The sequence below is a fragment of the Gordionus sp. m RMFG-2023 genome, chromosome 2 (genome assembly GCF_954871325.1).
Source record: "Gordionus sp. m RMFG-2023 chromosome 2, tfGorSpeb1-WG-v2, whole genome shotgun sequence".
NCBI lineage: Eukaryota > Metazoa > Nematomorpha > Gordioida > Chordodea > Parachordodidae > Gordionus > Gordionus sp. m RMFG-2023.
In genome coordinates this window covers 16,620,671-16,756,842 of record NC_088776.1, presented here as the reverse complement: position 1 = coordinate 16,756,842, position 136,172 = coordinate 16,620,671, and the positions used below count along the sequence as shown (strand labels likewise).

Sequence of the window (136,172 nt, the reverse complement as noted above, 5' to 3'; positions counted from 1 at the left end):
GGTTAAAGAACGAGAGGATAGATGACAGACATTTGGACGTATACCGTGGACGTCAGGACATGCCGAGGCCGTTCAGCAGTGGGGGACAGAGAGGTCGGAATGGTAGATGTTATAAATGTGGGGAGATGGGTCATATTGCAGTGAATTGTAGAGATGTCAAATGTTTTGCGTGTGGGGAGATGGGACATATTTCGACATATTGTCCGGGCAGAGCAGAGAGAATACGTTGCGTGGGTTGTGGAAGATTTGGACATGTGTTAAAAGATTGCCGAGTGGGAAAGGTAGAAACGAGGGCAGGTTTTCCACAGAGAGGAGAGACTTCAGGGGCTGTGAATATGAGGAGTATGACGGAGATAGCTGGAAAAGGAGGAAAGGATATTGAAGAGGAGATGACGTGTTTCAAGTGCCTAGAAAGGGGACATTTGGCCAGAGATTATGATAAAGATTGACTATATGATGGGAAGGAGAGTAAAATGATGACCTTGGCGTTAGGAGGAGGCAAGAAAGTGTTGAGAGTTAAAATGTTGCAGCAGGAGGTTCAAAGGAAGTTAACGTATCTGCCAAGTCCGAGGGTATGGTTCGATATCAACGGGAAGATGGTATCTATGTTATTTGATATCGGAGCAGCTATTTCGGTGATAGGATATGAGGATTTTAGAAGACTTTGGCCTGGTAGTAAAATAATTAGAGACGTTATGCAAGTGAGGCAGTTTGATGGATCGGAGATGGAGATGATGGGAAGAGTGCATATTGGGGATGTAGGGAGAGAAGGATTAAAAGTGTTGGACTTATGGATAATTAACCGAGACGTTGAGCCGGTGATGGGATGGGATTGGATTACAAGTGTGGGGCCGGAGTATGGATTTTGGGGAGTATTTGCGCGATGGGGAGTATTTGTGGCGATCGAAGAAGATATTCGGGAAGACTTGATAAATATGGTCCGAGAGGTTAAGGAGGAGAGAATGTCCGGAGGAAATTTGGAATGGATGGAGGGCCGAGATAATATTGAAGTAGACGAGGGAAGATCAGTGTTTTGGGGGGAAAGCGAAGGAAATGGGAGGGAAGATATATTGGGGAGAGGTTCGATTTATGTAGATGGAGAAATAGGAAATATCCAAGACAGTAGATATGGAGTATTGAGGCCGCTGGTTAGTGAGAGGAGTGAGAATTTTGTAGAACAGGGAGTTGTGGAAAATTTGTGAGAGTGTGGAGAGGGAATAAAAGATGTTCAAAAGGAGATGGAGAGGTATGGAGAAATATTTGGGGAAGAGTTGGGTTGTCTAAAGGGTTATGAAGTGGAGATTCGGATGAAGGATGGATGTGTGCCGAAGTATTGTGCTAGAGGGTATCGTGAGTCCGGTTGAATACAGCGAATGGGCGACGCCTTTGGTACCCGTAAAGAAGGCCAATGGGAGTTTGAGGTTGTGTGCGGATTTCCGGGTAACGTTGAATCCATGTGTGGTGGAGGTGAAGTATCCGTTACCCAGGATAGAGGAGATATTGGCCAGTTTAAAAAGAAGCAGATATTTTTCGAAAGTGGATTTTTCGAATGCGTATTTGCTACCAACGCCAAAGGGGCTTATTTGCTTTTAGAAGGTTGCCGTTTGGGTTGAGCGTATCGGCACCTATGTTTCAACGGACGATGGCTGTAGTTTTTCAGGGATTGGAGGGAGTGTTTTATTATACCATGATTTAATAACAGGGGTTACTCTAGAGCAGAACAATCGAAAGTTGGAGGTAAATGAGTATTTGTAGCGTGTTACTGGAGCGGTGGAGTCTTTTCAGCGTGTATGCAAAAGTGGGAGTCCGAAATTTTTTTTTTAGTAATGAAATAAATTATAAGGATTTTAGGTTGTAGTTACTCTTAGAAGAAGACGATGGAGGAATAGTAATTATGGAAATATGTTCGAATAATCGATGGTCAAAGGTGTCCACTTACAACAATAACAGAAGAATTCCTAGGGGTGATCAAAGGGATTGGGGTCTCAAGGATTAGTTAAAGGGGGGAGGTGTCATAATTGGGAGACTTTGATTTGTAAAATTTGATTTTTGGTAAAGTAAGTATGTATTGCATTTGATGAGTCATTTTTATAATTTTATGTTTTAGTTAAATTGGTGAGTCATTGTCATTTTTATAATTTAATGTTTTAGTTTAATCGCGTTAACATTTTATTTTTAGATTTATAAAAGTTAATTATTGTAAAGTCATTATGATGATGGGGTTTAATTATTTATTTGTGATGATTATTGCTTCCCTTTAAAAGGGAAGCGAAAATTGTAAATTATCAATTCATTTCTTTTTTGAATTCATTTTTATTTTAATTAATTTTTTTTTAACAATTAATTTTTTCATTTCTTTTTTGAATTCATTTTTATTTTAATTAATTTTTTTTTAACAATTAATTTTTTTTTAAGATTATTATTAAATTATTATAAAATTATATAAATTTGGATTGAAATAAAATTATTATATTGCTTTCTACCCAGACTTGTACGGCACAACGTAATAGCAACTACATTTGCGGAAATCGTATACATCTAACATGTAGTTCAACATTCACAGAGCTATATCATCACAATGTGGGTCAAATCTTTTTCTCAACGACTCCATATAAGTGCAAACCTTACTTGTGGCAGAACAAAAATGAGCAAGGTTATAACAAGCAGGTTTGCCATGTCTCCCCCTATCAGCGGGAGACTCCCGCAATTTTTTAGTTTACAGGCAGACATCTCATTCCCGCAAAGCTACCGCAATTGGAAATCTCCAGCAAAAATCTACCGCAATTTTTTAATTTCTCCCGCATTTTTTAAAAATATTTTAACGTTTTTAATATATAAATAATAGTTTTGAGAGACATTAATTGATTATTTTTATATTTTTAAAATAAATTTTAAATATTTATACGAAAAAAATGTCTAGTTTGTAAATTTCTTTCTATCCTGTTTTATTTTTATCTAATAATAAATCAACATCATTTCATTCATATAAGTCAGTACAGCAGGGGAGTATATCAACATCGATTGCAATACAAAAATATTCTCAAAAATAATAATAAATAATACAGATGCAACTACGTTTGCGGAAATCGTATACATCTATCATGTAGTTCAACATTCATAGAGCTATATCATCACAATGTGGGTCGAATATTTTTCTCACGATGTTTACGACTCCAATATAAGTGTAAACCTTACTTGTGGCAGAACAAGAATGAGCAAGGCTATCACAAGTGTTTTAGTACTTGAATCCTAGAGATCAATTCTAGACGATTTGAAAGATGGCATCCATATGCAATTCTAACAGATGCACCTAATAAGGGAAAGATCCTTCGCTATTTCAACAAGATTAAGAACATTTCAATAAAACTGTTAAAAATTTTTCCTCGGATAGTGAAAAATAAAACGATGTAGCTAGCCACATAATGGTAAATATAGCTGATTCAGGGGTATCAATGCTTTGCATGTCAGCTTTTTGCGCTGATAATGCCTCTGTTAATTTTGCAAAAACCAAAGTTACAGAATTGAGGCAGTACAATAATGAATTAATACCAATTGGCTGTATATGCCATACATTTGGTAGCCATTATTATTTTATAAAAAATTTTTTAATTGATAATCTTTTTATGATTTTTTTACTATATTTATATAAAAATTTACTTAATTTTTTATGTAAACATAATAAATTTTTTTTAAAAACATCTATTTTAGTATATTTATCAAACAAAAATATTGAAACTAAACACCTTTTATTTTTTCTTTTAGATACCCTTTTACTTTATAGTTATCCTTTATGTCTGATAAGTGTATTTATGTTCACCTTCAAAGAAAAATGGAAGAACTTCATTGCCATCATGCTGGTTAATGAGAAAATTTGGTGGTGACAAACCTCGATATGGGTCGATTTTTCAAAACGAGCCTATTAAGATTTTAGCTAAAATAATATTTTGTAAATATCAAGATTTGGCAAATAGATGTTCAAGCATTAACTATGAGCACAATTTTTAAGCTTACATCATGTTATTTTGGTTATAATCTTAATCGGGCAGTTTAAAAATCCCGAATCGGGCTTTTTAACAGCACTAGATTAAAGAACAGATTTCCTTTATTAAATAATATATTCAACACATTCTATAATTGTCATCAAGTCAGATTTTAAATATATAACTATAACTTTATTAAATCACGTATCATAATTTATATATTATATTTTAATTAAAAACATCTTTTCTTTTTATATTTCTATAAATTGACAAGTTAAAAATGACTGATTTTAAGTTACGTGAAAATAAAATAAAATATAATGTTCAAACGAATTTAAATTAAGCAAAAATTAAATATAATATAAATCTCAATGATATTTTTGTCATTGCCATAAGAGTAAGTAGTGTTGTTAAAGGGCTCATTTTGAGCTGATTTTTAAAAACGGCTAACTCAATATTTTAGCCAGAAAAATATTACCTAAGCCTCGAGATTTCGATAATATATGTCTAGACCTTTGTTTCTTCTGTGAGCAAAATCTTCAGGTTTGCATAATAATTTTCTGTATGAAATATTGAGTTAGCCGTTTTTAAAAATCGGCTCAAAACGAGCTGTTTAACAACACTAAGAGTTAGACATAAAAAGTTTAAAACTAAAATAGATATCATTTAAAACTAAAACTCAAATAAATATATATATAATATAATCTTAAAAAAAATATATTAATTGAAAATATGTTTTCCTATTATGATTTTTTAATACAAAAACTCCAGTTAAATCGTACGCTCTATAATACATATAATTAATTTTATTACATATCAACGCTTTAAACTTGGTGCCTTAAATATAAAATTTAACTTATAGGTGCTGATAAGTTGGGTTTGGTCAATGACATATATAATATGTCATTGGGTTTGGTAGAAGATAATTGCTATATGTTGACTTGGCAGTTTTTATCAATTTTGGTTCACTAATACTTCTTATCAAACGTTCAAAAATGGAAAGTGAGTTGAGGGAACGAAAATCTTACTTGAAGGAAGATAAGCAGGGCCTAGATACTAAAGAGCAAAGCTTTATGGAGTTCAATAATAGTTCCATGCCTCAAATATCTTATGAAGATGATACTGATTTTTTACGAAATATTAAAGTAAAATAGCAAACATTTCTTAATTCAGATTATTTATTTTAGCTTCCAGAGTTTGACCCTACTCATATTGATCTTATCACATTTACTTCAAGGCAGTTGCAAGAAGTTGCAGAAGGTGCTGAACAGCTAGTTCATAAAATTCTTATGTCAACTAATAAATGGCATGGAACACACTTTTATAATCTTCCAAAATATTTACAAGATAATGATTTCTTATTACATGGTCATCGTCCTCAATTAGAATCTTTTATTCAATGCTTTAGGTCCATATTCAGGATACACACTGAAACAGTCAATATATGGACTCATTTATTAGGTTTATTTAATTATATAAAAATAATTATTACTATTTTTGTTTTAAAACAAGGCATAAATTGTTATTTTTAAATGTACCTAGTATATTTTATCCATTTTCTTGTATAAAACAATTATGCCTATTAAATATAATCAATATACCTCTAATTACTAAAATAAAAATTACTAAATTTGAAACATCTCTTACTTTAGTCAGTTTTTAAAAAAAACTGAAATAAAAGTATAAGACTGTCCTATCTGAAGGCCCATAGAAATTCAAATATTTTTTAACTGATAATTATTTTATCTATAAATAAGACCAAGGTCAAAAATCAAATAAAAATAAATGTATTTTAATTTGTAGATATAATTTACATATTACATTTTTACTTAATTTTAGGGTGTATTGCTTTTTTAGTAGTGGCAGCTTACTTTATTTCACGCCCATCAAATCAAGTTTTATGGAGGGAGAAGCTTATATTTGGGTCTTTTTTCTTCAGTGCAATACTCTGCCTAGGATTTTCATTTTTATTTCATACGATGTCATGTCATTCTGAAAAAATGGGGAAATTGTTTAGCAGGTTATTTTTATTCAATATATCTTATATTCTTAAAAATTTGAATTAATTTATACATATGGAGATCCGCAAAAAGTAGGCCTGGCCTGAACCCGTGGGCTTGGTAAATTTTTTTTAAAAAAAATTCCGGGTTCGGGCTGGCCAGGCTTGAAAAATTAGGCCCAATGCATATATCAGGGAATAGAACTACTACAATAAAATAAATTATATTTCGAAACTATAAATAATTATAAAAATATTTTGAGAACCAAAATGTTAATACCACTCAAACAAATTCAAAATGGTTTTTATAATTATCTATTTATTTTGTTATTTTTTATTAAAGAAATTCAACTTTTCTCTCTAATTTTTGTTTTATTCTTAAGTTTTAAAATGTTTTTTTTATCAGTATTTTGGGTAAATTAATAAAATATATTATGCACAATTTAAAAATATTTAAAACATAAAAACTGTAATGAACTGATATGGATGTCTAAACAATAAACCAAAATAATGCTTGAAATGACCAAAACGGAACTAGAAAATTTAAATTAAGAACTGGAATGTAACTGAACTGTTATAACTTATCACCTATATACACCATGAAATGAATTAATCTAGAAAAATTTAAATTATTTAATAAAATATGCTTTATATATAAATTCAATTTGGAAAGTTTGTAGCTATAGTGCTTTACTTTTAGCATTGCTTAATATATAAGACTAAATTATTGTTTTTTCCAATTCATGTTATTTATTTAAAAAAAGGTTTTTTTGGAATGTATACAGTAATTTTTATTTATTTCCAAACAAAATAATTTGTTGAATTGATCTTTTTTATATATTATAATATTTAAGAAAAACGTAGTTAATCCAATATCTTAGATGCTATTTAATCGTTTATAAAAATTAACGTCTATGATTGAATAATGATATTTTAATCATTTATTTTTTTGGCTAAATTATTTTTTAGATTAGACTATTGCGGAATCACTTTCCTAATAATGGGTTCTTGTGTGCCTTGGTTATATTATAGCTTTTATTGTCAACCCTACATCAAATTTGGTTATCTAACATTAATCATATTATTGGGAATAATCTGTTTAGTCATATCTTTTTGGGAACGATTTGGTGATCCTGATTATCGATGGCTAAGGGCAGGTAAATCTCTTTTAAATATAGTATAGAAACTCGGTTGGAATATAAATATTACAATACAAATAATTAAAGGGTAATCAAATGATAATAGTATTTTTTTTATCCCCTATGATATGATTGGAAGGAGGGGGGTGGTAGTAAATTTTACTCATCCTTGAAATTTTGACAAATCATTTTTTACTCTAAAAACCCTTGAAAATCCGAATTTTTTGCCTAAAAAATGAGTTAACCTTAAAAAACAACTAGCTCCTCCATTTGATTTTTTTGGCGTGCTTCTTAATTGAGCAGATTTTGCTATATTTGGTGTTAAGACTTCAACAGAGATGGGAAATTACGTTGTGCTTTGGGCCGTGATATTTTTGGCAGACAATTAAAATGTCTGTAAATTTATTGATTCCATATTTTTAAGTCGCTAAATATCATGAATGTAATTATATATTAATATGGATCGTAATATTTTAGGCTGTATTTATTTATAGATATCCTCATCTCTTGTTTTTCTAGGATTTGGTTTTAATAAAAAAAATTTATTCAGTTATCTAATACAATGTTATAAAAATTTTAGAAAATTTCGACTATAATATTGCAGAGGATATTCTAACTAACTGATTAACTGTAACCCCCCCCCCCTCACAAATTCAACCGTTTTTCAAATACACCTGAGTTTTCATAAGTGTGTTGACAGATTTCTATCATCACTTCCTATGATGGCTAATATTTCAAGATCACCCTTGACATGTTAAATTATTCGTGTAGATGTCGTATAACCATAATGATAGTTGATATATGTTATTTATTTGATAAAAGGGGTCATATTGCTTTTTTGTAATGTTGCTCTTTCGTTATGTCGTGATATTTTGCCAGTGATATCACTTGATGTCTATAAATTTGGCTCATATATCCATAAAGTTTGCTCATATACAGAGAGAGAAAACTAACGGTATCAGGTGAACCTAATACTGCTAAACAGCCTTATTTTAATGACGGTGACTATTGGAGTTTTTGTTATTGTACGGTTATCTCTGCCTTTTTGGGTAGTATGGATTTTTTAGCGATCTAGGTTCGTTTCTAATCAGTCTACCTTCAATTTCGGTAGAATATATTCCTCCTTTGGTTCTAATTGTAAGAATAAAATTATCAAATAATCGAAAGCATAATGCAGAAAACGACAAAGAATAACTTTTATTGGACATAATCTCATATAGATGGTTCTGGGACCATCTCTTCGATTACGAATAAATAGTTTATGTCAGTAAATTTTTGTTCTCCGATATATTCCCTTATATCTCATTTTAAGATCTCATCTTTTTCTTACTCAATTATTTATGTTACAACATTTTTATTTCCCCTTAAAAAATATATTTTTTAATCCATTATAATTACAAACTTATGTTTGAACGAACACTTTTTAAAATTTTATTTTTATTTTATGCACAAACCAAAAGGTTTATTTATCACATTCGGATGTTCGGGCGTCGTTCCAGCTCTACATTACACAATAGCTAATGGTATATACACGGCCATGACTCTAGGAGTCATGGGATGGGTCGGACTCATGGGCTTATTATACATCGTTGGCACGCTTATGTACGCTTTTAGAGTGCCAGAAAGATTTTTCCCAGGAAAATTCGATCTATGGGTAAATGAGTAGTATAAATAATATATAATATATAATGCATCATGCTTGTTAAAAGATCGAATCCCGATCTTTTCAAAAAAAATAAAATAATCTTGATACATATTCCTTTACATTACCGATAGATAAAATACCGCTTTTTTTATAATTAAGCATTTTTTTCGTTAATCGTTCTTAATTTGATTTTGTTTTAATATATGTAGATTGCAATGAAGCTAATAAAAAAAATCAATTTATATTCTTGAAATTTCGGTGGAACCTAAATTGTAGAAAATGAATATTTATTTAATAAGATTTCAATTCAGCTTGTGTTAATAAAATCATTTTATCGCTTTTCACTATTCACTAATTTTGATCATTTTTATTTAAATCATACAATTTTTATTTGTCCTTATATACTATATAGGTATATAATTAATTTAGGAGACTAATTTTATAATTTTTATTCAAAAATTAGGCAAACTATTAAAGAGAAAGAAATAGTTACTATTTAAAATTAAACAATTACAAATACAATAACCAAATTCAAAATATTACTGGTAGTTTTTATATGTTAATTATTGATATTATAAAATATCAAAAAATTAATTTGTCATATGCTTTTTATTGTACTAGGTAAATAAAGTAGTTGTTGATTTAATTATTATAATTTTTCTTTTTAGTAAGGATGTACCGATATTTTTTATCGGATCGGGCCAATATTTCATCTTTTTTAAAATATTGGTTATCGGCCGATATTATAAAATTTTCAATCCGATCCGATAAAATGGCGTCTTAATTTAAAAAAAATTTAGCTTAAATTTTAGAATATATTTGTTTATACTTATTTTGTAGATAGCTTAATGTTATTATATAATAAGTAATTTACCAATTAAGAATTTTTATATCTTTTAGATTCATGAATCATTATAATATATTTAAATGACATATGTTATGGTATAGTTAAAATTAAAATATAGATGTTAAATATTTAAAAGCATATTAGATAAGTAGACATATGCGTTAAAAATTAAAATACGTTTACATATTACAAAATCAGATATAATATCAGATACCTAATAGGCCAATATCTATTTAATATCGGGTCGGCATCCAAAAAGTGGTATCGTACACCACTACTTAAAATAAAATACATTTCCTCAATAATGAACACAAATTCCATTTTAGAATAATAAGATATTTTAAAAGTTATTACATATCCAATTATATCACATAGCTGAAAAACTAAACATAAAATGCTGAATTGGTATATTTTTTGTGGTAATCAAAAAAAAACGCCCATGGAAAAAAATTGGACTTGAAAAATTGAGAAAAAAGGCCTGACTGAAAAAATACTGCGGACTTAAAAATAGACTATCAACTTCGATTATTTTATTAAAAATTAAATTTTCTTTTTTTTCTTTTAGACAATAAATAGTGATGAAAATTTGTTATTACAGATATATTTAGAATAAGTGTTATTATTTGAACATTTATCTTATACGAAATAAAAGTATACAATTTAAATTAATCAAAAATTATTTACCTAAAATATATTTTATCCACTTTATTTAAAGTATAATGTAGGGCTGTGCCGGTATTAAATATCGGATGGATCTGCACTGATATCTCTAGTTTTCCAAAAATACCGGATCGGACCGATACCAAAACCCGATCTGATCATTTACTTTTCTTTTTTTGTTATTTTATGTATATTTATTTTTTATTAATAATATTTTCTAAATAATTTTTTTTAAACAATGCAAATGCACATCACCTCTTAAATTTTATTTATTTATTAATATAGATTTATAGTATTTTAAAAGTTTTTTTATAATAATAGAAAGGAACACCCAATTATTTATTTTAAATCTTTTTAAATAATGCCATTTTATTATTTATACTTAAAATAAAAGAATTTTTTTAAATATGTTATCTGAATTAAGGAAATATTTTACAAAAGACAAAGATAATTTTGCAAAATGCGTTATCTGCATATTTTAATTTCACGGGGAGGAATAATGAAAAATTCATTTAATACTACCAATATCCGTAAACTTTTTAAAATTATTTTCTTTGCATAAAAAATATTGATTTCACATTTGGTTCGAAGGGGGTGGATAAAAATTAATATAGATATCGGATCGGGTTTAAAACAATATCGGAAAATATCGGATCGGTGAAAAATATGTGGATCGGCACAGCCCTAGTATAATGAAATGTTTTACCTGTGTTAATATATAATATATAATACATTTATCATTTTAATAGTTTTTAATAAATATTTCCACTAGAGATCTGCAAAAGTAGACCCAGCCCGAACGGGCTTCAGGCCGGGCCTATTTTTTTTATTAAACAATCGGGTTCAGGCTGGGTCCGGCCTAATATTTTTTAAGAAAATTTGGGCCGGGTCGGGCCTAGAAATTTTTTAAAATATATCTAAATTTATCAATTTTATGTTGAATTTTTTATGTAAAATAAAAATATTTGATTTTATTTATAGAAACTATACACCATATAACATATATCGTTTATTTTGAGTAATTATAAAAATTAATTTCCATATTTAAATATATTCGTGCAGGGCCGGTAAATTTTTTCAAAAAAAATTTCGGGTTCAAGCTGGGCAGGCCGAATTTTTTTTAAAAAAATTTGGGTTCGGGCCGGGCAAAACTTTTTAAAAAAATTTTGGGCCGGGTCGGGCTTGAATAATTAGGCCCGATGTAGATCACTAATTTCCACACAATTTTATTTTTGAGTTTTTAATTTCGCAGATTTTTATCCCAAGATTTTTTTCCGCAGTTTTTTTTTCATAGGCTTTTTTTCTGGGATTCATTTTTTGAAGTGTGGGTCGAAAATTTTGTTTAAAACTTGGCTTGTAAAAAATTTTTTATAAACCTGAGCCAGGCCATTTTTTAAAAAATATAGCACGGGTTAGTCTAAGCTAAAATTATAATATAATTTATGACTATAATACTATATTTATGTGCAGAATTTGATTTAAAGCACGATTCACGTTGAAGACATATATTTTTGGATCTGGTTGAGCTAGCCAACAAAAATTTAAATTTTCTTAAATTTGGACATAAAATAAGAATCCAAGTTTTATTTATTTTTAAATAGGCCCTAAATACATGTTGATTTGATTTGTAAGATCAGCTCAATTTGAATTAATTAGGACAGTCCTGGATCATCGACTGGTTTACGAGGACTATATATAGTGGAAATAGATGTGTTAACTAACCCGAACTCCCTAAAATTCTTATTCTCACTACTTGTGAGAATCATAGTTTTTCTCAACATATAGAACAATTTTGATGAGGTTATTTTTGGTTGGGAAAGTTTGTTTTAGACCGAAATAAAGTTGTCATAAATGATATGGATATATTTATCCCATAGCCTCTTTCATTATTATTTTTTGAATTTTTGAAGAGGAAATGTTAAAAAAGAGAATGGTTAATTATTAATAAAATCTGCATAATTTTAAGTAGATCATTATATAAAATATTGTGAGTTTTGCAAACTTTTTTTAACCTAAAATTTAACAAGGGTCGGAGGTTTTTTAGTGGATAATTTTTTTTAGAACCCTATATCGATCTTATTTTTTTGAGTCATACCCGATCCGAGAAAAAAATTCCAAACTGATCTAAATCTGAGAATTTTTCTTATACAGATCTGAATACGATCCAAAATTTTGATCCAATTTCTTCAAATTTTTTTTGGCACAGAGAATTAGATATGACATTATCCATAGAATTATAACAATAATTTAAAAAAATATTTATTTTGGTTGTGAATGCTTAGTTCCAAAGCCATCAGATATTTCACGTTTTCGTTTTAATGGCCGCTTTCGTTCACTATTATGGTATTTCCAAGATGGCGGCCCATCGATTATCGTTAGGTGAATGCGTTTACAGATAAATCCCAAAGAAGGAAACAAATTAAAAGTCTTTATAAAACAACGTTTTTATAGCACGCTCTACTTTATGTAATATATCATAATATAAATGTGTATGTATTGTATATTTTAAAAATAATTGTGGAGTTCGTAAATATTTAGCATAATGAAAAATGATGCATTATTTGTGTAAAATCGATTCTTTAACTTATATTTTTTATTCATTTGCTATTATAATTTTATTTCAAATATTAAATTTAACATAATCCACAAAAATAAGATATAGCCTGATGGTTGAAAATTGTTCTAAACAACATCTAACAATGAATATTTTCCCCTGGCTTTTATTCGTTTAGTTATAATTTTTTTTTAAAAGTTCCTGATTTTATATAACATTGATAACAGTCCAAATTTAATCTTTATTTATTTATTTTAAACGAATAATTACAGGGAATATTATCGACACTCCGTTAAATCAGAAATCTTGATTTAAAAAATATCTTAACTTGCAATAAAAATGTTAATATTCATCAAATCATACCCGAATTATATAGGAAATAATTATTATGAATATGAACTAATCACGTCAAATTATTTTATTTATTAAATAACATGGAATTTGAAATAACAAATGATTAAATAATTCTATAAATTAAATTTAAGATTGATAAAGAATTTAAAATTTTAAATAAATGTAATTTATATTTATATTGTTTATGAATCTGTTGAATAAATTGTATAAACATGTTACCTTTTGTTTATGAGTAATTTAATTATTTGTATTGATAGTTGCTGGTTAAGCTTAAGGTTATGAAATAAAGCGAGATGTCTCGATAAAATGGCAAGGTTTTGGAGAAATAATACATATAATTATGTACCAATTAAAATGAATGTCAATATTTAATTTATTAAATTTTTTCTAGATTATTTTTATTAATTGTAGTGTAAATAAAATGAAACATTTTTTCTTTAAATCCCTATATTGTTCATTTATGGGGAATATATAAAAATTTCACTCAGTAAGGTAATTTTGTCATTTTTCGTAACAATTTTTAAAGGTAATTATAATATGAAATATGTTATTCCGTAATTTATTTTAATCTATTACACTTCAATTAAAAACAGTTTTTTTTACCTTTTTTGTTTTGACCTAAATACATAAAAATTAAATAAAGTTTTTTTAGGTCTCTCTTTTGTTTGAGTTAAGCACATTAAAAGTAAAACATGCATTTTGTGTTTTCTTTAATTCAGGGGTTTTTCCTACTTGGAGTTCTTAGTAAGGTGTTCAACAAATATAAGTTAGATATTTAGGTCCCAGAGATCGCCCTGCATCCAGAGGCATAATTTGAGTTTCGGAAAATATAGGCATGTAGGCTTTATTCCCAATTATGTAAGATAAAACTAACACAACTCCTTTTCGCAATTTTTTCACTTTGCGTCAATTTTATTTTAATTTATAATTGCGCGTTTCATTTTCCTTATAAAAGGGCTAATTTTTATGTTTTATAATTTTTAAAGTATAGATTCTTGTTTTGATATCGAAGAAATTTTTTATTTGCCTGACTTATAACATCTTATAATAGACCTAACCTTTTGTTAATTGTAAGATGGTAAGAGATTTTTTTAACATATTAAAATTTACTAAAACAAAAACTTGATAACCAGCCAGGATAATACCCTCTTCAGGCAGTCTCGATGGCAACCCCAATAGACTGTCTCAAAATATATCTTTCTCTTCACTTCTTCCAACCTGAGGAACATATGCCGAGATAATATTATATAGCTTTCTACCAAAAATCATCTTGATAACTATTATCTGGTTATATACCCTTCTCACTTTGTCTACTAATTTCTCCGCAACTAATACCCCAACTCCAGCCTTACCATCATTACCTCCTTGCCAAAAGAATTTATACTTTTCACTAGTCTTGCCAATCATTCTTGCGCCATTTCCTTTTCATCTGGTCTCCTGTATGCAGCACACACCTATATGCCTTCTATGCAATACACTTCCCCTCATACCAACATTCCATGTCGCGACCCTTACTCGATCCTCCGTAAACTAGTTTCTCCACTTATTATCAGGTCGTTTATGGCCGTCATAAGTTTCATTTTCATGAATCGTAGTTCCACCAGGTTTCCCATTCTTCTTTTTATCGTAGCTCGGGGTACTTTGGGCTGTACCCCACCCCTGCTTTGTTGTGACCATAGGGAAATTTTATAGCAAGTTTTTTACAATCGAATGCCCTTCCTGACATCAACCCCTTTAAGTGGTTATACACCCCGTCGAGGAGACGTTGAATCTATTCTAGACCCAGATCACAGGGAACCTTTTAGACCTCCGAGGCTTAAGGGTATATTTTGGGAGAGGTTGGCATGAATATTCTTACAAAATAAAAATACAATTAGTATTTAAAAATGACAATTACCTTTAAGTGTTTTGAGGTTACAGCTACTAGATTTATTTAAGGACATATTATTTTTAGTGTTGTTAAATGGCTCGTTTTGAGCCGATTTTTAGAAACGGCTTACTCAATATGCTATCCAGAAAAATATTACGTAAGCCTGAAGATTTTGTTCATAGAAGGAACAATAGACATATATTATAGAAATCTCGATTAACAATATTTTTCTGGCTAAAATAATGAGTTACCCGTTTTTAAAAATCTGCTCAAAACGAGCCATTTAACAACACTAATTGTTTTACAGTTTGAACAAATAAATTTGTAGCCACCTTTTGTTTTACATTAATTTAAAAATATTTTCTAATTTTGGAGATGGAAAATTTTAAATATTGTTGTCAAGAACAATTTCTTCCAGGGTACCTTCCATTTCATTAATAGCATAATTGTCTGACTCACTTACATCGATTTGGATATCTATTTGCGATGATATTTTAAATAATCAAGATGATTTAGGTTTATAATACAAATTAAGAATATACATTACCATAGGCATAGCCAGGGAGAAGGGGGGCAAGGGGAAATCCCCTCCTTCAGAAATTTATCACTTTTTGTAAATATCATTTTTAGCTAATAAAAAAATATCCCCCCTAGTCCTCCCCCCACTCCCTGACCCTCAAATATGTATGCATATATCTTAAATAATAATTTAAAAGAAAGAATGTAAAAGTTGATATTTTTTTATAAAACTAATCATCATAATTTATAGATTTTTAGGAAAATAAATTTTTAAATATGTAAAATGAACCAAAAATGTTTTTTAATAAATGGAATATAAGCCAAAAATAAGTCTTAAGACAGAAGTGAAATGTATTATAATTATTAATAATAGATCCATAAAATTACTAAATAATATAATATATCAAATATAATTTTTCATAAAGTGAGTAATTTTAATTTAAAAGTAAAATATAATTATAAAACTATTGATAAAATTAAGTCATAAATTAAAAAAAATATTAAAGCACAATACAAACAGTGGAATATTATATGTCGTAGATTTACAGTATATCTAATTATATGACAATCAAGTAATTTTTACCAATATAGTGAATTATATATTTTACAGAAAACTATAAAATATAGATAAGGACATCAGAAAATATCTTTTAAAAACATTGTGGGATGAATAATATGAAGATTAAATTTAAATATCATTTTTACTTATAATAAATAGATGGGGTTAAATAATTGAATGCAAATTGTTGCTATATTTAATATCAAGAGGATTGATTAGTAAAATTTGTTAAATTATTAACTGTAATATATTCTCTAACTGTCAAATATGTCTGTAAAAGTGGAATTTTATCTAGTATTTTATAACTAATTCTATATAATAGAGTAAAATCAACTATATATTGAAAATATAAATTTCAATTTAAAAATACTAAAACAATTATATAAAAATATATAAAATTACTAAATAAAAAAATATATATATATTAAACTTCAACTAGAAATTTTTAAACACAATTATACTTGTTTTTTAGGTACAATTTATTATTAAATTAATCTCTTTTTAGAGCCTCCGATACTTATAATATATATATTTATTTTTATTTAGTAATTTTATATATTTTTATATATTTGTTTTAATATTTTAGTGTTTTATCATTTTTTTTAATATTTATAAATTGATGTGAATAAAGATAATTGATATCAAAAAAAAAATATTAAATAATTAATTATGATATTATATTTAAATTTTTATATTTATAGTTACATTCATTTTATTTTTAAAAAGCTCTACTTAGCTACTTTTAAAAAAAGGAGCATGCTATAAAAATAAATATTGGGAAAAATGTATCGCGCTATTAGCTATAGCTATCAGAAAAGATAGCGCCTACAATATTCTCAGCAAAATATTTTTTGCCGATAGAAAAAAATTTAGCGTCTAAAGAATTACAAGTGATAAAAAAGGTTAATTAATTCATACATATGCCTCAATTGATAATGGTGTTTAAAAACCACATAAGGCAATATAATTCTAAGCAACTTTACATTGACAAAAGGTCATGAAACTAATATAACTCTCTGTTACCATTTTAGAATATGATGTTTTATAGAATGGACTAATAAGGAAAAATTTATACGAACCAAATAAACAATTCTTGAAGAAGAAAATATAAACGACCAATCCATATCATAAAACTATATGGTGGTTAGTCCTCTTAGATGACATGATGGAAGCTAGATAAGTAATCGAGAAAATTATTGTGAGATAGAGTTAGCCGTTTTTAAACATCGGCTCAAATCGAGCCGTTTAACAACACTAATCAGAATTTATTATGTTAGATAAATTGATAAAACAAAAACAAAAAAAATCATTAGAAGAAATTATACAAATATATTGAAGCTTGAGTTATTTACACGGCAAGGATCCCATATTGGAAATTAAACATTTTGTAACTATAAAATAAGAACCAGAGTGTTACGATGAAAGCAATTAAGATTTTATATATTATTGTCCCACCACCTCTAGTTAGTGTATTATATCTTAAAATAATAGTAGTTTGTAATAATATCAAAAATATACACGTATTAAAAAAACTGTTTTTCAAAGATGAAAAAAATAGCTTTCCTAAAAACACGTAAAAAAAGAGAAGAAAAGATATCTAATTTATTACACCCATTGTGGGATGAATAATATGATTAATTTTAATAATATAATTAAAAATTAATGGCGTTTAAAAATTATAAGCAAATTGTTACTTATATTTATTATATAAAGCATTTATTAGTAAAATTTATTAATATATTAACTGTAATATATTATTATATAACTGTCAAATACGTCTGTAAAAGTGGCATTTTACCTAATATTTTACAATCATAGTATATATAATAGAGGATTATAAAATATATGTCTACTTATTATTTATAAAGAAATCTCTTATACTTATTTGGACCTTGAAAATATTTTTAGGAAGAGGCATGGTAATTAAATTTAAAAATGAATAATATAGTTTATTCGTGATTTTGAACTCGGCTAATTACAATATTAAATTTGTTAATTTTTAATTAATGAAAGATCATATTAAATTAATTAAAGTTATATAATAATTTAAATAATAAAAGTCAATTAAGCCAACTGTTAATGCTAAATTAATATTTAGTAAGTGATATTGATATTCTATTTTTAACACAGAATTTGATTGCAAACTGACATAGTGAAAATATAATCTATATGTATTAATTTATTCTAATAATTAAATTAGCATCATTTAATTAAAATTTAGATAGTCTTATTAATTTATAAATAATAAAATTAAATTTATATATTACTTTATAGAATTATAAATGAAATGGTTCAGGGGACAATCAAAAAAATTTATTTTAGTTCAAGGGGATATTGAGGAGCCATTAAAAAAAATTTTGCTTCAGAAATCTATTCAAATTTTCAGGGGGTTCGAGCCCCAGCCACAGTATATATGTATGCTTCTATATTATCTTACTAATAAAATTTGTTTGTCTTTTATCCATAGTTAAATTTTACAAAATAAATTTAATATTCTATCTTTATAATTTATGGTTAAATAAAATTTTCGAATTGAATCGAATCGAATGTCATTTTATTATTCGATTCGTATTTTTGTAGGTATAGTTAAAACTATAGAAAACACGACTTCCATAGATAATTCTTTTGAAATAAAGGATATTAATATAATAGAAAATCCCCTAAATCGTTTTTTAAATATAAAAATACAATTGAGTATTTTTGATAATTTTTTTTATATTAAAAATATATCTAAAATTAAATACTGCCATGCGCTCAAATGCTACTGCTTAGATATTATTTAGTAAAGCGAAACTTATACTTTCTGATAGTCGCTCAGACTTGGGGATGATAGTATAGAAATGATTTTATTATTAAAATGCAAACAAATAAATAAAAAAATATTACCATAAATAGTTATTTTTTTACATAAATTAGTCTTTTTACATATATTTTTTTATAATCAAAAATAACTATTTTTAAGTATTAACACAAAAATAATCTTTGGATTCCTGAATATATTTTCCGAATTTTACACTCTTTAAAAACTTTATTTCGTACTCATAAAAACAAAAAAATATTTTCAATCAAAAAATATATATCGGAAAAAATAAATTCATAATAATTATATTTTTTCTTTTTAAATTTTACAAAATTTTTAAAAAATAAATGAATAATTCAAAAAAATATATCTTCAAAAAAATATATTATTATAAATAATTATTATTTTTTTTACATTAAATAATAATAATTATTTCTCTCCAATCAGATGTCTACAATCCATCTGATTGACATTTGAGGCTTATATATATATATATTTTATACATATTAGAACATGTCACCCCTTTATGGGTCAACGACATTCCTCACCATTAAATATAATATTTAATATATATTTTGAAAAATATTATATTATTAATTATTTTGTTATAATAAGAGAATTTTTTTCTTTAGAATGTATTCATAAGAAAAAATACGGATATCCAGTTGTCCCTTTTTACTCCATATTTATATACTCTTGAGCTTGATTACCAGTTGTACCGATACGATAATCATCATGCGATTGCAGGCTTGACTTGAATAACGATAGTCAGCATTTAATCGTTGGCTTGACTTGTATAACAATAGTCAGCATTTAATCGTTGGCTTGATCTGAATAACGCTGGCCCTCCATAACATCAATTGAAACGACCGAAAATTTTTCCAGAATTGTCTTCTCACTTTTGTGAATCCCATTGGTTCAATCACAAGGTCAAAGTTTATAGTCTTAGTTCAACCATAAGGTCAAAGTTTATAGTCCTTTTATTGTCTAACACAATTTGAATCTTTTTTTTTTATAACCATAGCAACATCAAAGTAAACCATCGGTGAAAACAAAAAAACATAACTTTCTTTTTATTTTTCCACTGACCATCCATCACAAAAATTTACATTTTTTATTAACTTTTTCTCTACTTTCCTTGAAAAAAAAAACAACTGCTCGGCATATAACATACTCACAAACGATTCCCTCGTAACACCATTTAATTACTTATATTATACTCCTATCACTCTACAATGAGGATACTCGAGTATATAAAATAATCAATAAATTAATAAAATACTTTCCTCCGATGGACTTTATTACCATTTAACCGAAAGCATAAATTACCAAAACACCCCCAGTTGTTCAGTATTCAACTAATTCATTAATTTATATAATTTTGTTTTGTACTCCACTAATTTTATCAATTACGTGATTAATTAAATAACCAAAGAATCTCTTCCTTCAAGGGAAAACAAAAAAATTGTCTTTGCCCTTCAATACCCCGAAACTCAATTATAATCCCGTATAATTATAGGATGTTGAGTTCACCCTCCGAAATATAAAAATCCCTTTATTTTCCAGGCTTTTCAAAGTTTCAATTAAGCATCCTTTAATGGATTCCATTAACACTTAATCACAAATAAGCCTACCCCTATCTTTATAATAGTATCTTACTCCCAATACTACGCAAGTATCGTTATCAGAGTATCCCAAAAGAATCAATATTTTCATTATTCATATTTAACATATTATGCTATATTACTACAATAAATTTTCATTATTCATCTTTAACATATTATGCTATATGATTCCAATAATCTAAGATTCTGGAAAAATAATCAGATAAAATTAATATTTAAGCATTTCCATATTATCTTTATCTTTTCTTACTTTCTCCTAACCTTACGTGATCATTATGTCTGATTACCGTAATTCCATTTATAAGCAAAATTTCATTTAATTTGAAACCAAGGTTTTCTGACCTTTTTCCCATTTCTTCTCTTTGTTATCAAACAAACGGGCCCATATAATTCTCCCCACATGATATTTTATTACAATCCTATCAACCGAAGTTACACCAGCTCCATCTTTGGATTTTAAGAAATCCAACGGCATTCTGGTCCTTCTTCCCAAAAATAACTCCACCGGAGTAATTCCCTCTCGGTTTCTGGAATTATTATAATATAAATGGGCCATCCAAACATCATTACTTTCTTGTTTGGCCTTTTTAATCCAATTTTTCACGATAGCTACCATTCTCTCCGCCTGTCCATTGGAACTGGGATGATATGGTGGAGCTAATACGTGTTTAATTTCCAATGCATTACAAAAATCTCTGAAACTTTCACTTACAAAGGCCGGACTTCCATCAGACACTATTGTCTTTGGAATCCCAAATCTAGCCCATAACCTTTGTAACAATTTGATAACAATAGTGGTTAATCCATGAACTTCTTCATATTCAATCCACTTAGAATGCATCAACAACTAAAAAATACGACTTCTTGTTTAAGTCAAAGAAATCCACGTGAATACGCTCCCACGGCTTTTCAGGTCTCGGCCAATAACTGCCTATTTCCTTCCGGGGCATAGCGGCACACGAATTACATGGAACACAACTCCTCGTAATCTTTTCAATATCATCGCTCATTCCAGGCCACCATACATACTCACGAGCCCAAGATTTTATTTTATCTCGACCCTGATGTCCTGCATGCAACAATCGTACAATTTTACTCCGTAATTTCAACGGAATCACGGCTCTATTACCCCGCATCAAACAATCATCCACTATGGACAATTCCTTTTCAATTTTTTATAAACTTTACTACTATTTTTCCACGGCTCCTGTCCCGTCAAAAATAATTTTACTCGACCCAATTCCTTATCCCTTAAGGTATTGCTTTTAAGATCCTCCCAATTCGTAGGACCACCCTTTAACATATGTGATAAAGAACAAATTAATGCCCTGTCTTCATTCACCATTATACTTTTGTTAACGTCAAGATCCCCTTCACTGGATCCTAACCTAGATAAAATATCAGGCAAACAATTTTCCTTGCCCCTGCGATATCTGATTTCCACATGAAAACTTCCCACCAGTAACAACCAACGTTGCAACCAGGGAGACAGCATTAACTCTTTATTATCTTTTTTAAATAAATGAATTAACGGCTTATGATCCGTGTAAATTATAAATCTTTTACCGATCAAATATTCACGACATTTGGTTAATCCAAAGATAACCGCTAGGGCTTCTTGTTCAATAACCAAATATCTAGTTTCCACTTCCCTGAAAACTCTCGAAAATAATATGATGGGTCTTTCCACACCATCCATTAAATGTAACAATGCACCTCCAACCCCCTTGTTGGATGCATCAACTGCCAATATGATCTCTAAATCATTGCACATCATCCATATAATAATAAACTCCTTCAAGGCCCTGGAAAACTGATGCCATAGTACGCTGAAATATCGGCGCTGACACACTTAATCCAAACGGTAGCCTACAAAAGGCAAATAATCCTTTCGGAGTCGTTATTGTAAATAATTTATGAATTTACTTGGCACCTTTTAAACTGGCCAAAATCTCCTCAATCCTAGGCAATGGATATTTTACCTCCACTACCCATCTATTTAAGGTTACACGGAAATCAGCACATAGCCTTAACTTTCCATTCGATTTTCTAACAGGTACCAATGGTGTGGCCCACTCACTATACTCCACAGGAATTATGATGCCATCTCTAACCCATTAATCTAATTCTTCATCGATTTCCCTTTTCCACTCAAAAGGAACTCTTCGGCAAGCCAAAAAGGGTGAAAAACCCTCTTTAAGCTTAACGTCTACTTGATAATCTTTAAACGTCCTAATTTTTCAAAAATTATACCATATTTTCTAACCAAAATAGGTATAGCCAGATCGATCTTTTTTAATCCATCTATTTCCATTTCCATAAATTGATCCCTATTAATTTTATTATTTATTTCGGTATGATCAGAACTGATCACTACCTTTTCGGGAGTTTCAATAAAACTATTATTAACGACAATCCCGTTTCCATCGTTCAATAATTTAGATATCCCTTCTTTCTGAAGTTCATTTCGGATATTATCCGCCATTAATTTTCTTTTAACATTATCACTAGCCAATTCGCTATCAATAATAAATAAATTCCAATAATTATTATAGGGTCCAATTGTGGTAATCCAATCCCACCCCATAATAGTTTCCACGGCTTTTCCTACTATCCATAAATCTAAACTTATGATAGTATCATTAAAAACCACATACCATTGAGTTTTACCCAATACCTCAATCTTAGAACCATCGAACTGTTTTAAACACATATTTTCCTTAATAATCACGCCATTAGGCCAATATTTATAAAAATTTATACAAGACATTATCGAAATGCTCGCACCAGTGTCAAATAGCATATCAATATACCTGCAGTCAATTCTCAAGTTAACCCTAGGACATTGACTCAGTCTATTTATTCCATCAGTCCTTAAAATTTCACAAGTTTTAAGGGGCTGATCGCTATCTATTCCCCCTGAAATATCAATTTCATTGGAATTTGAATTTCCTCCTAAATTCAACTCGGAATTTCGAGGTTTTTTACTAATATTACTATATTTTTTAATAATATCCCGAGGATATTTTTCCCATTTAAAATTATCAACATTTTTTCTATTTGTATATTTCACAATGCTCCCAGGAAATTTTTTTCATTTAAAAGCATTATTTTTCATTATATTCAAATTAAAACTATAATCAACCGTTTTAACTCTATCTTCATGATAACAAACATTTTCATTAAAACCATTAAAATTATGAGAATCCCATCTCCTTTTATTATTATAATATACTTTTTTTAAATTTTTTTCCCCTGTATTCTAACTGCTATATGATTACATTTGCTATCATATAGTCAGTGTAAATCACAATTTATAGCTATATGTCCCGTCTCTTTACATTTAAAACATATACGAGACCCATCCAAATTCAATTTCAACGAATCAACTTTATTTACATCTAGGCCTGAAATCTTCCTTACAATGGAATTTTCTCCACTAGATCTTTGCAATGGAAAACCCATTCTAAAATTCTGTTCCTTTACAATACAGGTTTTAGAATAATGACCCTTGTAACCGCAGTGATTACAAATTATGTCAGCAATAATCTTTGCAAAACTCTTTCCATTCTAAATAATTCTATCACCCAATTGCTTCTTATCTCCTTGATTATTCATACTAATCAACCTGGATACATCACTATAAATATCTTTAATAGATTCTTTTAAATCTTTTAATTCCTGGAGGATAACCACTGATCTCTCCACAAATTCCAAACGATCATCGTTATTATCTTTCATCGTTTCAACCATTCCTGGTTTGCCGTTCTTGATTTCATTTAAAATTCCATTTAAACTACTTTCCAAGTCCGAAATTCTCTTAAAACAATTAACCGACACCAGAGTGTTCTTTTTCCAATTACCATATACCTTGATCGCAACCAAAGTACATTTTCCACATAAAAATTTCAAAAGTATATATATTAAATATAGAATTATTATTAATCCTAATGTAACTAAGTGATGACCTATATCCAATTCATTAAGGTTCTGAAACAAGATTTTATAACCCATATCCTTAAAGATGGCAATTTTATTAATAAAAGTAGGCTCAGAATACTTATCGAAATACACAACCATCGCATATTACAAATTTCTATTTTAAAATTACGTTATTACAAAAAGTTATATTATATTATAAAGCATGGGTGTTAATCGAACTAATCTAAAAAAAACATTTTTCAAACTATTTTGTTAATTAAAATTCAAAAAAAAAATTTAAACAACAAAACGTTATTATTGCGTTGTGTCCTCAGGTAACATATAATATGTAAAATAAAAATGAGTTTTTTTTTACCTTATAATAACGAATAACCCTTGAATCTCCAGGTTCGAATCCTGGTCACGGCACCACTTTTTAAGTATTAACACAAAAATAATCTTTGGATTCCTGAATATATTTTCCGAATTTTACACTCTTTAAAAACTTTATTTCGTACTCATAAAAACAAAAAAAATATTTTCAATCAAAAAATATATATTGGAAAAAATAAATTCATAATAATTATATTTTTTCTTTTTAAATTTTACAAAATTTTTAAAAAATAAATGAATAATTCAAAAAAATATATTTTCAAAAAAATATATTATTATAATAATTATTATTTTTTTTACATTAAATAATAATAATTTTTTCTCTCCAATCAGATGTCTACAATCCCTCTGATTGACATTTGAGGCTTATATATATTTTATACATATTAGAACAAACTATATTTAAATATTTATAAATAATGATTTTATGTATTATATACTATGCAATTACATTATAAGCAGAAAATAAACAAATATATTTCTAAATTTTTTTATAAAAAGTAGCCTAAAAAGTAGCCACTTTTAAAAAATAGTAGCTAATAGCGCGCTATTGGTAGCGATGGCGGTAGCTAGCTACTTCATTTTAACAAATAGCGATAGCGGTACTTTTAAAAGTAGCGTTTAACAACTCTGCTTTTATTTATTTATAAAAAAGTGCCTATTTATGCTTAATATATCGATGCCAAAAACAAATGGAAAAAGTTACATGGATAAACAGGTGGGCTCTAATAGATTAGATTTTATATTTATAAAAAATAATAAGTGGATAACTAAGTAAGTCAATGGCCTGCAAAAAAATTTTTTTTAGCAATTTCTCCCACAATTTTTATATTTCTCCCACAAAATACCTAATTTCTCCCACAATTTGAAAATTTTGACCTGGCAACCCTGATTGTGAACCGGTATAACAAAAATGAAACTGCTTAGCAGTTCGTTCAAGGATTCGATGATAAATTTGGTCCATTTTTGGTGAAGAGGAAGTTTTGTATATTCATTACTATACTCATTTTATTTGTAATAAACAAATTAAGGTTGAATTGGTCGAACCTATAAAAGATTTAAATAACCTTTTTATTTTTCTAAAAATAAAATCTATAGACCATTTTAAATCTGACCACTTTGTAACATTTTTAATTTAACTTTCAAATTCCTCTAGAGGTTCTTCTAACCAAAGATAAAATTATTTAATGTAACATTTAATAAATTATTTTTCATTGCTCTTAGGGATTATTTGACCATTTTTATTTTAAATATTGCATTTACTTAAGGAAAAAAATTTCCATTTTTTATTTTTAATAAAGAGGACAAATTAAAATAAAAATAGACACCAGACATATTATTGGCATCTCAAAAGAGGACATATCCTCTTAAAGAAGGGCACCTGGTAAACAGGGTTGCCAGATCTCCCGCTTTTGGCTTAATTTCCCGTTTTTTTTTACTTTTGTTTACGCCAAAATACGCCGTTTATTGATTTATGATTTCTCCCGATTTTCCTAAAAAAAATTATCCCGATTTTTTAAATAAATTTTTTAAATATAATAATTAAAAATAGCTTAACCAGAAACTTAAGCTATTATTTTTTATTTTAATTCAATCATACATTTAAAAAGGCATCTTGTTTTTGTTTATTTTTTTATCCATTTGAGAAAGGAAAAAACAAGGAATTCTAAAAAAAAATTATATTAAAATATATTAAAATTTAATTCAATTTTAAACAAATTGTTAATTGTTATGATAAATCATATAATTACTTTCTCATATTCTGATGAAGAATATATAAATGTGAAGTAAGTAGGAGAGGGCTAGTAGGCACAAGGGGCTTGTCGGTTCACCTGATTATATTTAAAAACCAGACATGTTTAAATTTCAAATTTAATTATGTAATAGCAATGTAAAATATATATATTTTACGTAAAAAATATTCTATACCTGAAGAATTAACATAAATAACATTTTTATTCTTTATATTATTACAATATTCATAATAAAATAAATCACATATTCATTATCCATATTAAAATAAATTACATTTTTTTCTTTTTTTATTATTATTATGAATTAAATTTTATTTATCCTCCTGTCACGAGTTCGAGACTCGTCTTGGCCACCATGAAGAATTAACATAAATAACATTTTTATTCTTTATATTATTACAATATTCATATTAAAATAAATCACTATTATACATATTAAAATAAAATACATTTTCTTTTTTTATTATTATTTCTTTTCAGCGTGTATGCAAAAGTGGGAGTCCGAAATTTTTTTTTAGTAATGAAATAAATTAAAAGGATTTTAGGTTGTAGTTACTCTTAAAAGAAGACGATGGAGGAATAGTAATTATGGAAATATGTTCGAATAATCGATGGTCAAAGGTGTCCACTTACAACAATAACAGAAGAATTCCTAGGGGTGATCAAAGGTATTGGGGTCTCAAGGATTGGTTAAAGGGGGGAGGTGTCATAATTGGGAGACTTTGATTTGTAAAATTTGATTTTTGGTAAAGTCAGTATGTATTGCGTTTGATGAGTCATTTTTATTTTTATAATTTTATGTTTTAGTTAAATTGGTGAGTCATTGTTATTTTTATAATTTTATGTTTTAGTTTAATCGCGTTAACATTTTATTTTTAGATTTATAAGAGTTAATTATTGTAAAGTCATTATGATGATGGGGTTTAATTATTTATTTGTGATGATTATTGCTTCCCTATAAAAGGGAAGCGAAAATTGTAAATAATCAATTCATTTTTTTAAAATTAATTAATTTTTTTTAACAATTAATTTTTTTTCGATTATTATTATTGAATTATTATAAAATTATATAAATAAAAATGACTCATCAAACGCAATACATACTGACTTTACCAAAAATCAAATTTTACAAATCAAAGTCTCCCAATTATGACAATTATGATTGCATTTTATTTATCCTCTTTTAACCAAAAAAAATGTTCCTTTATATCTTTTTTAAAAAATAAAATCATGAAATAATCAATTATATAAAATGAAAATGTTCGTTTAAAATTGAATTTAACTTGATATCAAAAAATATATCAATTGTCAAAATAAATTGATTTTAAAATAATGTTAATACGATAAAATAAAACGTTAATATAAACTAAAAATTATTTCGCTGAAAGGTGTAAATAAAATAAAATTTAAAATCAACTTTATCGACTTATTCAACAATACCCCTCAGGTATTTAATTTCTTTTATTAAAAAGTATGTTTTTTAGGTAAAAATCAAATTTTTACACTACAATATTAAGTGACATTAAAATATGAAGAGTTTAAAAATAAAAAAATATGAAATTTAAAACCCTCTTTTTACATTTCAAGAAGTTTTATTTTCATATATTATGTTTAAATATACTTTTAAAAGGTATTAATTATGTTAGTAACTAGGGGCTAGTAGAATCAGGACTAGACGGATCAATTAAATTATGCATACAAAATGTGATATAATATATTTATATAATAATATTAAAAAAAGCATTTTTTGGCCACCATTAAATACTTATCAATTCTATATGACAATACAATAGAATTAAATAAAAAAATATCCTATTAAAAATTTTGCCCAATTTTTGTAATTCTAATGTCATATTTTGTCATTTTTATGAAAATGGTATATTTATATCAATAAAACATGGTCCATAAAATTGATGGAATTAACCTATGGGACACTTAATAAAATAATTGAATCTACAAGCACCTGGTTTGGGGCTTGTTGGCGTAAACATTAGATTTAATCTTGAGAAAAAAGAATAAAATAATTTAAAAATTTATCAATGTATACGGTTAGGTAGATATTTGGGCTATCTTATGGTATTTCGTAAATTCAAATACAACAATTATTTTTGGACCCAGAATGATTTTGGCAAAAACTGCGCTGACTACTCCTGTTTTCCCTATTTTTCATAATTTTTAGAATCATATAAAATGATATTTTAGAAGTAAGAAATTCATTATTTAAAATTTTAACAGTTTATATAGCCGAATAATAATTTTTTATTATTTAAATAAAGTTTTCTCGTGATACCTTTCTTTTACAATTTTATTCCATTAATTTAAATTACATATAAATTATAGTTACAAGTTTAGCATAAAATAGACGTAAATTGTAATATTAAAATAACTGGAATAACATTTATTCATGGGTCAGAGAAGATGAAGAATGTAAGTAGCATAAATGTAATTAGCAGAGTTGTTAAAAGATACTTTTTAAATGGATCTAGATACAGATACAACGTCTAAAATAATATCTAGATACAGATTATTTAATCAAAAATCTATCTAGATACAGATACAGATACCACATTTTTATATCTAGATACAGGATCTAGGTATCTAGATCCTTTAACAACTCTGGTAATTAGTATAAATGCAACATAAAATTTAATATCAGCCATGGAGGAATCCATGATGTAAAAAAACATCCAACAAGGCAAAAACATATGATTTAAAAAGGAATCATCAAATAATGTCCAACTCTACATCAAAACAAAAATTTCAGTGATGATAATACTGCAATAGCACAAACATATATCACACGATGAAACATTCGCTTATTATTTATTTACAGATTGCGCTATAAACTAATTGCCTATACTCTTTCCTGATTCAAAAATAGGCATAAGCATAAAATGTAGATAGTGTTAAATATCCTAGGTCCTGAAACAAAAAACACATTTTAGAGGATTAGAAGGAAAATCAATTTTCTATTTAACTGATACTTCAAATAATGGAAATACTAAAATAATACGGCGCTATTTTAATAAAGAAAGAGGTGTTTGAAGTATAGTTCTAAAAGATATTTTATCGGACTCGGAGAAAAAATCAAAGGATATTGAGTCTATGCTTGTGCAGAGCCTTGAAAATTGTAACCTTTTACTATCATATATAACTGCATTTTGTACCTATAAGGCAAGTTTCGGGAGGCAAAATGTAATGACGGAATTATTGGTTTTGAATGAAAATATTATCCCCCAAAATCAATTTTCTATTTGATACTTCAAATAATGAAAATACTAAAATAATACGGCGCTATTTTAATAAAGAAAAAGGTGTTTCAAGTAAAGTTCTAAAAGAAATTTTATCGGACTCGGAGAAAAAATAGAAGGATATTGCGACTATGCTCGTGCAGAGCCTTAAAAATTAAAACCTTTTACTATCAAATATAAGTACATTTTTTACCTCTAAGACAAGTGTCGGGAGGCAATATGTAATGACGGAATTATTACTTTTGAATGGAAATATTATCCCCCTTGGTTGCCTGTGCTATACAATTAACAGTGCAGGAAGAAAAGGGGAGGCTTGATTATCAAGAGACATAGAAATAGTTGCTATGTATGTTATGCTGAATTCAGCAGATCCACAAGCACGGCATCTGCTTTAAAAAAATTATGAATAAAGATATTGAATTTTCCGAACTTCTACAAATTGTTCAACATGATGGTTATTGTTAAAACCGGTTCTCGAAAGACTTAATAAAAATTTTTGGTTGTTAAATCATATTTTTTTGTCCCAAAAATATCCCAAATCAATATTAGAATTATTTTTTTAAAAATGTATTGGCCAAGGCTTATTTAGGCCTAGTTATTAATATAGGGGCAACCTTAAACAACGTCGTTAAAAAATTGCAATTCTAAAAATTTCAGTGGAGATGTTTTCATTAATGAATAAATTACAACTTTAAGAGCCCAAATTATCAATAACTTCTATTGCTCGGTTGTAAGATAAAATCTTATAAAATGAAACGATAATGATAAAATCGTATCATTAATGTATCGAATTTGGCTCATGAAAACAAATGGGTACTATTTTTTTTATGAATATCGCGTCAAACTACTTTAAAAAAATATGCAATATTATATTCTCATTACCATATCCAAACGCTGAATCACATATTTAGTTTAATAAAATTTTCTGACAGATAGATCGTAATTGGTTATCTTTATCAGCTTTAGAAGCGGGAATATTGACCAAACATAATTTTAACTATACTTATTAAGATTTTAAGGAATATATAACAAAAAATAAAAATTTCATTAATAACAAAATCTTCTGTAAAATATGTAAAAATATATATTCATTTTTTAATAATATCAATTAATTTTATATTAAACTAAATAATAATACTATTTGTCTTAAAATTTTTATTTTGAATTATGGTTAAATTCTCTCTCTCTTTGTTTGAGGGAATATGACAACCCTGCTGTTAAGCCTATTTTCACTATCACTTTTATTTATAATATTTTATTCATTAATCTAATTAACCAAAGATATTATTACTGTTCTTTTATTTAACATTAACTTTAGCATAAACATTATAACCCTTAACTAGTGTTAATGAATAAATGAATTCTAAATTTATCTTGGCATTAGTCATTCTTGAATTATATTTACCCAAAAATAAATCACATTTTGAAATATTTATTGATTATCATAGAAATTTAAAATAGCCCTTACCCTGCCCCATACTAATTAAATATGTGAGATATTCTAGGGTAGAGGCTTTCTTTTGTCCCAACAACTGTTTTTATCTCCGCCTATAGACGTTTATATGACAGTTCTTCGAACTGTTTTGCGTACAAACACATGCCACCCCCCCCCCAACAAAGTAGCTCTTTATTTTTTGTTTTTTACCCAACTTAAATTAGTCCATTGTCGTAGCTCTGCTGAATCTTCAACATGAGAGGACGCCTAATCAAGCATTACGTAAAATAATAATTATGGAAAAATAATTTGAATCTTTATCTTTTAAATATAAGTGTATCAATACTAATGATGATGCACTTAAATAATCAATTTAATGTCTTTTTATTGGAATTATAAAAAAAATCAAATGAAAACATTCATAAAAATAGATAGCATAAAAAAATATATACTTTACATTGCATCTCTTAAAATATCTGTTATCAGAAAAACACAAATTTAACATGAATAAATAAACCGTAATTATGTTGAAAATACAACAGGTTTGGAAGTAAATCTTTCGAAAAATTTCGTACTACCCTCCCATCAGGCGCGTAACCAATGGGGGGGGATCCCCCCATCGCAAATATGACTGTTTTCATAAAAATCATTTTAAGCTAATAAAAATTTTACCCCCCCCCCCCCCCTTCCCCCAATCAAAATTTTACAAATATTTGAATATCAATTTTCCAACATAAAACTTTATTTTTATAAATAAATTTTATAAAAATTTTCCATCTTTGTGAGTACATTAACATCTATATTATAATTTTCCGATGTCCTCACTACGTCATCGTGACGTCATGTCATCGCTACGTCATGTCATCGGTACGTATTTATTTTTATTTTTTTTATTTGTTGATTTTATTTTATTCATACAGATGAATGGAATTGATGGTGTACACATACCTAACAAGGATTGAGAGATTTGAAAAATCGTCTTTAAATTGATAAAAACAATATTCCCTCAAATTTGTAAATATGAATGAAACTTTTTATATTACTTCCTTTCTTTATTTTTTAGATAACCTTATCAATTTTCATCTCATATTATCAATTACCATTAATGAAATCTTTTTATACTCATTCATAACCAATAATTAAGAAGATAACCAAATATATTCAAATATTTAAATATTCCTATCCTACCCTATTTATAATCTCCAATCCTTATAAATAACTCTTTCTTTATTTTTTTCCCCTCCCTTAATGAATTTATTTATCACTAAATTTTATTATCTCATTCTTTTCTTTCTATCTCTATTATCTATTAACCACTATTTCTCAAAACCTTATCAATTCCTTTAATTTAATTTTTATAATATAATAATTTTTACCTTCTTTTTTCCCCCCTTTTTTAATCTTATTTTTTAATTACCTTACAATTAATTAATCTTTATCTTAATAACATTATATTCATCATGTTATTTTTTAACTTTTAGAATATTATAATAGGCTTGATAAGTCCCCCAAAAAATTTTTTTGATGATAGCTCTCCAACTACTAGAAATATGCATCTAATATTGACCCATCTACCGGTTTTACATTATTTTAATGTTTGTTTAATTTCAACAATAGTTTATTTATATTTTTGCCTGATTTCTTTATTTGTCTAGGCTAATCCTAATCCCTCACATTGCTAGAAAACTTGATGAATCTATTATTAAAGATAAGCAATAAAATAATGACGATTAAACAAACGCCTTACCCGTTCTAGAGTTACTGGTAGACAAAATAATAAAAAACTACGCTTGAAATGAACTCATCTGGAAGTTTATTTTGTTTTTTTTTATCTTATGTTTTATATCTATGTTTATTTTATTTTCACCCAGTTCTCCAAATGATATTTCTATCACCACTACCACAATCCCTATGCCACCTTCACCTATTTTTTAACAAATATAAACATTTTTATTTATCACTAAATTTGATTATCTCATTCTTTTCTTTCTATCTCTATTATCTATTAACCACTATTTCTCAAAACCTTATCAATTCCTTTAATTTAATTTTTATTATTTTTATAATATAATAATTTATACCTTCTTGTTCCCCCCTTTTTTAATCTTATTTTTTAATTACCTTACAATTAATTAACCTTAATCTTAATAACATTACATTCATCATGTTATTTTTTAACTTTTAGAATATCATAATAGGCTTGATAAGTTCCCCCAAATTTTTTTTTGATGATAGCTTACCAATATTATAATTATCTTAAATTAATTACATTTTATTGATTGCGTATTATAATTATCGTAAATTAATTACATTTTATTGATTTTATTTAAAAAAAAATTATAATATTGAAATTATTATTATTATTGTTTTTTTTTAAAAAAGAAAAAGTTGTTGAAAAAAGAAAATTTTTGTTTTAAGTTCATTATATTTTTTTTGATTAAATTTTTTGAAAAATAAAATTAATAAAGGATTAAAAAAAAAGGAGTTGTAAAAAAAAAGAGAAAAAGAGTTGTAGAAAATCAAAAAAAAAAAGGAGTTGTAAAAAAAAGAGATAAAGAGTTGTAGAAAATCAAAGAAAAAAAAGAGGAGTTGAAGTAAGTTTTTTTTTTTAAATAAGAAAATTATTATCAAAATTTAAGTGTGGAAATTAATTAAATTTTAAGGAGTTGAAACAAAATATTTTGAAATAAGAAAATTGCGTTGAAAGAGTTGATCGTTTTTTTTTATTAAAAAGTGTTAAATAAGGGAGTTGTAGAAAATCAAAGAAAAAAAAGAGGAGTTGAAGTAAGTTTGTTTTTTTTAAATAAGAAAATTATTATCAAAATTTAAGTGTGGAAATTAATTAAATTTTAAGGAGTTGAAACAAAATATTTGAAATAAGAAAATTGCGTTGAAAGAGTTGATCGTTTTTTTTATTAAAAAGTGTTAATAAGGGAGAGAAATACCACATTGGTGCCGTGACCAAAACCCAAGTGTTGTGAATTGTTGAATAAATTTTAAAGAGTTGTATTTGAACAAAATATACAAGTGTTGTAAATTATTGAATAAATTTTAAAGAGTTGAAGTTAAACAGAATATACAAGTGGGTTGAAAAATTATATTGTAATTGTATTAACGGATTTGATTTAATAGAAATTGTTGTTAAATTGGTATTAAATAAAATTACAGGAGAAATTCGAAACGAATTTAACGAAGAAAAAGTTTGAGTTGAATATATGTATAAGTGTATATTTTGAGTATTTACGTTATTAATACTGTCTTATTTATTAACACTACAAATTATTAAAATATTTATTCTAAAGGTGATTGTCAATTTTTTGTGAGATGAAAAGTTTTAAATTTATAAAATACTGGGAAGTTCAATATAATATTATTGGAGCGTTGCTGGTGTTGGGTATATGGATGTGTAGTTTAATCCTAGGAAGGAGGACTAGGCGCAATCGAAGTGTTAGAATCAAAGGGCAGACTTTAACGATAGAAGGAAATAATGGAGAGGAGGATGTGATGGGAAAGGTAACATGGTTGCCAGTGCAGGAATTAATAAAGGGTTGGACTGATAGTGAGGTATTAGGTTTGTCAGAAAATAATTTAATAAATAGACGTGCTGAAGGTGATGTATTTGGAAAATATGGGTATAAAAGTCAAGTGTTGAGACCATATGGAGACAGAGAAAATCTGGTGAAAAATAGAACGGAGATGAGACCGAGATTTAATTCTCGAGGGAGAGGAGACATAACTTGTTATAATTGTGGTGGACAAGGACATATGGTTAGGGATTGTCAAGAAACAAAGTGTTTTGGATGCGGCAAACGTGGTCATATAGCCCCCTTTTGTCCGCAGAAACAAGAAAAATTGAGATGCGCCGGGTGCGGGAGATTTGGTCATAATAAAGAGGATTGTAATGTAGATAAATATAATACAAGGGGTGGTTTCCCACAAAGGGGAATGGATCAACAAAATACTCCCATGGTACGAACTATAGAAAATAAGAGGAGCGAAGGAATAATTGTGTCGAAACATACTGAGGAAGGAAAGGCGTTGAATGCGATGTGTTTTAAATGTCGGAAGGAAGGGCATGTGGCTAGAGATTGTTTAAATTGTTGAGTATATGATAGTGTGGATAATATAATTAAAAGAGGGCAGGAAAAAGAGTTGAAAAATATAAAATCCAAGGATGTAATTGGAAAAAGGAAAGAAAAAGGGTTGAAAAATATGTATTACAATAGTAAAATAGAAGAAAAAAAAGATATAAATATGTTACAAGAAGGGAGGGCGTATGATATTTGTCCCAGAGTGTTGTTAAATTTTAATGGAAATTTTGTGACAATGTTATTTGATACAGGGGCGGCGATTACAGTGATGGGATATGATACATATCAAAGTGTGTGGCCAGATGGTAGAATTAAAAGAGAGGAAATAAAGGTTCGACAATTCGATGGATCAGAGATGGCAATAATGGGAAGAGTCGAGATTGAGTTGATGATAGAGAGCAGAATAGTAGTGTTGGATTTATGGATCATTGATAAAAGAGTTGAAACGGTTTTGGGATGGGAATGGATTGTACGCATTGGTCCATGGTATAGTTTTTGGGGTGTATTTGCATGGTGTGGTATATTTTTGCCCATTGTAGGTGATGATGAAAATGAAAGTATGATATATTCGGGTAATCAAAGGTTGCCAGGGGTTGAGACTACATTTAATAAAAAGGAGATAGGAGAAGGGGAGGGAAGGTTTGAAATAAGGGAAAATTTTAAGGGGGAAATAGGTGAGAATTTTAGGGGGGAAATAAGAGAAAATTTTAAGGGGGAAATAAGGGAGACTTTTAGGGGGGAAATAGGTGATAATTTTAGGGGGGAAATAAGGGAAAATTTTAGGGAGGAAATAGGGGAGACTTTTAAGGGGGAAATAGGGGAGAATTTTAAAAGGGGGACTTGGGGAGAGGATCGCGAAATGTCATGCAATGGGTTGCAAAAAAGAGAAATTGAGTTGCGAGGAGAAGAGCTGGAGACGGAAAAATTGAGAAGTGAAAAAGATATGGAGTTAGGAATGGCGCGAGTGCGGGAAGGAGTTGAGAAATTAATTAACAAATATAAGGAGATTTTTGACAAAGGGTTGGGATGCTTAAGGGATTACGAAGTAGATATTAAATTAAAGGAAAATTGTGTACCAAAATTTTGTGCGTTGCGAAGAATACCGTTTGAATGGCGAAAGGAGGTGGAAATAGAGTTGAATCAATGGGTGAGAAGGGGCATCGTATGTCCAGTGGAATATAGTGAGTGGGCAACGCCCTTAGTGCCTGCTGAAGAAAGCAAATGGGAAGCTTCGGTTGTGCGCAGATTTCCGGGTAACTTTAAACCCGTGGGTTGTAGAAGTAAAATATCCGTTGCCACGGATTGAGGAGATATTGGCCAATTTAAAGGGGAGTTTATATTTTTCCAAAGTGGATTTTTCCAATGCGTATTTACAACTGCGAGTGAGGCCAGAGGTGAGAAATTTGTTAACAATTACTACTCCGCAAGGGTTGTATGCATTTTGTAGATTGCCGTTTGGACTTAGCGTATCGGCTCCAATTTTTCAGCGGACCATGGCGGCTATTTTTCAGGGGTTGGAGGGGGTTTACTATTATATGGATGATGTGCTGGTGACGGGAGTAACGCCTGAACAACATGAACAGAGGTTGGAAGAGGTGTTTAGGAGAATTCAGGAAAAGGGTTTGCGAGCAAGTGCTGAAAAAAGTGTGTTGGGGGTCACAGAAGTTGTGTATTTGGGACACAGAATTACAGGAAAGGAGGTGAGACACATAGATAAAAATATGGTTGAAATAACAAATATGTGTAGGACAAGTAATAAAGTGGAGATACAATTATTTTTAGGGATGGTACTATTATCATCGATTTGTGGAGGATTTTGCGCAAATAGCGGCACCATTATATGAATTGTTGAAAAAAGGAGCACGTTTTGAGTGGAAGAACGAGCAGGAGGAGGCGTTTAAAGCGTTGAAATGTAAGATTGGAAAGGGACCAGTGCTTGTGTGTTATAACAATGATTTGGAGGTTGTGTTGGCAGTGGATGCATCCAATAAAGGGGTTGGTGGAGCCTTATTACATTATATAGATGGGTTGGAAAGACCGGTGATATTTTTCTCCCGGATCTTTAAGTCAGCGGAGACGAGGTACTCGGCTATTGAAAAAGAGGCGTTGGCGGTAATATTTGGGTTGACCAAGTGTAGGGAATATTTAATTGGGCGGAAGTTTGTTATATATACAGATCACAAACCTTTAGTGCATCTTTTTAAGAAGGATAATAAAGAGTTGATGTTATCGCCAAGATTACAGAGATGGTTATTATTGGTGGGTAGTTTTGATGTTCAAGTCAAATATCGGCGTGGGAGAGAGAATTATTTACCGGATATTTTATCCAGATGTGGAGCAGGAGAAATTTGTGATGAAAAAAAAGGGGATGAGGAAGAGAATGAGCAAGGGTTGATTCGAACGGTAGCGGCAATATCTAAAGGAGGACCCGTAACATGGAAAGGGCTGAAAAGTGCTACATTGAAGGATCGAGAGTTGACACGAATTAAGGCGTGTATAGCGGGTAGAAAACCATGGAGAATTGAGGACAAGAGGTTCAAAAATGTAGAAAAAGAGTTGACAATAATGGATGAATGTGTGGTGCGAGGAAATCGTGGAGTAGTTCCGAGGAAATTAAGGGAAGCCGTGTTGAACATGATTCATGCTGGGCATCAAGGGGTTGAACGAATGAAACAATGGGGAAGAGAATATGTGTGGTGGCCCGGAATGAATGAGGAGATTATAAATATAAGCAGGTTGCGTGATGTGTAACTCTTGGGCCAGTATGCCTCGTAGAGATAAAGAAAGTGTTTGGCCGAAAGCTACTCAGGCGTGGGACAGGGTTCACATCGACTTTTTTGATTTTGAGAACAAGATCTATATACTTGTGGTGGATGCTTATTCAAAGTGGGTAGAATATGTGGAGGTGAGAGGTTTAACGACGCAAGTGGTGATAAGAACATTAAAAAATCTGTGGGCCAGGTTTGGGGTTGCAAAAATAATTGTTTCGGATGGAGGGCCAGCGTTTGTAAGTAGGAATTTTGAAACCTTTTGTGCTGAAACGGGTGCGAAGCATATATTAGCTCCACCTTACCATCCGAGTTCCAATGGTAAGGCGGAACGAATGGTGGCGGTAGTAAAGAGTTGGTTAAGAAAATCTAAATATGGAGGGGGCGAGATTTGGATAGCGATAGCGTATTACAATAATAGCAAAAAAGGGGAGGAAAGGTCTCCAGCGGAGAAATTTTTGGGGCGTCGGACTCGTATGCTATTGGATTTATTGAAGCCCACGCCAGATGAGTTGCAAATGACAACGGTCAATGATGAGCAAGTGGTGAATAAGACCTGCGGATTTGTGATAGGTCAAAATGTGTGGATCAGAAATTATGGAGGTTCAAGGAAATGGGAGTTGGGAATAATAATGGAGAAATTGAGGAGCAGATTATATAAAGTCAGGTTTGGGGATGGAAGAGATGGTATAAGACATTCCGATCAAATACGGAGGGGAGTTGAACCGGGGCGGTTGAGATCGGGAGGTGAAGTGTTGAGAGAGAAGTGAAATATCAGGAATAAAGAGTTGTAATATATAAAAAGAGGGGGTGAAACAAGAGTTCTATCTTTGTGAATTTGTAATATCTAAGGACAAAGAGTTGCAAGCCTGACTAAAAGGTGGATAATATATTTTAATTAAAAAAGAGGGGACGGATAAGAAACAAGAGTTATCTCTTGGGAAATTGTTAATGTCCAAGGACAAAGAGTTAGATAATCTTATTCGATATAGATATATATATCTTAATGCGTAGGGTTTTCTTCTTAAGGGATGTGTAATTAAGGGAGTTGATCAAAATATATTGTGTGGGTTGACAACAGTATTTATATATTATTACGGGGTGTCTAATTACCGGAGTTGATTTAAATATATCATTTGGATTAAATATAGAAGGGGTTAATTAAGATATATCACTGTGGTCAGTAACAGTATCTATATCTTATTAAGGGATGTTTTCTTATTACGAGTTGTCTAATTTATTTAATTATGGGATGTTTTCTTATTACGAGTTGTCTAATTTATTTAATTATGGGATGTTTTCTTATTACGGGTTGTTTAATTTATTTAAAATTTTTTTTTAGGAAATTAATTTTTATAATTAATTAATCAATTTGTGGAGTAAAAAGAGTTGTGAACAAGGTCGTTGTAAAAAAAAGGGGGTTTGTTTGTAATTGAACACAAGGGAAAAAATGTAAAATTTGGGATGTTTGTGGAGAAAAAATTACAAGAGATGTTAAAATTTACGAGCGTGGCAAGTGTTGGCAAAATAATTATGGGGTGTCACGATGTTTTGAATAAAAGAAATTGGCGTTTATATCATAATTTTTTTTATATAATTAAAGTATTTTTGAAAATTAATTTTCTTTATAATTAAAATATTTTTTTTTGAAAATTAACATTTTTTTTTAAAGAAGAATTTTTAAAATTTAAAAATGCTAGTACATAAGTTTATATATTTACCCGGGATGATCATAAGAATAAGCGTATTTACGCAAAATACTGAGGAGCGATTATCCGAATTCCCTACGCCGGCGGTTCAATCCAGCCCAATACGAAGAAGACGAAATCCTCCACGGACTTGTTATCTCTGCCAATTCCGAGACCACCTACAAGATCGGTGTCCGCGGAGACCGAGGCGACAACTAGAAAGACAGCCAACCCGGGATATCCAGACGGGACCAGTAATACAGGAGGTACCTGTGTCAAGGGTGGCGCCTACGGTAGCGGAAGCAGTTGATACTACAAGCAATGGACCGGTGGAAGCACCAGATATAGTAGATTTAGAAATGACGGATTTAGAATTGGACGCTTTCCTGAGGGGGGAATGAAGGAATGGTCTTCTGTTGGCGGCGGCGTATATTAATTATCTTAAATTAATTACATTTTATTGATTGCGTATTATAATTATCGTAAATTAATTACATTTTATTGATTTTATTTTAAAAAAAATTATAATATTGAAATTATTATTATTATTATTGTTTTTTTTTTAAAAAGAAAAAGTTGTTGAAAAAAGAAAATTTTTGTTTTAAGTTCATTATATTTTTTTTGATTAAATTTTTTGAAAAATAAAATTAATAAAGGATTAAAAAAAAAGGAGTTGTAAAAAAAAGAGATAAAGAGTTGTAGAAAATCAAAAAAAAAAAGAAGGAGTTGTAAAAAAAAAGAGATAAAGAGTTGTAGAAAATCAAAGAAAAAAAAGAGGAGTTGAAGTAAGTTTTTTTTTTTAAATAAGAAAATTATTATCAAAATTTAAGTGTGGAAATTAATTAAATTTTAAGGAGTTGAAACAAAATATTTTGAAATAAGAAAATTGCGTTGAAAGAGTTGATCGTTTTTTTTTATTAAAAAGTGTTAAATAAGGGAGAAATACCACAACCAACTACTAGAAATATGCATCTAATATTGACCCATCTACCGGTTTTATTATTTTAATGTTTGTTTAATTTCAACAATAGTTTATTTATATTTTTGCCTGATTTCTTTATTTGTCTAAGCTAACCCTAATCCCTCACATTGCTACAAAACATGATGAATCTATTATTAAAGATAAGCAAAGAAATGACGATTAAACAAACGCCTTACCCGTTCTAGAGTTACTGGTAGACAAAATAATAAAGAACTACGCTTGAAATGAACTCATCTGGAGGTTTATTTTTATTTTTTTTTATGTTATGTTTTATATCTATGTTTATTTTATTTTCACCTATTTCTCCAAATGATATTTCTATCACCACTACCACAATCCCTATGCCACCTCCTCCTATTTTTTAACAAATATAAAATTTAATTCTGTACTATCATTCACTTCACTAGGATTTAATATAAATAATACTTTATCCGATTCTCTGAGAAACTTTCATGAATATTTAGAGGAATGATCAAACTTGAATGTACAGTACGGCCAATTTCATCAACTTTATTAATGGAAAAATATGCAGTATTTCTGTCGTGGCCTTTATAACAATACTTACGACCGTTTTATGGTTGAGTTAACATTGTCGTTCATGATTCTATTTTAGAAGGGGATACCAATTCTGACATTGACAGAAATATCGTTTTGCGTGTTCAACTTGAATGTACAGTACAGCCAATTTCATCAACTTTATTAATGGAAAAATATGCGGTAGTTCTGTCGTGGCCTTTATAACAATACTTACGACCGTTTTATGGTTTAGTTAACATTGTCGTTTATGATTCTATTTTGGAAGATATACCAATGCTGACATTGAGAGAAATATCGTTTTACGTTCATAGGCATATCATCTTTATCAAGACGTATTGTGTTTTGTACACTGCTTTGGTAATCCGTCATTACTTTCATCTACAACCCTAAATGATATAAAATTATACATTAATTATTTCCTTTCCAGACGAACGCCCAGATTTATTTAGTCACTTTTTCCAACAAAAATTAAAATGTCATAAAGGATTTGCTCTTAATTTTATCAAATACATAATAAATATTCCTCATTATTTTTTAAAAAAATTATCCTAAATTTATATGTCAATAAAAAAAAATATCTTAAAAAATATATAAATAATTTGCATATAAGTTTCATTAGTGTTTAATGGCATTTTTGTAATTTAAATAGACAGCATTTTTTTTTTTACTTAACATAAAAAAATGAAAAAATTTTCAAAATTATAATGGGTAGGCTTGGAACCTCAAAATTAATATAAGCTTACACCTGACTTGGGAATATCTTTTACAAATTATTAAGGGTTGAGCTGGGCTTAATAAACTTTTTTAAAATTATAAGATCTTGGATGCTTCCTAATATTGTGAGCTTGAACCTGGCATGACATCTATCGTAAAAAATGAATAAAAATCTCATTCCCCATCATTTTTGACGGGCCTACGTTTCTCTATAAATATAATGGCTTATTAACTAAACCGACCATTTTTGTCGAATAAACTTGCTGGGTACTGAGATTAAATATTTTAAAAAAATGAAATTATTAACACGATATCTTCTTCCGTGATTTTTATAAAAAGTTTTATCATTTGAATTTAAAAAATGAAGCGAATAAATAATAAGTAACAATTTGGTTCAAAATATCTTGAAAAGAATAAGGAGGACACTAACGATATGGCGCGAGGTTCGAGTCAGTAAAAATATATTTTATTAACTAATTTCTTTTTCTTTTCTTAAGGTATATATATATTTTCTATAAATATAAATTAGAATACAAACGAAAAACAAAAAGTAAATATATTATAAAATATAAAAAGTAAGGCTACGCCGAAAGTTAAAAAGTTATAAAATTAAATTACAAAAAATAATAAAAATTAGATTACAAAAAATTCAAATGCAAAAAACAAAAAGAATTAGATTATAACGCAACATTCTCCCTCTTCTGATAATTTCATCGGAGAAGTCATAGAGAGTTTGTTGTCCAAGTGGTTTATCGTTTTGGTAATCAAGTTGTATCACAAATCATCATAACGTTGGCTTGTCCCAATCGTTGGTTTGTTTAAATCGATGTTTGTTCGTTTTTGTTTAAATCGTGAGCTTGATATCCATATCGAATGTTTTACAAATCATGACGTTGATATTATTATCATTTTTCAAAATCATTATTATCATCAGTAAGTTGCGAATAATAAGAAATAATAGTTCATCAAAATATAAAATTAAGTGAAGAAATGATAAATCAATAAGATTTGTTATATTTTTAGCGTTTTAATTTTTCGCGTTTTAATGACTTTTATTTTTTCGCGTTTTAGTGTTTAATTAATTTTTGCGTTTTAGTATTTAATTTATTTTTATTTATTTTCAATCTCCGAGGTTAAAATATGCAAATAAAATATTATTCACATTTCCCTCTCTTTAAATAAAAAATTTAAATTTCACACCCTAGTTTTAATTCAAAAAATTCTTCATAAGATAATTTTTAGAAAATGATCTCATCACATCATTTAAATATTTATCTAATCTTCAAAAGCTTTATTTCAAAAACATTTTTATCATCATTATGATTTTAAATTTTAGTGATTTTAAAAATTTATAATATGCCTTTATCCTGGCATAAAATCTTAATTTTTAATAACTTTTCTTCTTACGTGGATTAGAATAATAAGTAATCATCATTGGTCTCACAAAATAGAATTCATAACCTATCGTTCAACTTCCATATCAGTTCTTTCTAGGTTGTCACATTAGGTTAGGTGCTGGTTATCATATTCCAGTCCAACATCCAGAGCCAGGACACCATGAAGAAAGAAACTTTTTGCATGAAAGAACGTGCTAAGGTTTGATTCTTGGTCATCTCCATAGATTAGGCATTGGTCATATCAATAGATTAGGCAGTCACAATAAATAAGGTAGTCATAATAGGTAGTCATCTCCATAGGTTAAGCAGTCTCCATAGGTTAGATAGTCATCTCAGTAGATTAGGCATTGGTCATATCAATAGATTAGGCAGTCACAATAGATAAGGTAGTCATAATAGGTAGTCATCTCCATAGGTTAAGCAGTCTCCATAGGTTAGATAGTCATCTCAGAAGATTAGGTAGTCACAATAGATAAGGTAGTCATAATAGGTAGTCATCTCCATAGGTTAAGCAGTCTCCATAGGTTAGATAGTCATCTCAGAAGATTAGGTAGTCACAATAGATAAGGTAGTCATAATAGGTAGTCATCTCCATAGGTTAAGCAGTCTCCATAGGTTAGATAGTCATCTCAGAAGATTAGGTAGTCACAATAGATAAGGTAGTCATAATAGGTAGTCATCTCCATAGGTTAAGCAGTCTCCATAGGTTAGATAGTCATCTCAGAAGATTAGGTAGTCATCTTTTTCTAGTCCACCACCCAGAGCCAGGGCACCATGCAAAGAATAAGGATCTTAACGATATGGCGCGAGGTTCGAGTCAGTAAAAATATATTTTATTAACTAATTTCTTTTTCTTTTCTTAAGGTATATATACATTTTCTATAAATATAAATTAGAATACAAACGAAAAACAAAAAGTAAATATATTATAAAATATAAAAAGTAAGGTTACGCCGAAAGTTAAAAAGTTATAAAATTAAATTACAAAAAATAATAATAATTAGATTACAAAAAATTCAAATGCAAAAAACAAAAAGAATTAGATTATAACGCAACATATCTAATTAAATAATTTAAGATATTTATATAAATCGAGTTTTATAAAGTAGTATATTCCCATATTTTCAAAAATATCTAATTGCGCTTTTTAACTAGGTTGGCTTGTTGTATATAAAAAATAGGTAGGTGCCGAAATTAAATATCCCTCAAAATTCTGAAATTTCGTTTTAATACCAATTGTAATTTTGATAATGTTAGCTAAAAATTTAATATGAAAATTTTGGATTTGTTAGCTTAAAAAAAGGCAGTTTTTGATAATGTTAGCTTAAAAAAAAAAGAAGGTAATTGGATCATGTTGGATTTTAAAACAATTTAATTTTGAAATCAATTTTAAAAAATGATGAGCCCCCTGAGAATGCATAAATATTCCACATATTTTAATTGATTGAGATTATTAATTTTTTGGGGAAAAAAACAACAATGATAAAACCCCAAATATTGCCCAACCAGCTAGATACTTTTTTGCAAGGGCGAACCCAGTAAAAAAAATTAATCGGGTTAGGTTCAGTTCAAGGTAAAAAAAATTGAATGGGTTCAGTTTGGTTCAAGGGAATATTTTTGAACTCTTGCTTGGTTTCGGGGTATAAGAATATTTAATCGTATATAAAAAAAAATTATATATTTAATAAAATTTATATTTTATTATTTATAGGCAAAATATATTTAAAAATACAAAGCATAGTCATGCATAGATTTTTTTATTTAAACGCATTAACATGATATCTTCTAATAAGGGATAGGTTCTAAATCGCTAAAACAAAAATCGCTAAAACAAAAATCGCTAAAAATTGGGAACATGGCTTATATCTCCTAGAAATTTTTTAAAGTGAATTTGAAATTAATATTAATAGATACTAGGGGACTAAACACTTGTATTTAAATTGAAAATTTAAAAAAAATCGCTAAAATGGAAGAAATATCATCCAAAATCCCAGTTTTGGGAATCAAATTGGGAATTTGGATGATATTTCTTCCATTTTATAGATTTTTTTAAAATTTTCAATTTAAATACAAGTATTTAATCCCCTAGTTATTAAAAAATATTAATAAAATGGAAAAATTTTTAGTCAAAGAGATTGAAATCAAACGGTAATTTATTTTATTAAATTCAAAAATATTAGTAAGTTAGAATTAATAAGTATTTTTAATAATATTTTAATTATTAATAAATATCTATAATTTTTTAAATATTTTTCATTTTTACTTCCATTTTGTAGAACAGAAGAAATATACAAAAGTTAAATAAGGCTGAGCATGAAAAAAAGTAATGTGTCGTCAGAAGCGATATCATTATTGAATTTAATTGATCAATCAGAGTTTATCATTGCTGCTAGTAGCATCAATAAATTATTTTCCTGTAGCTCACTACTTTGTATAAATTTAGAAAAACCAAATTTAGATTTGGTTCAGGTTATTGATTTGGCGGAAAATATATATGAACAGGTAGATACAATAAATATGAATGTAGATTAATATTTTCATAATATTTATCTAGACGTTGAATCGAAGGCTAAATTTTATGATATAACACTAATTAAACCTCGTCTAGCACCTAGGCAATTATTGAGATGTAAAATAAATATTGGCTCAACTGAAGAATATTATAAAATATCCATTATCATCCTATTCTTAGATACTCTTTATCGCAAATAAATGTATGGCTTTTAGATGAAAAACAAGTCTTTAGCAATCTTCATCAAGTTTTATTACCCAAAGATCCTTCTTCATTTTCTAATGCCACTATTGGTAAAATTAAATATTTTGCAGAATTTTATTCCTATGATATTGATACTGAAATAAATTTATTCAGTGAATTTGAATAGTGGTATAAATATTTACGTTTAGCTATTTTACCTGAGCATGCTATTGATGTGCTCAATAGGTGTAAAGAAACCTTGGCTCAATTTATTAATATTTTGAAGTTGTTTTATATTCTTGCATGTTTGCCTATTACCACATGTACGAATGAAAGGACTTTTTCCAACTTGAGAAGGTTGAAAACATATTTACGAAGTACAACTTCCGAATCTTGGCTAAATGGGTTAATGCTGTTAAATATCCACAGAGATTTGGTTTCAACGACAAACGAAATTCTTGATGAATTGGCAATCCCACGAAAATTAAAAATCACATTATAATTATAGTATTTAATAAATTTTTTTGTATAATATTGTATTTGATAAGAAGTTAAAAAAAACTTGTTTTTTAAATTATTTTCTAGTCAATATTTTATACACACTACTATTAGTATTTTCAATAAAAAATTTATATTCTACTTATATTGTAAGAGAATTTAAGCTGAGGCTAGTTTTTAAAGCAAATTTTATAAAAATGACATTAAACTATATTTCATTTAAAAAAACTTTAATAAATATAATATACTTAACTTAAAATAAAAAATAGGTTTGTAATATCCATAAGCACGAATTAGTAAATAATAGTAAAAAATAAAAATATAATTATTATTAAATTATGAATAATTTTATAGAATAGCTATAACATAAGGCCTGGCCGAAGGCCAGATAAAGGGGTTTAGGGGCGAAGCCCCCAAAAAGAATTTCTTCCCCCCCCCCCACCCCCCCCACCCCCATAAGAAAATGAAAATTCTGGATATGCCACTGCCTCCCATGTATAAATCTTAGGTTTGGCGGCTTTTTTTATTTTCACTATATATAAATATTTGATTCTTACAGTTCTCTATTACATGAATTATATCCATCATATAATATTGATATTGTATCTAATCAAATATCACTATTTAAACCTGTCACAATTGGCTAATCAATCTTATAATATTATCAAAACTATTATATTCATGCAGGAATTGTGAAGAATGAAATCTTCCGAAGAAGTGTATGCCTTGATAACCCATGTTCGACATAAAAAAGTTGACGGATCTTTATACATTATGTCAGAGCGTATGGCATGGTCAATGGAAAAATCTCAAAATTTTTCTGTTAGCTATAAATATTCAGATATTAAAAGTTATTATTATTAATATATTTGAAATACAAATATGTTATGTTATTTTAAATATATTGTGGTAAATTTAAGGTAACAAAATGTTAAACTAATTAAATAGATATTTAAAAAATATCAAAGTTAAGTAAGACTCATCACACTGGTGGAAAAAATTACATGAAAGTCTAAGTTGGATTAGGCTTACCAGATGTCCTCTTTTTGGATGCTAAAAATACATGTCTGGTATCTATTTTCTATTAAATATGTCCTATAAAAAATTTTCCACTATCAGGTCATTCACTGAAATTTTGTTCATAAAAATTATTTTCTTTAGATTATGCTTTAAACAATATATCAAAAACAAATTATATTTCCATTTTGACAGATTTTGGTAATCATGGAAATCTATAAATATTTTCCATTTTGATTCAGTATTTTAACAAAGAAACGCATCAATTTTAGATATATCAATATACAATTGGACAAAAATATTTTAACATCTAAATTGATTGTCTTTTCTGGAGACAATTGTAATGCAAATTTTGGTATAAGACAGTGAGCTATAAATAATGTTTTCTACAAACTAAAAAATTCTGGATTAAATAGTAAATTGGAGTGAGTTGTTCTGCCCATATATTACACAATGACATTCTGTTTGGATTTGATGACCTATCAATAGATTTGGAGAGTTTTGTTATGAAAGTCGACAATTACTTTTCAATTTATATTGTCAGAACTGACGAGCTTAAAGAGTTTTGTGAATTTGTAGAGCTTGGTTATAAACAACTTCTTTATCACTCAATAACATGATAGCTCTTTTTCTATTTATGATTTCTTGAAATGTATGAAACATTAATGTACTTTCTATTAACAATCCACCATATATTATCATAAAATTTTTAAAAATGATAAAATGAAGCATATTTGGAGTTTGCCCATTCCTTGATGTATATGTGTTTGATAAAAAAATAAAATTAGTTAAGGAAGAAAATAATACAGTTATAAAAATGTTAAACCATTAAAAATCATTAAAACATTTGTTAGCTGAAAGAAAATTTTTTCTATTAAAAGTAAAATCAATATTTGAGTTAAATATTATAATGGGACAAAAAATCCAACTAGATGCAATGAAAGAGAATTTATTAATATTATAGATGTTGCATTGAATATTTAGATCTTTGGTCATAACCTTTAGAAGGAATGTTTCCAATGTATGGAAATTAAAAATGGTCAGTTAGAGAACTCTATCAATTTCTTGAAAAATAAGTAATTTGACAATTCTGCAACCTTAAATTATATATTATTAATAAAATGAATTGTGAAGAATATACAAAACTTTCTCTATATCAGAAATGGGTTTAATATTTCTTAGATATTTTAATTCTTAAGCAACACCATGAACTGCTAATTTTAGCAAGCTTTATTTTTGTTATATTAGCTCATAATGCTAATGTTGAAAGAATATTTTCTTTAATATATAGTCAATGGACAAATGAGAGGAATATATTATCAGTCGAATCTATAAAAGCAATTATATGTATACAATATAATTTTATATCAATTTTATGCCAAGTTTTTTTATAAATAATTAAGAAAAATATTGGCAAGTGAAAAATATAATATTATACAAAATATATAATTTTTTTATTTAATATTATTGATATATCTAATAAAAATAAAATCAATTAAATTTTTTTGCCTGATTTTAATATAATACATAAAATAAATATGTTCTCTTTTCCACTCTGCAAGATCTGGTAACCCTAGGTAAGATTCACTTAGACCCCAATTTAGATATGGTATATCTCAAAATAAAATTAATTTATAGCTTTTATATTATAAATATATATTAAATAAACACAATTTTATTACTAACTAATTTCAAAATTTATGACAGCCAAAGAGATTAAAAAAGTGGAAAATTATTTTAAAATGCCACAGTATGATATAAAAAAATATATCAATAAAATTGATGATGCTATATAATAATTAAGATTCAAATATAATAGAATTTTTATTCTTTTTATTTTATAGTTAATATATCAAAACTAAAACATGAAAAAAGTTAATGCATGACTCAAAAGGTTTTTATGGACCCAAGCTCCAAAAAACTTATAACTCACAAACTTCTTAACTTAATCATGATTAATTTTTCACATACTATATACTTTACTGAAAAATATTAGGGCTATACTGATATTAAATATTGGTATGGAATTGGTGCAGTTATTAGACTTTTTGAAAAAATATTGGATCAACTGATACGTTTTTATAAACTTACATAATTTTATTTTTACACACATTTTTATTTATTTTTGAATTAATTTTCATTTCTTGTAAATCCTTATTGATTAATTAACGAACATATCAATATTTTATCTCCAATTGTTCCTCTTGATTTTTGGAAGGTTATTGCTCAAAGGTTTCCAACTTTGATAAACCTTGAACTTAGGTATTTTAGCTGATGATATAGATAGTCTTCTTAGTAGAAACTTATCATATAAATTTGAGACTCCTATCTTTATAAAGAAAATATTCAGTATTATAATTATTAATTATTTTATATTTCCTCATTATATTGTATTAATTGATATTGATATTTCACCTTTCAATAATCTTATGAAAAAAATGTCATAAATGCCCCAGATTTCAAATGAATAATTTTTATAAGATAGAACTAACCTTAAACTATAAAATATTGGTTTATTTTGATTTACTATGCTTAGATAAAAAATATTGAGATAATTATAACTTATGCCAAAATTTTATAAAAAATGGTAAAATTTTAAATATTAAGTACAAAAAGAATTATTGGATATTAAAATTTATATATTTCTTATAATTATTATTAGGGGTGTAATGATACCACTTTTTGGATGTCGATCCGATATTAAATTGATATCGGCCGATTACCAATCCAATATTATATCTAATTATCTATGTAAACATACTAATCGTTTTAATTTCTAATACATGCATCTACTCATCCCATCTTTTTAATAGTATAAAATCTTATTAAATAGAGTATAATGTTATGTTATAGTTTATATTCATGAATCTAAAAGTATTTAAAATATTTTTATTGATAAATCACTTATAATAAAATTAATCTATTTACATAATAAGTAATAAACAAATATAATATGAAATTTGAAATATATATTTAAATAATATTAAAATAGATTTTTATCTTATTTAAAAAATGAATGGTTTTTAGATACTAAAAATTTTTATATCATCTCATTTTAATAGACATATTTTATAAAATTAAAACGCTATTTTATCTGATCGGAAAATTTTATAATATCAGTCGATAGCCGATATTTTAAAAGGATGAAATATCGGCCCGATCCGATCTGATAAAAAAATACATCCTTAATTATTTATATATTTAGTAGATAGCTTTTAAAATACAAAGAAATAAGCTAGTATTAGTCAAAATATTGTTTGAAATTCAAAAAAATATAACATTTAAATTTAAATTCCCGGGCTATCATAATAAAATTTTATGAAAGAACAGATTTGCGAGGCCCTGCCTGATTTTTTATGTATAAATTGTCCCGGCCTGAATTTTTTTAATAAAAATTGTCCAACCCTTCATAATTTATTTTTTAAAATTTGCCCGGCTCTCGGGTCTAGATTTTGGACAGAAGCTGGGCTTTGCAGATCTCTTGATTACCACTATATCGCTCCTCGCTCCTTTTCATAAATGTACAATTATAGAAGTTGGAGGAATCAGATATAGATGTAAACTGGCCTATCCAGTCAATCCTTGACATAACCTATAAAACACCCGCTTATAATGAATAATGTTCATGCATTAAACATTATGGTATTAAAAATGTGCAATTTTTATTTTCCATTGAATATTAATAATTTAATATTATATGATAAATGATTTTTATTTTATCCTTTGCTTATAACAAGCTCAAAAGATTTCGCCTGAAGGTAAGGTGAAAATTCAACTACAAATAGTTTTGCATAGTGGGGAAACCTCCAATTTTCATTTCAATTCTCCGGAGGGCACGGAAAGACAATTACAGGATCGACTGAGAGTCAAAGATCTCTTGCAACAGTTACTGCCTCGATTCAGGAAACAGGTCGATGCTCAATTGGAAAAAAAAAACTTGTTGTTACAAAAAAATCCTCAATTATTTACGCTATACAAGGAGCTTGTCGTTACCCAGGTAAAACAAATATTCCCCTATTTCTCTCATTTTATAAAAAATGAATAATTTTTTGTCTATTAGTAAACGCGTTAAAGTGTCTCATTCAATATAAATTTTTTTTATCCCTATTTTTTGAGAGGAGTTAGAAGTTCAATTGTAATTTACTAAATATAATTTTATGATTGATACATTTTATTATATCATTTCTCTTTTTCAATCATGATTTATTTTTGCTTAATTATCTTTTAAGTATTATTTGTGCATACATATTATTTTTTTTACAGATTATTACCCCCGAAGAATTTTGGGGAAATTACGTATCTAAATATCAAAAATCTTTGGATAACGAACAACTGAATAAGACAGAAAATGTGGACTCAAATATAATCCGAAGTCATAAGCAATTAATAGGGGTTAGTGCCTCCTTCCTTTCCGACTTGACACCTCAATCTGACGGCGCCAACGGAATAAAATATAATTTGACATCAGATATCATAGATTCGATATTCAGGATATATCCTTCAGGTTAGAATTTTGAAAATCTATCTCAATTGAGAGGGGCGTAAAATTTTTATAGGGGCATTGTATTACAAATCATCCCCAAAACGAGATTTTCCGACAACCTGTTAAAACGAATGAAACATAAATTTTATTATTGACAAACATTCTTGTTCTCGATGAAGTACGATTGCTTAAATGTATCAGAGAGATCTGCACGTATTTTAATTTTTTAAATATACCTAGGCCGCCAGGCCTAAAGAATTTTTTTCAGGGGCGAGAACCCTCCTTCTTAAAAATAAATTCGGGTTTGGGTTCAGTGAAAAATCTCTCCCGGTTCGGGTTCAGGTGGGTTCAGGGTTCGGAGACCAGAAAAATAATGACCTATTAAAATAGTTAAAATAATAGAAACATCATATTTTTTAAAAATTTAATTAGTATCGCCATAAAAATAATTTATCATCATAATTATAATATATAATATATTTACAACACATATATTTCTATTTTAAAAATTTTTACGAAAAATGGCCGACTATTTAATATAACAAAAATAATTCCACGAAAAAATGATCAAAAAATGTTTGTTTTAAATAAGAACTCTTTTATAAATAAAAATCGTAAATTACATGTTTTTATATTATATTATTTTTAACATATAATTTAAAATAAATAAAATAAAAGTTTAGAATAAAAAAAATAAATTTTAAAATTAAAAAAAAGAAGTATGAACCCTAAATTTAAGAAAAGGGTATGGGATTTGGGTTCATCTAAATATTGAAGGTTTGGGTTCGGGTTCTCGTCCCTGATTTTTTTTTATAAACGGGCTGGGCCTAAAAATATAAAACCCAAACCGAGCCGAAAATTTTTTTAAAAAAAATTCGGGCCGTGCCGGACAATGGTAGGTTTCTATTGTATCTCTAGCACGTGAAAACATTCTTTCACACATCACTGATGCTGTTTGATGTTATAAAAAAAAACCTTTTGCCATCATTGCTAATTTAAGAAAGCGGTTGGAATTAGAATTACACCAATCCAAACGTTAATTGTTGATTTTGCAACATTTTCTCCAATATAATCGTCCATTTCCTCGCCCGACGAATCCTTTGAACCATTATGTTTGCAGTTTCCAACCGCTTTGCTAAATTATCAATGACGAAAAAAGGATTTCTTATCACATCAAACAACATCAGTTGTAAGTGAAAGGATGTTTTCACGTAGAATACATTAACAAAAAAGCGAAACCGTACTCCTTCTATAAATTAAAAGAGTGCTTGTCACTAAATTCATAAGAATTTAATATCTAACCTTAAATGATAATTCATGGATATGAATTTTATTTATTCCTTCTTAGTATACATCGGCAACCTTTAGGCCCAGGTACACGGGCCAGGCCGTATTTTAATTCTTTTAAATATACCCGGGGCCTGATTTTTTCTTGAAAAAGATACCCGGGCCGGGCCGCATATTTTAAAACCAAATATTTTAGCTATAAAAACTAAAATAAATATATATTTTTAAAAAATCCGGACCAGGCCAAAAAAAATCCTGACCGGACTGTGCAAATGGTATTTCTGCAGGTCTCTGATACACTTATCATTATTAATAAAAATAAATTTTATAATAAAATGTTCTTAGCAATAGTTATTATTTAAAGTGCATGATACAAATATTGAGCTTGTGGTTTACCTTTACTTGCACTAACCTTATATAAAAATTATCTTTTCAATGCAGCTTAACTATGTTGGTACTCTTACATATGGTCACTCAATATAATTCAATTTGCTTAGCTTCATTACTTTAGGACAATATTTCATATATTCTTTATTTATTATCACTAAAAATGTAAAAGATTTAACGAAAAAATAAAAATTTTAATCAATAAAGATTTAATAAAATCAACATACCGTACTTTTGGACTTAGGCCAATATCTCTGTATATTTTTAGGCTCACTTTAAAATTTAGATTAAATTTTGTACTAAACTTTTAGCGATTTTACATGGAACCACCCTTTTACATTGAACCTTTTATTATTTTTTTAAATAAAAAAATCATCTTTATATTTAAAAAAAAGTAAGCTAACTCACTCACTATTTAGATTTTCTTTATAAGGTTCTATACTTTTTGAAGGTCGATTCGATATTAAATTGATATCGACCGATTACCGATCCGATATCATATCTGATTTTGTATTCTGTAAACATACTAATCTTTTTAATTTTTAATGCATACATCTAGTGTTGCAAAATTGTCCATTTGAGTCAATTATTTAAAACGGCGAGCTCACAATTTTATCCAGAAAAATATTACGCAAGCCTGAAGACTTTGATCATAGATGACACGAAGGGGACATCTATTAACGAAATCTCGAGATTTAGGCAATATTTTTTTGGCTAAATTATTGAGTAATTGTTTTTTAAAAATCGGCTCAAATGGAGTTATTTTACATCACTATATATATCTACTCATCATATACTTTTTAATTGAATAACATCTATAATTTAACTATACCATAACATAAGTCATTTAAATATATTATAATGATCAGTTATAGTTTATATTCATGAATCTAAAAGTATATAAAATATTTTTATAGATAAATCACTTATTTATATTGTAGGGATTTTAAGGATCGAATTAAGAACAAAAATATTTATTTAAATAATAAAATAATAATCTTTATCACAATTTATAAGTGTATATATCTTTCGATAAAAGTTAATTGGATATACAAAACATTTGAATATTATTTCAACAAGAAAATAAACTTTTACAATTATCGATACTTTAAATATAAAGACCATTAAAATATGAAGTAAAATATATATAGTATTACTACATGCATCGAATAAAATTTAAAAAAAGAGAGAGAAAAAAAGTATGTTATATAGGTAAAAGGATGAAATAATAATAATATGCCAACAATTCATAAAAAAAGGGTGGGGGGGGGATCAATATAACTCTCCATACTAGTCTCGTAATTATAATTTTAACTTAAAAAACTATAATTTTCACTATACGGGGCTTATTGACCGTATAATTGTAATTAGAGGTCTACATTGGGCGGGTTTTTGGACCATAAGCCCAATGAAGAAAAAATATACCCTCCTCCCGCTCATTAGCCTAAAATTCCTTACCCGCCCGGCCGCCTATTAGTTTAAAATTTTTTACCCGCCCACCCATTATTTACAAAAATTTTTTAACCCAAGCTTGCTATTATTAAATTTAATTATGGCCATTCTTTCAATTTTTTAAGCATCTAATAAAAAAAATTCAGCATTACATCTCTACAAAAAGTTTTATAATTTAGGAAATTACTATATTAAGCATAAAAAAATATTCAATTTAAATTATGGATAATTTATTTGATCAAATAAAATATTTATGAAAAAATATATAAAATTGATATTATATGTAATTATAATGCAATAATAATGAATTGACATTTCCTGGATTCAAACACGTTCTTCTTTGTTCTAAAAACCTTCCAGCAATGCTAAATCCTCGTTCAGAAGAAGCACTAGTTGCAGGAATTGCCAATATTTTTCTTGCTAATTTTGATAGCTTTGGCAAATCTCTTTCTTGTCGTTTCCACCAAAGTAGTTTTAATATACAAAAAAGTTTATTTATTTTAAGAAAAAAGTTTTTATGATACAAAAAAATATTTTTTAATATCCAAAAAGTTCATAGGAACAATTTTTTATGAATATTTACTTAAATTATTTTAAATTTTTTTAACCCGCTTGCCCATTGTTTAAATTTTTTAGCCGCCCACCCACCCGCTCATAGTTTAAAATTTTTTATCCCGCCCGCCTGCTCATTTTTTGCCCACCCACCCGCCTGCCCATTTTTTGCCCACCCACCCGCCTGCCCACTTAGATGGGCGGGCCGACCGAGACGCCCAATGCAGACTTCTAATTGTAATCATAATTCTAATAATGGATTAACTTTAAATATTACATTATTAACAGGCTTTATTAAACTAAATAAATGTAATTAATCATATAATATCCTAAAATGGATTAACATTATATATTACATTACACTTACCAGTTAATAATATTATTATACTAAAAATTGTTATTAAAATAAATTATGTCTATTATTAATTTAAATGCTTGTCAAAAAAATTAAAATGATTTATAATTAATCTAAATACTTGACAAAAAATTAAAAGCACGAATTTTTGAATGTAAAATAATGTGTAATTACAATGTTTTTAAACGCAGCTCTTCGTCCTAAATACCATTCAATTGAGCGCAGGAATATACGGCAATTGTTTTCATATCTTGTCCATCATTAATTTTTCTTTTAATAAACGACTCTTCATCTTTGGTAACATACCATGCGTCGTTTTCCATACCATGCGAGCGAAAGTAATTATATGTAGCTCCTTCCCCACCAGCGCACTAAGCTGGTTCCCCTATCATCCACCATATAGGGATTTTAAGGATCGAGTTAGACAAGAATTAAAGAGATTTATTTAAGTAATAAAATAATAATCTTTATCACAATTCATAAGTATATATATATCTTTTGGTAAAAGTTAATTGGATATAAAAAACATTAGAATATTATTTCAACAAGAAAATAAATAACTATTGTAATTATCGATACCTTAAATATTTGATTTATAGCCGCATAACAATATACAGACAGATAATATATTATAAATAAAAGACCATTAAGATATAAAGTAGAATATATATAATATTACTACATATATAAACATTTATTTACATAATACATATATATTATCAAATTTGTAATAAATTTCCTACGCCATGGAAAATTTTATAATATTGACTGATAACCGATATTAAAAAAGATGAAATATCAGCCCGATCCGATAAAAAATATCTGTACATCCCTACTTAGGATTCCCTTCATTCGTTTTTATTATAGCCACCAAATATTAGATTAACATTAAGCTAGAGACCTATAGGGGTCAACATTTTAAACCCGGCTCGGATCTGAAAAAATTTTTACGTTATTGTCCTGCCCGGAATTTTATGGCCCAACCCGGATTTTTATTTTTGATCGTTTTACAGACATGTCCAGAATTTTTAAAATTCCACTATATTGATTTCCCAACTGATTAATTATAATTTAAATTTTTTTTAAAAAAATTGATCCTGCAATTTATAATTTTTTAAACCTTTCGGATTTAAAATATTTTACGAATCATACCACTTTTTAGTCCGCGCTTGTAGGTTTCTGATTTAAACCTTTGTTCTGTAAATTGATCAGGAGTTAGAAAGAATCCTATAATATTCATTTAAAACAAAGTTTATAACCTGGACAAAAAAGGTTTTGTTTCTGAATATTTTTTAAAAAAATGGTTCCGGTTTTTAAAATTTTTGGAAATTCCGGTAATTTGACGTGTTTCTGAAAATTTCAGCTTCCGGCTCCTAGATTTGCCCGTTCTGAGAGCTTCGATTCCTAATTAAGATTTAAAGTTTACATTCATTCATAATTTTATTCTAACACTTTATTTATTACATTTTTAATTTTTTTTACAGTTAAACAAAAGCACGAGGAACATGTGCCTCACGTTATATCGGATATAGAATTTTGGACAAAATTTTTTCAGTCTCACTATTTTTACCGGGACAGAAATCTAACGAAACAATCGGCTAATAGCAAAGACTACTTTTTTTCCGAATGCCTCAGGATTGACGAAAAAAGTGCGTGTATTGTTTTATAGCGTATTGAAGCCATGCATCGAATCTAAATGCCCGACCTATCCGGGCCCATTTTTTCAAAAATCCGACCGAACTTGGTTGGCAACGGGTCCATAAAGAGCTTTAATATATACATCATAGTTTATTTTAAATGTGAGTAATTATCAATTTAAGTATATTCTTTTTTTATAAATCTTTTAGGTTTCCTTGTTTGTTATAAAAATGGTTACTTTGATCAGATATCACAATAGCATAGATTTTGCATTGCGCAAAAGGGATTAAGAATTGTAATATAAACACCGAATACCTTAAATATCTTTTCTTATATCCTTATCTAGTTTTAAACGTAAAAAAATTGGAATTTGAATCCAAAAAATTTTAGAATTTGGGAGTGAAGTGGAAGACAGGTATAAATTAGTTACTATTTTTTAATATAAGCTACAAAAATATTCATCTTAATATTTACTTTATAATTTCTCGGATTAACATATTTATTTATGGTTCACTATAATTTTAGAATAATTTCATAACATAATATACATATATCATTAAAACCAGGCGTCCAAGAAGAAATCGAGAAAGGTGAACCCAATCCTCTTTTAGATTTAGAAAACTTTGATGACGAAACCGTGTATTCTGAAGTAATATATATCATAAAAATATAAATTGAAATAATGAAATTTTTGAAGTATTATACTACTTTTGCAACAAGATTTATTGTATAATTTAAATTTCGTAAGTCTATCATTACTATAAAATCCCTCCTTCCGTCCCTCAAACATTTATCTAATTATCGCGATATTTGTTGCGATTAGAATTTTATTTAATATGAGCCAAATAATATAGCTTCACTTTATGATGCGCAAAAGCGATAATTAGTCTACCTTTATGTAAAAAAAAATTGATTTGTTTTTACATAATGTAATTATATAATTAATATGTCGCTAAATTTTTATTTTAATATAAAATTTAGCCCATTTTCGATCTCTACTCCGACATAAACAATCAAACACTTACTCTAATCCAACGATTCAATCAACATTCCATTCTTCTTTCTCAGGCTACTTTACCAAAAAGAAAACACATATCCGAAACCGGAATTAATGTTAATACCTCTTCAAAGAGGCTTGTATCCGATAATGCTATGTTATCGACGCAGGACATAACAATTGTTAATCAGGATATTATCGAAATGCCCACTGGAAAAGGATCTAACCATAAAAACAATATTAAGGTCAATTTTTTTGAAATCGATTTAAAACACTTAAAATTATTATTATTCTACTTCAAAGAGGTATCAGTACCAGCTATTAAAAATTTGTACATCTCTTGAATTATCTAATTACTTTAACATAATACTAATTCATATTTACTAATTCATATTTGATCATCTTTTTTTTATCGATAACAGAACATATTAAAAGAAAAGCTAAGCTTAGAATACCAAGATCTCATAAAAGGCGCTAACCAAATTACAGATACAAAAGATCAACAAAATAATTTAGACAACCACGGTGAAAAACAAATTTTTTTTAAGCTTAATAGTCCAGAAGAATTCTCTAGGGGTCCTATTATGGATGAACCTATAGTAATGTCCGATAATCAATATCTATCAGATGCCAAATACCTAGCAGATTGCAGAGATGCGGTTAAGCATGCTTTGGACAAGTTATCCATTCAATCTACGCTCGATGTAAAGTATTAAATTATTATACATTGTTCAGTGAAAGCGTTTTCATTTTCATTACTTTACTAATGTCAAATGAGGAAGTCACCAAGTTCTTCCTTTTCCATTTAAAACTAAAACGAATGGAAGGAAAGGGACTTTCATGTGACAGAATTTTGCTTATAGGCTAAATGCTATTTTAAAAAAATATTCAATGTAATATTTAAAAAACAATCAAACATATTGAAAATTAATCTCTAACAACAAATTTATTTATCAAATTTTATATTAAATAATAAATTTGTCAGTAAAATATTTTAATATTTCGAGGGGGATATGATAAAGAACAGTGGCATAGCCAGGATATTCTCATGGAACCTCCCATTTTATATGAACAATCAATTGCTTTATATCTTAGGCATGAAATTATTTTAAATATTTGCATATAACAAATTAGAGTATTTCATTATAGATTTTATTTTTTATATAAAAATACTTTAGCATAAGTAACATTCCTTTATTTAATCATGTATTTATTTTTATTATTTAAAATAAATTTCAAAATGTAGATATTTTATATAGATTATAATATTAAAAATTTTATTTTATAAAAACTTTATTTTAAAAAAATGTAATAAATAAGTAATTCTTATGCAAATAATGTTATTTAAAAAAATATAACGATATTATCAAAATATAATTAATACACAGTACTTTGATTGAAAATAGTATTAATTGCATAAATTTTAAGAGTTAATACAAAAATTATATAAATGTTATAACTTAGAATTCATTTTACCAAAAAATTATTATATATTATATATTAAAACTAATATAATCATATTGCAATTTTTGATTTGAATTTATAAAGAGAGGTCTACTTTTCTCTGAGATTTTTCTAATTCATCTAGAATCAAATTTTTATCTAAAATAATCTCCTTATAAATATTTAATAGGGCTAATCCTTTTAACGTTTTTCACCGGTGGTATTTATTAAATAGGTTTTTAACCTTTTTATAGTTGAAAAAAACCTTTCATTTGTGCAGGTACTAATTGGTAAGGTAGCTAAAATAATTAATGTTTTGATATTAGGCAGGGAATCTAAAGTGCAATTACAGATGGAAAGGGCATGTATTTCAAGTATAACCAACAGTTTAGAATCTTTCCTTTAATTTAAATAAAAATGTATTAATAAGGTGAATAAAAATGTTCATATTTTGCAGGCCAACCTCAATGCCAAAAGGCACTGAAGGACCCCGTGGTCACCCCGGGCCTGTTTTTTAAACTTTATTGTTTATTAATTATTCAATACAATCATATATAATTGGTTTATAATCGTGGCTGACAGAGTAAGTATGCGCGAAAGTTATTTTAACAAGATTTAAGCGATAAGTATTGGGTTCGGAAATTTTTGGTGAGTCTGGCAAAGGTCATTACACAATGTTTTTAAAATAATTAATTTGATAAAAAGGGAGGATTTTAACCCCTAACTTGAAAGTTTTCCAACCCGGTTAACAAAAGGTACGAATTAGGTGGATTCGATGGTTTACGGGTGGTGCGGGGGGTATAGCTATTTTAATGCTCGCTGGTAGAACGTTGATAGCTCTGATTGGGCTGCTCTCTTCGATCAATGGCGTCTTATCTGACGACTTTTTCTGTTATCATTAATTATTTCAAAAACATTGATCACCGTACCCAGGCTTACCGAAAAGATGAACCACACAATAACACATCATTCTCCTTAAATATTAATTTACTAAACGTCAGTGTCCAGCATCGACACAAGATCTATGTCCTAGAAGGGGGCACAAAACAAATCGGAAATCGAGGCCCTAAAGTTAACCATGGGCCATGCGGCCAACCAACAAGAGACCAACGAGATCAGAACTCCAAAATGGACCCCACATTAACGACACTAACGAAATAATGCACAAGCTGTCGTCGGATAGAGATTGATTTCTCTCTATAGTGTACTATCCTACCACCGTCTGCGCTAACGGTGGTCAGCGCGTCGTTTGGAAAATTCCATAAACTGCTTAGACTCATGGGCCTCGATACCACGGATAGTTTGGAGGTCGATCTACAAGCCAGATTAAATCTATCTGCAATTTTCAAGCCCACCCCTCCCAATCACCATTTACAAAGAAAATCGCGTTGCTGGGATTCTGTCCAAAGTTCGATAATCAGGCTATCAATGACCACGTAGGATACTTCAAGAATCGATTCATTCGATTGGCCTCGAAATACACCCCGATTATCAGCCAGTTGGTAGAAGCGGGAGTGATCAAACAGAACGACACCACTGTCTGCTCACCATTGTTCTTGATACCCAAGCAAAACGGCACACCGAGGGTCATATCAGAGTTTTCAAATGTACTTAGAAATTTTATCAAGTATTCTTTTCGTCTTAAAACGATCCCAATGATAGCCCCCATGTTAGCGTTAGCCAACAAGGCTACTAAGATCCATTTAAAATCGGCATTCTATTCAATCCCTCTTGCGCAAAGCAGACGACGCTTCTTAGGATTCGCCACGTCAAGCGCTAAATATCGATACAAACCTTACCGATGAAAGCAGGATTCTTGCTGTATGCCTTGCAAAATGTTGTACTAGATCTCTGTGCGAAGTCTTAAAAATGCAAACTATTCGGTATTTCTGGATGATATCATCATCTTCCATTCCATAATCACGTAGTACTCCAAGATACGATATCATTTTTGGACATGACAACATGCGGGTTAGTGGTGAACTATACAAAATCGGTTCTGGTTCCTACAGGCGAGATTACCTATCTTGTCATCGATATCAACTTTATCACAAAGACAGCTTTGTGGACAGGGAGAACAAAGCTAGCGATTTTGTCAATTGATATTATACAAGTATTCTTTACAATCGATGAGTATCGAGTGTAATATCGTTCTGGAAGTGTTAGGAATACTTAATCTTTACACATACTCTATAACCGGGCTATAAAGGGTTTTCGCACCGTACTATGCTACCATGCTCAACAATGAAGAAGCCCCACCGATTGAAGGTAGTGGTCGCGATAGCGACCCTGATAAAACCATTCCCCTTCCTCTTCCCAATCAATGTGGTGATCCATGTCGACGCGTCACCTACACACATTGGAGTTGCGGAGGCGTTAGAGGACAAATATTCATTTACCTTCAATGAAGCAAAACACGCGCTTGGGATACCAGACTTAGCAACACCGCACATCAACCAGATGGAGGTATTAGCCATCTGGGTGGGTTCTAAATATGGTCTCAACAATTACAAAACGATATCCTCTCTCGTCACGGATAGTCAAGTGGCCTACACGATAGTGAAATAGGGAGGGTCGAGGTCCCCAGCCTGTGAGCACTTGATAACGAGAATCATGCTCTCTATCGGGTTTTTGGATTTCGTTCATTTGGCAAGAGGAAACGAACAGGCTCATAGCATTTTCCATGGCATAGACACTGAAGGATTGCCCAAGATCGAGGACGCGTTTCTTTGGATCAGAGCCTCAACTCCCATCCATCTGATAGATGAAGTCGATGCTCTAAACGATGATGCAATAGCAAGAGAGGGGCTTCGACCCAGCCATATTCGATGAAACGTTGAATGTGACGCTATATGACACTCCGGAGGACAATACCGTTACAACACCCCTCCTACATTAATTGATAGATTACTCTTGTATATACATAAGCGTTATAATTTTATTGTATAATAAATTAAATAAAAACTATAGTTCAGTGGCGTATCCAGATTTTTCTTATAGGGGAAAAATTCTTATCTGGCCTTCGGCCCGGTCATATCTTGGAACTATTCTTTTAAATTATTCATAATTCAATAATAATTATATTAATTTTTTAAATTTTATTTTCCAGATTGCTAAAGACTTTCTCTTTTTTTATCTAAAAAGCGTACTTTAAATTGCCATAAAAAAGTAAATATCTAAGAATGGAATGAAAATGGATATTTTATAATATTCTTCAGTTGAGCCAACATTTATATTACAGCAATTACCAAGGTGCTTGACGAGGTTTAATTAGTGTTGTATCATAAGATTTAGCTTTCTATTCAACGTCTAAATAAATATTATAGAAATATTCATCTACATTCATTCTTATTTACCTGTTTATACTATGCCGCCAAATCAATAACCTGAACCAAATCTAAATTTGGTTTTTGTAAATTTCAACAAAGTAATTAGCTATAGGAAAATATTTATTAATACAACTAGCAACAAAAATAAACCTGATTGACATTGCAAAATTTTGACGTAGCTTAAAATTGTATTTATGAAGTCAAATTTGCGATGGGAAGGGGGGAGGTAAAATTTCCTCCCCCCTCCCATTGGTTACGCGCCTGATAATCGCTAATGTACATTTTGATAACCAGGTTCGGAAACTTTCAAGTAAGGGGGCAAGCATAAATAAAGTCCTTTGCCACAATGTTAAAATCCTCACTTTTTATCAAATTAACTTTTTTAAAAATATTGTGTAATGACCTTACCCAGACTTACCAAAAATTTCCGAACCCAATACTTATCGCTTAAACTTTGTTAATAACTTTCGCACATTCTTACTCTGTCAGCTGCGATCATAAACCAATTATGTATGATTTTATTGAATAATTAATATACATTAAAGTTTAAAAGACATGCCCGGCGTTGCCACGGGTCCTCCAGTGCCTTTTGGCATTGGCGGGTCCCGCACCAGATTATCCACTATAAATATTGGCATATTTATACACTTTAGGAAATTTAATTTTTCAAGATCGCTCTTCTTGGCCTATTTGTTTAAATATTTTATTTCTATAATAAATGCTAATATTTATCAATGCTATAAAATAATGAAAAATCTAAATGATTTATAAAAAATTTTTTAGGGAAATATAATTTTAATCATTTAATTAAATTTTTTGAGAGAGCACGCAATAGAGGGTTAAGAATAACCATAACCTTTTATCTCTTGGTATACATAAAATATTATTTGTATGGATAATATACTTTTTTTCAGGTGTAAGAATTTTTATTTACACACAAATTTAATTTTGCTTATTAGTTGGACCACCCTCTAAAGTAGGTAAGTTATCTCATTTAAAATGCTATTTTAATTATAAATAGGAAGCTACACTCACAAAGTATTCCACTCTAGTAATGAACGATTTATCCCCCGGAGGTAAATTGGTCGAAAACTCATCGCTTCAAGAAATCGATATCGCAAGTTTGTTTTTCTTATATATTAAAAATTACTTTTTTTATTAATTTTTTTAAAAAGAATTATGGTATTTAGTATTTACAAGTATTTAATTAATAGGCAAATATCCATTATCCTTTTTAAATCAACCACAATTAAATTTATTCTCAAACACAATTAGTGTTAGCTTGTTAAACATGTTATTTAATTATTCTCTAACCACTGAATAAATTATAGGAATTTAATACGAATTTATTATTTACATATTATATATATAATTACAATCAGGTATATCACCAAGTTTTTTACTTCTAAATGCAGCTGATTCTTAATAATCATGAATGAATAGTTGATATTTGTATTCTCGCTCGTAATATTGTCATTAGTGATCTGCATCGGGCCTAATTTTTCAAGCCCGGCCCGAAATTTTTTTTAAACAAGTTTTGCCCGGCCCGAAACCAAAATTTTTTTTAAAAAGTTTTGTCGGCCCGGCCCGAACCCGAAATTTATTTAAAAAAATTTACCGGCCCGGCCAGGCCCGAATTTACTTAAATATAGAAATTAATTTTTATAATTACTTAAAATAAAAGACATATGTTATATAGCGTTTAGTTTCAATAAATTAAATCAAAAAATTTTATTTTACATAAAAAATTCAATATAAAATTGATAAATTTAGATATATTTAATAAAATTTCCAAGGTCCGACTCGACCCGGCCCGAATTTTTTTAAAAATATTAGGCCCGACCCGAACCCGATTATTTTAAATAAAATTAAGCCCGGCCCGAAGCCCACTCGGGCCGGGTACGGGCCGGCCTAATTTTGCAGATCTCTAATTGTCATAAATACGACTGGTTTAAAATTATTTAGGCATTAATCCATTTTCTCTTTAATCAAAATATTAAATTATTTTGCCCCTAGATCAAATAGTATCGTATCTAAAAAGTACTCATTTTAACCCTGGACAAACTATTAAGACTATTTTTTTATTCATATTTTTTAATACATGTGTACTTTTATATAATTTACGATATTCGTTTTCCTTAAACTTTAACCCTTTACAATACAAATCCAGTACTATTTCCGCCTCAAATAATTTTGGACCTCAAACGAGCCTACCTAGCTCTGAATGAACTTCTGAGACATTTTTATGCCTGTTTTCCCGTCACCACTTCTGCCCTCGATAAAAAATTGGAGAGGATGAAGGATTGCTTGACTAATTTTTATGCTATTAGGATTAAAGGCATCGAAGAAACCGTCAAAAATTCGCCTCATCCTCATATCAAAGTTTTTTATATAAATTAAAGAAATGTAACTATCTGCATAATCAAGTCAAATTTAGTAATTGCCAAATGACGACCGATCACCTTCTAATTATTTCTTTTTTAAATACCGCAGTTGTATTCCTTTCTCTCAGTGCTCAGTGACACACCACCTAGTCATCTGATCATTCTCAACTGCTATTTCTTTAACTTAACAAATTTTAAAGCCAACGTTCTACCTGTATATTCGGACAAATACTTACGATTTCATAATAAATTTTTCCCTTAGGTTAGAACTGGTGTTTCTGAAACCTTTCACACTCGCACCCCACCCTCAAAACTCGAGATGCATCATTATCTCCCACCACATCAATCATATTCCCAAATAAGAAAAATTTTCTAGAAAAAAATAAGGCAACTCCATCCCCCATATTCAATTATAGAATAGAAAACACCCTCATCCATTGACTAAACACTTACAAATAATTACATACTTTTTACTCTCTCCCCCCCCCCCCCCTTTGTATTACCACATCTCTTGTGAACTAATTTTTTTACAGCACATCGAATTGAATTTATTACTATACCACTTGGCCCATAATCTTACTGGTCTGTCTTGTCAACTAATGTTTTTTATTTCAAGCCATCATCTTTTATTTTATTTACCTTAAAGGATTTTGCTTTTTTATTATGCTGGCCTATCATGCTAGTATTTTCTTCAATCTCACTTCACCTTTTACTATCAAAATAAGATTAGCAACATGCAAAAGCTCTCTCTGATTCATATATTTTTTTAATTAATTTTTTGCTTTGCTAATGTTTCTGGTCTCTTTATATGCTAAAAAAAATTATTTTAAAACATTTTAAATATTATAATAACACATATATAATACAAGATTGTTGAGGTTTATTGGGATGATTATAAAACCAAACTAATATTCATAAGATGTAATATATCCTTTTATTTTATGTTAATTATTAATTAAATATTTGAAGGCCACTGAACACATGTCCTTAATGATAAGATCGGCGCTGGAAAAATATTCTGGATGGATGAAGAGGAAAGCATTGTTGATTCAGAAATCTTGAATCATTTTTATATAATTTTATAATATATATTACTTGAATATATTAAATTTATACTACTAATTAAAATTTTTAAAAAAATAATCTAACTTTGAAAGAGTTTTCACGGACATGGATCGCTTTTTAAGTCTCCCCTACTTTTATCTAATTTCACAATAAAATAAAGTAATATAAAAAATTGAGTGACAATTTTATAATAATTTAACCAAAATATAATTATTAAAAAATGAATGGCAATAAAATATACCCCTCAACTGATCCAAAATAATCTTGGGTTGATAGAAAATTTAATTTTTACTGGTTCTTATAAACTTAAAAACAAGGAATTCAATAGAAATTAGGGACTGGAAGTTTTTTTTGGATCAATTGACGCTGCTGGACTAAAATAATGCTTTAGGATAATTGAATTTTTTTTATATTTAAATCGTAGGATTTATTTTATATATTCCACCTCACTATTTAAAAGTGAATTTTTAAAAAAATAAACTTTGTAACCTTTTTAAGTTGAGATCTTTTAGCTATCATCTCTAGCATCACATCATCCCAGCATGGACCATTATTTATATCATTCGCTTTTACTTTTTGGTTCTGTTGTGGTTTAAACGAGGGCGGTATAGATGTAGTATGCATTGGTCCCGTTATTTGAATTTTATCAATGTATTCTAGCGGTTTTACTGTATATTTTCTATCCACGTTTTGAATGCCATCTTCAATTCTGTGTAAAGCTTTTTTTTACATAAAAAATTAATCTGGGAAAATTCTGTATTTTGCGAAAAAGATGCATAAAGAAGCGTCATTTTTTTAAGCCGAATTACATTACTTATGCAAATTTACAATTGAGAAGTTGCGTTACACTTCAAAAAAGTAACGGCCAATAAATTTTGCGTTACATTTATAAAATAGTAACTACGTTACTTATTCAAAAAATATCGCCATACTTTTTTTTAAGGTATTGAAACCGGTTTATATATAAAAGGTTGAAATTGTTTTCCTTTTATTTCATCAATAGATACATATTTATTACACAAATCCCAAAATTTAAATAAATAAATAATTGGGTATCATTTTAAAAAATATAATTTTTAAAGTTTTAGATCATTTATCTCTTAGTGTATACTGATACTGAACACCTGTTCAATAAGGGGTGAGGATAGCAGGGGGGGGGTGTATTAAATGTGATCATTGGAAATTGTTAAAGTTTTCTTTTCTAAAGATTTATCTTTTCTCGAGAAGAATTTTGATATTTGATCGTTCATAATCCGAATTATTTGACATATTTTTATAATAAAGGCGTTTTTTTAGAATCTTAAGAATAAGCCTTGATACTAATCTCTCTAGATGTCTTATTTTAACAATACCCCTCCCCAAAAAAGAAACTGAATAGTGCTTCTTTTATGCTCAGTTGTTTTTTTAAACTCCATTTTATATTTGTTTTTTTATATTTAAATTAATATTAGGTAATATAACACAAATGATTGAAGTGTAAAGTAAAGTTTGAGTTACCCGTTACTATTTTTGAATAATAACGCTATTCATAACACTGTCACTTCTGAAAAGCTTCACCTTACATTTATTGGGTTTATCTTCAAATTTTGTTTGCTTTTTAATTGGCTAAAAATAATTATCCTTATCCGGAGCCTCAAATTTTCTTTCAATATTGATTTGAAACTTCAAAATCATTTCCTCATTTATAATAAAAGTAACTAAGTAATTAGAGCGACTTCAGTTACTATCCGGGAATTTCGGGTATATTCCTGGGAACAAATTCAAAATTTTCTTTAAAATTTCCAACTATTAATCCCTAATATTTGAATATTCATTTAAGAAAATTCAAAATACATTAAATACTTACAAAAAGATTTATATTCCATATCACAATATTATGATTTTTATATCAGCTGATTTTTGATTACCTTATAAAGACTAACTGAATATTTTAAACTGAGCTTTATACCCAGATTTGATTAGAAAGTAATAAATCGAATGTATCTTAAGTCCCGGATTTATTTTCCATTATTTCAACATTAAAAAAACAATGATGAATTTTATTGACAAAAGTGATCATAAATATATATTAGCGAGTGAGATAACGCAAAGAGTTTTGTTGTCAGAATATTCATTTCGCGGCAAATATTTGATATTCATTTCAATATTTTTGTACTAACTAATGTTGAGATACATCTGGCAAAGCTGCCGTCAATGCTCTACTTGCAGAATAGAATCTTGATATCGGAGTTTTAGCCAATCTCTCAGAATTTCGATCAAAGAGTAGTTTAAAACATGGAAATATGGGAAAGTGCAAAGCATGTTCTTTGATATGTTGTAAAGAATGATCGCTATAAGACTTATCATGCTGCTGTTTTGGAGAGAATTTGGTTTTATTTTGGAACGTGTTGAGAAGTTAATCTCAATAAAATGCAATTTATATTTACAACATAAAATTATTGATATTACATATAATCATCCAGTTTTTCAACTCCTGAAATTTTAGAAAATGAAAATATATCATAAGCAAAGAGTGATATCATTATAGAAGAAGAGTATGCGTTGACCTCATTCTCCATTTAATTAACTTCATAATATTTCGATCATTATAATTTATGTATCAAATAAAAGTTTATGCATCAAAAATTAATATATTGCGACGCATGACTCATTTTAGGCTAAAAAAATTGTCAAAATTTTTGATAGCCAATTTGGGACATTTCAACCAACTTCCTCAAAATATCTGTTTTGGGGCGAAAATTTTAGATGGGTATTCCAATTAGTGATCTGCATCGGGCCTAATTTTTCAAGCCCGGCCCGAAATTTTTTTCAAAAATATTTGCCGGCCCTACCCGAATCCGAAATTTTTTTTAATAAAATTTCCCAACCAAGCCCGGCCCGAATTTATTTAAATATAGAAATTAATTTTTATAATTACTCAAAATAAAAGACATATGTTATATGTCGTTTAGTTTCAATAAATAAAATCATAAATAAAATCAAATATTTTTATTTTACATAAAAAATTCAATATAAAATTGATAAATTTAGATATATTTTAAAAAATTCCCAAGGTCCGACCCGACCGGCCCAAATTTTTTTTAAATATTAGGCCCGGCCCGGCCCGACCCGATTATTTAAAATGGCCCGGCCCGAAGCCCGTTCGAGCCGGGTACGGGCCTGGCCTAACTTTGCAGATCTCTAATTCCAATCATCAAGAGACCATATATTTGTGTCTACTAATCCATTGGCGTATTTTAATGAAGCGAGAAAATCAAAAATCATTGTGGTAGTATATTAGTTTTTATTACAAATAATTAGACCTGTGCGCCGGCCGACCTTTTTTGGTTACGTCGAAAATGCCGCTGTTTAAGAAAATCACGTCGTTTTATACCTTTTTATTCTAATAATTGGTCAACATCATTCTTGTAATTTTTTAATGTCAATCAGGATTTTGATGAATTTTTATTTTCTACTATTTTAAAATCATAATTATATTGACTCATTATAGAATTGATTCAATCTAAAATTCCAAAAGTTACAATAATTTTACATATTTTTAAAATGGATGTATCTACATTTAATAATTCTATAAATAATTTTAGTATCCTAACTCTGGATAATAAAAAATTCATGGTCTGGAAATTTTTAGCAAAAGAATTAGAGAAATTATTACTGCTCAACTGCAGAAGTTGAATTTGAATTCGAGGAATATCAAAGAAAATGTCTAAGTACATTAGATTTAACATTAGACATGTTAGATCTTGACAGCATTGATCCATACCCGAGTACCCGTTTTCAAATTGGCAATTCCAATGATAATAATAACAATAATTCCACGTATATGAAAAACTTAAAATTAAATGTCCCAAGCCCAACACGTTGGCATAGTATATTAATTATGCTGAAAGCATATCTGGATTAAATAAGGATTTAATTAATAATGTTTTGAAAAGAATTGGGAAGCACTTTCTCAAATTATGAATCTGATCTGGTAGAAGAACTATTAGCATTTCTTTCAAAATTTAAAGAAACTGTCGAATTTCTTTCAGTACAAAAAGGGCCTATTTTAAACTTGGCGTTACTTTTTAGAAGTGAAATTGAAACACATTTAATAGTAAATGATAGTGATAGTTCTGAAATTATTTCACTTAAGGAAAATATACTAAAAAAACTTTCGTTACGATTTCCTGTTTGTAATCTGCAAATAATATTATATAAGTATATTCTTTTATTTTTTATTTAAAATTATCTAGGTATTGGCTTCTGTTTTAGATCCAAGATTTTAAAAATTGACAATTGTGTCAAAGTATATAATAGAACAAAATTGCTCAGCTTCAGAATTTATAATAAAACATCTTAAACTTATAGTGAATGATGATAATCAGGTAGTAAATATCGCTAATGAGGATGAATTATTAAATTCAAGTTATTTGACAAAATTGTCAAATAAACATTCAACAAAATTGTCAAATAAACATTCAACAAATATAAATTATGATTCCAAGTTAGGTGACTTAGAACAAGAATGCCACAGTTTTCTTGGAAAACGACATTCACAAGATATGGATGTTCTAAATTTTTGGAGAGAAAAGAAGAGTGAACTTCCCAATCTTTCCAGTCTCGACAAAAAAATTCTATGCATTCCGGCGACTAGCACACTCAGTGAAAGAGTTTTCTTAACCGCGGGATTGACGTTAAATTCAAGGAGATCATCATTATGTCCCGAAAATTTAAATAAAATAATTTTTATACAAGATATTATAAAATTACGAAATCGATTTTGCATATAATAAGTTTTCTATTAAATGAATATTAAAAAATATGCCGAGATATCTGTTGAATAGTGTACATTTATTTGTTTTTTTAAAAAAAATTAATAAGCAATTAAAAAAAATTATGTTATAAAAATTTATAACTGCGCCGATTTACGCCGATTTTATTGACGGCGGCTAAAAATCGGTGCGCCGCCAGCCACCGATTAGATTTTTGAAAATTGCGCCGGCCACCGATAGTTTCGTCGGCGCACAGGTCTACACATAATTAAAGTTATCCTGTTTATTAAATTCATACAAAAATATCCATACACTTTTTTCCAGGAAGTGGCTATATATATTTTTTTGGTTAAACGCTATCAAATAAGCCTCGTTTGTTTATTGCTGTAAAACACTTAATGTACAGTGAAAATGGTATATAAATTAAACTATCATAACTGAAAACCTTATTTATTTTTGTTTCATCATATATCAAACGAATCTGCCTCTTTTATAAAACTAGTTATTTGATACCGTTTTTAATAAAAACTATTGAAACTCGAATAACTCAAAAGATACATCGAAATCATTAGAGCAGGATTCAAAAGCAATAAAATTATACATTTTTTTGTAGGGGGCATAGCCCAACCAGGCCATATGGGCGCCCATGTATTCATTAAATTTGATAAATAAAAAAAATTTTAAAGAATGCGAAATATAAAAAAAAATATGATAAATTAAATTTTTAGATATTTATATATATATAGTCGTTTGAACTGCATTTTTTAATATATAAGAACCTTTTTCATAGAATTGATCTGATCTCAATATTTTAGATACGGCGTCGGTCTTTGGGAGCTATATTTCTCATGATACTGATTATTAAAAAGGTATAGAAAAAGGGAGTCTCTTAATGGAGTTCAAAATTATGAGAAAAAAACTATTGCTGAAGTTTACTATTTCAAAGTATAGTAAAAAAACTGGAGAATACCAAAAGATATAAAACTTTATGGCGAAATATTTTTTATTAAATATAATTGGATGTGGAACGTTCTCAAAACTTAATATATTTAATTTAAAAAAATAATTAGTTAAAATGAGGTATTGAGTTATCTAGTGAATTATATGAATGAGAGATTTTTCAACATTTCCAAATAGTTTACAATTCCGTTCATACTTGTTTGGGATTATTTGATGAAGTAAACAAATTGTTGACTATCTAATAAAAACCTAATTCTTGGGTGTTAAGGTTGGAAAAAAACGTGAGATGATACGAGAGATTTATAAAACTGTCATATCTAACCATTATATATTTGTGAGCTTTAGTCACGTTAATCGGTAATATATTAAATTTTTATAAAAATAATTTTTGGATTACATTTTTTTCTAAAAATTTTGATTTATAATCGTTATTTTTAAAAATAATTAACCTTTAGCAATTTTTATTTCCGTTTCATGTTTATAGTGATATATTGTATTTCTTTATGGATGAGAGAGATGTCGAGAGATAAAGTTTTTATTAGGTTAAAATGATATTTATGAGAACAGGCAAATTTCCGAAGAGTGGATTTTCCCTTGCTCCTCCCCTGACTACCCTTATGGCCTTATTTCTCCTGGTGGAACATCAGTTTCAGAAGTAGTTATCAATTTTAAATTATTATATAACGAAAACTTAATATTTAAAAATTTATTAATTTTAAAAGTATGACAAACTTCTTGCCAATTAAAAAAAAATGAATTAGTTTTTTTAGTAACACTTTTAGAGATTCCCGTTCATATAATTTTAAAAGGGGTTATTGTTGCGGATTCTCGATTTGTTCCGATGCCTAACATTTATAAAAAAATCTAACTAATGTATAAATATTAAAATCATGCTATTTATTGTATAATGGCAATTGGTAAATAACATTAAAAAAAATTTTTATTACTTCTTTCGATGACATTCAATTTTTTCATTTGAGTATTTAATAGCTTTTCCAAATGTTTTTGGCTGGTTTCGATCTCGAGTAATCTTTTGAGGAGCACATTTTCTTCCAAATAATTAGGAGTTTCGAGTTCTAACTTTTTATTCAGGTCCTGTATAAAGAATTGCTTGGCCAAAGCTCTCACTATACGGCCTTTGGATTTTTCCGCCCAATATTGGTAGTCCCAACTGTTAGGCTCCATTTAAAAATATTGACTTGAAATGCTATTTTATTTTTAGTATTAAACCATTGTCTGAGCAAATGGAGAGAAAAACATTAATGAAAGAAAAACATAAGAATAAATAAAAAAAGATAGAAAGAATGCTTAAAAATAAGAAAATGACTTCAATAATTTAACGGAACGAGTATACGACATAGTTCTTACGTTATTTACAATAATTTTATTATCTTTTAATTAGATCTCAGAATACATAATATAAGATTAAATTATTGACAAGGGCGCTCAATATTCTGGGAGGGGAGGGGGCGCACGTTTTTTTCTAGTGCTATCAAAAAGTTTCATTGTTAGAAAAAACTTAGTGTTGTGATTTGCCTCTTCTATAAAATTAATATCGTTATAATAAAATCGCCTAATAATTTTTTTTTAATTATCAATACTACCTTCTTTCACATTTTTTTTCGGGGAACCGTTTTTAGTGATAAATCCTCCATATCTGGATGAATTTCAAATAACGGAAAATGTATCAATATAATCCATTAAACAAGATCTCAGCAATAAATAGTCATTATTTTCCATTTTTTCCAGGAAGAATATGCCCGTTTGGTTCGTCAGTGCGGACTCCTACGTATGGTGCAATTTAGTGATGCAAAATCCATGCCCGTTTGGTTCGTCAGTGCGGACTCCTACGTATGGTGCAATTTAGTGATGCAAAATCCTTATATTTGATCCGCTTTTTAAAAATGGCAAACTCATTATTTTACCCAGAAAAATATTGGCTAAGCCTTGAGATTTCTCAAATAAATGGACAAACTTTGGTGCCATCTATGAGCAAAATCTTCAGGCTCACGCGATATTTTTCTGGCTAAAATTTTGAGTTAGCCGTTTTGAAAAATCGATTTAAATGGAGCGATTTTGCATCACTAACTTTAAGATAATGTTAATTGTGTTGACTTAACTCTGGCAAAAGATATTTGACCCAATCTTATGTAAATACTACTAGATTAGCGATTCAATAATTATAAGTGTAATGTAATTATATTCATGTCGTTTAATTGACATGAAAACAAACAAAATGGCTCTACGGTTGACTCCCGTGTATGGGCACTTTAAAATGCATTTAATGAGTTTTAACCCAACTCCCTTATATTTTTTTAAAGATTTTACTACGCTAATGAGTTTCAACCCAACCCCCTTATATTTTTTTAGAATTTTTACTAAGCGGCTAAAATATGGGGTTTAAATGTCGAAAAAGTATAAGATTTTCGGCAAAATGCTCTTCCTTTAATTTTAAATATCTCTTAATATAATTGAGCTAGAAGCGACATTTAAATTACTTTATATAGCCTAATGGTAGACCTTTATAGTTATATAATATTAAATATTGTTTAAAAATTGTAAATGCCAAAAGTCGGAAATGATCATAAAATCAAATCTACATTTTTTTATGAATAGCTATAGAAATAATTAATAAATATTCAAAATTTTAAGTTGGGCCGAGTTTAGGTTTAGGATATGGCATTTTAATCATTAGTTAATTGTAAAAATTTCTAATAAATATTTGATAAATCATTAATTTTAAAATATATAAGGTAAAATTATTATATATTTAAATAAAAGAATTGTTAAATTATATAATATATTTACTTCGTTCTTATAATTCGCACAATTTGAATAAACATGCTGTGAAAGTCTAAGAAATGTACTTCCTGAAGGAGTGTTTTACAAGACGATATAATAGATATTATTGAAAAACCACAATTCCGATGAAAACAGTCGTAAAATGCCTGTTAAAAACCATTATTTTCAATAAAGGTTAAAGTGGAGAAGTGCCAATTGCAGAAAAGACTCGTAAAATCTTCAGCCAGCATCCACCCAGAACCATTAGACACGCCAATGCATCCTACAGGGCCATCTCTTAAATAATGATCATAAAATTTTTTCCTGGGATATATAAACATAGGTGGAATAGAATTTTCTAGAGCATTGACAGCAATTGCCAAGGTCATAAGTGTACCACATTCTGATGTAGTAATTGCCACAACCTGTTTTTCGCCTTTCCTTGCAATAACTTTATTAGGCCGTTGAACTGTTGTTAATCCTATGAAAATATTAAAGATTTGCTATCATATATATTTTAATTAACCAGTTTCATCCATATTATATATATCACATGGTAGAAAGTTATTTTCCCTTGTGACAGTCAAATAATTATTAAAAAATAAATCAACCATTTTCATATTAAAATTGGTAGCCCTGGCTATACTTGTAGCCTCTGGTGTTTTCAAAGAAATAGTTGGATTTCTTTTAATAAATGCTCCAACCTAGTCTTCACCAGCTGATTGAGTTATTTCCCAAGATTTTGGTATTGTAAACTATACCTCTTGGCCATTTGATAAGCTAAAACTCTAACCTAAATTTAAACATAAGTCATTAAATTATTTATATATTAAGGCAATCTAATTAAAATCCTAATTCTTAAATTTTATTCTGAATTTATTTAATAATTAATATAATAAAATATATCATACATAATTAAACCTCTAATGTATAGGTAAGAACCAAAATATGTTTTAATACATGATATAATTTAATGCTAAACCAATGAATAAATCATTTTAAAATTAATATACATGGCAGCATCATTTTATTTTAAATATATATCATACACACATAATTAAATCTTTAATATATAGGTAAGATATGATTTAATGCATGGTATAATATATATAATGCTACATTGAATAAATCATTTTAAAATTAATATTAATACATGGCAGCATCATTTTAAAATTAATATATATAGATGGCAGCATCATTTTATACATAAATGGCAGCAACATTTTATTTACATATATATTATTTAGGAATTATATTCTAAATTTAAAGAAATATATGGTGATATAAGAGTGAATTTTATAATTTAAGACCAAAATATTGTGTCCTAGTTGGACCAAGAACCCGTGCCATGTGAATATGCACTATTCATAAAAATTAATTAATGTTGAACGGGAAAATTTGCCCAATTAACGTATAATGATATATTTCCCATTAAAGATTTTCAAGATTGTATTGCACAATATCTCTTCCTGCAATTCCCTGATATCTTAAATGACTATTTTTTTAAATATTAAACTTAAAATATTTGATAGCTTTTAATCTATATTAGAATTATTGATTAGTATCAAATATTTATTAAGAATATTGACAATAGACTAATTATAAAAATACCATTCCTAAACCTTTGCTAGGCCCTTTTTGAAATTTTGCATATTTATTAATTATTTCCAACTATTCATAAAAAAATGTGATAAAAAAATACATATTTGATTTTATGCTCATTTCCTGTTTTTGACATTTAAAATTTGTTAACATTTATATAATTTTAAAGGTCTACTATTAGGCTATATAAAAAAATTTAAATGACGCTTCTAGTTCATTATATCCAAAGGTATTTTTAATTAAAGGGAAAGTAATTTGCACAAAATGCTCCATTTTTGAGCATTTAAAGTAGTGAAGGTCACGATCCTAATATAAAAAGATCGATCCAACCCGTTGTCCTAAATAAAAAAACTGATATTTTTATTTTTTTGGTATTTTAAAAATATTTTTGTTTTTACCTAATTTAATTCTTGTTTATTGGGACTATAAGTAAAATGATTCTTTGAAAAACATATATAATTTTCATATTGCAAAATAAAAGTGAATTAAAAATTCACAAAAAAAAAAAACTACTCTAGAAACAACCTATAGGACGGACCATTGACCTTCATTAATTTAGAACCCCATACCTCAGCCGTAGATTGAAGTTGGAGGTTAAAATTTAATTTTTTTTAAATAACAAACTCTTGTAAAAATTTTAGAAAAATCTGAAAGGGGTAGGGTTGAAAATCGTGATTTTTTTTATTCGTCAAGGAATTCACCATATACATTATAAATTTTACCCAAATATAGAACATGTTAGGCATGTGGATCAATTAGATTGTTTGTAAATGATTCTTTATCAATATTTTTTTATATTGATGGCAAGACATATACACATTTTTAAGACTACAATTTTTTTCTTTAAAATTTTATAGATAAAATAAATTATAATTCTTCCTTAAGAAATGAGTTCAAAAATTTCCTCGGTTTTATTGCAGGATTAATAAATGGTATCAGTTGAACATTGGCCGATTTGCATGTTACATACCTGTTATAAACAAATTTTTTATTTTATTTCAAACTCATAATAAGTATTTATCATTTTTACCAAGCGGCCTCAACTAAGAAATCTAAATTTGATTTATCATCAAAGAATATCTTCCCAATATCATATGCTTGAATCAATTCATCGGTTGACATTAGACAAAATCTTATATGGCTAAAGACTTGGTTGCTATATATTTTTCTTGTATCCACAGAAAATTCCAACCACCTGACAACAGATTCGAAGATATCAATTTCTTTCCTTGTTTTTATATCATCTTCGTCGATAAGCTTTTCAAGTGTAGTCAATGAACATTCGAGAAATTCCTTTGTTGATGTAATCCTCTGAAAATTATTACATAAATACCCTAAAGCGGCGTTGTTAACATTATCCGAGATGTCTCTCCCTAAGTATTCTAAGGCGTTTTGGTCATCAATAAAATTTATAATGTTAGATATAGTCAATTTTTCAAGTGAATTAAGTTCAAATATTTTACAACATTGATATAATTTACAAGCGTTTGATTCGGTTATAATGATGGTCCCTGTATAAAGGTAATTTATTATTAAATCTACTATTTCCTTTTCACAAGAAACATCGACCGAGATAACAGCGTCTCTAAATACCATATCAGAAGATATAGACAATATTTCTTTCCACGTTTTTTCCAAAAATTGATGAATATAATTACATTTGTAGGCTAAAATTAGTCTATGAGCTTTGATTTCATTATCTTTCATATCAAGTGTGGTATCCAATAACTTTTTTTTGAAGAGCATACTACGGGAATAGTTTAATATACACTTAGAGTGGATGTAAGGACAATTCATAAAACGGAAGGCTGTACTCATTCCTGGATTTTTATTTTAAGTTTATCACTTAAACCTATTATATAAGTTTTAAAAAATTTGAAGTCATATCAGGATTAAAAATATTGAATGATTCTCTAACATCCATTAAGCATATATAGTATATTATATTAAACTGAACAAATTATTAATTAAATATGTATTTGTATCAAAAAACATGTAAAATTATTTAGTAGGAAAAATGAGATTAGTATTGCCATTTTTAATGAAAATAATTAAATAAGCACCTAAAAATTTGCATTAAATTACTACATGGCATGAAATATTTAATGAAGTTATATGCTATAATCTGAAGTTCGAAATACTAAATTATATTTATAATCGCCAATCAATGCATGAGATTCTATTTAAAATTATTTAAATTTCGTCCATATCTAAATGTAAATTTAAGAAAACTTTACAGGGCGCATATAGACTTCAGTGAATAAAAGCTTCATAATTTTATTATGTATTATGATTAGGTTTTTAAAATTTTTTTTTAGTTTTTAAGCCGATTATATAACTCTTATTTTTAATGTGAATAATTAAAATAATTAGGTATACTTACTAGTTTATATTTACCTTAAAAAGAATATAATATATGCATGTTATAAGTGTAGTTTATTTATAAATATTGTTATTTAAAAAAAAATAAAATAAGGTTATAGAACACACTTTAAAAAAAAATTTATTAATAAATAAAAAATTTTATATCTAAATTTTTTTTTAATTTTGAACTCATACATACGATATCATAAAGTTTTAACCATAGAACGAACCAAATGCATTTTGAGTTCCTATTCCAGTCAAAAAAATATGTTCCGTTCCAAGTTAGAACGTGTTCCTGAAAAATATCTAATTATACCTATTTTATAAAAAATTTTATTAATTAAAAATGTTTCATATACTCATCAAAGTTCCATTTCCGGAACCCGTTTCAGGTTCCTAATTTTAATTCAATACCTCAGTTTTGCTTTTATATGTTAGAACGCTAAATATACGATTTATATATATTTATCAACTAATTATTGTATAGATTAAAAATATCGATATTTTTAAAACTTTTATCATTGTCATCGTGTTAAAATTTAATTATAAACATATTCACTTGACAAATATTTGTTACAGAGCAAATTTATCAGACATATATATATAAACATTTAAAAATAGAGATTAAATATTAAAATCGAATACAATTTTTTTATTCTTATAAATTTTGGCGCGAAATGTCGATTTAGCATCTGATCGCGGTTTTCAAGTTGAAACACGAAATATGATTTGATTATGATAGTGGGCTAATATAAAATCATCAAAGAACGGAAAACGGTATGGCTCTGAATCTTTGGTGAAATTTTTATTTCAAATGGAGTTAAGAAAAGTAATAACTCATACTTTAAGGAGAAGCTGCACAACTAAGAGACTTTTTTCGAGAGCCGTTTTTTAGAAGGAAAAAAAAGGAAAATAAAAGTATATAATGATTAAATAAAAGATATGTCAAAATTTTTTTTAAAAAAATTAATAGGAAAATCAATATTTTGGTCTATTTCACGTCTTCGATCACGAAGATAAAATAACCATTTTGTTAACATTAGGTTTTCCCCGGTAATCCCATATTAACGCCATTAATCCTAAACTATTCCTAAAATATTTTTATCATTTGCCATTGTATGTCGAGTGCTGATATTGGTATGGTTGATGGTAATGTCCACTCCCCTTATTACCAGCGTCCAAAGTTTTGGTCAAGCTATTGTGTAAGTTATTGAAGTAAGGTTGAGGTTTAGAATTATCTTTGATTTCTTTGAAAAAGATAGGCATACTGCTTTTCTGTTGAAGTTCAAGAAGCTCATCTTATTTTAAAACAAATAATATAAATTATTATTTAGTCTATCAAGTGTAAAAGAAAAATTGGGAAATAAAACTTATAATAAAAATCGATATGCTATCAAATTCAAAAATATGATTAAAAAAGCAAAATATGTTCTGTTTTAAGATCATAAATATTTTGTATTGGATATGGAATCTCTCAATTTCAAATCATTTGCTAAGAGCCATTTTTAAATTTCCAAAATCTGATTTGACAGGAAATGTATTTTAGCATTAAAAAAAATACTTTTTCGTTCTTCTTCCTCTTGAAGTTTGTTAATTTTAAGTGTTAGCTTTTTCATTTGTTCCTTTTCCTTTCTTTCGGCCTTTGATTTTATAAATAAAAAATTATATGATTTATATTTTTAAATTCAATTTGTTTATTTATCAATGACAAATTATCATGTATTTTTTGTTGGGTAAATTTTTCCAAAAAAGGAGTTTAAAATCGTATAAAACAAGATATAAGATTTTATCTTAGTTTCCGATATTTTGAAAGAAAAAAGTATGCACGTCATCGTTAGGAAATAGTTCTTAGTGCATCTAAAATAGTTTCTAATAGGATAAGGCCAGACCAGAGGCGCCACTAGACTTTTCAAATAGCCGGGGCTCAAAATCTTAAATTTTCTAAAAATAAATAAATTTTTTCGTTCAAAATTTGTATTTTTGACATTTTAACAAGGCTTGAGCCTCCAATAGCATCCCCTAGTGACGCAAAACGCTAGGAGGACGTATATTATCTCTTAAATAGCATTAAATCCAATTATTAGGGGCTGCATTAATATTTATATTGGTAAGGGATAGGCGCCGATATTAACCTTATTAATAAAAAAGTCAGAGGCTAATTTCTCTCTAAAATGGATAAGACCGGTTTTTAATAGGTTTTCTAAAACATTTATTTATATTGCGTAAGTTTATTGTTTTTTTTTCGATATTCGCACTAATGTTTTGTATTATTAAATATCAATTTTGAAAATCGTTATAAAAAACATTTTAGAATGGGCTAAACACTCTTTATAACCCAAAATTCTATAGATAATTATTATAGTTTTATTATCAAAATAACTTTAGAATATAAATAAAATGTCCATTATGGTAATAAACAGATTTAGTTTGTGAAATGTAGTATTTGCGATTTACTTATTGACATGATTTAAAATGTAGTAAGATATCACAAGAAATCATTTGATGAGTTACAAGATAAAAAAAAATGTGTGTAATTTTTTTAAACATTTTAATGGCACATTATTCAAATTTTTTTATCAAAGATAAGTCAGACAAAAAAAATAGATCGGTGTGGCCCTAAATAAACTCATAAATTTATGTGGAATAAATTTTTAAGATGTTATACTAAGATAAGAACCCAAGAAGAGAAAAAATAATACAAAGTTAAGAAATTAATATATAAGAAATTAGTTTTAGAAGGAGGAACCAATGGAATATAAAAGAAAAAAAATTATGGAGACGAAAAAATAAATATAGACAAATACCTCTTCGAAACTCTTAATCCTACGCGCCAGTTTGACATCAAAAGGAATTTGAATATCTTTGAAGTGTGGCTTGTTACCTTTCTTATAAATCAACACGAAATCCATTATTTTTTCCTCCCCTTTCTCTGGTAACTGTCCATTTTGATCTGCTATTTCATCCTTATTTTCGTCATTCAAATTTTCAATAGAATTAATATTATCGAGAGCTTCTTCTGCTAATTTTGAAGATAATTTAGAAGTTTTTGATTTTATGCTAGCAGGTAAGGAAATTTCTAAGCTCTGGACTTTGACCGTATCTTGAGATCTTTGCTATAAATATGAGTTAGGTTTACAATTTATTTAAAAAAACATAAGTAATAAAGGTCACGATCCGGGGTTATAATTTATATAAACCAGGGACCCACGTGGAGCGGGCTGGGCTGTGACCTTCATTAGTCTAAGGATTAATCATATGAGAAATAAAATGTACATATAAAAAATTTCTAAAGAGGGGGGGGGGATGTTAAAAGATAAATTTAGCAGTTAATTTTATTAACAAATTGTTAAAACATTATGGGTGAAAAAAATATAAAAATATACCTGTATTGATTCCGATATCATAGAATCAAATGATTTAAGAAAATCCTCATCCTCTTGGCATTTCATAAGCTTAGGACTAATGCTATCGTAAAAGATGGGAGATGAAACTAAAGTATGATTATTCATCTCATCAATTTGGGGAGGTTCGAACTATTTTTAATAAAAATTATAAAATATTTAAGATGTAATTAAAATAAAACAAGTTATTTTAAATGATAGATAAACATTATAGTTTGAAAAATACAACCTTCCCTAAACTTTTTTTCTTCTCCCTTAAAAAAATCATATTCACAACCTTATCAATATCATTTTCGTTATCGAGCATGATTGGTAAGTTTTCACTCTCTTCCTGAATGGTCGATAATTGATTAAACTCAGTTTCGCCATTAATATCCTTTGATAAATCATTGATATCCGACTCAGGGAAAAGATGTGAAAGATAAGGGAGTAGAGTGGATTCCTCGGTAATTTGACTCTTGATTTGATTCAAGTACTCCTTTTCGATGTCTTTAATTGCTCCATCGGCTTCTTGATAACTTAAATTTTTTTATATTAAAATATCTTCTTTTAAATCGCATAAAATAGGAGATGTCTGTCCAGTTTTTTTTAAATATATTTTTATAAATCCTTAATTTTTTTTAGTAATATTATAAATTATTTTATAAATCAGATAAAATAACTTACTTGTCAATAAGAGTCGTTTTAGGAAAATTATGATCATTATTTTAATTTTAATAAAATAGAAGAAAAGATTATTTTATTTTATTATTAATAATTTTTCAAACTCTAGTTCGGCCATATTCTTTTTAAGAAATAAAATCCCGGCCCGATTTTAAAAAAATTGACCGGGAATCTGACCGACTTCCATGACTCAGAATATAATGATTTTAGCAGGACAAGAAATTGGAATTATTGGAACCGAATTTCTATATATAAAAGTGGTAATAAAAGAACAAAAGATGGGTTTCGAAAACCAACTCCCAGAGCTATAAAATCTCGTCATAGTTGTAGCTACTACTCAAATCAAATGTCATGTTATTATACCTCCTAACATTCATATTATTTCATTAATCTTTAATAATTATATTTGGGTGGAGGGTGTTTATTTCGCTTAAAATTAATACTCTCATCTCATAATTAAAGAAAAAGAAGAAAATTATCGTGAATCGAAAAGATATTAACCTGTCATATATTTTTAATTTCGGCCGTAACATATCCAAAACGTCTCGATAGTGATTAATTAAATTGACTGGAAATTTAGATTCACCATTGTCATCTATCCAGCAAGGCCATTCCCGTTTTTCCAAATATAATCTCTAAAAAAATATATGTTATTCGTGAAAAGATATTTTGAGGTAATGATCATAGATTTGTATCGATAAAAATATAAAATAAATGAGTTCTTAACTACTTAGTTAAAAATGTAGAAACAGGTGACTTATTTACTTGTTAAATTTTTCTATTAGCATGAGCAAATCGGCGCAAGTCCTTTTACTATTATTGTTTATTTGTTCAAATTAAAAATATCGCATATCGTTAACGTAAATTCCCCAACAAAATTTAGTAAGCTATTATTAAAATTGATCAACCTAGGGATAGGGTTGGCAATATACTAATATTTTCATGGTTTTTACTATATCAATTTTTTAGATTTATTTCGTGTATAATGCCAAAAATATTTCCTTACATTTTTGATCTGCCATGATATATTTTTGTTTAAAATTACAGCGAAGTATATTTGTGCAATAATCATTTACTTTAAAAAAATTAAATAAATCGTTTTAACTATATTTATTATATAAGTTCGGCATTTTGTATTTATGGAAGTAAAATTCATGAATATTTATTTAAGATATTACAATTGAAATCAAAGATATAGAGAATTAAGCCTTAAATTAAAGATCTGCAAAAGTAGGCCCGGCCCGAAGGGTAAAAAAATGGCCGGGTCGTTGGGCCTTGAAATTTTTTTTAAATATATCTAAATTTATCAACTTTATATAAAATTTTTTATGTAAAATAAAAATATTTGATTTTATTTATAGAAACTAGACGTCATATAACATGTATCTATTATTTTGTGTAAAAATAAATTTCTATATTTAAATAGGGCCGGTAAAACTTTTAAAAAAAATTTCGGGTTCGGGCAGTACTTGAAAAAATAGGCCCGATGCAGATCACTATTGAACAAGGACAATCATCTAACTTGTAAATGAAAAAATTATGCAAATATATGGATCTTCAATATTTCCTTTAATAACAAAATAGCATCTCCCGTTTACAGACGTCTCCAGAGTTTTCGTAGAGGGAATGCATTTGGTGGGTTTTTATTGCCATTAATTTTATAGGAATGTTTTAGGCCTGATATTCAAAGACCTATGGCCGGAAAACATTTATTAAAATAATTTTGGTGTCTCACCTTTATATAAAAAAAATCAATTATAGGTTATTTTTAAAAATTATTCATTTATACTTAAAAAATAAAATTTGATATATTATATTCATTTTTTGGGGAGTGGGGTGTACGTAGGAGATTTTTATTAGCTAAAAAAAGATATTTAAGAAACTTGGTAAATTTTTTAAGGAGAGAAAACTAACCAAATGAAGATTTTAGTCCAAAATAAATTAAACAAGATGGAGATTTTGTCCATTGATGGCTGAAGATATCTATTGACAAAATTTTGAGGCTTAGATAATATTTTGGTTAAAATCTTAATATCTAGGTTTTTAACAAATTATTTGTATGTGAATTATTTTTAATAAATAATAATTATTAATATTTGTATTTTTCTAAAATGGATTTAGTATTTTTATAACTTTTTAATACCATATTTATCTTCTAATAAATGATAGATATTTTTTAAATGGGTCTACATTGTTAAGAAGTACCAAAAAAATTTGCATTTACTGCATATAACCTTCTCTTTATTATTATTAATATAGGTATAGAAATCCATATCCTTACATATTCTTTTCTTCTATTTTTCAAGTTGGATAATTGTCCTTGTTCATATTCTAATTATTTTCAACATAGTCCATCTTCTACAATAATATCAAATTCGATATTTAAAAATTAACTAAAAGGAAGGGTGTCGAACAGATAGATATAACGGTTCAGTTCCATAATTAGAAATTATTAATAACAATTCAATTCTCCTTTTTAAATTTTTTTATAATTGTTAGGAAAATTATAATGGTTTATTTCGGTTTCGTGATTCAATTAGACATCTAAAAAAGCGTAATAATATATAATACAGTTTTGAAAAAAAAATTAATTAAGATATTCAAAATAAATAAAAATTCATATGCATATGAGCTTCCATAGTCATCATAATATACTAAACTTATATAAATACAGTTAAAAAGAGATCAAGACTATTTAAATCCCTATCTAAAGTAATAATTATTACATCAAATATTGAAGAAATATTTTGTAGGATATCGACGAATAAAATCTAAAATATAAGATATTTTGTAATTAATTAATTTTTGAATAATACTTGCTTTATTTTTAAAACAGTTTATTAGTATTGATTTATTTATCAGTTATTGGTTTTACTTCTGAAAACCAATATCTTATACTTATATCGATTTGTATTTTAAATGAATAAAATATTTGTTATCATTGCCTGCCCTACCTAGAGGTAATTAATATAGTGTTATACCAAAAACCAAACCTGGAGATAGATCAAAAAGCAATCCAGTCTTTTTCTCATACTACCTCGGTCAAAATAAGGACCGCATGTCTCAAGTAAAACAAGCGCAGCTCTCAGAGAAAAAAGGTTGTCTTGGTCAGTTTCGAGCCATAGAGGGCCTGAGCCGCTAATAATTAAGGAGTACAAGAGCTTGAAAATTAAGCAGGTATCAGCCAGTCTTACGTTGTAAAGTTCTCCTAGTAATTTAATGGCGGCTACAAGAATCTGAGGGCAATCGTCGGATACAGAATTCGAGTAAGGTTGGAAGGGGTGTCTTTGTAACCATTTAACGTACAATAAATATTTAAAATAATCATAAATTTAAACAAAGATATATATTATTTCACCCTGAAACAAAGTAATATAATATATACAATTAAAAAAAGAAAGAAAAAAAAATACACACAAAATGGAGAGAAGGAATGTGTTTTTAAATTATATATATACTTACATGATTTCCAAGAGGTCATCTACCAAGGCAACGCCTATGGTGTCTCCACGATAAGCTCCTAAACGTGACACGAGATCGGCCAGGAAGGGAAGATCTTCGAAGGAAAATTTATCCAGTGCTAGGATTGTTTTTACGAAATATTCTTCCAGAGATGTCAAGGAATTTATATCGGGGTTATCGTCTTCAGTTTGTGGGTCCCTAAAGTCTTCCCAATCTAGTTTTCGGAGCGCTTTGACGATAGAATCGAGTGAACGCGGCTGACGTAGTTGTTCGAGTTTTGGGTCTTTGGATGTTGTGATGGCAGAATCTTTGACATCTTTGTAGTCCTTATAATCCTTGACTTCTTTAAGGTGGTGGTAGAGAAGCCTTCTCAGATACCTGCGCTGAGGAGGCAGGGAGGCCTCCATTATTTTTTCACTCAAATGACCCCTGGAATCAGCTGTCGAAGACTGAGGTGGTAGACAATGATAGTAGGCGTTCTCGATTAGAGCGCAATATCTTTCATCCAAAGCTGGTAGGGCTTTCATTTTTCTTGTAAGGAGCTCGAGCAAAAATTTAGCCCTCCTACGGGTAGCGGGCTGTTTGAGCAAGAAACGGCCGCAATTTTCCAACAAGGCGCAAACCATTTCCAAGCTATGGTGCTTGAAATCGTTGATTAGCAGGTAAGCACAATAGCAGGCGTCCAGGGGTGGAAACAGGGAGAATTTGGTTAGTTCGCTGAGAAAGCGAACTATTTTGAGTTTTACCTGCCATTTATTTTATTGTTGTTAAAAAGATATTTATATTATATATTTTTTAAAAAAAGAGCCGATTTTTCCTATTATTCAAGTTTACATGTTTTCGAAATTAAAGATATTATTTAAATTACGCATTAATGTTATATGACTTCCCATGGACTCCAATATCTTTCCAAATTACCATGATTTATCTCATGTATATTTAAATATAGATTAAAATTAATGATGTGTCATTTTTTTAAGATCACTTCGGAATATATCGTTAAATTGGATGATCATATAAATCAAAAAAGTGGGTAAAATTTTATTTATGATAAAATGATAGTATTGAATCAAAATTTTTTAAATTGGTTTCCTTCATATGAATAGTTATTTTACTGTTTTATATTTTTGGTTTATTCTATTCCTAATATATATTTTCACTATAATTTTATCAAAATCGGATCTGCTGATATTGGTGATCGGCCGATATCGACTACCGGCTAAATAGGATAGGCCTCTAAAAAGTTATTTTGTTGATCTCTAATTATAATCTATGAAAAGACGCATGAATAACTGGCATTTTATAATAAAACTGAGCTAAGTCTAGAACAAAATATTCGCTTCAAAAATTGAAATATTGATTAAAATAATCAAATAATAAATGTTTCTATATTCGCATATTATAAAATTTTAATTATTCCTAAATATTCAAAATCGTAAGTATTTAATGTTATTACATAAGGAACTTTTTTTTCCCCACATCTAAATACCTTTTTTTCTACAGAATCTAATAATCCATTTTTCTATTTTTAAAAACTATTTTTTTTACAAAATCCAAAAATATATCTTTTTCTTTTCACTTTTAAAAACCTTTTTATTTAATTTTCGAATCGAACAAACTATTTTGTCATTTTTACGAATACGAATAATGCAATTAATGGATTTGCATTTTTGTAGGACTAAACCGGGCTAAGATTAAGAAAACGCATGTCATGTTAATTGATAATAATAATAAAATAAATGCTTGTAAATGAGTAATTTGTTAAGTATTTATTCGCAATCATATAAGAGAGGGTGTGCAAAAATTTAAGGAAGGTTCGGAAATATTTCCTCCGTATTAACAGCCCTGGCTGGATTATTTGTAATATATTAAATTCTAAGGTTTAATTAAAAAAAAATAATTAGTATTATTTAATTCAGGTTGCATACAAAAAAATATGGTAAAATATTATAATTATGAAAGAACATATCTATTTTTTATAATACGTACAATAAATAAAAAAAACCTCGAGGTTGATTTGGTCCTTCTTCCGGAGTTGGTAGCGAAAGCTAGCGTATAGCTTTTTAGATAATTCGGTCCCGAGTTCAGGCACGCAAGGCGCCAGAGAGGCCGCTAATCGCGCGTAGAAAGGGAGCAGATCGGAACGATTGCGAGGCACGGAAAGTAAATGAGCCACGAGTCTCTTACGGTTTATCTTATTGTTTAGATGGGTGGCAAACTTGACCGCTGCCTCATCGATTAGGTCCCGGTTTATTTTAGAGCTTAAGCTTTCGAGAAATTCGTCGGCCCTCAATTTGGCAAGCGACGAGCTATTTGATAGAGTAGGTGGAAGAATGTGAGGATTAGACTTGTCATCCTCTTCAGTTCCAGAAGGTGGGGCCGAGTAGTCTTCCACTCCCCCGACAAGCGAGGCAGAGCAAGATGATATAGTTTCTTGGTCTTCTTCGTCATAGTCTTCGGCGTCTTCGTATTCGGTCGAGTCAATAGAATCAACGGAGGGCAGGTTTGAAGGGGTAAGGGCAACTTGATTTTCAATATCGAGGGATATGGTGCGATCCAGGAAACGTTCAAAAGCCGAACGCTCGGCAGATTTTCGACGCCTTTTCTTTTTGATCCCCTTGCGTCCATTAATAACCACTTCCTCCTTACTATTCATTTCTTTATCAAGGTCATTGATTTTTACTTTATTTTCCTTCTTACCATCTCTCAGGTCCTTTATGTTTTCCTTATCTTTGATTGTTAATTGAGGCAACTTATTTCCGGCTTCGCTCGTTTCTTTTTCTTTCTTGTTCTTATTCTCATCGACGAGACTAGATGCCTCTTTAAATAAGGCTCCTGGAACGAGACCTCTGAGATCTGGCAGATCTTTGTAAAAGTTTGGTGCGTCTTCTTCCTCGTCCCACCATTCCTTGTCTTCCCCTCCTTTTTTATTTGAACCACCATCGCTATCCATATCCTTCCACCCTTCGTTATTATCTCGTGCCCCTTCATCTTCACTGTCAACATCGACTTTTAAAACATAGTCCGGTAAAGTGAGAGCTGCACCTTTCAGAGCCTGGGTCAGATTACGAGCTCCAGACAGCAATTTCCGAAAGCGGGCTTCGGCATCAGAGAAACGAGCAATTCTATCTGGGTGCAATTCACCCTTATTTCGAAACTGAGCTCGGTTAGAGCGGTTCTGAGATCGAAGCTCTGAGAACTCCTGATCTAGGCGGGGTTTTATCGATCTTTCCAAGTAGGTTCGTACCATGAGTGAAACTAAAGAGGCTGTTTGATAAGGTTTAAATGTATTAAAGCTTGGTATTTGCGCAGATGAAAAAGATGGAAAATCGGAAGGAATAGGGTTATAAATCCCTAAATATTCCTCAGGAAAGTGTTTGACGAAGCCAGTGAGGATGGATAAATGACGATAGTCTTCCCTTTTGTCGGATTCGACTAATGAGTGTAAGGCAGCAAATATTAGATCAAATCCTAAGGAGTTTGGATCTTCCCGAATGAACATATGGGAGGCAATGAGCTCAGCTGCCAGGCGCAAATCTACTCTAAATTTGGCCATGTTTGGAATGGAGCTAGATGTAGTAAGTTGGGAGTGACTGTCTTCACCTTAAGGGATACCAAGTTAACAAAATAAATGTTATAATTATCTAATCTAGTAATAATTTGAATACATTTTTTTATGCCCATATGTAGTGTTGTTAAACGGCTCGATTTGAGCCGATTTTTAAAAACGGCTAACTCAATTTTTTATCCAGAATAATATTACGCAAGCCTGACAATTTTGCTCATAGATGGCACAGAGATCTAGACATCAATTAGCAAAATCTCGAGGTTTAAAGTAACATTTTTCTGACTAAAATATTGAGTTAGCCGTCTTAAAAAATCGGCTCAAAACGAGCCGTTCAACAATACCACCCATATGATAATGGTTCTACATTGTTAAAATGAGTATTTACGAGTATAACTTATTTGGGAGATTAAAAAATTGGTTTAATTCAATAGTGCATCAAATAGTTATGTGTTGCATTGTAAATGAAAGAGATTTAGTATTAAAAAATACTCTAGATTAATTCCCTTTTTTGAATAGTCCAAATACATACAAGATTTTCTGCCTCGTTTAAATCAGTCCATTTCCACAATGAGGTTTATTTGTATTCACCCAAAAAGAGTATTAAAATGACAACTAAAATAAAAAAAACATATTTGGTGCAGTCTGATTCAACTTTATATAAGCTACCTCAATGAAGGACTTTAATAACTACCAATCATACTGGGAATTTTTTAATAGAAATAAATAAGATAAAGGATATCGCTAAATTTTTCTTAAATTTATATTCAAAATATAATATAAATAAGGAAATAAAAAAAATAGAAGGGAATTGATTGATGATTTAAAATAAAGGAAGTGATATTCAGTAACATTGTGTTGTTAAATTAAGTGGTATTATTAAAATGATAAAAAAAACATACCAATTGATTGAGCTTGAAAACTGGTAGATGAAATGAATGAAGTCAAAACTTTTTGGATTTGTGTGAAAAGGTAGGAGGAAAAGTCAGAATATCTTCTATGAGACTCAAAGCAAATATGAACAGCCAGAGGAACATCTGACATTTTAAGTCGACATTCAAATATGGCAGAAGCCATTTCTTCCAGATATTTGGTCAAGTTTAGAGTATTGAAATCCTTGGTAAGCACTTCCCTCTGCTGTTCTGTCATGTTTTTAAGCCTCTTGATGAAGTTAGTGGTCTTTTTAACACTAGAATCGAGCTTAGAAACAATACTATTATCTCCTTCATCAGGGTATTTGCATAAAGCTTCTTTGTTAAGCTTTTGATTATTGGTATGATTTGCTATTTTTAAAGTAAGCTCCTCAATGTAGTTATTAAAGTTAACAGTGTTATCTAGATTTTCAAATTTTCTAGCATCATTTGAATCAGCTGAGCTTGGTTTATTTGAATCATTAGGTTCTGAGGTTGGCATTTTTGCTGTGTAGACCTTTTGTTTATTTTCATAAAGTAGAATAAAATATATGCAAAATAACTTAAGCATGAATATAAAGGAACTAATAATTAAATAGGATAAGCCATCCTCTGATACTATTTACTTTTTTTTAAAAAAGGAAAAAGGTTAGCTATTTTTATTTTGAAATGTAAAATAAATTTATTTTGAGGTATTACTAAAAAAATCAACAATATAAGTTAAACAGAGTTGGGCAGTACCACAAATATATCAAAGATACAAGATCCTTTTGTATCTTGTACTCAGTATCTTATAGAAATTTTTAATAAGATACTAGTATCTGTATCTAAGATCCTTTATTTTGAAAAGAATCTTGTATCTTTTTCATTTTCTTTAAAAAGATACAAATTCTTTTTAATATTCATATTTAAAACATTTACATATCACACACAATTAACTTTATTTTCTTCGTGAGATCTTGTATTATTTATTTTATTTTTTCCCGCTATATTTTAAATATATTGATATCCAAAATTAGTTGAAAATTTTACAGGTCACAAAGATAGATAGATTAAAAATAACAACACCAAAACTAAATAAGTAAAGGATATATTATATATGTAATATTTTTTAATTTGTAGAATGTTTAACATTCATGGTAGTGAAGATGAAATTATGGAGATAGGTTCTACTGAATTAAATCTGAATCTTAAAATTTTAGATAGAAAATTTTATAAAGTAATTCATGTGAAAAAGGACAAGGTACAAACTGAATGTCAAAATTGCACTAGTAAAAAAGTTATTAAAGGTTCAACACAAACTTTGTTAAACATATTAAAGTATATTATACATTTTTATTTTATAATTATTAACATAATAATACCTATACTTAAGTCCCTCTTAGATAATTGTTATTAAAATTTTTTATAGAAGATGGTTGATTATCAAATTAAAATCATTCTTATATTTTTTAGCGGTGTACCGATACCACATTTTAGAGGTCAATCCGATCCTATATTCCCAATACTAAATTGATATCGGCCAATTACTGATCCAATATCATATCTAATTTTGTATTCTACCAATGGTTTCAATTTTTAATATTTATTAGTATAACATCTATAATTTAACTATACCATAATTTGTGCCATTTAAATATATTATACAGTTATAGTTTATATTCAATTCAATTGCACTTCTAAAAGTATATAAAATATTTTTATTGTTAAATCACTTTTATATAATAAGTAATAACATTAATCTATATACATATTAAGTAATAAACAATTATATTATGAAATTTGAAATAAATATTTAAAATAATATTTAGCATTAATATAGCGAAGATTTCTTTTTAGAAATACCAATATTTCCAATTTATCAGAGGTCAGCTCGCAGCGATAGTATCTGTAAATATCACCAGCTTCACTAAAAACAGATTTTGAAAAGATTATCGCACACTTTTATAAACAGAATGCGCAAAAAATAACAATATGGTAGAATGTTTATTAATTAAATATTATTATTAAAAAAATTTACATAAAAATAAATTTCGATTTTATTTATAAAAATAAATGATTTTAGATATAACTATTTTTTTTAAATTTTATAACATTTTATTGTTAAAGAAGCCATTTTTATATCGGATCAAATTTTATAATATTGACCGATAATTGATATTTTAAAATAGGTGAAATATTGGCCCGATCCGATTTGATAAAAAATATCGGCACATCCCTAATATATTTTATATTTAATTATTTTAACAAGTTCTTATTAGAGGAAATATAAGCTACAATTGATATATAATATTAGATAATTTTAAAAGGCTCTTAATAAAATAATTATAAAATAAGGTAGAATTTAACTTTATTAGTTACTTTTATTTATTTATGATATAAGTAAAATTATATTACAATATTAATCAACAAAATTTAATCAATTTAAAATGTATTAAAGAAAATTGTTATGTATTTAATAATTAAATAATATAATGTTGTACATTATTTTCATATTTTTTATATATAATTAATGATTTTGCAAGAAATATATTAAAAAAATTTGAAAAGAGATTTAAGTGATATTTATATATATGATATTACAAATGCAAGAATTAATAAGTCATATTAAAAAATAAAACTAATTTAAAAAAATACATAAATATCACAAACAAGTAAAGATAATTAATAAAATAAAACTAACATATTTTTTTTAGAGATGCCATTTAGCCATATACTACAAATATAATCTATTTAAAACACAGAAAATAACCTGAAAATTCAAATAAATCATTTGATTTAATTTTTTTCTTATTTGCACATTTTCAACTCCCATTAAATATACAACTCTCCCTTCCCTGTTTAAGCTTTAATGGGTAAAAATTATTATTAAAATCCCTGATTATAATTAATTCATCAATAAATATTTTATTAATTATTGCAAATATTCATCCTTATATGTGTATGGTATGTTCTTCACAAAATAAATAATAAAAACTGTATTTTATTAACTATTCTATTAATTGGTAATGATAATTTAAAAGTATCTTGTATTTAAGATACTCTTAGTAAAAGATACAAGTATCTTTTATCTTCTATCTTTTGATATTTTGAAAAAGATACTAGTATCTGTATCTAAGATTCATAAAGAATCTGTATCTAGATTCTTTTTCTGGAGGACCTGCCCAACTCTGATCTTAAATCATAGTATTAAATAGTTAAAGGGGTATCCTAAATTTATTTTGAGCAGAGATGCCCCAATACAACACTTTTAACAGATACAGAAACTGTGTAATCAAGGCTTACATGGTATTAATTATTACCAATATCAAAATAACAATAATTTAATATTTTTAAAAATCAAGGATATAATTTATGAATATTATCATTTTCCATTATTTATAAATTAATGAAATTTGAAAATAAAGAAAACAATATTAACAGCCACTTCTTTTCTTTATTTTATTTAATACATTTATAGTTTTTTTTTAAATTCATAGCAAAATATCAAAAAATTTTAATTATGAATGGTAGTTATCATTTAGAATATGTAAAACTCATATAGGTTAAAATTAAAAGAATTGGCCATTACCAATACTGACCATGTGTATTGGTCAAATATTTTGAAGTACTACATGCTAAATGTAGTTTACTTTAACAAAGGGTATATTATAGATTTAAATATATATGTAATAGAATTTATTAATTAAGTGTTATGGTTAGGATAAGTCATATTTATCAAATTATATTACAAATAATGTAGATAGGTTCCTAATAAAAATAAGGTAGAAAACACATATGTTTTTAAAATATATACATATGTAAATAATACAACCAGTCATAAATGTTATAAACATAATATTTTATAAAATGTGATTAAGATGAATTTTATAACAAAATATTTTTTAAAAAAAGGAATTCAAATATATAAAAAATATAAACTTGTTACTGTGGGAATTTTGTTATCCAACACAATCATATAGGCTAATTTTGAATCATTATATTAGTTGGATCTTCAGAGAATAGAAATGTAAATGTAGATAATTGATATATAAAGAATCAACGAGGGAAATAATTATGTTTAAATTTGTATATTTATCTAACATATGTAATTATTGTTTTTTATCATACATATTTAATGTTTTTATCTTACATGATTGTTGCAACTGACCTTAGACCTGTTTATATCTAATGGGATAGATTGCATCCAGGAAAACCGTACAAAAGAAATCATGCCTTATCATTGCTTCCATTTACGGAATACGGAATAAAGCGCATACGCCCTCTCAACGTTGTAGGTACAACAGAGCTACGCTAGGTTTTCCTCATATCCATCTAATTGGAAGATTTATATTAGGTATAAAGTAAAATATGAGGAGCCCTTCACACGTTTGTGGGCAAGCCGCACGTACTTGTACGCATAATAGTTCATAAACTATTATTTAAACGTCTGTGGGCTGGAACAGATAGGGAGGACCAAGAGAACAGCCCACACCCAAAACCTACGGCCCTATTTATTTTAAAAAAAAGGGACGGGGAAGGTACTCTATAAATATAATTTAAAACCTAAAATAAGAAATAAATATATGATTAAATTAAATTCAAAGTACAAATACAATCACTTATCAGTTTATATCCATCCTTGAAGATAATATCTATATTCATCACTCGTACCGGAAAAACTAACTTGATTCATATGATCGCTTCCATTTGTGTATTGCTATAACTTTACTAATTATGAGAATTTTACTGATTCTACTTTTTATCCCACATTGACTTATTAACTTTATTTTAAATTATTTAAGTATTATCTTAAGTCAATTAATTTAAACTCCTTTTAATAAATTTATTTCTTAAATAGCGACTATATTTTAATGACAACTTTTCAATAATAACTGTATCTAACATATATTAAATTTTTTATTAATACAACTATTAAATATAAATATTTTCCTTTAAGGGTCTCTATAGTTAATAATAATTTTAAAAAAAGGAAACTGATTAATCGGTGAAAAAATTTATTTGTTAATTTGCAGCAAAAATATTTCTAATATTTTATTAACAAATCGTTTAATTGTTTTTTCTTTCTTTTTATTAAATCTTAGTTTAAATTGTTATGACTTATGACATTCAAAAAAACAATCAAACTAATTTTAATGACATTCAAAAACAATTTTAGAAGTTTCAATTTATTTCGAAAGGTATTTTTTTTTACCATCGGTAATAATTTAAATATTTTATCATATAAGCAACATATTATTTTGTATTTTCTGATTTTTGTTTTTATTAAATTGTCTTCGTGGTTTAATATTGCTTCATCGATATTTATCGTTTAAAAAATAATTTCTTTATATTATTTATGCAGCAGTCCCAGCAAAACATCATATTTATTATATTAAAATATGATACGACTATTATTTAATCAAAAAATTATTTTAATTAAATTATAATGAATAGACACCAAAATTGTTTGGAATATAAATTAATTTGTAATATTTTTGATATTATTTTATATAAATATTTTTATAAATAAACTATAAAAATTTTATATCAAATATTTTTATAAATAAACTATAAAAATTTTATATCAAATATTTTTATAAATAAACTATAAAAATTTTATATCAAATAATTTCACAAAAAAATTAACCCGAAATGTGTGTATAATTTCCATACGTTCATTTAATTTATCTGAAATGCATCGAAATGATTACCAATTAACATTAGAGGAACTTAAAGAAATTAATCGCAACTTTGATACATTTGATGTGGACAAAAAGAAAGAAATTAAAAACAAAGATTTAAAAGTATAATATAATTAATACACTAAATTCAATATATATAAAATAGTTTTTGCTAAGAGCTCTAAGATTTGAACCAAAAACTGAAGAAATTAAAAATATTATATCTAAACATGACAAAAATAAATCAGGTTAATATATGATTTAATTTTCACATAATATTATTTATATTAATTTTAGGCTATATTAAATATGATGAATTTGTTAAATTAATGGCTAAGAAGTTTGGTGAAAATGATACAAACTCTGAAATGACTAATGCATTTAAATTATTTGACACTCAAAATAAAGGTTCCATAATATTACAAGATCTAAAAAGGATAGCTAAGGAATTATGCATAAATGATATTGATGAAAAGGATTTAGAAGTAATTAAATCTTTTTTATTAATTTTCGTAATATAAAACTTCATCTAGGTATACCTTTTTTAGGCTGCATTATATTTTTTAGCTTTAAACATTTTAGAGGTTAAATCCTTCTTTTGTTTTACCTTTTAAGGACATGATAACAGAGGCTGACAAAAATAATGATGGAAAAGTTGACGAGGAAGAATTTTTAAAGATCATGAAAAAAACAGGATTATATTAAAGCAAAATAATTTTTTCTCTAAAATTTTTCATAATCATAACATCAACTAGGAGAAAAATCATGATACCCCCCCCCCCACCCTTACACATTATAAAATGCAATCTAAATACATTATTTCACTTGTATAATTTATTTATTTTATAAAAAAAACACAGTCAATAAAAATGAATATTATTTTGTACATATATTAAAACATTCAAAAGCTTTTATTCTAGGTATAAATATATTTAAAAATATTCTTATAACATATATTAATCGAGCATTTAATTTATGGCTAATGTATATATATCATTATATGATTAATGATAGTGAAGTGATAAATATTTTAACTATCGAAAAATTATTTACAAATTTTATAAATATTTAACTATCCATAAAATTCCCTATATAATTTAATATATTACACATATTTTGTTTTAATAAAAAGAATTATTATGCCTCAATTTTGCGTATAAGCTTTAGTGCTTCCATCAAATCTTTAACAACATAATCAGCCCTTTTCATAGAGGGATCAGCCTTAGTATCCCTATGATTGTACGATAATTTATATGCCTTTTCCCTTTCCTCATCCAAATTTGAGTGGAAAACGCCCGTTTGTACTAGTATCGTTTTACATTGAGTTACATGACTTGTATCTAAATCCTATTTAATTATTTTATATTCTTATACAATCTAATAAAATGAAAAATTGAGTATTTTTAGACCATAAGTAATAATATTTTAAAAATCATGACTTATAGTATCTTATCATCCAGCAATGAATGTCTTTATTTTAATTTAAACAACTGATATCAATAGCTATTTGTAGAAAGCCTTAAATAAATTTATGGGAGGGAAGTCACTCAAAAATTTCATATTTAGGACAGGCCATGCCTATGGTATAATGGATGGGCAGAAGTTTTCAGGGTGATGGAATCATTTAAAGCTAAAAAGGAACTAAAATTTAAGTGCTCATCTAATTAGAAATCTGCAAAATTATAAGATCTTGCTTTGATGTACGATGCTTTTGTAGTTATCCAATCACTCTTTATACAAGCAGATTATTTGTGTTTTACAAATGTTTAAGAAATATGCAAGGTTGCTAAGGAGGATAAAGTACTATTTAGTGTTGTTAATTGGTTGGTTGTGTGAAACTCAGGGTTTGGGTCTAAAAATCAGGGACTCGTGAACCATAACAAACCAACCAGTTCAGTTTTTATATTTTAGAAATGGAAATAATTTGAATATTCTCAATTATATAAACTTGCTCTTATAGTACTTACAGTTCCCGCAACACAAGTTTTTGTAGAAAAGGCCTTTTCCGAGCTAAAATTTGTGTTATTGTTACAATGAGCAAAAATGAATCCATTTATATTAGAAAATATATTACATATACGTTCAAATAATATATTTAAAAATGAGTATATATATTTTTTTTATATGTAATTCATAGATGCTTATAATAGAAATAAATTAGACAATGATGTTGCTTCAATAAAAAAAAATTTCTAACCGTAATAAACCTTTATAATTAGCTGAACTGAACCGAACCTTTATAAATTTTTTCTTTAGAACCGTAACCATTATAATTTTTTACATACTGAGTTATAAATAACGGTTTGGGTCCCTGCTAAAAATTGACTAAACCAGCTCTGAGCACAAACCCGAGCATAATTTTATAGTTGTTTTTTGTTGAACTTAGGAAAGTATATATGTTTAATATATATCCGAGAGCTAATCAAAAGATTTATTCATTAGGAGGACAAGCGTTTTCTCTTGATGGGCTAATATAATGGTTGGAGGGTCAGGAATATTTTTACCCACACAAAATAATATGGGATGGGTAAATTAATTATATCTTGACTGTAATCAAAATTATTATTCTAAGTGGGCGTTCTAGGTTTACAGGGGTCAGGAATACTTTTAAAGGCAAAATATTGATACGGGCATCAAATAAAAGTTAATTTAATTATATTTTGATTGTAATCATAATTATTATGTTAAGTGGGTGGATCTAAGTTTTGAGGGGTCAGGAATATTTTCATCAATTCAAAATATTGATATGAGTGTCAATGTTAAATAAAAGGTAATTTTATTATAATTTAATTGTAAACTAAATTATTATTCCAAGTGGATGTGGATGGGTATAGGTCTTTGGGGCTGGAATATTCTTTCATCACAATTTATCAATATGGATAGTGATGTTAATAGACTAATTTATTTTTTCTCCTTAGCTTTCACCTTTTCTGGTGGTAAGCTCCTTCAACATCTCTCTCCACTTTATGTTATTCATACAATCTCTTTTATCTAATTACTTCTTTATATTTCTCTAACTTTATGGTCCAATTGAAGTTTTGGCCTTCCTCTTCTACGTTTGCCTATCACTTTCAAACTCAACCTTATTTCCTTCTCATTGTGTGCCCATACCAACTAAGTCTGTTTACCATTAACATAGTCTTAATGGGCACTACCTTTAAACAACTTAGTATTCTTGTACTGTGCACTTTATCCTTTCTTGTTACCCCAGCAATCATCCTCAGCATTCTCATCTCCATAGTTTGTAGACTTCTCTCGTCTGATTCTTTGGTTGGCCATAGAATAGTTGGTTGTACTATGGAACTGTAAATTTTTCCCTTTAATTTGTGTGGGATTCTTTTGTCAAATAGCACTCCAGATAAAGATCTCCACTTTAACCACCTATGATTAATTTTACTCTTTATCTCTTTTTCTATTGTGCCGTTTGTTTGTATAGTGGAGCCCAAATATTTGCAGCTTTCAATTGCCGATATCTGACATTCATTTATATCAATACTCTCTGTTTCATCTCCTCCTATCACCATATACTCCGTCTTTTCTCTATTTATTTTTAGTCCGTGCTTTTCTAGGATATTTATCCAACTCACTAATCTTTCTTTCATTTCATCCTTGAATTCGGCAAGTATCACAATATCATCTGCAAATATCATATTCCACGGGATTGTTTGAGGTATAGACTGTGCTAATACATCTATTACTGTAATGAAGAGAAGTGGGCTGAGAGCCGACCCTTGATGAACTCCTTCGGCTATTGTGAAGCCTGCTGAAGTACCTGTTGTGCTACGGACCATTGTTGTATGGCCCATATACATATCCTGTATTATTCTTATATATTTTTCGGGAACCTTTTTGTGGCGTAGCGCGCACCAGATAAGTTTTCTTGGGATTCTATCGAAGGCCTTTTCTAGATCGAGAAAGACCATGTGTAGCTTTTTGTTCTTTTCCCTGTATTTTTCATTCATTTGCCTAATTGCGTGGATAGCATCAGCTGTTGATCTTCCAGGCATAAAGCCAAACTGAGTCTCTCCTATTTCGATTATGTCTCTTAATCTTTTTTCTATTATTTTTTCGTATAGTTTTAGACAGTGTGGCATTAGTTTTATGCCCCTGTAATTTTGACAATTGTGTGGATCCCCTTTATTTTTGAAGATAGGAACTAGATAGCTCTGCCTCCATTTTGGGGGAACCTCTTCATTTCCAAGTATTTTTTTTTACAGATTTGTGAGATGTATTCCATCATCTCCTAGTGCTTTAAGACTTTCTATTGGAATATCGTCTGGACCCCTAGCTTTGTTGTTTTTCATATGCTTGAGGCATGTGATTATTTCTTGTTCTGGTTATTGAAAAATATTTTAATTTGGATTTCGCGGCTATTCACGATCACGACATGAAATATATAAGTTTTATGATACACATGGAAGAAAAAAAATATATAACCTAAATATTATATATTTTATTTATAGTACACAAAAAAAATATTTTATTCTTTTATTTATATTATATATAAAAACTGAATTATTAAAATAGAATATACAAAATAAAAAGGAAAAAATAAAGAAAAGTAAATAATATTTTTTTCTTTCAATCAAGGCAAAGCAGGGGAGGTAGAAAATAAATAATATATATATATAATTTTTAAAAATCGTCTGGGCATATAAAAAATAAATTATAATTATTTTTACTCTATACTTCTTATTTTTTTTCTCGCTTTATATATTTATTTTTGATCATACATACTCCGTTTTCTTTAAAAGCCAAAACAAATCTTTTCCCCTTCAGGAATTCTTAGTATTTTATATGCATTAAAAATTTATATTCTTTTAAATTATCACAATTTATTCTCTTGTGAATATGATTTATTATGAGTTGTTTTTTATCCTATTTAAACTGGTTTTTCTGAAATTCGCACTTTTAATTTAAAATACCATTTATGTATTTTATTTTCCAAACTTTAAAAACTTATTTCTAAATAATAAATCATTTATTGTTATTATAATTATATAGCAAACATGTGAAATCTAAAAAATCATAAAGGATGTTTAGCATGAAAATTAATAAATTCTATTTATGGATCCTATACTCCCCCCTCGGTCAAACCCCCGGGTCTATGCTCAGAGCAGGCATGAGCACAAAATTGGTCGTAAATTTTACGACCAAGCAAATCAACAACACTAGTACAATTTATGGATTTCTCCTATAAATTTTAATGAGGGGTTTTAGCCCCACTTATTGCAGGCTTTTAGCCTGGTTACATTTTTTTAATAAAATAATTTGGGGTTTTCACTTTTTTAATAACTCATATTCCATTGACACTAGCTTTTCATTTATTTATTTTATTTACTTATCATAAGTAGTTTAAAATTAAAATCGGCCCTTCCTTCGCCTATAAAGTAATTAAATACATATACAATTCGTGGGTGTGGGCTGTGTTTCTCTGCCCATTCCCTTTTAATGAGCCCACAGACGTTTAAGTAATAGTCCTAGGACTATTGCGCGTACAAGTAAGTGAGGCTTGCCCACAAACGCGTGAAGGGCTCCTCATTTTTCTCCCCCTGATGGATTTGAGGAAAACCTAGCGTAGCTCTGTTGTACATAACAGGGTGAAAACGTTTTTGCCATGTATCACTTAAAATGCTCTTTTCTTAAATTTTGAATTAGTCATTATTTTAAAAAATTATTAATTCTTATTTTTCTGTGATATATTATATACATTTTTGAGGGCGAGAAGAGTGTAAAGGAGATGAATTTTTTTTATTTAACTTAAACTGATAATTAAGAAAACAGGCAAACAAAGGTATGTTTCCATGCTCCCTCCCCCTAGATAGGAATTTATAATAGAAAACGTTGATGACTAACAGCTTTAATTGATATGCAAAATAGGTAGATATTATTCCAATAATTTTAGTAATTAAATATGTTAATTTTTTTTTGTAATAACTGGCTATTCTATTTAATAAAAAAGTGGCGATCTTTTTTCTTGCTTCAAATTTGCTTGTAGCATTAAGTGGGATGAACAATAGAAAGTTTGAAAATTTTATTAGCACAATCCCATGAATTACGCAAGATGCTAATACGGGTTTCACTTAATTAACTTCATTATGACAGGTATACGAGAAAAACATATTCTAAAATAATTTGCATTCTCAATAATAACATTAACGGGTCCCATCATACCAGAGTTGTTAACGCTCCTTTTTAAAAGTAGCTAGATCCCGCTTCAAGTAATGGAGTGTCACTCCATAGCCGCACCTTTGATTTTCATTTTTTAGAAAGTACACGAAACAAAATCATATTTTTTTATCAAAAATTTATTTATATTAAATGATATATCATCTTTTATTAGCTTTTAAAAGTAATAATTTTCTAAATTTGAATCTAACACACCCACACTTCTCCCCTAAAACCTGTTTAGCAATACTAAACAGGCGCTCAACAGGAGCACTAGAGGGAAGCGGGGTATTGTATTTTATAAAAAAATTTTTTAATTTAGGAGATTTATCAAAAATAGTAATTTTGATATCATTATTTAAAAAATATTTGTCTAATATATTATCTTCCTGATGATCATTTTTGGAATCTAAAAAAATCTTCCAAATCATTGCAGGGTTCCTGAAATTTGTATTTTCGTTCCATATTTTGTGCACATTTTATCCATTCCAAATTTAATTTGAATGAAGGATGGATAATAGCAGCAATGACATTTTCATCATTATAAACATTTGAAAATCTGCAATAAAGTAATTTTAAATAGATAATTTAATTTTTTATTTCAATTTCTTCTTCTATGATGTCTGGATCCATAATATCAAAAACTATTTTTTATCATATATCTATAAAATGAATATTAATATGACTTACAACATTTTCCAAGAAATTTTCAATATAAAAAGAAAGAAAAACTTATGTTTAATATTTTAACTGATTAGATGAAAAACTAAGGCTCAACATTTAATATTGCATAATTTTAAAATAAAATTTCATTTTTTTTGAATTTTAATTAATAAATAAGATTTATTAATATTTAAAAAATAATTTAATATTATATATATTAAATTTATCCACTCCAGTCCTAAAAGGAGTGAATTCCTGCTCCCGCTCCTGATTTTTAAAAGGAGGGGCGCTAATACTAATTAAAATTTCTGTGCATAAAAATGCTTGTTGGGCCAAAGAAGCGTTAACAAAAACAAATTGAAAAAATTTCCAGATCATATTGATAATAAAATTAATTCATTTTGCCGATTGTAATATTTTTTATTCGTGTGTGTGTCTATTTATTAAATGCAAAAATAAAAAAATTTCGCCTAAAAATGTTTACCCGAAAATTTCGTTTCTATTTTTTTTCGCAGGAATTTCAGCTTTTTTTTAAAGGGAAATAGTGATAGAAAAAGATTTTATTGATGAATATATTTGGAATTTCTTATAAATTATCTTAACCCAGTTGATACGATTTTTAAATATTTTATATGAACACTAACCCTTTTGACAAGCCCAGAAACTGGATCATTTTAAAAACATAAAAGATTGCTTATATATTGTATATTTATTAAATAATTATACTTTGCGATTTCAATAAAATTAATTTATTTAATTAATTTAAAAAATATAAATTAAACCGATAATTGAGTCCAATCTACCAAATCGACATAATTTTTATCATGTAATAAATGTTGATAAGAGAAATCAGAATGTTGTGTGCGAGATTTTTCGATTTTCTTGTCGAGTAATTTGTTGTAAATATTACCTCCTACAATGTCGGATTCTATATTGTCACTTATTTAAAATGATATATTTTAATTACGAATATGTCTTATTTTTATATAGGTAGGAACGAGCCATTATATTTTAAATATTACATATTAAATACACAATTTTGCTATTTTATAATGCAAATCGCAAACTAATGTATTTATCTATTGATTTGCTTTTTTAATAGTTTAGTTTTTTTTCAAACCTTGACTATAGTGTAGCCAAAAATCATATTAATTATGTTAGGATATATCAGAGACCTGCAGAGGTACGATTTGCTAGGCCCGGCCCGGATCTTTTCAAACTATAATATATTTATTTTTAATTTTTATAGGTAATAATGGCAATTTAAAATATTGTTTTTAAAATATACGGCCCGGCCCGGGTTTTTTTTTAAAAAAATTCTGCAGATCTCTGGGATATATATTTGCTTAAACATAACTCTAGATCGAATTTACTTGATAATTACGCCATCTGGTTGTGGCTAAAAAAACAGTGGTTTAAAAAGGGTGCCAAAATAAATATCAACTATAGTCATAGTTATTTGTGGACGTGCTATTTTAAAAACATTAAATTATTAAGCCACTTTTTACCTATCAGCAAGGTAATAGTCCGATACCACTTGATACTCAATTTTTCAAAACTAGTGTTTTACATATTTCAAAATTACTTAAACTTGGAAAATAAAAATCGAGCTCTACCTAATTTTATTTAAATTTTTATATAATAATTTAGACTTATTTGAATGATTAATGGTCATATAAAAATTGTAAAGCAAGTATAGATAATGGGAAAATTAGATTTTTTATAATTTATTAGTGTTTCTTAATAATATCTTTATATTATTTTGTTTTGCTGGTTTATCTATAAGGCATGACTTAAAAGGAATAGTTAAAATGGGATTAATAGAAGCCAAGCGCCAAAAAAAATTGTATAACTTTTTATGTACCTCGATAAGGAAAGATGAAAAGCTAAATAAATAAAAATTAATTGCGCTATTGGCATCGGTAAACCTCTAATTATTTTATCTGACACTTGAACAGCGAGCTAACAATTAGATTTTTTAATCTGAATAAAACTTAACTTAAGCTTTACAATAATTTTATAAATTTGAATATAAATATACACCCTATAGCATATATTGTTTGTATATTGCTTGGGTTTGAATGATGATGCTGGTTAATTTTCTTAGCGTTTTCGTATAATATTTTTTCAGCGTATAGATAGTTTAACACGTTAGGCTTACCCAAAATAGCAGAATATATCAATTCTTTCCCAGTCATTTTCTTGCATTTTTAAAGAATAAAAATTAAATTGCATCAAAAAAATGTCAACACGATATTTCAATTTTTGAAAAATTGACAAATTTGGGAAATATTGTTCAACAAATAATTTTAAAATTATAAAAAATTTATGGTAAGTTGCATCACTTTTCCATATAAAAAATCTCGTTATAATTATAAAACAAAGGTTTTATATTTTATAAAAATAATATACTTTGTAAAGGGATTCCAGGCATGATAAAAAGGCGCCATGGCCAAGCCTAAATACATTACAAAGCAATAAAATATTTTAAAAACTAATATAAATTCCAAAACCTATTATGGTTATCAATAGTCACGGGTCCATGATGTTTTTAAATCATTTATATATTTATGCATTATTCAATATAATGATATTAATCTTAGTCAACGGGCTAACAAGATACATTTACTTAAAAAATGGCGGCTTAGAAAATTTACCACAAAAGGTATTGTTCAAATCTTTTTTTAAAAATTTATCTTAGGTCACTTCCGGGAAAATCGTTTTTCAAAGCGATTTCTACAAGCCTTAAGCAATTTGTCGAATTAATTTTTTTTTAAAACTAGTACCGACAAGAAATTCAGTCGCTTACATAAATTAGTCATTATGAAAATGTTAATAAAAATTTTTGTTTTTTTAATAATGATTATTAATGGTGGCAAATTTATATCATGACAAAAATTGAATTCGACAAATTATAATCCTTTGTTTGGAAATTTAAAGTTTGAAAAAAAAGACTTGTCTGGAAGTGGCCTTACATGATACCTTTTTATTTAATAAACCCCCTCCCCCATAAAGCTTGATTTAATTTTTTTTTCCATTTCTAAAATCAAACTTTCCAGAAATTTCCCAAGAAAGATTTTCATTAAATAATAGCATGGGAGACCAGGATATATCGAAATCGATGTAATTCAACCCATAAATGAAATTTAAATAGATAATAATATAAGTGTATGACAAAAAAAGCGAATAATAATAATTGATTCAATTTAACCTTGGGTTTTTCCATTGAGCCATCCATATAAAATCTGAGTTGCATGAAATTATGGGTATATGGGGATAAGGAAACATTTCGAATTTTTTATCTATATAACCATCTGTTAAAAGGACATCGATAATTAATTGTAGGCTCGTTTCCCAATTGACGGGCTCACCAAATAGTACAATTGCTTAATATTTTTTTAAAATTAATTAACATTTTAAGATAAATTAAAAATAAAATTTACCTTACCTTCAATTCTTGGCAAGATGCTTTTCATGTTATCCTTTACCTAAGTGTAATTTAAGTATTATAAATAGAGTATTTAAGTTTAAACATTTACATAATAAGGCAAGATAAAGGCGAAACGAATATGGTAGAGATCAGAATTACTATATTTCATTCAAAAAACATTCGAAATAGAAAGCATCCAATAGGCCCCTTGTGGAATTTTATATAGTTTTGGACTTATTTTTTCGGGTCCGACTCGGTTCCAAAATTTTTTTTGTTCGACCTATCCCAATACTTTTTCAAAGTTGTGTGTCTGATCTATAATAAAATTTTAAATCAAGATCCAAATCAGACCGAGTCCGAGAAAATCATATCCATGTTTTGGTGGGATCAGACAGGTCAAATCAACCATTTTATATTTTGATATTCTCTCTAACCTTACATTCAGTAGCACGGATTCGCAGTGAAATATAAAAAATATTCATTAGTTTTGATAATTAGCCACGAATTCGATAAAACTAGTAAATTCGTTTAAGCGAGAAAAAAAATGAGCAGGCCCAAGTTCGAACTTCTTGTTGACATAGGTCATAACTTATCAGCATATGAATCTCATGCTTTAAAATATATGGGGGTTCGGGTTCAGTGAAAAATCCATGAATCAAGTTTTCAGAGTTCGAGGTATAAAAAAAATAAGTACTGATTAAACTTACTTAAAAATAACATAAGCACCAGTTTTGTTTATTTATTTTTAAATTCATCATAAAACAATAAGTGAATGTTTTTTTAATTATTAGTTAGGGTTCGGTTAATATATGAGGAGACAGGTTTTGGGCGATGTAATTTGTACAATGTAATGTAATGGTAATTTTTCGATCGCGTGCCATGTATGTAACAACCATTAAAACTTAATAGTCAGCCCTTATGTTAAAAGTTATAAAGAAACTCGGAATCTATAATGAGTTGTCCACTTTTAGGATAAATTTCGTTTCGCGAGATTTTTATAAGATATTACTGTAATATAAATATCGATTTACATGATAGAATAATTTATGAAAATTATATTATATATATCCTGATGGATTAGGATTAGTATCTGTATATTATAAGCAGACTATGGATATATTCATATTTATTAAATATAAAAAGGCCTGATATGGTCTAGTGTTAGTGTTGTGTTTCAACGTGTTTATAATTTATATTATTCTTTGTTTGTACGATATAACTTGTTTATCATTTATATTTTTCTCTTTGTTTGTACAATATTCGTATATTACCATTTATATTTTTCTTTGTTCACTTATACCAACCCTGTTTTGATTTCATCTTCAAAACTGGTTCTAGCCAGTTTTCGAGATGGACAGGGACATGAAAATAATATTTGTTTATTATTGATTGACTGAAAAGGGGGACTATATAAAGACCTCAGAAAATGAATTGTGATCATTAAATATTTGATTTTGTTTTGTTGTTTATAATATGATATGAAATTGATGTTTTACTGTTTGATTACCAATTAAAATAAATTCGTGTTTCATTAATTTTTCGACTTAGTCCAGGTGATTCCATGACGAAAATCATATCCAAAACCGGCCCCCCGGTCTTCATCATCGACCATCCTGGACCCCCGAACATGGACAGTATCTTCCCTTCCCTGACGGTGGAATCCGTCTGTCCAACCATAACAGTTAGTATACATGATATGGCTAAGGTTTGATATATATAATACATAAATAAGATTGCTTTAATATAAAAATAAAATGATGGTAGCTTCTTCGTGGAATGATTTGTAAGAGAATTCGCGGTAATGGCAGTTTGTTCTGGTTCTTTTGAATTTGATAATTATTTTTTAACTATAATATTTAAATAATTTATAGAAAAATTAGATTAATAAATTAACTTTCTATATTTATAAAAACAAATATTTTTTTTTCCTTCCCTAATAATATTTCATAAATTTCGAGAATTTTTTGGACCTTTAGATAGACCAAATAAAAAAAAAGTCGTCTCAATATGTACCTGCTTATCAATTGTGAGAACAAAGTTGAAGTTATTCTATAAAGCTTGGATATGTTAAGCTTTTACATTTTTCCAGTAAGTCAGGACATTTCTTCTATAGTTATATTAAACTTTCCCCTTTTCTACGATTTTAACAACTCTTAATCGTCATCTGAATTTTTCGAACTATCATGAAATTAAATACTCTTTAAATTTCTAATTAATTCTCAAACACGGAATTCAAAATATGCTTTATATTTTCGGGTTTTAATTACTACCAAGGTTAATATAAAGAAATTTAAAGAACAAAACAAAGATCAATTTTTTTAAACTCAATATTCCATTTATATATACATATATGTAGAGAGAGAGAGAGAGATGGAATCACCAGGTCGCTTTCCGAAAAGCTCAATCCTTGCTGGATTCTCATTCAGAACTTAACAATTAATGATATATGCACTAACCGACTATTTTACAAATGCTTTTTGAATACAATAATTTTTTTAATAAATATTATCACCATTGTGGCAGTGTCGATCCAAACAAAAAATATATAAATAACAATTCCTTCAACACTTTTTTGGTAATAACTATTTTTTCTTAAGAATCCTTGGTTTTTGTTTTTATGACATTGAAAAATTTATTAATTTCATAAAATATAAAAAGTAAAAGTTTTTACAATAATAAAATATTTAAATCTTTTTTAAAAAAATAATCAAATAACATTTAATTTTCATCTAAACAGTAAAAATTAAATAATAATATAAACAATTAATTTTAATAATTCGATAAAGACATATATACTAACAGACGTGTGATCCTTTCATAGATCTCTATTCAGAATTATTAAATTAGAGTGAGGGTGATCTATATTTTTTCTTATTATTAATTTTGTAATCATTTTTGGACGTGGATTTTAAATGTCTTTATATCAAAGTTCTGGACTATTCCCCAAAAGCTGAACCCAAATTTTTTTCCTTTAGTCAATTTTTCTGTAACATAAGTTAAAAAAATTAGGTAACATCCAAATTTTATTTTGTTTTACTCCTAGTGTACTAAGATACAAATGTCCTATCAGTGACCCCTACAACGGTTCAATGTCATTCAGCGCGTATCTAAAATAATTGCTATTTATTATAAATTTATTAATATGAAAAAGGATCTTTAAATAGAAGTTATTTTGAGGGGTGGTCCTATTAATTAATAAAAAATTACAATTTTATTTACTAAGTGCCTAATACCAATAAAAATTTAATTATCAACAATTAAAATTAATTTATTAAACCAATATTTATGCCTTGATTTCTTTGATGGAGCAATTTACCAAGTTATAAGGTATGTTGGTGTTATTAAACGGCCAGATTAAGATTTAAGCCTAAATAATATTATGTAAGCCTGGATATTTTGCGCATATATGGAAGAAAGGTTTGGACACTATTTACCAAATCTCAAATCTTACGTAATATTATTTTGGTTAAAATTTTAATCGGGCCGATTTTAAAAATTTATTTAACTATTTTAAATGTTAATAATTTTTAAATGCGTTTATGAATAGGGTATATCAATATTTTCAATAACATTTTATAAATAAATAAGATAATTGTGCTTAATTCGTTTTTGATTATTTTTTAACATAATATTTATTTTTTAAAATAATTAATAGAATCTTTCAAGACAATATGAGTTTCAGTCTTAAATAAAAAATTATTTTTCAATAATTATTTTCTAGATTAATACAATCGTTGTTGGATATCATTAAGAAATACCAACTTCTATCATGAGGCTTCACTTTTGTTGATCCCTTACTAATAATTCTAAAAAATAATTTGATTTCTTTTGGATCAACATACCTTATAACTTGGTAAATTGGTCCACCAAGGAAATCAGGGTATAAATATTTGTATATTAATTTAATTTATTTTTTGATATCATTAAATTATTTAATTACGCTTTTGTAAATAAAACTAATATTTTTGTAAAAAAATAAATAATAAATTTATTAATAGAACCAACCCTCAACATGATTTCTATTTAATGATCCTCTTGTTTTATACTAATAAATTTATAATAAATTGCCACTATATTAGATACGCGCCAAATTGTCTTGCGCCAAAATTTCCGCGCCGTACTGACGGGGGGGGTCCTAAGCAACTGATTCTTAAAATTTGAATAGGGGTACTATTTTTTTAAATTTTATTTCATTTTTTGTTTTACCACACCCATCCATAACCAAAAGATTTCTTGTCTTATAAAATTATTTTTCTAATTTCAAAATATGCCCAAAAATATTAACCAAAAAAAAAGGTTACAGCATTTTATAAGAGATGATAAATGGACAGACCATATTAGAAAAATATATGGTGGGCTATTTTGATATAAAGAAAAGCTTTGAAATAGTAGCTTTTAAAAACATTATCAAACTAATTGCAGATTCGGACCTGTCCACAAATTGTATACTCAAAAATAGAAGAAAAAAGAAGGGAGAAAAAACAAAAAGGATTATAATCCAAATTATATTTTAATATATTGTCGTATAATACAAATATTCTCATTGAAACCATGGAAAATATGGTTATAGAAAAATTTAAAAAGAGATTGAATTTAATAGGTTCAATTATAGTTGATGGTACCATATGATTCGAAATCATAAGCAATAGTTTTGTTATTAAGATATATTGAAAATGGTAAAACGAATGGTCTTGATTTAAAAAAAATATAATATGCAAATTTAGTTCCATGAATCTACCCCTCGAATTCTTAGTTAAGCAAAGGTATTATAATGCTTCAAATTTGAAAGGAAGGATGATAGGAGTACAGGCTTTAATTAGAGCTGAAACCTCGAAGGAGCTTTTATTTGGTGCTATTGTCATGATTAAATCTCATTGTTCAATTATGCCAATTGCTAAAGGAACTAAGAAATGTTCTAGATATCTTATAGTGCGCACAAATTGAACGTTTTAACATAGCATTTCAAAATGCAAATAAAAAACGTAAAAGCAGGTATGTTTAAATTGAAAACCGTTAATTATTATTTTTTAATATGAAACGTTTACATTTAAAACTAAAAAAATGCTGTCCAATTTAAACGAATGCATTTAAAATGTATTATTTACGTTTTGAAACGCTGCGTTAGCTAAATTTGTACGGACTATTAGACGAGATTCATGTGTATTTCAATGGTGTAAATATATGCAGTGCTCAAAGCATGTCAGAGTGATGTACTGACAAAATCGCAATGATTTTTACGCATCAAGAATACCACTCGGTAATATTATCGTATTTGTTTAGATTTAAAATGCTATTTTATATTTATAGAAGCTGGTTATATCATATAAAGAAAACTATTGTAAATATTTTTTAACTATATAATACGTTAAGGGCAGTTTTGACAAATTTAAAGGATTCTGCCACTTCTACCATGGCTAGTGCTATTGTTCTTAGAATAAAAAAATTTAATTTTATTTTAACACTTTGTGTTTTGGATAAAATATTGTTGATAACAAGCATTGCTTGTATAAAATTGCGAACCATTTCGAAGGATATGTCTGATTAATTTGAGAAGTAAAATTTAAATTAATGATCTGCATCGGGCCTAATTTTTCAAGCCCGGCCCGAATTTTTTTAAAAACATTACCGGCCCGACCCGAATTTATTAAAATATAGAAATTAATTTTTATAATTACTCAAAATAAATGATATATGTTATATAGCGTCTAGTTTCTATAATGTTTTTATTTTACATTAAAAATTCAACATAAAATTGATAAATTTAGATGTATTAAAAAATTTCCAAAACCCGACCCGGCTAGAATATTTTTTTTAAATATTAGGCCCGCCTCAGCCCAAACTCGATTTATTTTTAAAAAAATGTTCGAGACGAGCAATGAAATTTTTAAAAACCTAATTTTTTATACCTAAGGTCGTGGCGGAAAAATCCGTTAAGGATGACATTGAAGATATCTGCCAATTTTACCCTTTAAATTCAAAAAAAATGTCTACGTTTCGAAATATTTATATTATGACTAAAACGAGGGATGTCATTATTATACATGACCTGTAGGTTAAAGAATCGAAAGATTGGTCAAATTCTGAGAATTATAGAAAATATTTATATTAATACATTATTTAGCTTCTTCTAGTGATGATGATGATAATTTTGAGACTTATGATTCAGACTGGAATTCGTTTAATTTACCTTATCGTTTACTTTAAATAATTTTCTGCTTTCCTTAATTTATCAATTTTATATAAATATTTATTAACCATTCCTACTACGTAATGCACTTCCGAAGATAATAAATAATTAACTGTCCTTTTGGAGTACTTTAGGGGATATTCGCTTCCCCTCAGAAAGTGTAGGGGCCACTGTTTGTTTAGCATTTTTCAAATTTTTTGACAATATAATTTCATGTAATAAAAATTAAGGGTGCAAAATTCCCTGGAATTTTCTAGTATATATTTTGGGAAATTTATATTTAAAAAATTGGGAATTATCCTTTTCAATATTCTCGGGAATATTCTCGCCTCAACACCTCTAATAAATTAGATATTAAAAGCGTTTTTTATTATTATTTATACAAAATAAACTGATACCTCATTCTATTTGATTGATGATTTAATTTGAACCCGAATCTCTCTGAAAATAATTTTTTAAATTTCCAAACTTGCAACAATATCGAACCCCCCCCCCCCCTTTTTATAAAAAAGGTAAAATGAACCCACACCAAACCTTGTAAAATTTTTGTTGGATCCAGAACCCTGCTGTATATTAACATTCTACTGTTCAATAATTTCTTTCACATTGAATAACCTACAGAGTTGGGCAGGGAATACAGTTTCTTTATAAAAAAAAATCTTAGATATAGATAGATACAAGTATTTTATTAAAAAATATAAATATCAAAAAGATACAATACATTTGTATTTTGTGCTAAATAAGATTATCTTAAATACATGTACTTTATAAAAAATATATCCATATGGATTTCCTACAACTGTCATAAAGGATGGTGTTACCCAACAATAAGAATGGAAAAAGACAGATGTATATAGAGAAATCAATATATATTTATTGCTTCAATGAGCTTAGATCAATTCCAAATAAATGAATTCAGTGGTGTATCTTTTCAAAAGAAAAGAACTATCCCAAATTGTTGTGAATCATATATAGAATTTTTTCCACAAACACGTACTTAAATAACTATAATAAAATATTATTTTGATATTATTTATATAAATATAATTAAAAAGCATACATTATAAAAAAAATTTAGCAATCAACAAATTGAAATCAACCAAATACTACTTCTATTCTACTATTTAGGACAATCCAAAATGTTAACATTGAAATATAAATAAATAAATTTATTCCACCCCACTAACTAAGAAAATAATTATTTTACTACAATGACTAATATATGGACAATAAATAATATAACAATATAGTTGGTGTGCCCAAAATAATAAAGAATATCAATTTTAAAATATAAAGATAAGACAAAAATAAACCAATGAAATCAATACAAGAATCCATGAAAAATATAATGTTAAAAATAAATATCAAATTTTAAAAGGTATAAAAAAAGGGTACCTGTCTTTTGACAAGGAAATTAAATAGAGGCAAAATTTGTTTAAATAAGTACACAAATATAAGTATGTTATTAGAAATTTTAAATAAAATAGAAAGTCAATTATTGGTATTACTGTCCAACTCTGACAATTGATACTTAAATCTTCTTAAGTATTTATTTCAAATATTCCACTAATATGTGACATCAGAAAATAGGGTGTTTAACATTTTCAGATATTGCCCAAATAAGTCCAATATTCAAAAATAAAATATGTCAATAGGAAATCATAATTAATTAATAAGATAGCATCTGTTGTCATAAGACAAATAATCTTGTAATAATATGAAAGAATGGTGGAGGAGTTATATTTTTATAAATTTGGTTTATTTTGAATTGATTGGTTATTTAACCTTGCAATAATGTTAAAAATTTAAACTGTAAGAAATAAACATCTTTGGTAGGGATGTACCAATATTTTTATCGGATCGGGCCGATATTTCATCCATTTTAAATATCGGTTATCGGCAAATATTATATAATTTTCCCCGATCTGATAAAAAATGGCGTTTTTAACAAAAAATAAAATATTATAAAAAGTTATATCTAAAAAACAATTTATTTTTATAAATAATTTTTATGTTTAATTTTTTAATAATATTAATAAACATTGTGTCATATTGTTATTTTTTGGGCAATATGTTTATAAAAGTGTGTGATAATCTCTTCAGAATCTGTTTTTAGTGAAATTGACAGTCCCCATTGCTGCAGACTGACCTCTGATAAATTGGAAATTTTTGTATTTCTAAAAAGAAATCTTAGATATATTTAAATATTTATTTCAAATTTCATAGTATATTTGTTTATTGCTTAATATGTAAATAGATTAATGTTATTACTTATTATATAAATAAGTGATATGAAATTTAACTATACCATAACCTATGTCATTTAAATATATTATAATGATCAGTTATAGTTTATATTCAATTCAATTCAATTGTAATTTTAAAAGTATATAAAATATTTTTATTATTAAATCACTTTATATAACATTAATCTATATACATAATAAGTAATAAACAAATATGTTATGAAATTTGAAATATATAATTAAAATAATATTTAACATTAATAAATAGAAGGTTTCTTTTTAGATAAACCAAAATATCAAATTTATCAGAGGTCAGTCTGCGGCAATGGTAACTGTCAATATCACCAGCTTCACAAAAGATTCTGAAGAGATTATTGCACACTTTTATAAACAGAATGCACAAAAATAATAAATGATCAGAAAATTTTATATAGGCCGATAACCGGTATTTTAAAATGGGTGAAATATTGGCCCAATCCGATATATAATATCGGTACATGCCTATAAAAATTAAAAAAACCATTGGTATCTTTACAGGATACAAAATTAGAATGATATCTAATCGGTAATCGGTCGATATCAATTTAATATTGGGAATATTGGATCGGCTTCCAAAAAGTAGTACGGTACACTCCTAATATTTGGCATAAGCAGTATATTGATTAAGTAAACTTTGAAGCATTTGTGATATTTAAAAAATTACCAATTCTTGCTATAAGTCTATTACATTTTTAGGTTATCATATTATATTTAAAAAAAATATTAATATATGGGGAAAAAAATAGTGAGTATTAAGAAATTAGGCTATATTTTAAGTTAGGTAAAAAGAAAGTCAGTTTCTTAGTGGCCTGACAAAAAATATAAATATATTTTAAATACTATAATTTCTCGTCTTGCATTTGCCATCATATCTAATAATGGATATGATTTTGAGAGTTGTTCAATTGTAATCAGGTTCTTAATACCCATTCTATAAAAATACTTAAAATTAACAGAAATTAACATTTTAAACATAGTTGCAATGTTTTCAATAGGCCCTTGTCCAGAAATAAGTGTATTTTTGGTAGAAAATTTTTTGAATAAATCCAATGGTCTATAACTCATTATAATTTGTGATGGGTTAACCTGATATTAACATTTTAAAATTAATTTAGAGTTCAACTAGTAAATAAAAGTACATGAATATCCAAAAGTTTAGTTAAATAATTAGATTTTTCTTCTGTAGAACTTGTACCTGAATTTGTTAGAAATACCAATGGTTGGTTTAATAATTTAGAAGAATCAATCATAGTTTCAAAAGCTTTTTTAGCAGGAGGAAGTACATCTCTACCTCGAGTAACTACCCCATCAATATCAATAAAAAGGCCGAATTGTTTGGATATGTAAACCTATAATGTCATATGTTAACTCAGATGATTGTAATTATTTACTTTTAAGATAATACTAGATTTGATTTTTAACAATTTACCGATTGTAAAATACATAACTCTCAAAACATATTGGATAATCTGAACTTACTTAATCTATCATAAAAAAGGTTAACGTTACCAGTCACTTGATTTAACAATTGATGTGAGGTCAAGAATAGATTATTTAAACAAACGATATTTTATTGGCGCTTCAAGCTAGTGGAGTCTCCAGGCCTTTGATAACTACTTTTACCTCCATACCTGAGCAGACAAAGAAAAATTTATAGTTATAAATATTATTTAGGCAACAATTTGTAAAATGCATTTATGTCATCTTACATAGTACTTTTCAATCTTGTCACGCGCTGACTAAATTGATGATTCAGTTCTTTGTCCTTTATTCAAATTATAAATTTTTGTTTTGTGTTATACCAGCGATATTTTATAAATAGAGATAGAATTTATGAAATAATATAATGATGTAAAAATAAAGTCCTCTTTACATGTTGCCCCTAGTGAGGATGAACTGATAAAAAAAATACTCATCTGTTTCACAAATATTTTTCGTAACATAAAAAATTCTATATAAGAAGGTCAAAAAAAAATATTTTTCATATTATTTGTTTCGATGTACGTTTTTAAAATTTTGAACATTCCCACGACGAGTTAAAGGGAATCCTTAATGTAGATTATTTTCGTGTACCTAATTCTGGCGACATATTTTTCCAATTCCATAGTTTGAAAGATATGTTGAGATGTTATGAATCTTTAAATGGAAAATTCTATATTTACAACGAAACAGAATTTCTAGAAGTGTTATGTATATTTGTTAAAATCTAGACTGAAATGTATTTATTTTAAAACACCATCAAAATATTTGCTATGAAAATATATTAAACAAACGTTTTGAACGATAAACTTAAGCCATCACAGAGCTTCCATACAAATTTCCCAAATTAAATGGGGATAATTAATTCATATATTGACGGAGTATTTAATTACTTTGCGAACAACACATCATCTAACTCTGTTAAGATTGATATAATACTTTATAATTTAACAGATTATGTGTACGACAAAATTAGATCTATCTCAGATACTAAAATTTTGGGCTTTAAATAATAAAAAAAACTTAGATATTTAGTACCTACTGCATAGGCGTAGCCAAGGAGGGGACAAGGGAAAATCCCCCCCCCCTTCAAAAATTTATCACTTTTTGTGAATATCATTTTAAGCTAATAAAAATATTCTCCTTAGTTCTCTTTCCACCCCCTGTCCCCTAAAAATGTATTATCAGGCTTGTTAATCAATTTTTTTAAAAAGTTCGAATCCCGATCACGCACGATTTTCGAGAAAAAAAATGATCGAAATCCAGGATCGACCTTTTATTAAAAAAAGGATCGCGATCACGATCCTTTTCTTATTAAAATTTCTGATCAATGCAAAATTAACTAATATAAAAATTAATTATATATGGTATAAATTTATTGTAATTTAATAATATAATATAAGTAAAACAATTAAAATATATTTATTTATAATTAAATTACATTTAAACAACCACATTTTTCATACATGTTTAGCTTTACTAAACAAGCGTTCCACAGGAGCGCTTGCTGGTAAAGGTGTGTTATATTCAATGTTTTTTTTTAAATTAACATAATTATTAAAAATATTCACTGAATCATCATTAGAATTTAAAAAATTATTAATGGAAAGAGCATTTTCTGACGAATTTTTCCAAAAAAAGGTATCGATCTCATTCATGCATTGAAGAATCTGCATATGGTCAACCCTGTATTATTGCGCAAAGGTTGCGTGCAACCCCCTTTTTTTTCCCGCCAATTACAAACATATACAATTCAACCATTATTCTTTCAAATGGTAAAATAATATTTTTAAATAAAATTATATGATATTTTAAATAGATTGACCACTGATTCTGATATCAAATTATTCAATATACAAGTTTGGCTCAAATAATTTAATAAAATTCAAGGTAAATTAATATTTTTATATAAAATTATGATATTTTTAATAGATTCACCACTGATTCTGATAATATGTCATTGATCCAAACTTAGTAGACAATGCGCATTTCCTGATGATAAGTGAATTAATAAAAAACTACTTTAAATGACAACATTAAACATAATCTAAGTAAAAATGATAATTAAAATTTAGGTGGAATGGTAGAAATAGAAAGAAAATGAGATAGCGTTAAAATTAAATCGGTTAATGGTAATATAAATTATGTGAGTAATGATAAAAAACTTAATAAAAATAGAGATGTTAATAATTAAAATAATGAACATAAGAATTTAGATAAATCTTCAAGTAACCAAAATACTTTTGATAATACTTTTCCTAGGTATAATTGTAGGAATGAGATAACAAAAATTACAATAGACCTAATGATAATTTTAGACAAAATTATGACAATAGATATAATTATAATTAGGAATAGGAATATGAATTACGATAATAACAATTTTAGATATTATGACAATAGTAGTAATCTTAGAAACAGTAACAATTATAACAACAGCAACTTAGAAACTATTACGATAACAACAATTATCAATCTAATAGCAAATCAAATAACTGTAGAAACAACAAATGGTGTAATAATAACCATAGGAAACAGATTCAATACGATGATCAAAATTGCAATATTTACCGATCCTATAATTACAACTCAGATAACTATGGAGAAAACAACAGGTGGCATGATAACAACGAGAAATCAAATACAATATGATGACCAGATTCAATATAACAATAACAATTGCAACATGAATATTGAAGAAATTATTGCAGACAAAGTTGACACTGCAAAAGACAATAATGAAAATGATTTTAATATCAACAACTTAACTGAGAACATGCTTAATGATAATGTTTTTATGACTACTCTAAAATTAAATGATGTTACTACAACAATGGAGGTCGATACAGGATCTAAATTCACTATCTTATCTCATGAGATGGCTATGAAAAATGGCATAAAAGAAATTAAAAAATCCAAGCAGCAACTTACAGCCTACGACGGAAACTTAATTAAGATTGAAGGGATTAACTCAAGTAAAAGTAAGTTATGAAGATATCACAAAATATTTACAAGTAGTGTTTGTAGAATCAAGAAAAAATGCTGTATTAGGACGTACACGGATTAACGCCTTCAAAAATATTTTGAACAAATTTATAGCAAATATGACACCAATTATGAAGATGAAATTAAAAACTAATTAAAGATTGTGAATCCAAATTGACCAACAAAATAATTAACAAAGCAAATGACAAATTACATTTAAGAAGAGATGCCCAACCCAAAATTATACCACCAAGACGTATACCCTATGCAAAGAGTGATCTTGTGGGCAAAGAACTTAATAGATGGATATAAGAAAAAATTATTGAGCCGATAAAAGATGTTCGATGAGAAAATCCTATAACCGTCATCTACAAAGATGATGGGTACACAGGTTTGCGCTGATTTTAAAGACACTATAAACATTTTATATACACTTCCACGAATAAATGATCTAATAGCTAAACTTTAGGGAGGAAATAAATTTACCAAAATCGATTTTAAAAATGCCTTTCTACAGATTCCGAATGATAAAAGTTGCAGAAATCTCTTGACTATATCCACACACAAGGCATACTACCAATTCACTAGATTTCCTTTTGAGCTAAAGAACTCATTTCCAATATTTCAACAAATCGTGGATCAAATATTTGGTGATATGAAATATGTCATATTTTATATTGATAATTTAATTATAACTGGAAATAACGATGAAGCTCACTTAAACAACATCAAAAAAGTGTTTGAAAAGAATATTATCGTATGGGTTAGTACCTAATTTTGCCAAAAGCTTAGTTTTAAAAACAAAGTGAGGTTCCTGGATTATGATATTGACTTCAAGGGGATTCATGCTAACCATGACAAAATTGAAGCAACAATAAATATGCCAGAACCAAAATCAGCTGCTGAATTATCAACATCTGGGAATGGTTGATTACTATAGGAAATTTTTGAACAACTTTGCAGAAATTGCTGATCCTTTATACAAAATTGTCAACAAAGAAAAATAGGCATGGAACTTAAAACACTTTAGAAGTTTTAATGATCTAAAGACGTTTATTAGTCTTCCTCCAGCTTTGACTTATATTAACCCTGAATTACCTATCGGAATTGCCGATGGAGATGTTTAGGAGCTGTATTATTTCATACTAAAAAAGACGGCTAAGAAAAACCATAGCTTTTGCGTTGAGAACCTTATTAAAATCCGAAATGAATTACACCAATATTGAGCGTGAGGCTCTCAAATTATGTTCGCTATAAAGAGATTCCAGGAATACTTAATAGGCACTAAATTTACAATAATTACTGACCATAAACTTCTAGTCCATATTTTTACCAAAGGACTTAAGGACAACAGTACTATGTCCTTAAAACATCAAAAATGGAATATAACATTAGGTTATGATTTCAACATAAAGTATAAAGCCGAAAAATATGACGTTGATCCTGATTGTCTCTCAAAATTATTATAAGTAACGATGAAGTTGTTGAAAATACCACAATTACAAACGACTTTGGGGATATACCTATTAATTTTAATAAAATACGTGACGAAATTTACAAAGATATTGAAATAACACAAGTCATCAATGATATTAAGAACAACGAGCCTATAAAAAATAAATTTATAAATACATTGAATTGGAATTAAGTAAAACAGATAACCATCCAGACGGCGAGGACGAACAGATGACCGTCTTGTTAATATGATTAGGAACAGAGAGAAATGTCCAAATATGAGACCTCAAAGATAAGATGATAACGAATATGAAATTTAAATTATACTATAAAATATAATAATTGTAGTGTTGTAAACGTTACTACAAAAAAGAAACGCCTTACCGTTACTCGTTACATCTGAAAAAAGGAACGCGTTACAGTTACTCGTTACCTTTTCAAAAAAGGAACGTGCGTTACTGACTTTTCAAAAGAGTAACGGGCTACTCGTTACTTAAAAAAATTAAATATACAAAAATAATATTTATTTTTTTCCGACAATATAAAATAAAATAAAACTATACAAAAAGAATATATAAGACCGTTTTATAAAAAAAATATTCATATATTTAATTATAATATAAATAAAATTATACAAATAAACGTAACAATTTTTTATTTATTTTTAGCAACAATTGATTTCAAAATTTTTATCAGACAAACAAGAGCGCTTAGTGCAAGACAGCTGGTTAAATAATGGGATGTTATATATAGTATTTTAATAATAAATAAAATCTATAATGAAATTCTCTGTAAAATTTTGTTATTGGATAAATCCTGGCTACGCCACTCTTTCATATTTATTTATTATTTAAACAAAGTTTTTTTAAATCACTATTTTTTATTCTTTAAATTTATTAACAATTATATTCAAACCAATAGCAATACTAAAACAAGAAATAAAAGATATAAAAAACTCAATATAATACTTTGAACCAACACCAATTTTTGTTAATTTTGGGTTTTTAATGTTGGTTTCCAGCACAATAAGTATAATCTAATTGCTTATATTGGGCTGTGTCGATCCACATATTTTCACCAATCCCATCCGATATTGCTCCAAAACTGATGCGATACTGATACCGATCCGATATTTATATTGAACCAAATGTAATTAAGAAATCAATATTTTTTATGCAAAATATCAAATTATGTATTTAATTTAATTTTTTTTATTTCTACAATTAAGACCATAATTTAAAAAACATATATTTTATAATATATGCATTTTATGTTGGTATGAATTATAAAATTGTATTTAATATATAAAATTATAGTATATTAGATTTTTTAAAATAAATACAAGAGCCTCTAGATTTTCTGGCAATAAGTTTCTTCGATATGGATCATCTATATATCCTGCTGTACTGAAGTTAAACTCAGATGATTCCACAGATAACGCATTTTGCAAAATTATCTTTGTCTTTTGTAAAATATTTCCATAATTCAGATACCATATTTAAAAATATTCTTTTATTTAAAGTATAATTAATAAAATTGGCGTTATTATTTAAAAAGATTTAAAATAATTAAAACTTTAGGTGTTCCTTTCTATTTTAATAAAAAAAACTTTTAAAATACTATATTTTAAAAAAGAATAAAATTTAAAGGATGTTGTGCATTTGCATTGTTTAAAAAAAATTATTTAGAAAATATTATAATAATGTAAAATAAATATACATATAATAATATAACAAAAAAAAGAAAAGTAAAAAGATCGGATCTGTTTTTATAAGTATCGGCCCAATCCGATATTTTTGGGAAATTCTAAATATCGGTGCCGATCTGATCCAATATTTAATATTGACATAGCTCTCCTTATATTTTAATTCCATGATTAAGCTTTTCAAAGTATTATTCTATTATTAAAGTAATATTTAAAATTTTATCTTTTTACCTTCAAATGCTTTTTTATGTTTGAACTGTTGGACATTGAGGTTGAAATATTTGTGTTGGGATATATTTTACATTTCCAAAGTGTAGACTTAGTACCATCAATTTTCTTTATTGGTTTAAAATATATTTCAAATTGGGGCCAGGGGAGAGTTATATCATCTTCATCTGAAGAAGTATGTAATATGGACATAATATTCTTAAAATAAATTATAAGAATAATAATATCATTATTAACATTTACTTTGAATTTCGATTGAATATTATTTTCGACAGAAAATTTAACAACGAGAATTTAAAATAAAAATGAAGGCAGTGGTTGATATGAATTAAAACTCGGATTAAATTATTTATATTAAATATTAAAAAATGAATAAAAGTAATTTTATAATACATTAAAATATGTTTTTCTATTTGTTGATATTTTTTAAGGAAAAATATAAATTAACGAGTAACGTTTTGCGTTACCGTTACTCAAAAAAAAGAAACGCGTTACGGTTACTCGTTACCTCTAGAAGAATGTAACAAATGGCGTTCCTTTTCAAAAAAACGACGTTACTTTTTTGATGTTACTTCACAGCACTAGAATTCAGTATAATTAAAGATTGACTTTACGAAAACAACAAAATCATAATTCCATCCAGTATGATAAAAAACATACTGCAGGCATTACATGAATCTCATTTGGGAGCAGGTAAAATCAAATCCTTAGCCAAAGATCATATGTGGTAGTCTGGTATGATTGACATAGAAATGTAAGTAATGTGACGACTGTAATATATATCAAGACAATCCTAAAAATATAGAAAAATCATGGGTTTCGGCAACCAAACCATTTGAAAGGATACACATAACATAGTTTATACGGGTCCGTTTTTCACAAAAAATTGGTTGATAATGGTCGATGCCTACAGTAAATTTCCAATTAATGTTCCTGTCATAAATATTACACCCGAAATGACAATAGAAGAAAATTTTTAAAATTATTTCGCTATTCGAAATCCCTGAAACCATAGTTATTGATAATGGTACCAACTTTACAAGGATTTTGAGAAATTTTGCAACGATTATGGTATTAAACATTTACTTACGTCTGCATACCACCAGCAGTTTAATGGACAAGTAGAACGTATGGTGAAAGGCACATATGAAAATAAATAATTATAAAGATTGTCTTAGATATTGCACTATTGAAATGCACAAAATGATGCAACAGGAGTTACACCTTCCAAAAGAATGTTCAATTGCGACATTGAATTAAATACTTATTAAAACAGTTGGAGGAAGGAGGATAGAGTAAACATACCATTATCACGCAATAGAACCTTTAATGTAGGAGATTTTGTTTTGTGCAAAATACAAGGGGATGACAAATGATGGAAAGGCATGGTCACACATAAAGAAAGTGACATGATGTTCCAAGTTAAGACAGATAAAGGTATATTAAGGAGACATTTAGATCAATTAAAGAGAATGTTATAATACATTTTTATATAATGATACTAGCTCTAAAAAATTTTTTAAGGAGGGAAGTGTGGACATAAATAAAAATACCACAAATAAATACAAAGTAATACCGATTTCTAGACCAACATGTATTAAGCAAAAACCTGCTTATTTAAAAGATTAAATAACTTAATATATAAAAAATATATATTGGACACTAAAACGCAAAAAATAAAGAGTTTGACTAAACTGCAAATGCTAAGGTAAAGTGCAAATGCCAAGCTAAATAACATAATTTTTTTAAAATTTATTTATTTATTATACCACACCATACATTTCATAAACATAATATACTAGCAAAAAATTATAAAATAAATTTATATTTTATTCAATCAAACAATCATAATATGTTCCAAAATATCCTTTTTAAGATTTCTAAGACTGGCAATATGTTTTTCATCGAAGAAAAAGCTGGTACTACATTGGTCTAAATTAACTATTGACAAAATATTTACTAGATATTCAATTAATTCTAGAAAAATTGGATTTATTTTATTTTACTTTATTGATTACATGTTTTGTCTCAATATTTTACTTTCTAACATTGATACAAAAACAAGGTAAGTAACATATTTTAATTATATTTATTTATAACATACTTAAATTATAATAAAATTTTTACCTATAAAATGTAGGCAAAAAATTGAAAATGTGAAGAAAATGGCACAAGAAAAAACTATTTTTTGTGATTTTTTAAATATTTTAAGAAATTTCTAATTTTTCTTTTATTCCTTAAACCCTTAACTTTTAAGAGAGGTTTAGGTTAGGTTTAGCAAAAACATGATCATTCAGAGACATCATTAATCATAAATAACTATCATATCAAGTTTTATTTATTAAAAAAAAAGTTGTATAATAATCTTGTTTTTGATTGAACTGTCAAGGGATGTATATTTATCAAAATTTATAAAAGTAAATCTCAAATTTAAAACATTTTATATCATATTTTATTAATACAATTATAATTATATATTCATGATTTTAGTTTAATATCATATATTTTGTTGCCAGTTTTAAATCTTAAGCATTGAATTTCAATAACTTCATTATAAAAATAAGGACTCAATATTTTCTAAAAACTAAGTAGAACATAAACTCTAAAATTATATAATAACTTTGATCTCTGAGAATTGAAATGCTGTAAAATTTCCAGAACTATTATTTAACATCCAACAAATACTTACATGGAAAGAAGGATCCTAAAATGATTTTATTTAAATCAAATATCCAAACTTTATACTTTATAAATATCAGATGTAATATTATATTTGGCTAATATATTTATTACTAAATCTGACAAATGTTTCAATTCAATGTTTCCTGATTTAATGTTAATACCTATAAAATTCCTTTATTAATGAATATAATTGTGTAATTATATTATTAACCTTGTCTTTTCTTCATTTTCATATATTTGCAACTCACCTAAGGTACAAGAAAATCTTGTATATGATTATTTTTATTATATTATATTGATAATAATATTAGGAATATACCTGTCACACTTCCCAATTTTATTTCGTAATTCTTCCAAAAATAAATTAATCCAATGATGTTTCAGCACAAAAGTGTTTGAAAGGCTTATATGTAAAGGGTGATCCATGACAAAAAATTGAACATTCATTAAATTTCTATTAATTTGGTCAATTAAATTTTGTCCTATATTTATATTAACTAATATATTTTAGAAAATAGGTGTTAAATAGTTTACAAGGAGAGTAAACATATGAGGCCCAATTTCCTTTTTTATGCTCAAAGTTTCTTATTTTAGCTGGTATGGCATAATCTACATTTTGATCAAAGTTTTCTTCTTCACTAATCACGATTTAAAAAAATCATATATGTTTACCTAGATATTTCGAAATAATTAAGTTTTTTCTTATTTTCTTGTAGTCCTTCATTTTCATCAGAATGATCACTCGCATATGATTGCAAAATATTCATTTCATTTAAAAGCGAAAAAAAAAATATCTTATTCGAAAATAGAGTGAATGATATGATATGGTTAACGATTACAAGTTTTTACAATAATTATACCATTAACTAGGGTTGGGAAAATTTTCAGAAAATTGTATCATATTGGTATCACAATTATTTTTGCATAACATAAATAATTCGATATATAAAGATAAAAATCAAAATTTTTATTAAAATATTTATGGAAGAATGTTCTCTTTTGAAATAATTAAGATCCCTGGGCAGTACCGCGAATACTTGTATCTAAGATACAAGATACAAGATCCTTTTGTATTTTGTACTCAGTATCTTATTGACATTTTTAATAAGATACTAGTATCTGTATCTAAGATCCTTTATTTTGAAAAGAATCTTGTATCTTTTTCATTTTCTTTAAAAAGATACAGATACAGATTCTTTTTAATATTCATATTTAAAACATTTACATATCACACAATTAACTTTATTTTCTTCGTGAGATCTTGCATTATTTATTTTATTTTTTCCCGCTATATTTTAAATATATTGATATCCAAAATTAGTTGAAAATTTTACATGTCACAAAGATAGATAGATTAAAAATAACAACACCAAAACTAAATAAGTAAAGGATATATTATATATGTAATATTTTTTAATTTGTAGAATGTTTAACATTCATGGTAGTGAAGATGAAATTATGGAGATAGGTTCTACTGAATCAAATCTGAATCTTAAAATTTTAGATAGAAAATTTTATAAAGTAATTCATGTGAAAAAGGACAAGGTACAAACTGAATGTATAAATTGCACTAGTAAAAAAAGTTATTAAAGGTTCAACACAAACTTTGTTAAACATATTAAAGTATATTATACATTTTTATTTTATAATTATTAACATAATAATACCTATACTTAAGTCCCTCTTAGATAATTGTTATTAAAATTTTTTATAGAAGATGGTTGATTGTCAAATTAAAATCATTTTGGATATATATTTTTTAGGGGTGTACCGATACCACTTTTTGGAGGCCGATCCGATATTAAATTGATATCGGCCGATTACCGATCCTATATCATATCTAATTTTGTATTCTGTAAAGATACCATTTTAATTTTTAATATACTTTTTATTTGTATAACATCTATAATTTAACTATACCATAACTTATGTCATTTAAATATATTATTGTTGTAATATGTGTTTTAATATAATCAACTTTTAAACAAATTCAAGAAAAACGAAGTAATATTCAAATCTACTTTTAAACAGAAAAACAAAACAAATTAATTTGAGTTCAGAAGATGTAAATGAATATTATAGAAAAGGATATATAATCGAGGATATTTTTATTTGTTACGAAATATGATTTTTTGTACATAAATTTTATCTTTTACTTTTAAGTTTTCTTTAATTAATTTTTTAATTTTTCTCTTATAATTTTTACTTTTACTTTTACTTTTATTTGATAATTAGTATTTATAGTTTATGATTATGAATAAAATTTAAAAATCTTAAAATATTTTCTCAACTACAACTTCTCAACCAACTATAACTTCTCAACCAACAATAATGGTCCGAAGACAAATCAACCAGGTTCTCCAATTCAGTCTAATTAACTCTGAAAAGATATTCTAAATAAAGGGGGATGTGATATATGAAATGACTATCGACACTAAGACAAAGGATGAAAGCAAAGAAACAATGGTATCAATATCAAAGGGCGTAATTCGAAAAAGAATAGAATTAGTCATTTGGTTAAAAGGAATTCGTCTCAAGAGATCGTTATACATACAAGTGATCGTTTTAGCTAAAAGAAATTCTTTATAATTTTTATTAAAGATACACGTTTAACTGTTATTTAAGTTGATAATATTTAGCAAAATATTAGGTTGTTGATTAACCAAAATCTTCAAGAAGAGAAATGGCTTTATTCATTAGAAAATTCATGCCGCAATCAAGCTCGTGTAGATATCGGATTTTTATTTTGGATCAAAAGATACAAGAAATCATTATCGTATAAGAGATCGAGATAAAGTCGATATCTTGACAAGCGACTAGGTAGAACAAGGGGTCAAGACCAGTAAGCAATCGTTAATCGTTGACAAATTATCGCCAATTGCTTGTCAAAACTTTAGTATAGGGTATAAAATCGATGATCTTAGAAACAAGAATTCGTGAAACAATCGTTAGTCGCAGAAGGTGGGGTCTAATCTAAGTGAAAGGGATTGTTGTGGTTGAGAAGTTGTAGTTGAGAAAATATTTTAAGATTTTAAAATTTTATTCATAATCATAAACTATAAATACTAATTATTAAATAAAAGTAAAATTATAAGAAAAAAATTAAAAAATAAAATAAAATAATATAAGAAAAATTAAAATTAAAAGATTAAAAATTATGTTCGAAAAATCATAATTTTGTTGTTTCGTTTTTCAAAAGTAGATTTGAATATTACTTCGTTTTTCTTGATTTTGTTTAAAAGTAGATTTGAATATTAAAACACATATTACAACAATTATAATGATCAGTTATAGTTTATATATTCAATTCAATTGCAATTCTAAATGTATATAAAATATTTTTATTGTTAAATCACTTTTATATAATAAGTAATAACATTAATCTATATACATAATAAGTAATTAACAATTATATTATGGAATTTGAGATAAATATTTAAAATAATATTTAACATTAATTATATCGAAGATTTTTTTTAGAAATACCAATATTTCCAATTTATCAGAGGTCAGCTTGCGGCGATAGTAACTATCAATATCACCAGATTTACTAAAAAAGATTCTGAAGAGATTATCGCACACTTTTATAAACAGAATGCGCAAAAAAAAATAACAATATGGCAGAATGTTTATTAATTAATTATTATTATTAAAAAAATACATAAAATGGATTTCGATTTTATTTATAAAAATAATAGAGTTTAGATATAACTTTTTTTTTAATTTTATAACATTTTATTTTTGTTAAAGAAGCCATTTTATATCGGATCAAATTTTATAATATTGGCCGATAACCGATATTTTAAAATGGGCTAAGTATTGGCCCAATCCGATAAAAAATATCGGCACATCCCTAATATATTTTTATATAATTATTTTAGCAAGTTCTTATTAGAGGAAATATTTAAGCTACAAATGATATATAACATTAGATAATTTTAAAAGGCTCTTAATAAAATAAATATAATAAGGTAGAATTTAACTTTATTAGTTACTTTTATTTATTTATGATATGAGAAATTACATTACAGTATTTATTTACAAAATTTAATCAATTTAAAATGCATTAAAGAAAATTTTTATGTATTTAATAATTAAATAATATAATGTTGTACATTATTTTCATATTTTTTATATATAATTAATGATTTTGCAAGAAATATTTAAAAAAAATTTGAAAAGAGATTTAAATGATATTTATATATATGATATTACGAAAGCAAGAATTAATAAATAATATTAGAAAATAAAACTAATTTAAAAAACACATAAGTATCACAAACAAGTAATGATAAATACTTATTAAAGATAATGAATAAAATAAAACTAGTATATTTTTTTAGAGATGATAATTAGCCATATACTCCGAATATAAGCTATATTTAAAACAACACAGAAAAAACCTGCAAATTCTAATAAATCCTTTGATTTAATTTTTTTTTTCTTCTTATTTGCAAATTTTCAACTCCCATTAAATATATTACTCTCCCTGTTTTAGCTATTAATGGGCAAAAACTAATATTAAAATCCCTCTTTATTATAATTAATTCATCAATAAATATGTATTAATTATTGCAAATATTCATTCTTATATGTGTATGCTATGTTCTTCACAAATAAATAATAAAAACTGTATTAATTTAAAAGTATCTTGTATTTAAGATACTCTAATTTAGTAAAAGATACAAGTATCTTTTATCTTGTATCTTTTTGATATTTAGAAAAAGATACTAATATCTGTATCTAAGATTCATTTTTTTATAAAGAATCTGTATCTGTATCTAGATTCTTTTTCCGGAGGACCTGCCCAACTCTGAGATCCCCATACTATTTACATTTGCGACCTACTTTATCATACCATTGGGGTTAAAGACCTAGAATCAGGGATCCAAACCGAACCTATACCGAAACGTTAAACCGCTAAAAACCGGTATTTTTTATCGAACCTAAATTGAACCTAAACCTCTAAAAAATTGATAAACGTCAATCATATTTGAGTGATAAATGTCAATCATATTTGATTGATAAACATCAATCATATTTGAGTAATAAACGTCCATATTTGATAGGTAAACGTCAATCATATTTGATTGATAAACGTCAATCATAATTTTTATAAACTTTAATATATTGATATTTTACAACATTTTTTTTTATTTTAAGCTTATAAACTATAATGCCTAGAAAAAAATTAAATCTAATATATAAATTATTTACATATAGTATTATAAATAACACATCAAATCTGATATCATACTGGCAAAGCCAGCTACCCAAGTTAGTGTGGAAAAATGTTTTTCAACAATTAAATTTATATTATCTCCTTATTAGTGTTGTTAAATGGCTGAGCCAAGCCGGCTTAGTCGAAAACTCAGCCAGTTTTTGAGCCAAAAATTCGGCTCGATAGCTCAAGCCAATGACTCAAGCCGATAGCTCAAGCCGATGGCTCAAGCCGATTCAAGGCTAATCCGGCTAGTCGTTTAACAACGCTAACAAATAAAAAAATTTCGAATCAATAGTCGGCTTGAGCTAAGTCATGAGCCCACTCGAGCTAAATTTGACTAAAAGCCGGCTTAAGTCAATTTTAGACTCAAAAACTAGATGAGTTTTCAGCCGTTTACCAATACTAATCTTAAATAAATTTCGGCTTGAGCCAAAATGAAGATCATAACAATTAAAAAAGGTCTACGACACTTTATCATCGGTATAGCAAACTTTTGTTTTTTTTCTACCGAAGTATAAATATGATATTGCACGAAGTATATTAAAAATCTGCAAGAGTAGGCCCGGCCAGTACCTGGTCCGAACGGGCTTTGGGCCTATATTTTAAAAAAAATCAGGTTCGGGCTGGGACAGGCCTAATATTTTTTTTAAAAATTCGGGCCTGGTGGTGCTCAGGCCTGATAAATTTTTTTATCTAAATTTATCAATTTTATGTTGAATTTTTTATGCAAAATAAAATATTTGTTTTTATTTATAGAAACTAGACGCCATATAACATATATATATCGTTTATTTAGAATTATTTATAAAAACTAATTTCTATATTTATAATAAATAGGGCCAAGCCGGTAAATTTTTTCATAAATAATTTCGGGTTCGTGCCGGGTCGGCAAAATTTATTAAAAAAATTTCGGGCCAGGCCGGGTTTCAAAAATAAGGCCCGATGCAGATCACTAAACTATATTGTAATTCCTGATGATATTAAATGTTTATTTAGACAAAACTCATTCACAAGTTTAATAATACATAAGTATTCATTTAAAAAAATGTTATATTTATTTTAAAAAAAATAAATAACATAAAAAAATAATATACCACCCGAGACGAGAGTTGCAGCATCCAGAAATTTTAAATCATTAATTGTATTTGTTTGAAATTTACTTTTTACAAAGTTAGATTTTTTATATTTTTTTATTATTAAATTTTTTATAATTATTATTTAATATTATTATAAAATAAAATCCATGCTTTTTTAGTTTATGTAAAAAAAAGTAAATAAATTCAAATAATTTATTTTTTAAAAAAAGTAGGAGAAAAGTAGTTAGAGTTACATAATTTTGTTAAAATTTATAATCTTAAACGAGATACATAGTCTTTTGTTAATTAAAACAATTTTGATTTCATAAATTTGAATCTGCATATTATTTTATTAAATCAACTAGCAATTTAATTTAGGTTTATGGCAATATGCTAATTGACTCAGCATCCGATTAGTGAATTTAATTTTTCTTAAATTTTGAGGAATATAAATATCAGTTTTAGTTTTTGTCGCTAGATTAAAAGGTTTAATTTTTCCTTGTTCAATGGTTTCTTTATTTTAATGATGGCTCATTTATTTCTATTTAATTCCTAATAATAAAATTAATTTTTATTATTTTTGGTTAATTTGTAAAACTTTGAAACTGCAGAATCCAGATTATTTTTTTCGTTTAAATATAAGACAAAATGTTACTATAAATTAGTGATGTTACTGGCCTAATTTTAAAACAGGCCTGAAAGTTTTTTAAAATTTATCCTATCCGGAACGAGTTTTTTAATTTGTTCCGAAAAGTTCGACCAGATATATAAATAATTTTTCCGCCCAGCCCGATTTTATATAAATTTAAAATTTTTTTATTGGAAAAAAAATTTTTTAAATTTTAAAATATTAGTGCTTTGTTTCTTGAAATATTTTTACAATATAGATCTCAATTTGACACAACTTAATGATAATAAGCCAAGCTCGGCCCATTTTTTTAAAAATATATCCTATCCGGAATGAGTTTTTTTAATTTGTTTCCAAAAGTCCGACCCAATATATAAATAATTTTTCCGCCCAGCCCGATTTTATATAAATTTAAAATTTTTTTATTGGAAAAAAATATTTTTTAGACAGGCCTAAAATAACATAAAAAAGTTTAATATAAATATTTTTAAAAATTATTTAGAAAAAACCACCTCTTTATATATACAAAAAAATAGATAATTTTACAAAGATGATTAAAAAAAACATAAAAGATTTCACCTCAAAGATTGTTTATTTATAAGAAAATTCTCCAAAAAATTTATCAAATGAAAATTTAAAATTCTTATTATTTTTGAGCTTCAAAAATTTTTTTTGCTTAAAAATTTGGGCGCGTGAAAATCACTAATAAATTGTAACAAAAAAAATAATATTACAATACAACAATAGCAGCATATTATTTTTTTTATTAAAAAAAACATCAAATCAATAAACTATTTTCATAATTTATTATGTTTAAAAATAAATATATATTATATTGTTTTAACATATTTAAATAAATAAATTTTGGCTTAAAATAAGATTCGAGCCAACTCTTGAGCCGGCCTGAGCCAACTCCTGAGCCGGCTTGAGCCACATCCTGAGCCGGCTTGAGCCACATCCTGAGCCGGCCCCACTGGCGGTGAGCCAAATCTTGAGCCGGCTTGAGCCAACTCCTGAGCCGACTCGAGCAAGCCAACTCAGCCAGCTCAATGAGCCGGCTTGAACCTGAGCAAATTTTTTGGCTACGACCTCGAGGTCGGAGCCGATAAAACTCGGCTTTTTAACAACACTACTCCTTATAGATGTAATTTGAGTGAGACAAATTTTGAAAATATATTAATTGTGCGGCTTAATAAAAAAAATTTAAGTAATTGTTCATATTAAAATTAATTATTGATATATTTAATTGTTATATTTATAAATTAAATATTATTTTATAATGTGCAAATAATAAAAATGAGGGTTTTTATTTTAATTATGAAATAAAATTTTTTTTTTCCTTATACATAACCCTAATGTAGGTTTGAATACAAAAGTGTTCCAACCGGTTTTTAGAGGTTCGAACCGAACCGATATTTTTATTTTTTGCGAACCGAACCTGAATCTTGAACAGTTATTTTTATCCGAACCTGTACCTAAACCGAACCGATATTCGTTTCGGTTTGGATCCCTGCCTAGAATATTACAGGATATTGAACTCTAGTGATGTATGTTTTCCTTTTGAAAAACTTAAGGATATGCTAAAATACTATGAATTAATGAGTGGAAATTTAACATTTTGAAGGATGAAGATTTTTTTCAATTAACTTCTATTTTTACTAAACTATAAATTTATATGTCATATTATAAAATTTAATAAACGTTAATCATATGTTTTTTTTGGACGATAAATTCAAAGCTGTTACAGATCTTCCATACAAATTTCCCAAGCTACATGGGGATATTAATAAAGTATATATTGACCAAGTACTTAATTACTTTGCAAACAGCACATCATCTGACTCTGTTAAGATTAATATTTTACTTTATAATTCAACAGATAGTAAAATTAGATCTTTATGCACAAATATTGATTTTTTGGATTTTAATAAAGTTATTAGTAAATTAAGGTGTATAGTACCATACTAAAATATTAGCGACTCTATTAACAATTTTTTAAGCGCAACTCAATGAATTGATGAATATTTTTTAAACTGGTCTCTAAGGTTGTCTAAACTCAGTGGCTATACTAACGATGAACGCATAAAAGAAAAACTTAGGGAATCTAGCTTAAACGATAACATTAAACGTAAATTAAACAAAAATGTTAATATAACTTTAGATAAAATGCTATAATTAGGTAGAAAATTTGATAGCATTCATATTAATCCAGCTAATGATATTGTAAATTATGTAGACAATGATAAAAAGTTTAATATAAGAATTCAGATAGATCTTCACATAATAATTTTGATACTGAACAAGGGAGAAAAGTGTTCAATTTAGAATAATTTAAATATATCGTCTTTATTTGAAAGTATTAATCCAGAATAATTTATTATATAAAAATAGAATCGAATATAAGAAAAACAAGTGATACAATTAAAAACGTTTTCACAAAATCTCAATATATATATCTATCGTAAATCAATTTATGGTCAATCAATTGTGGCTCAAGGCTTCGTATAAAAATACAATATAATATTAAGTGAATCTTTTTTAATATGATTAATATGCAACATGCACCTCCTCCAAAAAAAAACAAACAACAAAAAAAAAATATATAAACTAAAATTTATAATATAGGGAATAGGGGCTCGCTTGGCATGCGGGAGGTAATTTAGATTTACTTATAAGAAGAAAATAATAACAATAATGCAAAAGGAGCTATAACAAACTTTGACCTTAACAAAAAAAATATGGTTTGGTTAGTCAAAATGGGAAAACATAGGTTAATAATGAGGGAAC

The 136,172-nt window shown here is 27.6% G+C and overlaps 10 protein-coding genes across 15 annotated transcripts in view; 5 read left to right on the top strand and 5 right to left on the bottom strand.

Moving 5' to 3' along the window:
• Window positions 1–449, top strand: part of LOC135924123 (DNA-binding protein HEXBP-like) — a 594-nt gene extending 145 nt beyond the window's left edge. The window contains exon 1 of the mRNA XM_065459171.1: window positions 1–449. This exon is cut by the window's left edge and continues 145 nt beyond it. Within this exon, the coding sequence (XP_065315243.1) occupies window positions 1–449 (449 nt within the window).
• A 4,426-nt stretch (window positions 450–4,875) lies between these two features.
• On the top strand, window positions 4,876–13,249 carry LOC135923279 (adiponectin receptor protein-like). Its single transcript, XM_065457945.1, has 6 exons — window positions 4,876–5,125; window positions 5,168–5,441; window positions 5,820–6,000; window positions 6,949–7,136; window positions 8,579–8,772; window positions 12,553–13,249. Exons 1-6 carry the CDS (start codon window positions 4,976–4,978, stop codon window positions 12,667–12,669), a joined length of 1,104 nt encoding a protein of 367 aa, XP_065314017.1. The 5' UTR covers window positions 4,876–4,975; the 3' UTR covers window positions 12,670–13,249.
• A 34,098-nt stretch (window positions 13,250–47,347) lies between these two features.
• On the top strand, window positions 47,348–67,142 carry LOC135923639 (general transcription factor IIH subunit 1-like). 3 transcript variants are annotated; one of them, XM_065458497.1, is made up of 10 exons: window positions 47,348–47,525; window positions 51,430–51,689; window positions 51,956–52,196; window positions 57,693–57,857; window positions 58,413–58,495; window positions 58,828–59,088; window positions 59,266–59,547; window positions 64,637–64,736; window positions 65,786–65,997; window positions 66,969–67,142. In XM_065458497.1, the coding sequence occupies exons 1-10, from the start codon at window positions 47,375–47,377 to the stop codon at window positions 67,059–67,061; spliced, it is 1,848 nt and encodes a 615-aa protein (XP_065314569.1). In that variant the 5' UTR covers window positions 47,348–47,374; the 3' UTR covers window positions 67,062–67,142. The 3 variants fall into 3 exon arrangements, with proteins under 3 accessions (XP_065314569.1, XP_065314571.1, XP_065314570.1); XM_065458499.1 differs by lacking the exons at window positions 65,786–65,997; window positions 66,969–67,142 and having other exon boundaries at window positions 59,266–59,552; window positions 64,637–64,707; XM_065458498.1 differs by lacking the exons at window positions 64,637–64,736; window positions 65,786–65,997; window positions 66,969–67,142 and adding an exon at window positions 61,288–63,193 and having other exon boundaries at window positions 59,266–59,552.
• LOC135923640 (uncharacterized) lies at window positions 66,917–74,066 on the bottom strand. Its single transcript, XM_065458500.1, has 4 exons — window positions 73,726–74,066; window positions 67,554–67,783; window positions 67,149–67,202; window positions 66,917–67,056 (listed from the first exon to the last, which is right to left on the bottom strand). Exons 1-3 carry the CDS (start codon window positions 73,961–73,963, stop codon window positions 67,182–67,184), a joined length of 489 nt encoding a protein of 162 aa, XP_065314572.1. The 5' UTR covers window positions 73,964–74,066; the 3' UTR covers window positions 66,917–67,056; window positions 67,149–67,181.
• Window positions 74,067–78,187: 4,121 nt separating this feature from the next.
• Window positions 78,188–78,979, bottom strand: LOC135924122 (kelch repeat and BTB domain-containing protein 8-like). Its single transcript, XM_065459169.1, has one exon. The coding sequence runs from the start codon at window positions 78,977–78,979 to the stop codon at window positions 78,188–78,190; it is 792 nt and encodes a 263-aa protein (XP_065315241.1).
• A 1,098-nt stretch (window positions 78,980–80,077) lies between these two features.
• On the bottom strand, window positions 80,078–95,575 carry LOC135925511 (regulator of nonsense transcripts 2-like). 2 transcript variants are annotated; one of them, XM_065460880.1, is made up of 11 exons: window positions 95,449–95,575; window positions 91,519–92,044; window positions 89,057–90,654; window positions 87,052–87,797; window positions 86,583–86,874; window positions 84,091–84,224; window positions 83,204–83,444; window positions 82,909–83,058; window positions 82,330–82,638; window positions 81,087–81,165; window positions 80,078–80,823 (listed from the first exon to the last, which is right to left on the bottom strand). In XM_065460880.1, exons 2-11 carry the CDS (start codon window positions 92,027–92,029, stop codon window positions 80,630–80,632), a joined length of 4,254 nt encoding a protein of 1,417 aa, XP_065316952.1. In that variant the 5' UTR covers window positions 92,030–92,044; window positions 95,449–95,575; the 3' UTR covers window positions 80,078–80,629. The 2 variants fall into 2 exon arrangements, with proteins under 2 accessions (XP_065316952.1, XP_065316951.1); XM_065460879.1 differs by having other exon boundaries at window positions 95,456–95,562.
• A 1,618-nt stretch (window positions 95,576–97,193) lies between these two features.
• Window positions 97,194–98,330, top strand: LOC135925578 (uncharacterized). The gene is made up of 4 exons (XM_065460978.1): window positions 97,194–97,313; window positions 97,357–97,438; window positions 97,488–97,675; window positions 97,806–98,330. The coding sequence occupies exons 1-4, from the start codon at window positions 97,203–97,205 to the stop codon at window positions 97,893–97,895; spliced, it is 471 nt and encodes a 156-aa protein (XP_065317050.1). The 5' UTR covers window positions 97,194–97,202; the 3' UTR covers window positions 97,896–98,330.
• LOC135925577 (haloacid dehalogenase-like hydrolase domain-containing 5) lies at window positions 98,145–117,430 on the bottom strand. Its single transcript, XM_065460977.1, has 10 exons — window positions 117,315–117,430; window positions 117,063–117,272; window positions 116,897–117,009; window positions 116,764–116,854; window positions 107,470–107,509; window positions 107,233–107,407; window positions 106,434–106,479; window positions 106,065–106,222; window positions 104,804–104,960; window positions 98,145–98,537 (listed from the first exon to the last, which is right to left on the bottom strand). Exons 1-10 carry the CDS (start codon window positions 117,366–117,368, stop codon window positions 98,328–98,330), a joined length of 1,254 nt encoding a protein of 417 aa, XP_065317049.1. The 5' UTR covers window positions 117,369–117,430; the 3' UTR covers window positions 98,145–98,327.
• Window positions 117,431–119,764: 2,334 nt separating this feature from the next.
• Window positions 119,765–120,699, top strand: LOC135924121 (putative uncharacterized protein DDB_G0282499). The gene is made up of 2 exons (XM_065459168.1): window positions 119,765–120,383; window positions 120,548–120,699. Exons 1-2 carry the CDS (start codon window positions 119,765–119,767, stop codon window positions 120,697–120,699), a joined length of 771 nt encoding a protein of 256 aa, XP_065315240.1.
• A 5,478-nt stretch (window positions 120,700–126,177) lies between these two features.
• LOC135924813 (U6 snRNA phosphodiesterase 1-like) lies at window positions 126,178–127,256 on the bottom strand. Of its 3 annotated transcripts, none has more exons than XM_065459931.1 (7): window positions 127,130–127,256; window positions 126,992–127,095; window positions 126,777–126,954; window positions 126,669–126,722; window positions 126,521–126,629; window positions 126,396–126,479; window positions 126,178–126,352 (listed from the first exon to the last, which is right to left on the bottom strand). In XM_065459931.1, exons 1-7 carry the CDS (start codon window positions 127,222–127,224, stop codon window positions 126,254–126,256), a joined length of 723 nt encoding a protein of 240 aa, XP_065316003.1. In that variant the 5' UTR covers window positions 127,225–127,256; the 3' UTR covers window positions 126,178–126,253. The 3 variants fall into 3 exon arrangements, with proteins under 3 accessions (XP_065316003.1, XP_065316004.1, XP_065316005.1); XM_065459932.1 differs by having other exon boundaries at window positions 126,992–127,090; XM_065459933.1 differs by having other exon boundaries at window positions 126,992–127,066.
• Window positions 127,257–136,172: the final 8,916 nt, after the last annotated feature.

Excerpts from the sequence above, each read along its gene's own strand:
- LOC135923279 (XM_065457945.1), top strand. The coding sequence starts at position 4,976 with ATGGAAAGTGAGTTGAGGGAACGAAAATCTTACTTGAAGGAAGATAAG. Across the intron at positions 5,126-5,167 it reads ATTTTTTACGAAATATTAAA|CTTCCAGAGTTTGACCCTAC; the intron begins GTAAAATAGCAA and ends TATTTATTTTAG. Across the intron at positions 8,773-12,552 it reads CAGGAAAATTCGATCTATGG|TTCCAAAGCCATCAGATATT; the intron begins GTAAATGAGTAG and ends GTGAATGCTTAG.
- LOC135923639 (XM_065458497.1), top strand. The coding sequence starts at position 47,375 with ATGAAATCTTCCGAAGAAGTGTATGCCTTGATAACCCATGTTCGACAT. Across the intron at positions 51,690-51,955 it reads AGGAGCTTGTCGTTACCCAG|ATTATTACCCCCGAAGAATT; the intron begins GTAAAACAAATA and ends TTTTTTTTACAG. Across the intron at positions 65,998-66,968 it reads CGCCTCATCCTCATATCAAA|GCCACTGAACACATGTCCTT; the intron begins GTTTTTTATATA and ends AAATATTTGAAG.
- LOC135923640 (XM_065458500.1), bottom strand. The coding sequence starts at position 73,963 with ATGGAGCCTAACAGTTGGGACTACCAATATTGGGCGGAAAAATCCAAA. Across the intron at positions 67,784-73,725 it reads ATTGAATGTCATCGAAAGAA|CTTTACACAGAATTGAAGAT; the intron begins GTAATAAAAATT and ends TGTAAAAAAAAG. Across the intron at positions 67,203-67,553 it reads AAAGATCTCAACTTAAAAAG|ATAAAAGTAGGGGAGACTTA; the intron begins GTTACAAAGTTT and ends TTGTGAAATTAG.
- LOC135924122 (XM_065459169.1), bottom strand. The coding sequence starts at position 78,979 with ATGAGTACAGCCTTCCGTTTTATGAATTGTCCTTACATCCACTCTAAG.
- LOC135925511 (XM_065460879.1), bottom strand. The coding sequence starts at position 95,485 with ATGATTGTGTTGGATAACAAAATTCCCACA. Across the intron at positions 90,655-91,518 it reads TTTTCAAGCTCAATCAATTG|GTGAAGACAGTCACTCCCAA; the intron begins GTATGTTTTTTT and ends GTATCCCTTAAG. Across the intron at positions 82,639-82,908 it reads TGATATCGGAATCAATACAG|CAAAGATCTCAAGATACGGT; the intron begins GTATATTTTTAT and ends TCATATTTATAG.
- LOC135925578 (XM_065460978.1), top strand. The coding sequence starts at position 97,203 with ATGCATCGAAATGATTACCAATTAACATTAGAGGAACTTAAAGAAATT. Across the intron at positions 97,439-97,487 it reads ACATGACAAAAATAAATCAG|GCTATATTAAATATGATGAA; the intron begins GTTAATATATGA and ends TATTAATTTTAG. Across the intron at positions 97,676-97,805 it reads TTGATGAAAAGGATTTAGAA|GACATGATAACAGAGGCTGA; the intron begins GTAATTAAATCT and ends TTACCTTTTAAG.
- LOC135925577 (XM_065460977.1), bottom strand. The coding sequence starts at position 117,368 with ATGTATTTTACAATCGGTAAATTGTTAAAAATCAAATCTAGTATTATC. Across the intron at positions 117,273-117,314 it reads AATCTAGTATTATCTTAAAA|GTTTACATATCCAAACAATT; the intron begins GTAAATAATTAC and ends ATGACATTATAG. Across the intron at positions 106,223-106,433 it reads GCCTGGAATCCCTTTACAAA|AAAATGACTGGGAAAGAATT; the intron begins GTATATTATTTT and ends TAAAAATGCAAG.
- LOC135924121 (XM_065459168.1), top strand. The coding sequence starts at position 119,765 with ATGAATTACGATAATAACAATTTTAGATATTATGACAATAGTAGTAAT. Across the intron at positions 120,384-120,547 it reads AGGGATTAACTCAAGTAAAA|ATTGTGAATCCAAATTGACC; the intron begins GTAAGTTATGAA and ends AACTAATTAAAG.
- LOC135924813 (XM_065459931.1), bottom strand. The coding sequence starts at position 127,224 with ATGAATATTTTGCAATCATATGCGAGTGATCATTCTGATGAAAATGAA. Across the intron at positions 126,630-126,668 it reads GAAAATGAAGAAAAGACAAG|GAATTTTATAGGTATTAACA; the intron begins GTTAATAATATA and ends TCATTAATAAAG. Across the intron at positions 126,480-126,520 it reads TTACATCTGATATTTATAAA|GATCCTTCTTTCCATGTAAG; the intron begins GTATAAAGTTTG and ends AAATCATTTTAG.